Below are 111,589 nucleotides of genomic sequence, written 5' to 3'. Positions count from 1 at the left end.
TTTCATTTTAGGAAAGTGATTTCAGTGCAGGATAATGGGCCAGATTATTCTTTGCCAAATTAGTTTCTTAAAGACACAGTTTCACTTCAAGTGAGCAAATTGAATCATACGTTTGTGTAGCTGTTTGTGAATGCCTTTGTAGAGAACTATTCAAAATTGATAGGTTCTAACATCCACCCGAAAGGCCAAGACTTTAATCCACTTTTCATTGTTAGAGATTGAGTAGAGATTTTCTCTTGAATGACATAAAATTATCCAAAAATATCCTTTAGCCCTCAGCCACATAAGTCCATGTACTGCAACAGGCTACAACCGTATAGATCTAACTTATAAAAAGAAGCCCTGGAATATCTGTATTTCATGCTATGGGGATTATCCAGTTCATGGTGTTAATTATAAGCACATTCATGGTATATTACATTTTAAATTCTTTGGCACAAAGCAATTCCTGGAAAATGATGTAATCAGGAGACCTCAATCCTAGGTTTCCTGGGGAATGATCCTTTCCTAAATTTCAGTTTTCACATTAACACTGTCCGTTGCAAGAGCTGAATCACACTGACTGATTTTGACCAACTGCGTTGCCTTTTGCAAATTTCCCTAGACAAAGATCAGTCATTTGCTGAGTCCAATCACAGCCTGTCATCTTCTGACACATAAGCATTCTTGTCAATATCACCAATTCAATATAGCTGACGATGTGATATTATTCAAATCTGTGCTCTCATCATCTTCAATAGAAAATGCTGCAACTGATTTAACTTTTTTTTTTTTGGTACAACTTTTCTGTAACTGCTAAGACATAACTTCAATATTCAGGTCAACAGTACTTCCAGTAAGATTTCAATTTACAAATGCTTGTCTCTGCGCAGAACCCACAATTTCTGCTGTATTCTATGATGCTCTTTTATAAACTTGCCATCCATAAAAGCTTTTGTGGTCTGGGTAATTTTTTCACTTAATATATAACCTCATTTATAGGAGTATCAGATATTTTATTCATAATCAAAAACAATCACTGACATTTCAATCCTATTCTCAGGTTAAGTTTTTCATTTCTCATCTTCTCCATACACCAGTCATAAATCTTATTATGATTTGTTTCATAATGGTTTCAGATGGTTTATTTCATATGTCACAGCCTCTTAAGTTGTGGTTCTTTCAATACAGATATCTTTTATTTGCATGTTATATATGGAATAATATTCTTAAGTTAATCAAAGAGAGATGATATCTTCCACTGTGCCTGAATCAAAGATCTTCTCCCATATTTGGTGGAGGTAGGCATATAGAGAAGCAATTCTCTTCTAGAAGAAACAAGCACAAGTAGCAACTGAAATGGGCTTCAACATTAGAGAAGCAATAGAGGGTAATGGTGATTGTGGCTAACAGAAGATCCAATGCTCCATCTAAGGTAAGAGATGCTGCTGCTCCATATAAAAAAGGTGGCTAATTATTTTCATGCAGGAGGGCAGATCTAGTAATGCCAACATTTATTTTTTAAAGGAGAAGCTCACAATGATTGACTAAATTAAAAAAGGAAAGGAAAGGAAAGGAAAGGAAAGGAAAGAAAAGAAAAGAAAAGAAAAGAAAAGAAAAGAAAAGAAAAGAAAAGAAAAGAAAAGAAAACTACAGGCCAATAGGCCAGACAGAATAGATCAGCAAGTGGAATCAGTCCCATAGGCAATCAGTATACAAACTCTGCATTGAAGTGTTAGATATTTTCATAGAATTTTACTTTTTGGAGACTATATCAATCACTGTGATTAGGATATTATATATTCCCCAGCATCTCAAACATTTGCAAAATAATTTATAGATATCAGTTCATAGTGTGAATCTCTTATTTTCATCATCCCAACAGGTTCTCTCTACTGGTAGGGATGTCAAGCGCATGGACCTGCATTCTCTGCATCCACCGTCATTTAGAGAATGTCATGTGATACGGTCTAGCCATAGTTCTGAGATTTATGAATGGGCACATGACCCAAGCCAGGCCAGTCAGAATCCTCCTTGGGTTTTTGTTTAAACATTGATATACTCATTTTTCTTGGGGCTCACTACCAGAAAGTGCCATGGCATCTAGAATTACTTAAGGTCATTTTTGGCACAACACAAAAAAAGAGTATAATTCAAAATTATGCCAATATGGAGAAACCTATCAGAGCCTAAAATCTGAAGAAAAGAGATAAATAAGTTGATCATAATATCATTTGAACTGTTGAAGCACGCCATCTCTAAAACCAGAATTTTCCTTGGTCTTCCTAGTTACCTAAACTTCTTGTCATAGGTTGATTTAGTGTGGGTTCTGTAACGAGCAGACAGTCTTTACTCCGTCTGACTAGCGTGTTTAACTAATATTACCCATTATGTCTGAGTTGTTTGGCAAGCTATATGATCCATATAGTCCTAAATTTTCTCTATTACAATATACTATACTTAATTACAATCTCTATTTAACATCAATTTTATGTACTAGATTTGGAAAACTTTATCTGTAAAGAACCAGATTGTCAATATTTTAGTCATTTTGGGCCAGAGGTACTCTGCCACAACTAAGTCAACTCTGTCTGTTAGTGCAAAATCATCCATAAACAATCCATAAACAAATGAACCTGGTTAGGTTACAATAAAACTTTATTAATGGCACTGAAATGTGAATTTCATATAATTTCACATGTCATGAAACATTACTCTTCTGTTGATTCTTTTCAACCACTTAAAAAATCATTCTTCACTTGTGAGCCATATTTGGCCTGCAGGCTATGGACTGCTGACCTTGTCATAGATTATAACCTTCCTAAGGTGAGGAGAGAGTCCCATCATCATCGTGTCCCCAGCAGTAAGAGACAGTGCTTGCATAGAGCAGCCTATCACTAAATATTGAATGGGTAAATTAAAACTCAAGGAAGATCAAGACTGTGGAAAATTCAGTTTTCACACACAAAAAAATAGTTACACACTAGAAATCATTAAAGATTTAAGGAACCCAGGGGCGCCTGGGTGGCTCAGTCAGTTAAGCGGCCGACTTCGGCTCAGGTCATGGTCTCGCAGTCAGTGAGTTCGGGTCCCGCATTGGGCTCTATGCTGACAGCTCAGAGCCTGCAGCCTGCTTCAGATTCTGTGTCTCCCTCTCTCTGCTCCTCCTCTGCTCACGCTCTCTCTCTCTCTGTCTCTCAAAGATGAATAAATGTTAAAAATTAAAAAAAAAAAAAAGATTTAAGGAACCCAAAGGAAGGTCATCACTTCTACCCAGTTGTCAGGTCCCTCCTCTCCCCTTCTCAAATCTCTTTACAATCTCCCTCCTGAATTTCCCAGGAACCTCAACTTTTTCGTCTTCTGTTATGCAGATCCATTTTTTTCTCTTTATAACTTTTACCCCTCAGCTTGCATATTGAAACCAAAGTATTCGGCTGAACAGAGGGATCTACTCTATAATACATGACTAACCTTCCAGTTCTATTAGTGACGTCCTCAACAGGTCATTGGTCTCAGGCAACACGCTTAAAAACGTACTTTTTTTTCACACATAAAGTGGAGATGGTATCACCTATTGAACCAACTCCATATGTCTTCTTTTTTGGTTGTTTCTTTTTAAGCTTATTTATTTATTTATTTTTGAGAGAGAGAGAGACAGAGAGAGAGAGCATGAAAGGGGTAGGGGGACAGAGAAAGGGAGAGAGAATTTCAAGCAGGCTCCGTGCTGTCAACGCAGAGCCTGAGGTGGGGCTCGAACCCACGAACCATGAGATCATGACCTGAGCCGAGATCAAGAATCAGACCTTAACCTACTGGGCCACCCAGGCACCCCTGAACTCCATACATTCTCTTAAAAGTTTCACATGAACTAGTAAACATATAGGATTCATAGGTTTTTTTTTTAATTCTCAAAAAAAAATTAACACATCAGTAGATTTTAGTAGTTTTCACGATGATCAGTGTTTATAAGGAATGTGATCCTGCCTGCTTAACAAAATAGATCGAATCTGTTACAAAGGGGTGGTCATCGTAATGGAATTTCTTGTCCTAAAAGAAAAACAAACTGGACTTCACAGGCTTTCTAAGAAAAAAAATCAACTACAACCAGGATAATTTTCATACTATATTTTTTCTTAACTGAAAATCTTGTATTCAACAAATTTCGAACTATTAATGCATGAAAATAAAAAATGACATCTAAATTTTAATTGTGTAAAAAAAATTAAAAACTCAGCCAGTCTAATCTCAAAAATATGAAAATTTACACTTTTAGAATGTTATGCCCTAGAAAAATGTGCATATTTCTAAACATCTTTTAAAATGATATTTGATTCTAGTGGAATCTTTTTCTCTTTCATTAAGCTAGAGGATAAACTTAGGATTAAACTGCCTCGGATTCTGTGTCTCCCTCTCTCTCTCCCCCCCTCCCCTGCTCACGCTCTGTCTCTGTCTCTCAAAAATAAATTAAAAAATGTTAAAAAAAATTTTTTTTAAGTTTTAGTCTTTCATACAATAATGAACAAATCTCTTTTCAAAATCACCTTTAATGTTTTGCATAGCTACTGTTGCTAAGATTCTTCCTTGTTTCTTTTTCTTGAAAAAGAATATTATGTTATGTAGCCTATGGGGCCCTCTTATCTGATCTTAACTTCTGCTATCATAAGTACATAAAACTAAAAATCTACACAGACATATCTTTGTTTAAAATAAAGACTGACACATGGAAGTGGTTAGATTTTATTTATTTATTTTTTTTTAATTTTTTTTTTTTTCAACGTTTATTTATTTTTGGGACAGAGAGAGACAGAGCATGAACGGGCGAGGGGCAGAGAGAGAGGGAGACACAGAATCGGAAACAGGCTCCAGGCTCTGAGCCATCAGCCCAGAGCCCGACGCGGGGCTCGAACTCACGGAGCGCGAGATCGTGACCTGGCTGAAGTCGGACGCTTAACCGACTGCGCCACCCAGGCGCCCCTCGATTTTAAATTGCTTTAAGTATTTGCATTATTGTCCAAACCATAAATTCTCACAAATGTAGAGTTTGGGTTTCTAGTCCATACCCTCCAGTTAATCTGTCCATTTTTGCACTTGTCTGTTTACGAAGTATGAAGCTAAAATATAAAATAACTAATTCTAAACAAATGTGGTTCCATTATTTAAGAATAAGATGAAAATAACTGGTTGCTTTAATACTAAATAGAATTATAATAGCTCTCACTGGTTGTCTCTGTTTGGCTCCACAAAATCAAGTGTGGACCTAGGATGAATATTATTTCTCCTCCTCTATTACTGTAGTAAGTAATATCATTTTCCATAGCTGACATGGAGGAACTTTTCAAAAGAGATTTTACTCTCATCTTTTTTTTTCCCCTTGAGGGGGTGGCATGGGGAAAAGAGCAACAGAGGAAGGAAGGAAACAAAACCAAGTCCAGCTGATTTTCCAAAAAAAGATAATGTGTTCTCAGTACCTCTCAGTTGTAGCTCCTAACTGGTAGAAACCAAAGTTGTTCACAAGTCTAACTTCCCCGTTACACTGTGAGTTCTTCAAGGACAGGACCCTGTTTTACTCATCTTTTTTTTACCCCCCGTGCCTAGCACACATGATGCAAGAGAAGTAGGAAGAGTTTAGCAAGAGTGTTGAAAGAATTAATGAATGGGCAAAAGGCCAATGGTTAAGATTCTAATGGGTAGCCACGGCCCTATGTCCCTTTAAAAGGTAAATAAAGACAATGTCTCATTAGCTAGGACTGTAGGGTAAGCCCCCCCAAAAGAATAATAGTTATTGTTATTGATATAGAAAATAATTAGTGGAAGCCCCTCAAAACTTTGCATTCATCTACTGAGATCTGAAAGGTTGGGATGGTTTATGATTGATCACAGGTTAGTAGGGACGAAAGAAACGTCATTGGATTAGAAACTAACAAAAATTTTGCATGTCAAAGACCATTTTAATCAATTGTTAGAATTTTCATTCCTTTTGAATTCCTGTGTTGCTTATGACAATATTTTAGAATGAGGCAGGGTTAGAATCACTTTTTCACCAAGTAAAGAGCTGCTAGGAAAAACTGGTTTATCTTCTATATACTTTCTGGAGACAAAGGTGAGATTCTATTGAAAAGAAACAATACAGGAAAAGGCATAAATAACTAACTCATTCTCAGTATTCCTGGTCTCCATCCTGGTATTCAAGTAGATCTTTTGTTTTAAAATGAGCACTTTGGGACACACTGATGAGTTTGACATTGATCAGTATATGTCCTAAGATTTCCTTTGCACGAAAGAAATAGATGTCCCTGGGCAGTTTATGGAATCTGCTCATGTATTTGAATAACGCCTCCCATTGTTATTGCTTTACTTAGAATACTACCATTGATTATTACAGCCACAACATCATACATTGCTCAGAGATTATACCTTCAAAAATAGAACCAAGAACTATGTTGCTTATGGTAAAGGCTGGTATATCTATTTCACCATTTAACATTTTTGGATCTCTTTGACAACATAGGACAAAAATCGAATGTGGAGTTACCAATAAAATCCTCCCAAGTTAATTTCTGACTGAACTCAGCCCAATTAAGTTCGCCAGCCAATGAGACCCCATAACCAAACACCACAATAAGTAAAAAAAAAAAACCAAACAACCATATCCGGACACTAATGTTGTCCATATCACACAGGCAGAAATCTGTTGCCCACAGAGTCAACAGAATGTAGGAAATTCATGTGTCAGAATGCAAGGAGACAAGCCAAATCTGGCTTTGATTATGCAGGACCTAAAGCTTTATCTGACTAATTCAAGGATACAATGTGTCCATCTTCTCAGGACGTGCCACTTTGAGTAAACCTGCCCTTAGGATGAAGACTTACCAATATTATAACAAAGTCTATAACTGGATGTGAATATTCATGTGAACTATAAACGGTTCTTACTCAGAGGTCCCTCCACCAGGGCAAAGGTTTCAGGACCTATGGCATAGGTTAGCAGTAGCCCTTAGAAATGGCCATGACTTGTCTATGGCCATACCAACCTGAACGCGCCCGATCTCGTCTGATCTCGGAAGCTAAGCAGGGTCGGGCCTGGTTAGTACTTGGATGGGAGAAATGGCCATGACTTGGTGATGTCCACTGCAGTTCTTGGAGTCAATCAACAGTGAGTACTTCCTCACATGGTCTTTTGCACTGATGAACATCATATCTGACACGGCTAGAGACAGTGCAGAGAGCTGCAAAGGGAGACACAGCTTACAGGGGGACAGCTTACAAAAATGTCTTGGGAAAGACATGATTCATTAAAAATCCAGGTACAATAAAATGATAGTATGGCCTCAGTTGTTGAACAATTTCCCAAAATATAATCTGGGGAAATGGGCACTTACAAACTGTAATTCTATCTAAATTCAGATATTAAGCCACTTTACTTAAAAATGTGTATCTTTTTTTGGGGGGGGGACTGAAAACCAATTAAATTAATAAAAAAGGGGGTATCAGACTAGTGAAACAACCCCGCAGGCTCTACCCAAGGCCCTACAGAAAGGTTTCAAACCTAAAGCCACAGAACATTTTGAGAGGCCACCAATGATCCATCAAATAAGAATCTAAGCACCCATATTCAGTGCTTACAAGGTACTCAGTTTTTACCATATTTTCATTCAATAAACATGAATTACTGCAGAATTATTTTACAGCCCACAAGAAAAATGTTGTTCCATGATATTAAATTTACCAGCACAGAGATGCTGTTTGGAATATCAAGCAGGTACTGAGTTCTGAATTTGTGCCAGAACATTACAAACACAAACCACAATTTCTTCGGCTTCACATTAAGAAATCAGACGGGGCTGAGGGAGAAAATGTGTATTCTTAAGGGACAATGCCCTCCAAATAAAGGAAGCCCTTGATACTATCTCAGAGTCAAGAAGTTCCAGAATTATGTCTGCAATTATGTCTATATAATTTACATTGATTACAAGCTGTTTTCTGGGCTGCAAGGAGGAAGCCTGGTGGGAGTAGGAAACGGGTGGTTAGATAAATAGGACTTGAACTTTCTGACAGGAATCGCAAGGAGAATCTCAGCCTTATTCCCATGGAGTCAAGTGTCAGTGCCTCGGTAGGAGGAGAGATCCAGAAGAGAATCCTCAGGCTCAGGAATATGTCCTTTAGTGGCCAGGACAGTGTCCAGTGATTGTGTGTGTGTGTGTGTGTGTGTGTGTGTGTGTGTTTTCCCAAATAGATAGGAGACCAGCAGGCTGCATCAGAACCAAGTACTAGAGATTTACAAGGGGGGAAAAACCCACCTGACAGAGGTACATCAGTGTCACCCATACTTCCAATTTCCACAATAGCCTACAGAGGAGGGCAACCCAAAGGCGGAAAAAAGAATGATCTTTGGCTCTGAGCCACCGGCAACAAAACAGACCTTGATGCCTCAATTATAGTGACTTGCAACTGACAGATGACTAGATAGGACAGTTTCTGACTCAGAATCTGAGTGAATGAATCAGTTTGTCTGTGTTGGTATTAGACAGTCTGTGAACTAAGGGGTTATTTGAACTGCCTTCATGGTTGCCTCCAGCAAATGGTCAGGCAGAAAGGATGCTGTAGATAACAAAGATTATCACAATGAAGAAGACTGCTGTTAAGACTCACTGGGTTTTGCATCACTCCAGGCTCATGTGTCCCACATTAAAAATCAGAGTCTGTCCAGGGCCGCCTGGGTGGCTCAGTCGGTTAAGCATCCAACTTCAGCTCAGGTCATGATCTCAGGGTTTGTGAGTTCGAGCCATCCCACATCATGCACACTCCTGTCAGTAACAGTGCCTGCTTCGGATCCTCTGTCCCCCTCTCTCTCCGCTCCTCCCTCCCCCTCTCTCTGTCAAAAATAAACACTAAAAAATAAATAAAATAAAATAAAATAAAATAAAATAAAATAAAATAAAAATAAAAATCGGAGTCTATCCAGTGAAGACAAGGGGATGGTGCCTCACCTGGCTTTAGCGGTCTCTGAGTAAACTCTTGAGAATTCACAACACAATCCTAAAGGCTGTTCTACCTGTTGTACCTACTTTTCAGTCATTTTATAATAGTGGGTTTTGTAGAGAACTGTGGAGTTACCAGGGTTGTTTTCCACCATGGATATTGAGGAATCCAACTTGGAAACACACAGTACAGTATCCATATATCCCCACACTTCTTTAGGCATTCTATAATTTCTCAAAATAACATTGCATACTTTTCAATGTAGAAGTTGTGTACATCTTTTGTAATATATCTGTATTTTCCAAAGTATTTGATGTTTTTGATGCCTTTGTATTTAGTATTATTTAAAATTTAATTTTTTAAAGCTTATTTATTTTGAGAGAGAGAGACTATGAACAGGGGAGGGGCAAAGAGAGAGGGAGAGACAGAAAATCTGAAGCAGGCTCTGCATCATCAGCAGGGAGCTCGATATGAAGCTCGAACTCATGAACTGCAAAATCATGACCTGAGCAGAAACCAAGAGTTGGACGCTTAACTGACTGAGCCACCCAGCCTTCCCTAAAATTTAATTTTAAATTGCTCATTGCTCTTATACAGAATACAATTAATTTTTGAATACTGCTGTGTATCTTCATGCTAAATTCACTGGTTAGTTCTACTATACTTTTGGATGATTCCATAGAATTTTTAAAATACTCACTGATGTTGTCTTTGAATGAGGATTTTACAACTTTTTTCAAATTTAGATGTCTTTTGGGGTGCGTGGGTGACTCAGTTGGTTGAGCATCCAACTCTTGATTTTGGCTCAGGTCGTGATCTCACAGTTTGTGTGTTCAAGCCCCGCCTGGGGCTCTGTGCTGGCAGTGCGGACGGAGCCTGCTTGGGAATCTCTCTCCCCGTCTTTCTGCCCTCATCTGCTCACACACTTGTGCTCTCACTCTCTCTCTCTCTCAAAATAAATAAATATAGAAAAATTAGATGTCTTTTTTTCCTTTTTCTTGCCTTAATGCACTATCAAGAACCTCTAGTACACTGTTGAATGCAAACGGTGAAAGCAAACTTCCACACCCTGTTTCCAGTCTCAGGAGAAAGGAGTTAGCATTTCACCTTTAAGTATGATGTGACCTGTAGGCTCTTTTGTAATGCCTTTTACCGAACTGAGGAGGCTGTTGTCTATTCGTAGTGGGTCAAGAGGTTTCATCATGATGGAGTATTGAACTTTGCCAAGTGTTTCTCTGCATGCGTTACGAGTTTTTCCCTTTATTCTATTAAGGGGTGTACTTCATTCGCTTGGTGTTCAAGTGTTAAATCAACCTTGTATTTGTGGAATAAACCCCATTTCACCATGATAAATTATCCTTTGTGTATATTACCAGGTTGTTAACAATTTTGTGTTATGTTCGTGAGAGTTATTGATCTATACTTTGCTTTTCTTGTAATATTACTGTTAGGTATCTGGGTTATTCTAGCCTCATGAAAGAAAGTATGAAATATTCTCCCCTATTATACTTTATGAAAGTTTGTGTAGATTGGTTTTATTTCTTCCTCCAATGCTTGGTAGACCTCATAAATGAAGATATCTGGGGTGGCTGTTTTCTTGGTAGGAAGGTTTATGATTACAAATTCAATTTATTTAATAGATACAGGCTATTTAGATGTTCAAGACGTATATGTTTTGGTAATTTGGTTTTAAAGAAATGTGTCTATTTTATGTTGCAAAATTGATTGGCATAAAGAAGTCTGTAACATTCACATTATTCTCATACTGTATACAAAATCTGTAGTGGTGTCTCATCATTCCAAACATTGGTAACTTGTGTTTCCTCTTTTCCTTGATTATATTTGCTGCAGTGTATCAATTCTATTCATCTTTCAAAGTATCACTTTACAGGTTTGTAAAATATTATTGTATGGTATTTTCTAATTTGCTTTTTTTTTTTTTTTTTGCTTAAAAATGTATCATGGACATTTTCCAAACTGGTAATATAAATATTCTTCAATTTTTAATAGTTGTATAATATGCCCTTGATTCCAAATTTAAGTCATTTCCAAATTTTTCAAAACTATAAATGTTGCTGAATTCTCATTTACAAACGTTCACACAACCCATGCTTATAATTGGTAGTACCTGCTAGGTTATGAACCACAAATTAAAATGTTGAGATTCCCTGAAAATATCGTAAGAGGATGCTTTTTTCTTCCTAACTTCACCAATACTGCTATAATCATTTTTAAAAAATTTTTGCCAACTTCCTAAGTGAATTTATCTTGTTTTTATTTGCGTTTCTTTAATTATAAATGAGTTTAAGCATCTTTTTATATGAGTACCAGCCTTTGTATCTTTTTCTATTAATTATTGATATTCCTGGCCCATTTCTTTTTTTTATTAAATTTTCTAGGTTCTCTCTGCATTATTCATGTTAACCCCCACTTATTACCTGTTGCAAATTCATCGTCCTGGTTTTGTGTGTTCATGTGTCTGTGCGTTTGTGTGTGTGTTGGAAGTTTTTCGTTACAAGTATCAGAAATAGATGAATGCTTATAAAGCACCTGGCATGGTGAATAGCAGGCATCCAGTGATAGAACTACTGTTATTAATCCCGTCATGTGAATGGTTGATGCCAGGAGCTAACCCCGTTGCTTGTCCTACTCAAGTCTGTTAGGAAGCTAAATGCTTCATTTTCTACACACTTCTGACTTATATCCGACTCCTCCCCCCACACCAGTCACGGAGAACGACTGCTTTCTTACTTCCACATTCTGCTAACCAGCTAACTTTAAATCTTCTACAGGAAACGGAGTTTTAATTAATATAACCCAACTCACACTAAATCACTGATACCATTTTTCATGACAAGCATCAGAAAACAATTTAAATTCTTATGACTCATCCTTGAGAACAAAATGTCCTCAGACAGTGGAACACAGGTGTAACAGGTGTCGGTCAGCCCTGCAGTCTCTGTCTCATGCTCCCCAGATGAGAAATCATAACATACTCTGGATAAGGAATGAAGAAATGTTGACGTAATTTGCTGTATTCCCTGTGTACCTTCTGCCACAGGAAAATATTTTTGTGGACTATCTTGCTCAGCTTGATCTGACAGGTCTCAATGACATAAACTGTTTGTGCAGCTGTTATTAGGTAAGATGGGCATTTAAAAAAAAGAATCACAGGACGCATGTGAACCCAGGTGAAAAAAGTGGTGGTTTCCATGAGGAATCAAGAGAGTGCGAGAGCTGACAGTTAACTACACTTGGAAACAAGACTTTTCAAATGGGAAACTCTAATTACTCCTGTATGCTCTACCAGTAAATCCTTTACCTAAGACTGATACCTTCCTTTGGCCCAGATTGATTAAGCCCAAACCAATTTTCTGTCATTGAGATGGTTCAGCTACTAGGAAATGTTGAAAGCTGGGTGAATATTAGCTTCACAATGATGTGTGTCCTTACATATTTTATCCCATCTTCAAGCAACCTCATCTACATTTTTTTTTAAAGTTTTTTACATTTATTTGTTTTTGAGAAACACAGACAAAGCATGAGAGGGGGAAGGGGCAGAGAGGGAAGGAGACACAGAATCTGAAGCAGGCTCCAGGCTCTGAGCAAGCGGTCAGCACAGAGCCCAATGCGGGGCTCGAACCCAGGAACCGTGAGATCATGACCTGAGCCAAAGTCGGACGCTCAACCGACTGAGCCACCCAGGCGCCCGACCTCATCTAAATTTTTAACAAAAACAGTTCATTCAGTGACTCATTTATTCAACAAACGTCTTTTAACCACTCACTAAAATATTTTTTCCACTCTTGTATTTTTAGTACCTAGCACTGGCCTTGGCATAATCGTTGTTTAATAATCATTTATTTGACAAATAAAATAATAAATGAAATCAGGTGCTGTGCTAGGCAGGATGGATATGTTTTCATCCCTACCTTTGTTGACAGCATTTGAAACAGCTGCCCATCCCTTTCTTCCTTAAAGTTCTGTTTCTAGGCACACTCTATGTCACACTCACCTGTTTCTGCTCCTACCTCTTGGGGAAATCCTCACTGTTCTTCCTCACTGTTCTTCCCCAACTCCTCCTCTACTTGCCCATTAACTTTTGGGAGTTCCTTCAGAGTCTGTCATAAGCCTTCTACTAAGTCTACTCCCTCTCCTCCGGTCATTTTATTCACCTCCAAGTCTTCAATTACTGCTTCTATGTGGACAACAAATCTTTATTTCCAATCTGTCTCTCTCTTGAGTGACAGATCATAGATCGAATTGTCTCTGGGTTTCTCCCCTTTGATCTTACAGACACCTCATATTCATCTGCATCAAACTGGAGCTTATCCTTTCCTCTTCACCTTGCTTCAACATGCTTCTAACCCACAACAGCAGTCCCATGCAACCTAGTGTTCAAGCTAGAAAACTGGGAGTCATGTGTGAGTCCTCTGTCTTCTCTACTTCTTTCTACTTCGTTCTATGCAACCAATCATGAAGTCTTCTTAATTCTAGGGCTTAAATTTCCCCCAAATCTGTCTCCTCTTCCCCAATCTTCTTTACAATGATTTTGGTCCAAATTGCTCTCAATGTTGACCTCCTCCTACTACAATAGGGTTCAATCTCTCTGCCTTCAGTCTCGTGCCTCTTCAATTTCTTACCCATACTGTAGTAGGAAAGAATGATTCAATGTAAATATGGTCATATTCTTCTCCTTCTTGAAACTCCTTGCCCATTGACCCCTAAGTAAATGCAAACAGCTGAAACAGCTTAATAATGCATTCCAAGATCTGGCCTATGCTGTTTCCGTACTATATGAGGTTCAGTTCCTTGAACACTCATGGTATCATTTCTTACCTCAGAGCTCTCACCCAGGTCCTTCTGTCTTCCTGAAACAGTCACCTCCCATCTCCACAACACCCTTCATCGTGCTAACTCATTCATTCTCTCCGTGCCTATTACCACAGTGCTCTTACAACTTGTGTCACACAATTTAACACATAATCTGTAATTTTTTTCTTCCCCATTAAAATAAGCTTTGTTGGGGCGCCTGGGTGGCGCAGTCGGTTAGGCGTCCGACTTCAGCCAGGTCACAATCTCGCGGTCCGTGAGTTCGAGCCCCGCGTCGGGCTCTGGGCTGATGGCTCAGAGCCTGGAGCCTGTTTCCGATTCTGTGTCTCCCTCTCTCTCTGCCCCTCCCCCATTCATGCTCTGTCTCTCTCTGTCCCAAAAATTAATAAATGTTGATTTAAAAAAAAAAATAAGCTTTGTTAGCGCAGGAACAATGTGTTTATTGAAATCCACCATCTTGCTGGCATTAGCATCAGTCATGTCCAGTACATCATAGCCACTCAATAAATATGTTGACTAAATGAATGAAAAAAATGGCATCCAAACAAAAATAAAATACAGTCTCTGCCCTCAAAGAGGTTGGAGGAAACAGAGAGGCAAAGTGATTAATTATAACTGAGCCAAAATTATGTGTCATGACATAGATATGTGTAAAAGTTAAACGAGAGGTGAAGGGCTGATTATTTTTACCTGTATTGAGAAGGACCCAGAAAGGCTTTATTGAGAAAGTGACACCTGAAGCAAACCTTGAAGAGTAAGTAGACATTCAGAGTGCTTGGGATACAGAAGAGTACTTTTGCTGGTAATGCCCAACATTAATTCCACCTCCTCGTTGTAACAGCACTACCATTTTCTTTTGAAGAACTAGCTTTCTCTTTCCTCAGTGGACTAATCTCATTCCTTGGAACCCCCCCCCACTCCCGCCCCCCGCCAGCCACCCCAGAGTGGCCTGGCCAATCAGAATCGCAGAGAGTGGTTCAGGTGCAGGCACCTAGTCCGTGCGGGCCAATGAGAACCAGTTCAGAGACTTGCCAGGACTAGTAGAGAAGGAGCACTCTTTCCATGGGGATAGCTAGACTGCGGATAAAACCCTGAAGCTGCTAGTAGCCATCTTTGCCACCATATTGGCAGAGTTCACCGGCAGATGAAGCTGCAAGAGTGGAAAAAGTGGATCTCGCGATGGAGACAGAGTGTGGTCTAATTCCTTTGTTTAAGCCCTTGGACCTAGCTGTGCCGAAGGCTAGTACGTATTCCAGGACTTAACTACTTAAGCATGAGACAGCACATTCCTTCTTTGTTTTTTTAAGCTAGTTTGGGTTGGATATCTGATCTTTTACAAGTAAAAGTGTCCCAACTTACTCAACATTCAGTAATTAACTACTTGAACGTGTACAAAAGTAACAGGCAGAAAACACAAAACAAGGTTTCAGGTCAAAGGAATAAATGGCAGTAAGTGAAGGAGGAAATTAAGTTTTAAAATTTTTATTTTTTTCAACGTTTATTTATTTTTGGGACAGAGACAGAGCATGAACGGGGGAGGGGCAGAGAGAGAGGGAGACACAGAATCGGAAACAGGCTCCAGGCTCTGAGCCATCAGCCCAGAGCCCGACGCGGGGCTCGAACTCACGGACCGTGAGATCGTGACCTGGCTGAAGTCGGACGCTTAACCGACTGCGCCACCCAGGCGCCCCTAAGTTTTAAACAGCTTAATTTAACTTCTCTTAAAAATGGGAGAACGTATATACATTCCGGTTCTCAGCAGCCCATAGATGCAGGGCATTTCATGCTTCTTAAGGCACCTATCTGAAGGTTCCTTTTCCCCTGTCAAATTGTCATACATAATAATGATACATTATAAAGAAATTGTCCACTTTTGTTCAAAGAAGGCTATGTATTTTGTTCATGTTCTGAACAAAAAGATTGAAGGCAGTGTTACAGAGCTCATTTGTTATCTCTATTTTCAGCTATTACAATCAATCCTTAAACCAACCATTATGATGGCATTCCTCTTGACACGCACCAGGAAACAATTCCTATTCTTAATTTATAACCAAAAGATTTGCATAATCTGTACTATATTCAAACAGCATATATTATGACTAGAGCATTGCCAGCTTATGATGACGTAGTTTCACTACCTTTCCTATATGATCAAATTACACATCTACTGAAGTAGATCATTTCAACTTGTCTTGTGTAAGTTTAATATCGCAACTTTTCTATACACACAAAACCTCATTTCTCTTTCCTAACATAGTTCAAACATGGTTCTGTTTTAGACAGTCTTATGCCTGGCACACCTTTCTTTTTCTTAATTGGAAATCCAAAATTTATATACTAAAGAATTTATGTAACAAAAAATATTAAAAGGGCCCGGTTGGCTTTTGTATCTCTACAACTCAGGTTCTAAATTAACTTCAGCATTTGCTAAAATGCTCTAGTAGACAGAAGTTCATAGGCTTAATACTAGTGCTGAAAATTATACCTGGAGATCCCACTAACTTTAAACATCATGATCTCTACAATCTTAAGAAGGAAACTAAATGTAATATAAGGGAAAAATAGATATGCCTTACTTTAACTGTAGCCTTGCCTAAACTTCCTCTAGTCATAGTACCCTATGGCCTAAAATATCCCATACTGGGTATAGATGTTCTAACATCTATACATTATATAGTGAGATATATATACACACACACACATATATATGTATATATATGTATATTATATATATACATTATATATACATTATATATATATATATAAAATAGTGAATAATAAATGAAAACTAAGAAAGTTTTTGGCATTTATAAATTAGCTTGATAAATGAGACCTCATGGATTCCCAGTTAAAATATTTAATTTGTTCCAGCGTACATTAAAACAAAACTTTCAAAGATAGAAACTTATTATATAAAGCCTAATTAATAAAGGATTGATCATCTCACCGCTTCTCCATTTAATAGTCCAATTTTTGCCTGTTTTTACATTTTTACCTGGAAAAAAATAAAGCACATTCTGTGGTGGATTACTATAGACTGTAAGTTATCCATTAAAGCTCTATCCCCAATATCCAATATTCTTAAAATTACTGATTCCATCCAGTCAATAACTGTAAATGAAATTGTTCTATCCCTTGCTTTGTGTAGAGATTACATGGGTGCTTCCATCAGTAAACACTTATCAAACTCCACTCAAAATCTGTGCATTTTATTGTATATGAATTACATCTCAAACGGTGACTTAAATTTAAAGAAAAAACAACTGCAAAAAAATATATAGAGCCTTGTTTCACATAGCAACAGTGTGCTTTTCACGTAAGCTAGAGAGGACTTTTTTCCTTTAAAAACAAAAACAAAAACATGTACTTTTACTGAAGTCATTATAAGTTGATTTATACTGCCTTGCATGAGCCCATTGTTGTATTTTAGGAACTTTGTGAGCCAGCTGTGAAGCTATTGTTATCTTGAAATTGGCCATGGTGGTAGCCTTTACAACACATTACAAATCAGGGCTCCTCCCACCCCCATCGTCTCAGAGAGCTGGTTTACTAGCACGTCACCGTATTTGATTTATATTAAAATAAAGATCTACTTTGCATGTCATGTTTAGAGTTATGGTCCATAAACAAAGCAAACTTCCCAAAAAATAGTTTTATAAAGATTATTTGTATTAACATAGACTATCAATCTCTCCTTGCCTGCTCCCCTTTACTGCTGCCAGGCAGTAACTTCAACTTTTTTGGCTGTTAATTTTTTTTATGTTTGTTTATTTTTGAGAGACACAGAGAGAGAGAGAGAGCACGAGTAGAGGAGGAGCAGCGAGAGAGAGGGAGACACAGAATCTGAAACAGGCCCCAGGCTCTGAGCTGTCAACACAGAGCCCAACGTGGGGCTCGAACCCACGAACCTTGAGATCATGACCCGAGCCAAAGTGACCCAGGTGGCCCTGTGGCTATTAATTTTTGAATTTGCTTTCATGTCACTAAATAACATGCTGCTTTTTTTTTTTTCTTTCCAGTTTTGGCATTATCTGCTGATTTTCTACATGGAGGATATGAATTTAGTCTTTTTTCCCACAAAACATCTACCATCATCACAAACACATTTCTTCCCACCTCTAGCCTTCCAACATTGTGTTATACTTTAGTTAGATCAATAGTCAATGTTTACACTGATATGATTATGAAAATATGTATAGACAAGCTGTGTAGGATTATGATTGGTATTACTCATCCTTCCTTGCACACCTTTTTGTTTTCTCTGGAGTTAGTAATATTCTTGTGATTTATTTTATTTACTGAGTTTTCTATATACTTAGCACTGACCAAAACTCTACTCCAGTTGTTTAAAATTCCTCTCAATATTTCCAAAATGTAAGTATCGTAGAAATTCCACTTTGGAAACACCTCTCTAGAGGCTACTCTCATTCAGATCAGTTGCTCTCCAGGCTGATGCACAGCTTTGATCCTGAGAGTTATCGTCTCCTTATCTGTAAGATTCTCATTACCTCTCTTGTGAATTGGTAAACCAATGGTTGGATCAGTCATCCTAATATTGTTGAGAAGTTCAAAGCATTCTGACTCCTGATCCCTTAGAGGTGACCTAGTTTTCACTTTGTAAGTTCACAGGATCTTACTTTTGTCTTTCATATTCTAAAATCTTGTGATGATGCCATTTGGACAGCAGGTCTATGCATTGATTCCATTAGGCTCTTAATGGGTTCTTTCAATCTAAAAACTCAGGTCCTTTAATTCTTGAAAAATTTCTCTGCTTTTTCTGTTCTCTTTCCAAACTCCTATTATTTAGATATTGAACAAAATGAACTGATTCTCAAAATTTACCTTTCTCTCCTAGTTTTCCTCTTTTTTGTTTTTATGCTCTACTTTCTGGGACATCTCCTCAACTTTACCTTTTAGCTCTTTTATTTTAAAAATCTGCTAACATTTTAAATTTCATTTATTTGCATCTTATAATGGCAAATATCTTCTCATATCTCAGGATATCAAGGATTTTTTTTGAAGTTTTCACTTCCCTGCATACTGTCTTCCAAGTTGCTTTTCCCCCTATTTGTTTGGATACGTCCTCTTCTTGTTAAAGGTATGTCTTGTGGATATTGATTGATTCCATTTAAGAATGAGGCTGTAAAATGTTTTAAAATTTCTGGACACATGGGTGGTACTTGTCAGCTGTGAATTTCACTCTAGAGTGATCTGGCTGGACTGTTTCATTGAAAACTTTCTTGGGGCGCCTGGGTGGCGCAGTCGGTTAAGCGTCCGACTTCAGCCAGGTCACGATCTCACGGTCCGTGAGTTCGAGCCCCGCATTGGGCTCTGGGCTGATGGCTCAGAGCCTGGAGCCTGTTTCCGATTCTGTGTCTCCCTCTCTCTCTGCCCCTCCCCCGTTCATGCTCTGTCTCTCTCTGTCCCAAAAATAAATAAACGTTGAAAAAAAAAATTAAAAAAAAAAGAAAACTTTCTTTCCTTAAGTCTTTTCTGTTGAGCTTCCTCAGAGAAGGATATTCCAGTCTTTTGCTTGGAGTGGTGTGGTTCTCAAACCTGAATGTATATCAGAATCACATAGGTGGCTTGTTAAAACATAGAATGCTGGGCCCCACCTATAGCTTTTCTGAGAGCCCTAAAATTTGCATTTCTAACACGTTCCTAGATAATACTGATGCTGTTAGTCCTGGGACCATCCTTGGAGAATATTGGCTGGCCCTTTTAAAGGATATATATTTGATTGTCCAAAACAAGACCTAAGTTAAAGAGTTGGACTTACAACATTTAGAATGTAAGCTTTTCTTAATCTCTCTGTTTTCGGTAATTATACTCCATCCTCAACAGCGCCTGGTACTCTCTGTCCAGAGGCCTTCTGTTTTACAGTTTCCAGAAAATAAGCCTAAGATCTTTTGCCAGAGTTGGGGAGGGGCTGCTCCTAGCTGGAATGGCGAAGAGGATCTAAGGGTCTCAGTGTTTCTTAAATACACATTCAACCAACCAATCCCTTTTCTTTTCAATTCTACCTTTACCTCCCTCCCCTTATAAAGGTACATAAGATTGCCAATTTCCAAGTGTTTTGAGAATTCTTGAGGGGAAAATCAAGACGGTTTTCACCTTTCTCTCACCAGTTTTGGAAACTGGATCTACTTTCTCAAGTTTGCTAAGTCATTGGCTAAGTCATGTCCCACTCATCCATCCACTTCCAGCTTCCAAACTGTGTCACTACCAGCTCTTCTCCATCGTTTTCTCTTTGCCCTTTTATGCTTTTAAAAGAAAATCATTAGGTTAAAGTTTGTGTTTAATCTGCTGCCTTTAACTGGAAGTTAGATAACTCTTTAGTATCCAATAAATGATATTCCCAGACTAATTGTATTTCAGAATATAGACGTAACAAAAGCAGATTGAACCATCCCCTAAAGTTCTGCCAGGCTGGTCAGTTCAGTTGTTGCCGACTTGGCAAAAGCTATAAACTATGTCTGCATGGGAAAATCTGCTTCACAGCTTCAGACTGCACCTCTCCCACAGCCAAATGTGTCATGGGTCTGGGATACAAGCCACACACAGAAATCCTGGTGTCTCAAAGCAAGACATCAACGTGATTGGACTAGAAGGTTCATCTTTGCATACAAAGAACAACACTAAAAACATTAATACCATGCTAAGGTACTCTATCTGTTCCACATGGTCTTCTGCCCAAGAACAATGAAAATGACTCACTGAGCATAATTATGCTAGCTCCTAAGGTCAGAATTATGCTAGCTCCTTTATACGCTCTGTCTCATAGAATCTTTACAACAACCCCACACAATAGGTATTATTTTACTCTTTTACTACCAGTTAGGTAACTGAATTCCAAAAGGGTTACGTAACTAACCCAAGGCCACATAGGACAGGGCAGAGCCAGAAGAGGAATGCAGGCCTGTCTAATTCAAAAGCTACCACATGGGGGCGCCTGGGTGGCGCAGTCGGTTAAGCGTCCGACTTCAGCCAGGTCACGATCTCGCGGTCCGTGAGTTCGAGCCCCGCATCAGGCTCTGGGCTGATGGCTCGGAGCCTGGAGCCTGTTTCCGATGCTGTGTCTCCCTCTCTCTCTGCCCCTCCCCCGTTCATGCTCTGTTTCTTTCTGTCCCAAAAATAAATAAAAAACGTTGAAAAAAAAAAAAAAAAAAAAAAAAAAAAACAAAAGCTACCACATGACCATTTTGAAATTGAGTGAGTTAAAAGCAAATACAAATATTTACTTTGGACACAAAACCCAAATGAATTTCATAAGGCAACACAGTGTACTTGAATTTAAGTTTTTTACAGATTTGGAACACATCTTATTTTGTGTAGGTGTGACCTATACACCATCGGAGCAAAACTTCAAGAAATACTCATTAAATTGAATTGAAGACGGTTATAATATATTTAATAGCTCTATGCATAATACACAAGAACAGGTTCATTCAAGATTATTATATCTATGTCTGGCAAGTCACTAGACAGACTTCTGCCAAGGGAAATCAAAAGGACAGATAACCCCTCAGAGAAGTAATATACAGAAGTAATAAAAGTAATATTACTTTTATTATTTACCATTACTTACTTACCATTACTTTGCAATATCTTCTGTCTTTCTAAATAAAAAGATTCCAAACATTTGAACCAACAAGGTGGTTTTTCCAAAGGGTACTCTGAGGGTGGATAATTTTGCTTTAGTATATAAAGGTCACTCCAAAGTTTTATGTTCTTTGGGGAGTCCTCCAAATGAAGATTTTTACCAGAGAAGAGAGATTAAACTAGGGGTAATGATCACATTTTCCAATCTAAAAAGGGGACCAAACTCCTTTTATTATCCGTGAAAGTAATCCAGTAAAACAGATAAACAAGATAAGAGTGGGCAACAAGGGAAGTGAAAAATAAGAGAAAAAAATTTATTAAAACATATTTGGCAGAAATTCAGAAAGACAGAGATGTTAACAATTAGGACAAAAGGAGATGAAGAAAAAAATGCTAACTTAGAACTGCCCACGAAATGTCTTTGTTATAGAACTACAGGACCCACTTGCCTGGGAGGGGGGGAAATCACTCAACTACATTATGTTTTCACTTTATTGCAGGCCAGAAGATGGGCCACAGAATCATAAAAAGTAAAATGCCATTAACTAATACTGAATTTTTCATTCAATTTAAAAGGACTTGCTAAGAAACTGAACACAAAATGTGCCACACAGGTAAGAAGGCAGCTTAGCCTGTTTTAGAGAGCACAAACATTTCATCGATGTGCTAGGCAGAGTAACGCCCCCTTCCAAAGACGTGCACATCCTGATCTCCAAAATCTATGAATATGGTGAGTTACGTGGCAAAGAGAAACTGGCTGACCTTGAGGTAGAGAGACAAGACCGGACTGTCCAGGTGGGCCTCATAATCACAAGGGTCCTTGTAAGTTGAAGAGAAGGGCACAAGAGGGAAACCAGGGAGACTCAACGTGAGAAGGACGTGGCTTACTGGGCTGGCTGGAGTAAGGTGCAGGAAGGGGTCATGTGCTACAGAATGTAAGCGGCCCCCAGAAGCTAGAAAAGGCAAGCGTTCTTTACATCCTACCCTAGAGCCTCTGAAGGAACGCAGCTCTGACATCTCGCTTTCAGTCCAGTGAGGCCCACGTCACACTTCTGACCTCTAGAACTGTAAGATAACAAATGTGTATTGTTTTAAGCCACTAAATTTGTGGTAACTGTCACAGCAGCAGTGGGAAACTAATACATCTGACCAGCCAATGCATGTAAACTCATTGTTAGTCTTCCCTTATTCTTTAAAGCAAGCCAGTAGACCCTCATGTTTTGCACAGCAAAAATAAAACGATCACTTTTTTGTTACAACAAAAATTGACTCTATTTTTCAGTTTCAAATAAATGTATTCCCAGTTAAACTCAATTAATGAGGTGTTATGAAAACAGAAATCAGAACTGAATTAAACATGTATTTGTAGCCTGTTTAGTACATCATCATCATCGCATAGTATCGCTGTAGCGTAGCCAAATCTGCTTCTTTCTTCACTTGCAGAATGGAGTAACCAAACACCCTTCCCTAAGAAGAACTTCCTCCACTGGTTTATATGTAGTTCTTAATTCTTTAATTCTAGTCGTCTGTCATCAGCTATGTTTTTCTAGATGCTTCCTCCATTCCTTCTAAAGTGTTCCCATACTGGTGAGTATTCCCAACTTCCCTTTTAACAATATCAAGCTGTGAATGTGAATGGCCAATGGTAATTGGTTGTAGTGAGAGCAAATTTGAATTTGGGGGTGGGGGAAATCACCAGAACAAGAATTTGAGAAAGAAAGAATTGTAGGTACCTATTCAAAAGTTAATATTAAGTAGGTTGTTTTTTATTTTGTTTCAAGTTTGTATTTCAATTCCAGTTAGTCAACATATAGTGTAACAGTTTCAGGAGAAGTACAGTTGTTCAAATCTTCGCATTCACCTCCTTTCACCAAGAGTACTGAAGATGATTAGGTTTCAAGCCAATCTATAAAACTTAATCAACCCGTTAAGTATGTGAAGTGCAAATTAATCATATGCATGAAGTCTTCCACACCTACTGGGTACCTGCAATGTGCAAGGCACTTTGATATGAATTCGACATGCAAAGATAAGTGAAAATTCTTGCCCTCATATAGTTCACAATCCAGAGGAGACTAATAATTATACCACTGCTAGATAGTACTATAATGTGCATTTAGCAAAGGTTCAGTGGGGCAGAGAGGGCTTGATTTGCCTGATGGTATAAGGAGACACGTGGTAGAGAAAGAAACACTTGGGCAATATCGGAAAGGAATGAATATTCTTATTCCAATTACCTCCACTTGCTGGGAAGGAGGAAGCAGTGGCCACCATTGGAGAAGAGGCAGTTTGAACAGCCTTGGTACCTGGTTAACTTCTCTCTGCATCTATGAAAACAAAACAAAACAAAACAAAACAAAACAAAACAAAACAAAACATCTCTTTGTTGCATTTCTAAACCCAGGCTACGTTTTATGAATTGGGAAAGATAGCACTTATTAGAGAGCATTGAATTTAGGTAGTCCTGGGTTCAAATGTGCCTGGAAACTGTCAGTGCATTATCTTGGTAATTTTCTCAGGCTTTCAACCTCTGGTTTCTTGGCTATAAAGCAATCACCAACATCACCATCTTCCAAGATAGTGGTGAAGAGTAGAGATGGTTTATATAAATCACCTAGCATGAGAGATCAAAAATGGAATTCTGAATTCGGATTCTAACACCAATCCACACATAAGTCAAGTGTTCACGGATCAGGAAATTCACCGAACTCTTCAAGAATCTCTGCCAAGTTTAACCCAGGCCCCTCAGAAAATAAAGCAAAATGCAACACAACTAAATCCATCTCCTATTTAACTGAAGAATAAATCTAGCAGCTCTGAGTCTGAATTGTTTTGTCACTTGACAACAACAATTCTCAGGAAGAAGTGTAAGTTCTGTAAGCAAAAAGACCACATCTTCGTCACCTTCGGTCCCATACTACAATTATCATGATTTCTTGTGTAGTAGGTGCTAATTTTTCACCTTAAAATGTAGTGATAGCCTGCATGCATGTAAACGATAGAGATTATACTTTCTTGGACATTATAACTTTGAGCTAACAGCAGCGCCAAGAATATATCTCTACTAAATGATTTATAATGTGAGACGAGGAAAATCACTCAAACTAAATCCATTTATTTAAGAAATAAGCTATTTGAGTACATACTATGTGTCAGGCACTGTCCTGGGCACTGGGGAGACAGCAGTGAAAGACATAAAAATCTCTAACTTAATGAAGCATATATATTCTAGTCTGAAAGACTGAATATGACAGAATTTATAACTAATAAAAATAATAGGATAAGCACTAAGAGAAAAAGCAGAAAGGAAAGGCAGGTTATCAGGGAGACTACGGCAGGGTGGTAGCCATGTTGTGATGGCAAGAGCTCCCCAGATTCTACAAATATTTTGAAGACAGAAACAACAGGATCTGCTGGTGGACTGGTCATATGAAATGCTGTCAAATATTCGACAACTAGGATATTCTTGGAGTCAACAGAGATTCACCCCAATTTCCCTTCATCAACAGAATTGTGCTAGAAACTATTTCAATCACTTAACTCCTGAAACAACATGAGTTCTGTAGATGTTCAATGACAAGGAGACAGGAATTTTAAAGTAAAGCTTTAAAGAAAACACATATCTGGTGATAAAGCTGATGGGCAGGTCAATTGCCAAAGATCTTAAACAGAATGACTGCACTTCATTTGGTGGTCCACCAATTCATGAGTGAATCTTTGAAGATTAAAGATCAACACTAAATAACAAAGGTTAACAAACTCAGAAGTTATATATAAACAATCAATTTAATTTTACACTAACTTTTCATGCGGTGTCACAGCGCAAGTTTTATGTTTTTTAATTCAAAAATAAAGAAGATGTCTTGATTAAATAAGCTAGGTTCTTTTAATGTTAGCAAAAGTAGAAATAGTAGTATTACTAAAATTTCACTATTACAGCCCTTAAACTTCATATTTTCTGTAGGATACATGTCATACTAATTTGAAAATTAGTATCAAATACATATTTGAAAATTATATATGGAACAAATGAAAATTATAGATAGAGATTTAAAATCTTGGGGCGCCTGGGTGGCGCAGTCGGTTAAGCGTCCAACTTCAGCCAGGTCACGATCTCGCGGTCCGTGAGTTCGAGCCCTGCGTCGGGCTCTGGGCTGATGGCTCGGAGCCTGGAGCCTGTTTCTGATTCTGTGTCTCCCTCTCTCTCTGCCCCTCCCCCGTTCATGCTCTGTCTCTCTCTGTCCCAAAAAAATAAATAAACGTTAAAAAAAAAATTAAAAAAAAATAAATAAATAAAATCTATATCTACATAAATGGGGGAAGGAGGGAATAAAGGAAGGAAAGAAAGGAGAAAGGAAGAATCACTTGTTTATAAGGATTTGTCATTCCCAAATTTCCTCCATTTTTAGCTCATCTTGTTCAAGGTGTAGTACCAAAGAAATCCAGCAGATGGCATTCATACATTTTTCTAAATATGGTGCTGCATAAAACCAAGATTGCTTAAACATTGTATTTCAGACCAGAAAGAGCGAGTAAATCACAGTCAGAAGCAAGTGCATTTCAAAATTTTCTATTACCATGGAGAAATAATGCTTTTAAGCTATTCTAATGCACATTCATAGCTTGCAAGCAACTTACAATTTTCACTTCCTATTCTGGTAGCTGGTGGAAAGTAGGCATTCAAAGCCATTACTTGCCAATCAACAGCTTGATAATAGAAAGCTGTAAGTAAACACTTAGAGACCTACAAACTTTTTCCATGATGGGATATGGAATCATTATTTTCTTCTAGTTTCTTTTCAACGCTTTTATTGGTTGTTCTACAAAGATAGGTTCTGAAATTAGCAAACATTATTACTGCCAATTTTTAGCTAAGTAAACATAAGCTCAGAAAGAGTAAAAAATGAGAGGACAGAGTAAGAATCTATCAGCCAGGAAAGAATCAACAATAAATGAACCTAATTTCTTTAACTAGAGAATCAATAATTTATGTTCAAATTCTCAATTAATAAATATGGGTTACACGAACAAGTTAATTAAGGAGCCATATTTTCACATACACTTATTGAACACTTCCTAAATGCCAACACTGTTCCAGGCTTTGAGAAAAAAAAAAATGACGTATAAGTAATACCCCTGCTCTCATGGAACTTGTGTTTCATTGGTTAGAAACAGAAAAGAAAAGAAAAGACAAGAAAGATATCAGAAATGACAAGTAGTATGAAGAGCATTAAACTTGAATGTGAACATGTGACTACTTTAGATCAACTGTTTAAAGGAGGGCTTCTTTGAGGAGGTGACATTTCAGTTGACACCAGAATGATAGAGCAGAAAACCATAAAGAGATCAGGAGGAGGAGCATCCCAGGCAAGAGAAACAGTTCCTGAAATGATCCCAAGGCCAGAGTGAGCCTGGCCTATCTGGAGAGCAAAAAACCCAGTGTGTCTGGAGAGGAATGTTCAAGGAGGAGAGTGGCATGATACGAGTTCTGAGAGGTTGCCAGGAGTTGGGATGGATGGATGGGAGAATAGAAGGGGAACAGAAAGAAATGAACAAGAGTGCTAATTTCAGGTTAATCAGAGATTCTTCAATATCTTGCTCTTTTTGGAAGTTTTTCTGTTAGTTCACAATCCTGCCTTAGCAAGTACTGAAACATGAATATAACACTTATTATTTGATATTTTAAGAAGATGCCACCCCTTAGGTGATCACCTTAAATTATCAATGACCACAGGGTAGCATTGAAAAAAATACATCTGTAGAAAGTGTAATAAAGTGGGATGAATAGGTATTAATTTCAAGCGATATCCGGGAGGTAAATTTTCAGTAATACTTGAATTGAGTCTGTTTTGTACTGATTTGCCCTTTTCTATTTATGGAGTGTAAAAGATATTCTTAGTTAATGATTTAGATTCACAGATTCTGATCGATGTTTTCTGGTCCAAAAAGGTGTTTTAAGGGATTCTCAAATTTCTCTTATATTCTAATATTTACCTGTTGTGTAAGATTTTATTATAAGCAAATTTTCAAAAGCAATGTATTTTTAAGGCTGTTGGAACTGAAGCCCAAGCAATTAAAATGTAAATAAAGAGGCCCACTGCCCTCTGTGACCTCACACAAATCGGATTATCAATCAAAATCTCAGTTCCTCATGCAAAAACTGGGATATATGTTTAGTCTCCAACTAGAATCTCAATAAAGAGATTTGATTTTATTGGATAAAATTATTTTTATAAATACAACATTGACATTTTACAAATTTTAATTGGCAATAGATTCTAGAGCTGACATTGCACTGACCTCAGGATTACACCCATGTCACCCATTCCCAACCAGAAGCTTTCTTGTGTAAAGTCCACAAAAACTGTCAACAACCACACCATGTAATGGTGGTTTGAATTTGCAAATACTTTCTCTCAGCAATCACAAAGCCATATCCAGAAATATTCATTAGTAATTATATTTGCATCTATTAAATGTAGATTAAGAGGATTTTATTTTAACAAGATTTTATTTACCAACTAATTAGAATGACAATTTATTACAAGTATGAAAATAATTAACTTAGAATTAATAGAGTGGTATAGCTTTTCCGGTTGTAAGAGAGAAATAAAATCATTTCTCTCCTACTCTGTGGGCCTTGTTTTGCACAGCTACTTGTATCAGTCATTGCTATTAATTTCACATTTTTACTTACTCTTTATTTTCCTAGACATTTGGATTCTGGTGCTGTCAATTTCATAAAGGTCTTTTAAAGATAAATGTGCTATGTATCAAAAGCAGTTGTTTAAATAAGCTTTCAGTTCTGACAGCTTTGCTCTTGATACTTTTCACAGCAGCAGCAAGGAGAGCATTTTACCGTCAGTCATGGCTTTCTTTGTAATGCTTCCTTTTTCTTCCTCCAATCAAAGTAAATATGTCCTTACAACTAGCATTACCCTGCAAAATGTTTCCTCATGTTTAATGAACATGACCCTCAGTATAATGAACAACAGCAAATAAACAAATGAAATCCCGATACTCCCTTATAGAACAGGGAGAATTATTACATTATTTCCTTCATACATCAGTCAGTGTCATCTCCATATTATTTGGTCAAATGTCAGTAAATGAACTTAAAAAAAAAAGTTTCTTTGCCGGCATGATAATTAGATCATTAGTTGGCCAAGCAGAAATTTACTTAACTTGAAAATATAATGTTTAGAAAGCGCAAATGCAAGTAACTATACATTCCTACCTCTGACATTTTCAAATACAACTTCATCTTCCCTTTTCTTCCATCAAAAAAAAAATCTGTTGTCTTAAGATAAAAGGGCCACAAAACTCCAAGACTTAATCCCTGCTTCAGGCTAATGACAAAAAAAAATTTTTTCATTTTTTTAGTTCACATCCTGAAAAAAATTCCCTTGACAGAAAATGCTCTGAACTAGACTCCGAAAGGCAAATGCATTTGCTTCATTTCAGTTTTTCAGGATGACAAAGGAGAGAAGAGTCACGAAGAAACACAGAAGTTGACCTCAACAAAATCTGTTTCAAATATTAATATATTTTTTAGAACATTGGACAACTCCAAATTTCAAATGTTATGCTAGAAATAAATATTTGAATGACAGAACACCTTACCCTTGTACACCCAGGATTAAAAATCATATCATATTTATTTCTAATCATGTCACCACACTGCTACTGTTTTCTGGGCTGCAAATAAATGACTTATTCATAATAATGTGACACAGTTATGTATGATTGATTGGTATGAAATAGAAAGGGACTTTGTCCTCAGTGTAAGCTTAGAACAGGGCCTGTTCAGTGCCTGCTATCCGTCCATCTGCAACCAGCCAGCTGAATTACCCTTCTGGTAAGAGACTCAGTAGATTTTCTCACAGTATAATATCCACTCTACAATAAATTACCAATCCCAATTGCCTCTGTTTTAAGACATTTCTAGATTGCAGTTCATCATAATTCTAGGACTTGAACCTTATTTAGGACTTTTAACCATTTCATCATAGTTTTTCAAGGTTCAAGGAGAAAAAGACAAGCAAAGTACTCCTCAATTTTTGTTTCTCTTATAAGAGAAAACACTGCTATTGATAAAACAATGAGTACTACAGAAATCTTCTTGACTCTCCATACCTTAAAGCTTTTCCTTTTCTTTGATTTTTTTCCTTCCGTTTCAATAATTAGGCCAGGGAAGGAAAAAAGGAATTTCTAGTCTAGTGGTCACGCTCCACATACTATAATTTTGTGGCTGTTTTTCCCCTAGCCAAATAGTGCCATTAATCAGCAGGAAAAATATGCAGCAAAGTATCTATACATCCTCGTATTATCCCCAACAGAGAGCTGAGAATGAAAAAGTTGCTTCTGGAAGAACTTCTGTCACAGTAAAGAACTATGGTGGCGTGCCCAGAACCTTGGAGCAGGATCACTGTTACTCTGGGTTAATTTGAGCTTTGGTTATAGATCAGTACAAGGAAAATTTAGTGAATTCACTTAGTGAATGAGCATTCATTTAAAAACTGCCTTTCTGTATAGCCAAAGTCTTGCTTCCAGAATAATTAAAGTCAGTCTGAGACACATTTTTACCCAGAAATTTCAGTTATTTATCCTACTTACGAGGTTTATGAATACTAATTCTTAAAAAAACTAAAAACTGACCAAATCTACTACTGATATTTTACTTTGACAGTACAGTTCAGTTTAGTACACTGTGATTTCTATTGATTGTTGTATTTCCTTTGTTTGGTAAAACTCTTCCTTTGATTACATTGATTCTAGAAGTCCCAGTTATTTTGTCTGGAATCACATGGGTAGTGCTTTGAATTACTCTAACATGTAACACTAAAATATTCATTTGATCGTTTGAAAATTACCTTAAATCTTAAAGTATGCATTTTAAGCATTCTGAAATAATGAAAATACTGCATCTTCCATTTTTTCTCAAATTCAGTTCATATGAATCCTGATTCCATTAGTGAATATTTAATCTTGATATTCTGGATGATACACATATGAAAAGATAGTTGTATCAGTAAGAGTTTATTCTGCGTATATGTCATTGCATGTTAGTCATGCAAATAAGTGGCATATCTGTAGTTTACATTAATATTTAGCTACAAAACCAATAATGAACAAAAATTATTGGTAAGTGTAAGAGGCTTTATGTGTAAGCTCAATCTGCATATTAATAATAGAATACACATTTAATAAGTAGATATTCATGAGACTTAGAATTTAGATAGATAAATGGACTAAAATAAGACAAAACTGAAGTCACGACTAATCCCAATAACCACTTTCCGCTTTATATTTGCATATAAAATAGGGAGCAACTCCCTGGTACCATTAATTTTTTTCTTCTTAAGCAAAAATAATTTACTATCAAATATTTAAGGAATCAAAATAAGAAATCACTTCTGAAAATGCAAATTACTTAAACAGATGGCAACTGCTACACATCTCAAAGGAGAATTTTAACTTCACTAATTAAAAAAAATAAGAGTACAAAACAACATACACAGAAAACTATACCAAAATAGGACTTGCCCTGAAACTAGCCCACCTCACTGTCGGTAGATAGAAGACATCTGTAAACATCTCATATTTGATGTTAAACTAATTCAACTACAGCCGCAAAAGAAAACATGATTCTAACATTTGTACTCCGAACTTTGCAATATATCCCCAAATAGGTTTTGTTCCCCTCCCTGATTCACCACAGTTTAGGGCATCGTTGGACAATTTCCATCCACTTTTTTTTAGAAACTAGTGAAAAATACACCTTCCTAGGCGGGATTGCTAACTGTAGGAAGCTATGTGTTGCTGCAAATTTGGTGGAAATACCATGTTTGATCCAAACGTGAGTTTTAGTTGCGATGTTTCAGTCCATCAGCGAAATGAATCCTGATGGCCATAAGGAGATCATGCACCTCCCCAGGTGGATGACTTACTTCATTCTAACCAACACCGGCACTGGGAAGAGGACAGCAGGCACAAAACGCTGGGAAATGGCCGCGGGAGCCCCAGACTTAACTCTACAAAAATATCTAGAGAAAAGGGGAGAAAACTGGCTTTTGCAGATGAAAGGCCTCAGAAGACTTCTGTCAACAGACATTTTAAAGATTAGAGAAGGATTAAAATGAAAGTGAGCATCTTTGTTGAGGGAAATGGCACCGACAAAATGGGATCAATAATCTGATCGTTTCTCCCCACCGGTGTTTGACCAGACCCAAGGTAAACTGCAATAAAGAATGAACATCACAAAGTACAGATCAGCTTAAGGGTCAGGAGAGATAAGAAGCAGAGAGCACAATATCCACCTGTCCCTTTTTCTTCCTTTAGAAACAAAATCAAATCCCATAAGAAGCTTTAAAGTTCCAGCAAGTAACAAGACATTACATTTTAAAAATGGTAATATGCCAATTCTAGATATCAACAACTTTGAACATTCAGAACCTCACGTTTTCCACAAAAATCTGTTATAATGGGCACTGTTCGTGTATCCATCACAGGATTTGATTTTAAGGTGCTTTGATCAAACCTTGGATAGCTTTGGTCAATTGTCCACAAATTATTTGTTTTCCTGAAGATCTTTCTGTGCCAATGTCTGAAAAGAAAAATATAATAATTTTTCATGAGGAAAAATGAAATTCTTATTGAAGGAATTCCATAAAGTTCATGTAAATTTAGCACAACAATAAATGGGCTTTTCTCAATTTTATTTTTGAAAATTTTCATAAAAAATTTAAATTTTAACATAAGCTATTGGAACACTTTTAAAAGAAATGTTTACAGAAAATAAATATGAAACAAAATGTAATGTAATAAATTAAAATGACATTTTAACATATTCTAAAGCTAGCTATATATGTCTTCCATTAAAATAGAGCATGGCAAATACTGCATTCATTTTATAAACAACCAAAGAGGTTAAAAGCAATTTAAAGTGCTCCCACACAATCCAAAAATAAGTTTCCAATAATTGAATCCAAAGTTCTTGAGATCATAAAAATCTGTAATAAAAAAGTTTTAAGATCAAATATAATAAAAGTATAATTTGTGCCTATCAAAAACAAAAAGCTTTTAAGCATTATGATAGTTAAAATCCTTCAGTGCATTAATCCTCTAACAACTGTTTCAGTCAAGGGAATGTTGTGAGGTCAGGTTTGAATTTTTTTGAAACTTAGTTTGAAATTGTATGTATTCGCTTTGAAGAGAACTTGCTTTATGTAGCACCTAACTCTCCAGGAACTCAAAAGACTTCACTGACTTAGATCCTGAATTTAGCCTGGTTCGCTGGTGCAGTTTTAATTTTTGTATCTAGTGAAAATCCATGTGAAGGGCAAACCACTAGATTGACGATATGTCTCCCGGCACACCCATTCTCGCCAATGGGTACAATAATACTGGACAGAAGTTAAAGAATCACTTGGTGGCTTACCAACTCCAGAAATTCTATTTCTGTTTGGAGAGCTTCATAAGCAGTTTGCATGTTGTCTTCCTTACAAAGTTCTAATTCTTTCTTAAGTCTGTTTTAAAGGAAAAATTCATGCTATGAGTTCAGCAATAAACTTTTACAGTAAGTTCTGGTTATATGGATAATGGCAGATTTGAGTTTAACACTAAAGAGTTTGGAAAGAAATTTTAATTCTCTAAAGACTATATAAAATTTGCAGAAGAAAAAAAAGCTTCCATAAAGAAAAAGGCAGACTAAATGCATAATAGGCAATTTTATGTTAGTTAAAAGAGCATCGCAGCTTAGTGGGAAAAATACAGTACTGTCTGAAGAGCTCTGTATTAGTCCTGGCCACTAACAAGCTGAATAACTTGGCTAACTCATTTCGCCTCTCTGAACCTAACCTGAAAAATTTAATTACAGAAAAAATTGACCTCTGAGATTTCTTCTTGCACTAAAATTAAACATTAACTTTATAGTACACACATGTAATTAGAATATATTTTAATTTTAGAGTAAGAAAGCAATACTTCTTTCTTCCAGTTAAGTCTTTAATCCTTAGAATATTCTGAAATTTAAAAAATATTTTATGTCTGTATTTCATGTAAAAAATAGTGAAAAGTCTTCTATTTCTAGCATTACAGACTTCCAAAAAGAAAAACATAAGCAAAAGCCATGAATGGCAGTTGGAGAGGTAGAGAGCAAGGGCAGCCGGGGCAGGTGAGGCCAACCTAAGGGCGGATACCAAGAGCAATCCTGATGTCACAAACCTAAGCCAGTTGGGCCAGCCCCAAGATGCAGAGACTAGATCAACTCGAACCTCTGCTGAGCTCCAACCCTTAAGGAAAGTCTGAAGGGGTCCTAGGCCAGTGGCATTCCCTGGACACTAGGAGAAGCAAAAGAAAACCCTCTTGGAAGGAAAGTTGAACATATTTAGACCTACAGGCCTCCCACAGATTAAGAGGAAACCATGAGCTCAAAATCAGAGATCACCCAGCGTCCAAGAAGGCAAGTAAAAGTTAGAAGACACAATAAATAATACAGTATATCCGTAATATATGAAGAAGTACAAGTCAATAAGAAAAAGACAACACAATGGAAAATGGGCATACAAGTGCGCGCGCGCACACACACACACACACACACACACACACACACACACACCCATACACACACCTCTACCAGATTATCCACAAAATGTGCTCAACTTTGTTAGTTATCAAAGAAACAGAAAAGAAAAACACAATGAAATGCTTGACACACATCAGAATAGCTAAAATGTAAAACAAGCAACAAGTATTGACAAAGATTATGACCATATGCCATAGGGGCTGCTTCTTCATATTTGGTTGCAGAATGAAGATGAGGAGAAGTGTGGCTAACTCCCAATGAACATGTAGTGTGATTAAGAAATAAACACTCACTGCACATCACTGAGGTTTAAGGGTTGTTTGCTTCTGAAGCATAATTTAGTCTAGGCCATTGGGGGTGGGGTGGGGGGCGGAATTAGAAAGTCTGGAGAAACTGAACATTGATGGCCACTAACACTCAAAAAACAAGAGGCACAAGGCCTCCTGATGGGAAAACATTCCATCTATGCTATAGCTTTGCCAAAAAATCTCAACCTAAATTTGATCAAGCTTTTAGATCCAATTACCAATTTCCAAAAAATATATTAGGTCAAACAAATACATTTAACCATACAATGGGAACATAATCAACTACATCCAAATTGTGGGAAACTCTACAGGATAAAAAATGTAATTTCCTTAGGGTGCCTGGGTGGCTCAGTCGGATAAGCATCGGACTTCAGCTCAGGTCATGATCTCACAGCTCATGGGTTCAAGCCCCACATCAGGCTCTGACATCTCAGAGCCTGGAGCCTGCTGCAGATTCTGTGTCTGCCTCTCTCTCTGACCCTCCCCCACCCATGCTCTGTCTCTATCTCTCAAAAATAAATAAATGTTAAAAAATGTGCTTAAATCTTAATTTCCTCAACAAATAAATTACAAGTTTAAAAAATAAAAGGAAATAGGGGAGCTTCAAGATTAAAAGAGATTTAAAAGACATCAGGTCACTGTCATATGTAGACCTTATCTAGAACATAATACAGACAAACAAAAAACTGACACCTATAAATTGTAAGTGTGAATACTGACTAGATATTTGATATCAGTTAATTATTATTTGTTCAATTGCTATTATTTTATGTGTAATAATGGACTCCATGGTTTTTAAAAGTTATTTCTTAAGAGACATACTGAGATAAATATATAATAATGATATGATGTATATGATTTGCTTCAAGTAATACAGAAGAAAAACAAGTGGAGACATAGATGAAACATGACTGGCCATAAATTGATAACTGTTAAAGTTGAGTGATCAGTACATAAGATTCATTATATTTTTCTTTTTTACCTTTGTATGTGCTTTAAATCTTCTAAAATAATTCTCTTAAGAAACAGAGCTTAGCAAAGATAGCGGTCATAAAGTCAAAACACAAAAATCTGTTATATTTCCATGCACCAGCAATAAACAATTAGAACATGTCACTTAAATTAAAACCACCATTTTCAACAGCATCCAACACTGCAAGGTACCTAAAATTAAAACTTACCAATGATGTGCAAGATCGACAAACAGAAAATTCTAAAGTTTTATTAAAAGATATTAGAAAAACAAATTGAGGTATCCTAAGTTCATAGACAGGAAATCTCAGTTTAATAAAGACATACAGTCTCTCAAAAGTAACTATGATAGTAAGTACAACTGTAACCAAAATCACAACAGATTTTCATGGATATGATAAGTTTATTCAGAACTGTATATAAGGACACCTGGGCTGGGTGGTTCAGTGTGTTAAATGTCCTACTCTTTTTTTTACGTTTTTTATTTATTTTGAGAGAAAATGGGCAAGCAGGGGAGGGAGGGGGGGAGAGAGAGAGAGAGAGAGAGAGGAAATCCCACACAAGGCAAGGCTCAATCTCAGGAACTGCGATCATCATGACCCGAGCCAATGGGACACTTAATCGAATGAACCACCTAGAAGCCCCGTAGCATCCTACTCTTGATTTCAGCTCAGGTCATGATCTCAAGGTTCCTGGGGAGAAGCCCTATGTCAGGCCCCACACTCTCAGCACAGAGCCTGGTTGGAATTCTTTGTCTTTTTCTCTCTTTACCCCTCTTCCGCTCACACATGCACACTCTCTCAAAATAAATAATAAAATAAAAACATTAAAAAAAAGAAATGTACATAAAAAGTAAACAGCCAAGTATAGCCAACATGCTCCTGACGAAGACCAAAAAAGACAAAGGGGGTGTCATACCTTGTATCATGACTCCTTATCAAGTAATTAAATAGTTAAAATGGAATAGTATGCATTTAGTAGTAATTAACACAGTCTTATGCAGAAATCAACAAACTGACCAATGAAACAGAAGAGAAAGTATAATATGAAATATATCCATGTTATTTTATTATTTTTTTATTTTTAAAAAAAAAATTTTTTTCAACGTTTTTTATTTATTTTTGGGACAGAGAGAGACAGAGCATGAACGGGGGAGGGGCAGAGAGAGAGGGAGACACAGAATCGGAAACAGGCTCCAGGCTCCAAGCCATCAGCCCAGAGCCTGACGCGGGGCTTGAACTCACGGACCGCGAGATCGTGACCTGGCTGAAGTCGGACGCTTAACTGACTGCGCCACCCAGGCGCCCCATATTTTATTATTTTTAATAAAAGATGTGACACTGTAGATCACTAGAGGAAGAAGAAAGCATCCAATAAATGTTGCTGGGACAAGTGGTTATCCATGTGCAAAAAAATAAAAATGGATCTTGTTATACACATAGAATCAATTTCATATAAACTAAAGACTTAAATGTGAAAGGCAAACCTTACAAATTGTTAGAAAAAATATAGGACAATATCCTTCCGATCTTAGATGGGGAAAGAGTTCTAGAACAAGACACAAAAATGCTAACCACAACAAAAAATGACTGATAATTTAAACCACAGCAAAAGTAGGAACTCCAGTAAAGCACAACAATATAAAGAACTCCAAAACACAAAGCAAAAACAAAAAGCTTCATAAGTTGGGAGAAGATATCTTCAATGTGTAATAGACAGAATCCAAAATTATTAAAAAATATAAAATAAAAAACTTCTAGAAACCAGTAAAAGACAAATACTCAAAAACCCAGTAGCAAAATAAGTATGAAGCATTTTACAGAAAAGAAAACACATGGTCTATTAACATATGAAAAGAAGCTCAATGACATACATGGTAGGGCAATGCAGATCAAGACCACAAAATGCCATCTTATGTCCCTGAGATTGGCAAAAGTTAGTAAGTCTGAAAATAAAGTATTGAAGAAGTTGGAGATCAGTGAGAAATTTTATCATGTGCTAATGGAAATACAAACGAGTTTAATCACTTTGGAAAAATAGTTTGTTGTTATCATGTAAAGTTCAACATTCATGTGCCTTATATGCAGCAGTTCTGCCAGGAGTAAAACTTTAACTCTTATGCGTGTGCACCAGGATGATCACCTGAGCACTGCCAGTGAAAACAAAAACTCGAAGCAACCCAAATGTGCATTGAAGAGAGAAAAGAGTGGCGCCTGGGTGGCTCGGTCGGTTAAGCGTCTGACTTCGGCTGTCACGGTCTTGAGTTTGTGAGTTTGAGCCCCGCATCAGGCTCTGTGTTCACAGCTCGGAGCCTGGAGCCTGCTTCGGATTCTGTGTCTCCTTCTCTCTCTGCCCCTCCCCCACTTGTGCTGTGTCTCTACCAAAAATAAATAAAATATTAAAAAACAAAAAAAAGAGAAAAGAAAGTTGTGATATATTCACATATCTACACTCAACAACATAGGTGAGTTTTAGAAACGAAGTTGAATAAAAACAGTATCATACCATTTTTACATAACTCAAATATAAACAAAAATAAACAATATGCAGACATATATATAAATGTATGGCATAAATTTAAATAAATCATAAGGTAACAAAGAAAATTATATATAAGAAAATGGACTAAATGCCATATCACTAAATGCCATCACACACACACACACACACACACACACACACACACACACACAAGGAAATGAAACACAGTGTAGGACAGCAATTACATGTGGAGTAAGGAAGGGTATGGAATGAAGGAGGAGCCATGGCTAAATGCAAGGTCTAGTTTAGTTCACAGGCGCCTATTATATTATTATACTTCATAACTTACACATAGTTAGGGAAGAAAAACATAATTGTAGGGATGGAAAAGGAAACAATACCCTATATATGTGAACTTCATTCTGTTCTGAACTTCTATGAATTTATTTATTTATTTATTTATTTTTAAAAATTTTTTTTTCAACATTTATTTATTTTTGGGACAGAGAGAGAGCAGGAACGGGGGAGGGGCAGAGAGAGAGGGAGACACAGAATCGGAAACAGGCTCCAGGCTCTGAGCCATCAGCCCAGAGCCTGACGCGGGGCTCGAACTCACGGACTGCGAGATCGTGACCTGGCTGAAGTTGGATGCTTAACCGACTGCGCCACCCAGGCGCCCCTATGAATTTAATAGTAAATAGGAATCCTGAAGGAATGCTTACATAGGAAAGATAGAACAAGTTATTAATTTTTGAGCATTAGATGTTTACACAAGCATAAAAGCCTTATAATGAATATTTTTAAAAAGTGGAAAACTGAATGGAGAGTTACAATGTACTGTGGAGACTGCTCTAAAATGTACTTCAGACCTCATTTGAATATATTTATCTTTTCAAATAAAATAGTAGAGATCTTTCTTCCCATCATACCATCCATACTTGCTCCTCCCTCTTTTCAGTTCAAACGGACTGCAGGTTCTCTAAGATTGTTTATGCCCATCAGAACTGGGCAGTGACCACTTTCCCTTTCAGTTAGCTAACAATAAAAATGAGAGACTACTGAAATTAAGGAGGGCAGTTAGAGCAAATTATAGGAAGTATTTCACTATTCAGCATATAATCAAGCTGTAGAATTTAGATCTGCACTTAAAGAAAAAATTGCTGTTGCTAGCTTTAAAAGAGGCTAGATAATAATGGTATGAATATTAATACATTTGCAGCTAGCCAAAGCCATATAATGGTAAGCAGATCTCATGCTTCAGTGCATAGACTGATTGCCTATAGGAGTCAAGAAGGACTTCCTTCACCTGCTGCACAATAACTAAGGGCAGTTTGCATTGGTTATTGTCACCTTTCTCTGAATCATCAAATAATGACAAGGATGGGCCAATATTGCTAGTTGGCTTTGCAAAACTTATGTTCCATGTATTTTTATGATTTCCTGCGCCATTCCAATTTTTGTGTTACTTCCGAGTGCTAAAGAAAAGCCTTTACTGGAAGAACACTCTTTTAAGCTATAGAACTGTACACAAGTACTATTAAAGTGGAAAGAAGGAAAAACTTCACCCAAAGTCCTAGTACACAAACTCAAACGACACTAAAATTTAGGTATATTTCATCATGCTCTTTTGTTTCCCTATAATAGGGACTATGTACACTTACTTCCTAGTTTTTTCTTTGGCTCAATGTTCTTACTTACATTTCCCCCAGTTAATTACACATGCCAGTTCATACCATATAAGAAAAACATGTAGTGATCCAAGTGGCTACATCAGAGTTAACTTAATCATTCATTTATAAGTTGTTTTCTACGTTTTTCTACCATAAATGACATTTCTATGCACACCTTTGTACATAAAGTTTCTTCTGTACTTAGAATTGTTTTCCTTAAGACAGAGCTCAGAGGTGGACTCTTAGATTAAACGGCATAAATATTTTTAAGTGCTTACAATGATTTATTTTATGTACATAAAATTGCATTCCAAACATATGCAATGAATACTGCCACAGCAATGTATTATCTCCATACCATACTCTTGTCAATTTTGGTATGGTCATTTAAGAATGGCTTTCAAAATTTGATAGAAAAATTGTATTTACTGGCTTCAATTTGCATTTAATTGGTAAGCAGTATAACTGCATTACTATTTGACTTATTTGCCCTGTTATCCCTACTAACTTGTATAGTGTATGATACAAAGTATGCATTCTATGCATGTTTGGTGTATAAATACATGAATAAAACTATCGACTTTAGTGTTTTCTGACTGATTTTTCATCAGCTGATTATGTGGTAAGCTGTTATCTGTTGTTTGTCATAATTACTATAAATTTCTCCCAGTTTATCATCTCATGATGCTGACTTTTTTGACACATGAAATTTTAAATCTTACATGCTAAGTCTATTAATCTTACACATTTTGGTTTCCTTGATCACACCAGAGGTTTACCAAGTAGTTCTGTCTACTTTTTGCTAGTGTTTCCTTGGCTTGACTGTCTTAGTATTCCTTCTGTATATTAACTCATATGAAAATTATTTTAGCGCCACTTAAACACATACTATTTTTTAAGACATGTAGGTCATCCTCTCTCATGTACAATTTATTTCTGAAAATAGGCTTCAAAGTTGAATGTGTGAAATCAGGGTTTTGGTGTCCTAATTATCCTTTCTTCAGTCCAGGCCACAAGCAGACAGTTACGAACCTTCACAGGTGTGTCAGTCTGAACCAGAGAGATCTGTTGAGGAGGAGGTGAAAGACAGTGGGGTCCTGCCAGCGGCTATTATTGCAAATCCTGGGCGAGCTGAATTAGGCATCTTCTTTAACCACATACTTTCTATCACCTTCCTTACCCCCATGCCAAAAGGGGTTATTCGTAAAAGTAACATGTGAAAACGGAAAAAAAAATCTGTTTTCCTTCAAAGACACCAATGATTTTTGAAAATGATTATTGTAACATTATACACGGCTTGTACAATAAATAGGCAAAATTATTTCAAAGTTTAGGAACATTTACGAATAGTCACATTTATATCAGAATATAATGTTTAAAATAATCAATTGACTCTGTCATCAAAGTTTCCCTTGTATTTACTTAGAAGCTTTAATAACTATAGAATGTGCCAAGAGTTCACAAAACAGGAGATTTCTATTAGCTTGAAGGCTACATAATCAATGCTGTAGAGACACTTCTGTTAGTGAATAAATGATGAACTTTTACTAGAAAAGATGCAGAGTCAACAGAAATATTCAACATAGCTAAGAATAATCCTGGAATTAAATGGAGATTTTCATTTTTTTATAAATGCTAAAGAGAGAGAGAAAGAGAGAGAGAGAGAGAGAGAGAGAGAGAGAGAGATGGTATGGATTGGCTATAGATATATAATTATTTGACTAGTATTTTCCAGAAACTTTACTGTTGAGATCTTGTTATACTTACCCACATAGAGTTCATTTTTATTGATAACACAGACTACTGCAAAATACATGTGCATTATTTTCTCAGTGTCACCTGAATAACAATTCCTGTTACTCTACTAAATAACGCTTATTCTGTTTTTTTTTTTTAATGTTTATTTTTGAGAGAGAGAGAGAGAGAGAGAGAGAGAGAGAGAGAGAGAGAGGAACAGATCCCAAGCAGGCTCTGTGCTTGTCAGCATAGAGACAATGAGGGGCTTGAACTCATAAACTGTGAGATCATGACCTGAGCTGAAATCAAGAGCCAGTCGCTTTATCAACTAAGCCATCCAGGTGCCCCAATAATGCTTATCCTAAATAATGCTATAGATACACCCCCTTAGGTATTTAGGGATACATGTATAAAAATGTCTTCAACTATGAAACTTTAAAAACTCTTGTACACCCATCAGAGGGAGAAAGGCTACATAAATATGGCATCTCCATGCATTAGCAGTAAAAAAGAATGACACTGATCAGTACAAACATGGGAAACGTCCATAATATTTTGCTAAGTAATAAAGCAAATTGCAGCCCAGTAAGTGCTAAACACACACACACACACACACACACACACAATACACACGACATGTGTGTGTGCACACAGACACATACACAGAGATACATAAACCCTGAAAGGATGCATGTCAAACTTTCAACAATGGTTACGTTTGGGGGGGGGGAGGTTCTGGAGTAAGGTGATAAGAGAGAAGACTTTGATGTTTTACGTTTTTGTAGTGTTTGAATTTTGGATTCAGTCAACATAACCTACTCTCAAAATTTAAAAACACCTCTACACATTTGGTAAAATAAAAAATATAAATGTGTGTAAATATACACATTTATCTGTGTATCTTTTAGAGAGGTTGGGAGTGTCTGAATACCATCCTGTATTTATGCCTTCTTATAAATCGAAGGACCATCAATGTGACCTCTACATCCAACTTAACTGGATGGCTTTTTCACTGAAAAGGCAACAACACTGATTTACTACTTCATATAAATGCATTTAGAGTCTCTCAGTAGGAGGTGTATATTAACTTTTGTGCAGTTTCCATTGCAGATATCTCTTCACAAAGCCTCACTATCTTCAAATGTTCAGAAGGACAGCCCCATGCTGTTGACTCTGCAGCTTTGTTTCTGAAATAAACTTCCTGTTGTATTAAACAGGCACAAATATTGGTTATAAAAAAAATGTAAAACCTTCTAGAAATATGTTTTGTGGGTAAGAAAAATGCCTGAAATGCTTCAAGTTGTCTGGCATGTCACTATTTGGAGCAAATAAAAAGTCATGATCAAGAGCTGTATTTTGTTGACCCTGGTGTTGGGTAATAATAAAAAAAAATATTTTCTGTTGGGAGTTTGAAAGGGCCCAATATATAACATTCTTCTTTCCTCACTGAATTCTGCCCTATTGAGAAATAAGCAAAGCAGAAGATATCGTATTTACTACGAATATGGCAGATACTGGAGAATGTGGCTTATATCTGCAAGCAAAGGACTGACTAATATTGAGCCCCAGAATTAGACTAAGGTAATACACATACCATTAAAGGCACAACTGGATGCCATAAGCTTTCTCTTATGTAGTCCTATCACTGTGAAGCTTATGGGACAGAGGAGCAGAGTGGAACATACACTATGTGAGGTAGGCCACCTTCCAAAGAGACAGGCCAAAGAAAGGGGCTAGCTCCAGCTTACCTTGCCAAACTCACCAGTCAGACTGAGTTGCTCGTCCTCACCTTCGAAAAAGAAAGGAGGGTGTTGGGGAAAGGCTGGGGGGGTTAAACTCGTAAAAGTCAGGAGTGAAGAAAAGAATTCCATGGGGCTATCCCAGTGGTGGGAATATACCATGCCTTTGTAAATAACATTCAAAATAGGTGAAGGACTTTATCTTCTTTGTAGTGAAAATAAAATTATATGTAGACTCAATCGCTGGAACATTTATTGAACACCATGTGCCCTTGATTGTGCTAGATGTGAGACTGATCGAAAAATGAACAGGAAGTAGAGGGAATCCTCAGTCAAGTGGGATAGGTTGACACACATAACTATCATAGAATATGATTAATGATATAACAGAATTACAAACATATTCTCTATGAACACAGAGAAAGGAAAAGTAGAGGAGAGTTTTCATAATTTATTAGAATCATTTATTCATTTATTTATTTAATGCCTACTATATGCCAAGCTCTGTACCGATGTCTTGGATTCTGAGTATGCAATGGTAAACTGAGTAGACAAGATCCCTCCTCTTGTTGAGCACATGGCAGAGAGAGATACTAACAAGATAAATCACATAAGTGTGTAATTACAAAACAGAATTCGTGCTATAAAGGAAAAATACAGGTTGTTATTTTTAAAAAATAACAGAGGGAGGGCTTCTCTGAGCAAACATTTCAACCGAGATCTAAAGGGCAGGGTATGTTCCACCTAGGCAGGAGACAGGCAGGCAGAAGGGCTGGCAGACAATTTGGGGAGAAGGAAAGAGAGACAGAGGTCCTCAAATGGAAAAAAAAGCTTGGATTGCTTGAGGCAGCATAGTGAAGAGGGGACCATGGCTGAAAATAACATCAAGGAGATGGTCAGAGGCTATATTGTGACAAGGCCACACTAAGGACTTTAGGTTTTGTTATGTTCATTATGAAGTCATTGAACGATTTTAATAAGGGGATGACATGATTCAATTTACAATGGATCAGCCTGTGCAAGAGTGGATGAGTGGGAGAGAAGAAGTAGAGAAGAAGAGAGACTTACTGTGATCCAGGTGAGAGAGGGTAGTGGCTAGAACTAGGATGTTAGCAACGGGGAGAGAAAATTGGAAGGATTCAAGAAATATTTTGCAGACAAATCAATAAAACTTGGTAATGGATTAGGGTAGGGTGAGAATGATGAGGTTTGTAAATATGTCAAAAATGCCTGCTACATTTTAGGTTTGAACAAAACCCATAAAAAATGACACGTGAGCTGGGCCTTAAGGACTAAGTTAGATTTTAGCTCATGGAGAAGAAAGAAAGATACTGAAGTGTGAAGAAGTCCTGTGGCATATTTGGAATTCCATAAATGGTATTCTGATGCAATAGTAGTATAGGGCACAGATTACGAAGACCTTTGAACTCCACATCCAAGTACTAACCAGGCCCGACACTGCTTAGCTTCTGAGACCAGACTAGAACAGGCATGTTCGGAGTAGTATGGTCATAGACAAAACCTTTGAACTTCTGATAAAACTTTTGTGTTTGCTTTTTTGCTTATTTAATCAGGGCAGCATCACTTCAGATCTATGATTATATCAAACTGTTGGGTATTCAGGACTGGAGCTTAGGAAAGAGAGATTCAGGACAAATATTTGGAAATTATATGTGATCATTAAAACCATTACAACATATGAGCCAGCCCATAAAGAATACAAAGGAAGAAGACAATCAATGATTAACCTTTAGGGATCCCCTGCATTTAAAGGACAGGTGGAAGGAAAAATGAGAAAGAAGCTTGAAAGTCACGAAATCCACGTGGATAATATGAAGTCAAAATGTAATCGTAAGTAATTATATAATTATACCTAATTATAGAGCATTTCTATGTTCCAAACACTGTTCTTAATTTTTACTATACCCTTGTGAGGTAGGTGCTATTATGAACCTCATTTTATAGATCTAGAGACTGAGGTACAGACAAGTTAAATTGTTTGTCCAAGACTACTCAGTAAACAGCAGAGCTGAGATTCCAAGGGGTTTGTAATCTTAATCTCTATGGTTACTGTCTCTTAAGAACCTGAGATTTATCATTTCTATCCTCCCTGAACTATATGAAAAAACAAACAAAACAAAAGAAACAAAAATCACAACAACTAGATCAGTCATTATTGTACAACCTTCTGGGAGCTTCTTATGGATTAACCCAACCTTTGATTTAAGTGTTAATCACAGCAATATTCTACAAGTTAGCTGACTTAACATGATCCCACACTCTTCAAAATAGAACCTTTTAAATAAATAAGCATCTTGGTATTTACAAACAGGAAAAGATTACCTAAAGCAGAGACCATCAAACCACTGTGAATGTAAGTACCGAGTCTCTACAATAATGGATGACATCACGATAGTGTCCAACAAATAACCTGAACATGGCAGATTAACTTAAAAAATCATTATAAAAGAATTCCAATAATGTAGACAGAATAAAATATGTATAAAAATTTCCAATTACTAAAAGTAGAAACAATAAGCTCATACAAATAAACTAACAGTAATTTTTTTTTTATAATTGCTTTCTTACTGGTTCAAGTTTAATCAAAGTAGAAGTACAATTATAATAACCTTAAAATAAAACTGGTTCTCAACTGGGGACAATTTTACCCACCGCTCTCTGCCCAGGGGACATCTGGCAATATCTGGAGACATTTTTAATTGTCAAGGCTGGGGGTGGAAGGTGCTAGTGGCATCCAGTGGGCAGAGGCCAGGGATGCTATTAAACGTCTTAAATTGCATAGGACTGCCCTCTCACAACAAAGAATAACCTGGTCCAAAATGTCAACAGTGTGAAGTTTGAGAAACCCTGCCATAAATATAGCATCTATACCCATAGAAGTTAAACTTGAAAATTTAGGAAAAAGGCAACAGAATTCAGTATACATTTGAACAGGATGTTCAAATGGAACAGAATATTCCAAAGTTAGGGATAAAACCAACTTAATTTTGGCCTTCATGATATGGAATAAATGTCATATCATTTCTTGCCGTCATAAGACTCTTGTTATACTAATTATGAGACTTATGGCCCCATTTCCTAAAATCTTTACACTCAGTACTTTGACTTGGTTCTTTATACTTGAAATAACTTTTATAGAACATACCAGTTGGCAAAATAAGCTACACATATCAAACAATTTAAAGTGGGAACTGGTAAATAACTGCTAAAATGCAGAAAATGGACAGTGTATACAGACTGATGTTTCTTTCTATTCAAATTTCCTGTCACCATCTGTGAAGGAAAAAACACTCTAACAGACTTTGTGTGTTTAATTTTAACCCAGGGCAAATTTTTATGACTGAGTGATAAACCCACAAAACTGGAGTTCACATCCGAAGTCCTTACACTACTAACCATAATGATACCAGTGGGCATTATCATTTTTAAAAGTGTAAAAAAAATCAATGAGCAGATTGTCATTACAGAAACGCATTCTGCATCATACATATCACCCAAGAGATTGATATTTCATGCTTATAAAACTTAACATAAAATTAAATTGCAAATATTTTCTCACAATCTACTAAAAGTATGGCCTAAAGCAATACACTGCTAATATGAAGCATTTGTTCAGCTCTAGTGGACATATTTCTATATGATTTATGTAAAAGAAGACTTCATTTGCTTCTCATAGATTCAGTAATGAGGTTTCTTTCCTTATATTTTAGCCTAGAAAGTATATGAACTTATTTGAAATTAAGCCAGAAAATATAACATTGAATTATTAATAAATAATAGTAAAATTAATAAACCAAAGGCTTTCTCCTTGTGTGTATGACTGTGTTATTTCAAACGCCAGCCTTTCTTTCATTATCCAAATGCATAAAAAGCATCTAAACGTTCCATACAAAAAATACATTTCGTTCTTTCAGCACCAAACCGGTAGTAATAAATTTCAAGAAAAATAGGAATTTGTGATTTTCCCCCCTTAGATCTAAAAAGATAAAAAATAATTTCAATACTTTTTAAAAAAGTTATGAATAGGGGCACCTGGGAGGCTCAGTCGGTTAAACGGCTGACTTCAGCTCAGGTCATGATCTCGCGGTCCGGGAGTTCGAGCCCCGCGTCAGGCGTTGTGCTGACAGCTCAGAGCCTGGAGCCTGCTTCAAATTCTGTCTCCCTCTCTCTCTGCCCCTCCCCTGCTCACCTCTCTCTCTCTCTCTCTCTCTCTCTCAAAAATAAATGAACATAAAAAAATTAAAAGATAAATAAAAATAAAAAGTTACAAATAACAAAAAGGGGGGTTGTGGAACCAACACTTTGTCTTAATCTACTGGCATGTGAATAGCACTGAGTCCATGAGGCAGAAAGATAAAACTGATTTCAGTATTATCAACCTGATACCCTGTGAAACTTACATATAGTTCTTTTTAGCTAGAGAAGCGTTTTCTCATTAGCATGTTTCATAATACACATAGAAGGAATTAATGTCTTTATTTGGAACTTAAATTACACATTCAGTTTTATGCTCAAATCTCTTTGACAACTTGAAAAATTACTAGATTTTATACCAAAATGTAATAGGCAATTCTTACCTTAAGCATTCAGCATCATTTTGAGGCTTTTCATTGATTTTTACTTTTTCTGCCTCTAGGTATTTGGTAGTACAAATGGCTTCATTCTTTTTACCTTCAAAAACTAAACAGTTAAGAAAATGCTTACAATCTTTAAAAAATAAACAGAAGAGCTACCTTCATTCATTCATAAGAACAATACTCTAATTTTTGGTGCTTCATATAAAATGTATGTACTAATGATTTTTATTTTTCTACTTTAACATAGCAACTAAAGACACAAAAAAGATCTTAACAAAATTTATGACATTAAAAATACCAGATCTAACACTAATCATTTCAGTATTTTACCTATTCTTTTTTTACACCAATAATAATACTATATCCCAATAAATTAGTACAATCTGAAAGAATATTATGACCCTGTTATGTGTATATAACTATATTAATCAGCAAAATAAACTAGCTCATAAAGATAATACCTTTAAGTTTTCTCTGCAGAGTAAATAATTCTTGTATTAATTCATCCTTTTGTTTTTGAAGTTCACTTAACTGGCCACTATCATGTTCCATTGTCTTCATTTCTAGAAACAAATAGACAAATAAAAATCACATTTTAACTATTTAGGCTTTGCCTTAAATACGTCAGCAGGTATTAACATTGTGTGTGCGTGCACACGTGTGTGTGTGTGTGTGTGTGTGTGTGTGTGTGTGTGTAGTAATAATAATTTAAGCATCATATGGTCAATTCTAGGCCTCAAAAGGCTTCCTCTGGCCATCTAGAAACTGTTTCTAGTAAACTGACCAGGATTCATTAAGCAACAACCAGGTACAAAGGAATTAGTTGGTGGTTGGACCACCAAGAGATAATTCCAAAGAATGTAATATCACTAAGTAAAACAAGATTCCAAATAGGATAGTAAGAAAACTCTACCCTTCATAACTAAAGCATATTTAAAATAGCATTCCCCAGTACTCACTATATGGCTACAAACCTCCATAGTATTGGTAATACTATTTTTTCTACCTAGAATGCCTTTCCTCTCTTTATTCCCACGGTAAATTCCAATTCATTCTTTAAGATTCACCTAATTTTTCAAAAGGTAAACAATAAATCAGGACACAAAATTTCTAGCACATGACACTAAATTAGTAGCCAACTTCCTTAATGTACTCATATAAATCAGTAAGAACAAAAGTGCAGAAAAATGAACAAAGAATATGAGCAGAGTGTTCACAGGACAATAAAAATATAAGCAGTCAATAAATTCAGAGAAAGAAATTCAACATCATGCAAAAATCAAGGAAATGCTAATTAAACCAACACATAAAATAACATTTTTACCTGTCAGATTGGCAAAGATTAAGGTCAGCGATAATGCCCAGACTGGTAATGGTATAGGATAATAATATAGGAAAACAGGCACTCACTTATAGACTTGGTAGGAAAATTAATTAATTCAGTGCTTTAAGGAGTATAATTTGGCATTGACTCCCTTAATATTTTCTTCTGATCTAGCAGTTTCTTCAGTAGATTTTGCCATACAAATATAGTCACAGAAGTATAGGGAGATATATACTCAGATAGTGAGAGGCCCTTATTGATGGTCATGTTGGTTGTTTCTTGATTTTTATTTTTATTTTGTTTTGTTTTCTTCTGAAATCACCACCAGTCCTTCTACCTGTGCACTTTCCTATCTTCTCTGGGAACTGAGAAGTGCACACTGACGATGCGGAGACTGCTTGGGATTCTGTCTCTCTCCTCTCTCTGTCCCTCCTGCACTGTCTGTCTCAATCAATCAATAAACGAACAAATGAACAAACAAACCTGAAAAAAAAAAGAAGTTGAGTCTAATCCCCTCCACTTGAGTGTGGGCCGACCTCAGTGATCTGTTTTGAATAAACGGAATGAGGTAGAAGTGATGCTACCCAATTCCTGAGTCTAGATCATAGGATGATAGAGTTTCTCTCTTGAATTTTCAACTCTACTTCTCCATGGGTTTTGATCCATCAGCATTTAATATATTCAAATATCTCCCGTCTCAAAAAAACACTTCCCCAGTAAAAACCCTCCATTGACCTCATACCCCTCTGGGTTACTGGACTCTGTCTTCTCCAGAGAAACTTCGCTTCAAGGACTTGTGTGCACTCATGATCGCCATTTCCTCTGCTGCCACTGCTCAACCCGTCTACGACCTGGTTCTTTCTTTCTTTTTCTTTTTTTTTCTTTCTTTCTTTCCTTCTTTCTTTTTCTTTCTTTCTTTCTTTCTTTTCTTTCTTTCTTTTCTTTCTTTCTTTCTTTCTTTCTTTCTTTCTCTTTCTTTTCTTTCTTTCTTTTTATTTCTTTCCTTCTTTCTTTCTCTTTTTCTTTCTTTCTTTCTTTCTTTCTTTTTCTTTCTTTTTTCTTCCTTCCTTCCTTCCTTCCTTCCTTCCTTCCTTCCTTCCTTCCTTCCTCTTTCTTTCTTTTTATGAAATTTATTGTCAAATTGGTTTCCATACAACACCCAGTGCTCATCCTGACAGGGTTTCTGCACTTTCTTACTTCCTCCATCTGTTGCTTTCTCTAAAGCTCACCAGGGACCTCCTCTTGCTGCTTCTTAGTCCTTATGGGTGACAGTTTGGCAGCAAGTAATGTGGGTTGATCACTCCCTCAAACACTCCCTCCTGTAGGTGAATTCGTTGTCACACAGTAATGTTTCCTGCCTACCTCTCACATTGTTCTTTGCTGTTTCCTTTTCCTTGCTTTGAAAATCCTGGGTTCTATTATTTTCTTTCAATACATTTTTCCTGGGTGACACTCAAATTTAACAGTTCCAGCCAAACCTCTCTCAGCACTTTTGACTTATAGACACAACTTTTCAACATTTACACTCAGATCTGTCACTTGGCTAATCTCTACCGGCCTCAGACTTCAGTCTGGACGTCACTTGCTCAGAGAGATCTTCCTCAACTTCTAGTTCACATTAAGTTCCCTTATTATATGTTCTCACACCATTTTGTACTTCTCCTTTTGAAGCAGTCATTAATTCATAATTATCTCTTTCATAGTGTTGGAGACAGAGCATTAAATAAAACAAAGTCCTGCCATTACAGAGTTTAAAGTCTCATGTAAAAATGTTAAAAAATACTTAGAGACAGGCTTTGTGAAAGTACAAAGACCAACAGCATTGGTCTTTGGTCCAGGTACCATGGAGGCAAATCTATTAAAATAAATTCATATTTCTGGAAGAAAGGATACAAAATACAGGGCTCCTACAGTATTTATGGTATCAAGGACTTTTTTCTTCATCATTTTTATAGACGAGTAATTTACAGAAAGTACATCCATTTACAGCATACAATTCTATGAGTTTTGGCTGTCACAATACACTCATGAAACCACTGCCACAATCAAGAAATTGTATATACACTTCCTATCAATTCCTAAAGCTTCCTCTGCTGCTTTGCAATTTACTCATTCTCACCCAGGCAACCACTGGTTGACTTGTCACATGCCTGCTTGTTGTCACGCACAGTTTGCATTGTACGTAGTGTGTGTTCTTCCGTATCTAGCTTCTTTCACTAACAATATCATTTTGAGATGCATCCATGATGTCTATGAGAAGATTTGTTATTTTTTACATCACTGAGTATTCCTACGGCATGGATATACCAATTTTGTTTATCCATTTACCTCCTAATGGACATTTAAGTTATGTTAAGTTTTTGGCTATTGTGAATAAAGTTACTAAAAAGTTAGTGTGGACATATGTTTCAATTTGTTGGTGTATCTAGTTGTAGGATGACTGGGTCATACAGTAAATGTATGCTTAATGTTTTAAGAAACTGCAAAATAATTTTTCAAAGTGTGTCCATTTATTTCACATTCCCATCACTACTATACGAATTCCAGATGCTCCACATTCTTGCCAACACTTGATATGACCAGTCTTTTTAATTTTAATTAAATGAATGTACAGTGATATTGCATTGTGGTTTAAATTTGTATTTTCCTGAAGACTAAAGATATTGAATATCTTTCCATATGTCATTGGTTATCAGTGTATGCCCTTTTGTGAAGTTCAAATCTCTTTCCTCTTTCATAATCAGTTGTGTTACCTTATTAACTTGTACGGGTTCATTATATTCTAGATAACAGTACAATGGCAGATATACGTATTGCAAATATTTTATCCAAGCCTGTGGTTTGTCTTTTGATTTTCTTAATAGTGTTTTTTCAAATTTAAATCCAATGTAATTGTTTTTTCTTTTATGGTTCACGTTTCTGTGTCTCATCTCATTGCCTATCCCAAGATGGCAAAGATTTCCTATTATGTTTTCTTCTAGAAGTTTCATAATTTTAGCTTTCATCTTTAGGTGTATGCTCATTCTGAGTTAATTTAATATGGCGTGAAGATTTAAGAATAATTGTTTCACAACAGATGTCCAATAGTCTCAGCACCATTTACTGAAAAGACTGTCCTTTCTCCCTGGAATTGCCATGCTACCTTTGTTGAAAATCAATTGACCCTCTATGCAGAAGGCTATTTCTGGACTCCTTCATTCCAGTGGTACATATGTGCCTATTTTTAAGCCAATGACACATTATCTTGGTTATTATACCTTTTTAGCAAAATTTGAAATCAGGGAGTATAGATCCCTAAATTTTGTTCTTTTAAAAAATTGTTTTGGCTATCCGAAGTAATTTGCATTTCCATATAAATATTAGAATCAGCATCCAAGGCATAATAAAATTTGATGGGATTTTTATTGAGATTCTCTTGAACCTATGATCAATTTGAAGAGAACTGTTCTATTAACAAAATTGAGTTTTCTAATCCATGAACATGATAGATGTATTTATTTAGGTCTTCCTTAATTTCTATCAGCAGTGCTCTGTGGTTTACAGTGTAGAAATCCCTGATGTCTTTTGTTAAATTTGTTTCTATTTTGTTTTTTTGATTCTGTTTAAATGGTATTTTTATTCCACTTTTCAATTGTTTGCTGTTAGTATATAAAAATTCAAGTGATTTTAAAACATATACCTTGTAGTCTATAACTTTATTATATTAACTTACTAATTTTGGTAATTATTTTGTAAATTCCTTATAATTTTCTATATAATCATGTAACCTTAAATAGAGGCAATTTTATTTTTATACTTTCTGGTCTTTATACCTTTCCTTCTTCTTGCCTCATTGAAATGGTTAAAATTATTAGGACATCCAGGGCCATATTGAATAGAAGTGATAAGAATGGGCATCCTCACTTTATTCTCAATCTTTGTGGAAAAGTATTTAATATGTCACCATTATGGATAATATTGGTGTTCAATATTTCATCATTAAGTGTAATAGTAGCTGTAGGCTTTTCATACAGGTTCTTTATTAGGTTGAGAAAGTTCCCTTCTATTCCTGGTTTTCTTAGAGTTATATAGGACTGTAATGATCCATTTACCAGTCTCCCTTTCCAGTCCTTTGCTATAGCTGTCACATATGCAAGTGACACACATGTATACAAATCGTCTCTACTTACATTATAAATTCCACAAGATGATATATTATTTGCTTTAAGCAATCATATGCATTTTTTAAAATCAAGAGAAAAAATAGGTATTTATATTTCTTTATATTTGCAATTTCTGATTATTTTAATTCATTATGATCTGAGTTTCTCTCTAGTGTCATTTTTGCTTCTACTTAGAGGACTTCCTTTAGCATATCTTGTTGAATCATTATGGCATTGGATTCCCTTAATTTTTATTTATCTGAAAATGTCTTTATTGTAACTTCACTTTTGAAGGATATTTTCACTGGATAGAGAAAATTTTCTTTCAATATTTTCAAGATGTTATTCCACTGTCTGCTTGACTTCATCATTTCTACTGACAGGTACATAGTCATTAGACTTATTGTTCTCTGTTTTCAAGATTTTCTCTTTATCTTTGGCTTTTCAACTGTTTGACTATTATTATGTGACTAGGCCTGGATTTCTTTGAATTTATCCAGTTTGGGTTTGCTATTTTCTCGAATATGTAAATTACAGTCTGTTAGAAAATTTAAGAAATTTTCTGCCATGATTTCTTCAAATATATTTTCTGCTAATTCTCTCTCTTCTCCTTCAGAGACTCCAATTACATGAATGTTAGACCTTTTAAAACTGTCCCACAAGTCCCTAAGTTTCTATTTTTTTTTTTTTTGTTTCGTTTTAATTTTTCTTTGCTTTTCCAGATCGGACAATTTCTATCAATCTATCTTCATGTTCACTGGTTCTTCTATAAGCTCCATTCTGCTATTAAGCTCATTTAGAGACATTTTTTTAGGTAATATTATCCTCATTTTATCATTTTTATTTTCTATTTTTATTTTTTAAATTAATTTATTGAAATTCAAGTTACCTAACATGCCATGTAGTATTGGTTTCAGGGGTAGAACCTGTGATTCATCATTTACATTTAACACCCAGTGCTCATCCCAACAAGTGCCCTCCTTCATGCCCATCACCCATTTAGCTCATCCACCCACCCACCTCCCTCCAGCAACCCTCAGTTTGTTCTGTGTATTTAAGGCTCTGGTATGGTTTGCCTCCCTCTTTTTTTTTTTTTTTTTTTTTCCAAGTTTATTTATTTATCCTGAGTGGGGAGGGGCAGAGACAGAAAGGGAGAGAGAGAGAATCTTAGGCAGGCTTTGCACTGCCAGCACAGGGCTCAAACCATGAACCCTGAGATCATGAACTGAGCCAAAATCAAGAGTCAGATGCTTAACCAACTGAGTCTCCCAGGCGCCCCCTTCCTCACTACTTTTATCTTATTTTTCTTTTCTCTCTCCTATGTTCACCTGTTTTGTTTCTTAAATTCCACATATGAGTGCAATCATATGATGTTTGTCTTTCTCTGACTTAATTTCACTTAGCATAATTCGTTCTAGTTCCATCCATGCTGTTGAAAATGGCAAGATTTCATTTTTTTATATATGAGTAATATTCCATTGTACATACATACCATGTCTTCTTTACTGATTCATCAGTCAATGTATATTTGGGCTCTTCACATAATTTGGCTATTGTTGATACTGCTGCTATAAATATTGGGGTGCATGTGCCCTTTTGAATCAGCACTTTTGTATCCATTGTATACCTCGTAGTGCAATTGCTGTGTCATAGGGTATTTCTATTTTTAACTTTTTGAGGAACATTCATAATGTTTTCCAGAGTGGCTGCACCACTTTGCATTCCCACCAACGGTGCAAAAATGTTCCCCTATCTCTGCATCCTTGCCAACGTCTGTTGTTTCCTGAGTTCCTGATTTGAGCCATTCTGACAGGTGTGAGGTGGTATCTCATTGTGATTTTGATTTGTATTTCCCTGATGATGAGTAATGTTGAGCACCTTTTCATATGTCTGTTAGCTATCTGGATATCTTCTTTGGGAAAGTGTCTATTCATGTCGTCTGTCTATTTCTTTACTGGATTATTTGTTCTTTGGGTGTTGAGTTTGATACGTTCTTTATAGATTTTGGATACTAACCCTTTACCCAATATGTCATTTGCAAATATCTCCTCCCATTCTGTCAGTTGCATGTTAGTTTTGTTGATTGTTTTCTTCACTGTGCATAAGCTTTTAATCTTGAGGAGGTCCCAATAGCTCAGTTTTGCTTCTTGAGACAGGACTAGTAAGAAGTTACTGTGCCAAGGTCAGAGAGGTTGCTGCCTGTTTTCTCCTGCATGATTTTGATGATTTCCTGTCTTACAGTTAGGTCTTTTATCCATTTTTAATTTATTTTTGTGTATGGTGTAAAAAAGTTGTCTAGTTTCATTATTCTGCATGTCACTGTCCAGTTTTCCCAGCATAATTTGCTGAAGAGACCATCTTTTTTCCATTGGCTGTCTTTCCTGCTTTGTCAAAGATTAGTTGGCCATACATTTATGGGTCTATTTCTGGGTTCTCTCTTCTGTTCTATTGATTTATTTGTCTGTTCTTGTGCCAGTACCATACTATCTTGATGATTACAGCTTTGTAATACACCTTGATGTCTGGAATTGTGATGCGTCCAGCTTTGGTTTTCTTTTTCAACAATACTCTGACTATTCAGGTCTTTTCTGGTTCCATACAAATTTTAGAATTGTTTGTTCTAGTTCTGTGAAGAATTCTGGTGTTATTTTGATACGGATTTCACTGAATGTATAGATTACTTTGGGTAGTATAGACATTTTAACAATACTTGTTCTTCCAATCCATGAGTATGTAATGTTTTTCTACTTCTTTGTGTCTTCTTCAATTTCTTTCATAAGCTTTCTATAGTTTTCAGCATACAAATCTTTTACCTCTTTGATTAGGTTTATTCCTAGTTATCTTATGGTTTTAGTGCAATTGTAAATGGGATAGATTCCTTAATTTCTGTTTCTGCTGCTTCATTATTGGTGTATAGAAACGCAACCAATTTCTGTACATTGATTTTGTATCCTGAGACTTTGGTGAATTCATGTATCAGTTCTAGCAGTTTTTTGGTGGAGTCTTTTGGGTTTCCCATGTAGAGTATCATGTCATCTGCAAAAAGTGAAAGTTTGACTTCTTCTTTGCCAATTTGTATGTCTTGTATTTCTTTTTGTGGTCTGACTGCTGAGGCTAGGACTGCCAGTACTATGTTGAAAAAGACTGGTGAGAGTGGACATCCTTGTTGTGTTCCTGACCTTAGGGGGAAAGCTCTCAGTATTCTCCACTGAGGATGATAATAGCTGTGGGTCTTTCATATATGGCCTTTATGATGTGGATACATGTTTCTTCTATCCTTTCTTGAAGTTTTTTTATCAAGAAAGGATGCTGTATTTTGTCAAATGTTTTTTCTGCATCTATTGAGAGGTTCCTATGGTTCTTATCCTTTCTTATTAATGTAGTACATCATGTTGATTGATTTGTGAATATTGAATGAGCTCTGCAGCCCAGGAATGAATCCCACTTGATTATGGTGAATAATTCTTTTAATGCACTGTGGAATTTGATTTGCTGGTATCTTGTTGAGAATTTTTTCATACAAATTCATCAGGGATATTGGCCTGTAATTCTCTTTTTACTGGAGTCTTTATCTAGTTTTGGAATCGAGGAAAAGCTGGCTTTATAGAATCAGTTTGGAAACTTTCTTTCCATTTCTTTTTTCTTTTCTTTTCTCTTCTCTTCTCTTCTCTTCTCTTCTCTTCTCTTCTCTTCTCTTCTCTTCTCTTCTCTTCTTTTCTTTTCTTTTCTTTCTTTTGGAACAGTTTGAGAAGAATAGGTATTAACCCTTCTTTAAATGTCCGGTAAAATTCCCCTGGGAAGCCATCTGGCCCAGGACTCTTGTTTGTTGGGAGATCTTTGAATTTTGATTGAATTTCTTTGTTGGGTATGGGTCTCTTCAAATTTTCCATTTCTTCTTGTTTGTTTTAGTAGTTTGTATGTTTCTAGGAATGTGTCCATTTCTTCCAGATTGCCCAGTTTGTTTGCATATAATTTTTCACAGTATTCTCTTAAAATTGCATTTCTGTGGTGTTGGTTGTGATCTCTCCTCTTTCAGTCATGATTTTATCTATTTAGGTCCTTGCTTTTTGATAAGTCTGGCTAGGGGTTTATCAATTTTGTTTATTTTTCAAAGAACCAGCTCATAGTTTCATGACCTGTTCTGCTAGTTGTTTTTGTTTGTTTCTATCATTTATTTCTGCTCTAATCTTTATTATCCCCCCCCCCTTTTTTTTTTTTTTTTTTTTTTTTTTTTTTTTTTTTGCTGTATTTAGGCTTTATTTGCTCTTCCTTTCTGAGCTCCTGTAGGTGTAAGGTTAGATTTTGTATTTGGGACCTTTCTTGCTTCTTGAGATAGGCCTGAATTGCAATATACTTTCCTCTGAGGACTGTCTTTGCTGCATCCCAAAGTGTTTAAACTGTCATTTTTCATTTTCATTTGCTTCCAGGTATTTTTTTTTAATTTCTTTAATTTCCTGGTTAACACCTTCATTCTTTAGTAGGATGTTCTTTAACCTCTGTGTATTTGAGGGCTTTCTAAATTATTTCTTGCGGTTGATTTCAAGTTTCATAGTGTTGTGATTTCAATCTTTTTGTACCTGTTGAGGGCTGATTTGTGATCCAGTATGTGATCTATTTTGGAGAATGTTCCATGGGCACTCAAGAAGAATGTGTATTCTGCTGCTTTAGAATGAAATGGTTTGAATACCTGTTAAGTCAATCTGGTCTGGTGTGTCATTCAAAGTCATTGTTTTGCTTGGATGATCGGTCCATTGTTGTAAATGGGACATTAAAGTCTCCTACTATTATGGTATTATTATCAATGCCCTTATGTTTGTTGTTAACTGATTTATGTATTTGGGTTCTCTAAGTTGGAGGCATAAATACTTAAAATTGTGAGATCTTCTTGATGGATAGATGCCTTAATTATATAATGCCCTTCTTCATCTCTTGTTACAGTCTTTGTTTTAATATATAGTTGACGGGTAGATGTTTTTCCATCCCTTCACTTTCCATCTGCACATGTCTTTAGGTCTAAAATGAATCTCTTGTAGGCAGCATATAGATGGATCTTATTTATTGTTTGTTTGTTTTTGTTTTTTTACATTCTGATATCCTATGTCTTTTCACTGCAGCATTTAGTCTATTTATATTCAGAGTGATAATGAAAGATAAGAATTTAGTGCCATTGTGTTACCTGTAGAGTTGGTGTTTCTGGTGATGTTCTCTGGTCCTTTGAAGTATCTGTTGCTTTGGTCTTTTTTTTCTCCACTCAAAGAGCCCCCCCAAAATTTCTTGTAGGGCTGGTTTAGTGGTCATGAACTCCTTTAGTTTTTGTTTGTTTGGGAAACTCTTTATCTCTCCTTCTATTCTGAATGACACCCTTGCTGAATTAATTTAGCACATTTAATGTTTCCTGCCACTCCCTTCTGGCCTGACAAGTTTCAGTGGTCGGCTAACCTTATGGGTCTACCCTTGTAGGTTAAGGACCTTTTGTCCTTAGCTGCTTTCAGACTTCTCTCTTTATCTTTGTATTTTGCAAGTTTCACTATGATATATCATGGTGTTGACTTGTTTTTGTTGGTTTTGGGGGTAGTTCTCTGTGCCTCTTGGACCTGAATACCTGTTTCCTCCCCCAGATTAGGAAAGTTCTCAGCTATAATTTGTTCAAATAACCCTTATGCCTCCTTTTACCACCATTCCTCTTTTGGGATTCCTATGATATGGATATTGTTTAATTTTATGGAATCACTAAGTTCTCTAAATCACCCCTCATGGTAAGTTTCCTTTCCCTTTTCTTTTTAGCTCCATTATTTTCCACAATTTTGTCTTCTGTATCACTTATTCTCTGCTGTTTCTTCAACCCTCATTGTGACTGTATCCAGTTGGTTTTGCATCTCAGTTATAGCATTTCTGATTTCAGCTAATTTTTAGGTCTGTGATCTCTGCAGCAAGGGTTTCTCTGGTATCTTCTATGTTTTCTTTTCAAGCCCAGCTAGTAGTTATGACTATTGTTCTAAATTCTTGTTCAGATATATTGCTTATGTCTGTTCTGAGCAAGTCTCTGGCTGTAATTTCTTCTTGACCTTTCTTTTGGGGAGACTTCTTCTGTCTTGTCATTTGGCTAAGTTTCTGTCTTCTACATGTTTTAAATGCTTGTTATATTTCCTGAACCTGAGAGTAATGCTATATTCAAAAGGGCTCATACACTTCAGAACCTGGCACTTCAGGAAGTGTTTCTGATGTAAGCTGTGTGCACTGTGCTGTTGTGCTTTGCCTGCTTTTTCCCACTGGCCAGTACTCCACAGAGTTCTTCCTTACTTGCTGTGTGGGGTGTTTGGACCTTTAGGTGAGCTTTCATTTGGTCATTAAAATGTGCTTTAATTTGTTTGGAAAAAAAAACGGAAAGAAAACCCTGATCCCCAAAAAAGATAAAAGGAAAGGGAACAACAACAACAACAACAAAATGTAAAAACAACAACAACAACAACAACAAACTATAAGGCTGATTCCAAAAAAAAAAGAAGGGGGGAGGTAAGAAAAGAAGAAAAGAAAAAAGAAAGAAAAAAAAGAAGCTTGATCCTAAAAAAAGAAAAGGAAATTTAAAAAACAAACAAGACACATGAACCTGATTCCAAATGAAAAAAAAGAAGAAGAAAGAATAAAAGGAAGTCTGATCCTGTTTCCACCAGAACTGCAGATGCTGTTTTGAAGCATTCGATTTTCAGTATACTTGGTTCACGCAGGGTGCTGGCTGCTCTGGTCTTCTGGAAGAGAAGCCTGCTGCATTGGCTCAGCATCAGTCTTACCTCAGTGAATAAGTGGTTGCCAGGCATAGGGGGATAGGGTTTGGTGTAAGTGGGTCCCACCTCCACTGGGGGCCACTGTGTTGCACTCTGAAGTCCCGTCTTGTTGATAATGGGGGGGGGGGAATGGTACCACCTCAATCTCTCATCCCTTGGCTGGGGATGTCACACCCCCTACTGTTCAGGCAGCCCTCACAGAATTGTGAGGGCAGTCGACTCACCCTGCACCACAACTCTCCTGCATTTTTTCTTTGGTGTGAGGCTGGGATTCAAAACTCAAGTCTTAAAGTCCCTGGCTCTTCAGACCCAGCCCCCTTCTCTAGAAAGAGTTTCTCCACACTGTGAAGTTCTTTGCCCCTGAAAATCAGGCCTACACCTGTGCAATCTGTGGAATCTATGGTATAGCACTGCTAAAAGCAGCAAAGGTTGTATTCCCTCTGGGTGCACCTCTGTCCCCTACTGTTGAAAGGGCTTTTGCCGGCACCTTCAGGGTCTTTTGTCCTTGGGGAGGCAATATACCCTCTTCCAAAAGTACTCCAGGCAGGGAAAGTTCTCTCTTAATGCACCCCAGAGATCTCTACACCATGCTTTGCAGTCTGGGGCCAGCTCCCTCCCCGCAGGAGCTTGCACCACAGCTCCACTCTGGAGAAAGGCACTTCCAAAGCCTCAGATTTTGAGCTCTGAAGACTGTTTGCAAAAAGAACCCTGCAACGCTCAGTACTTCTCACTCCCCAGTCTGTTGTCCACAGAGGTTTTCCTCTTGTGCAAACTGATGCCGGACTCTCTTAACCCCTCTTAGTCTCCCTTTTGTCTCTCCATGAAAAGGGTTCAGGAGTGCTGTTTTCCTCTCCCCCCAATTCACTTCTATGTACCTCGCAACTACCACACTGTCTCCCTCCAACCTTGGAGATCCTTCTGCCAGTCTGCAGATCGACTTCCTGGGTGTTCTAAGTGATCTGACCTCAACACAGCTGAATTTGAGGGACTAGGAAAGTCCAGGGTCCCCCTACTTCTCCACCATCTTAACTCCTCATTTATCAGTGACATTTTTATTTCAGATAATGTATTGTGACATTCTAAAATGTTCTTTTTTTTTTTTACATTTTCTATTTCTCCACTGAGATTACCTGTCTTTTCATCTATTGCAAGTGCATTTTCCTTTATTCGTTGAGCATAGCTCAATAATAGCTGCTATAAAATATTTGATAATTCCAATATCTAGATCACTGTGAGTTTGGCATCTCATGGTTTTCTTCTGATACTAGGTCACATTTCACGGATTCTTCAGAGGTCGAGTGATTTTGGATTGCATCCTGAACATTGTGAATATCATATTGTGGAGACTTCTGATTTGTTTTGATAATAGCCATCCTAATAGGCGTGAAGTGGTATCTCATTATGGTTTTGATTTCCATTTCTCTAATGACTAGTCATGTTGAGCATCTTTTCATGTGCGTACTGGCCATATCTTTGGAGAAATGTTTATTCAAGTCCTTTGCCCATTTTTTAATTGAGATATTTTCCTAGTGTTGAGCTGTAGTTCTTCATATATTCTGGACACTAAGGGCACTTGGCAGACTCAGTTGATACAGCATGTGACTCTTGATCTCGGGGTCAGGAGTTTGAGCCTCACATTGGGTGCAGAGACTACTTAAAAATATTCTGGATATTAATCCCTTATCAAAGATAGGATTTGCAAATATTTTCTTCCATAAGAAAACACAACCCATTATTTCTGAGAGTTTTGTTTTTATTCTCTTGATAGTGTCTTCTGATATACAAAAGATCTTTATTTTAATGAAATACAACCTATGTATTTTTTTCTTTTGTTGCCTGTATTTTTGGTATCCAAGAAATCATCTCCAATTCCAATATGACGAAGTGTTTCCTATATGATTTCTTCTAAAAGGTTTATTGTTTTACTTCATAAGCTTAAGACTTTGGTCCATTTTAGCTAATTTTTGTATATTGTGTAAGGGAAGGGCCTAACTTCATCTTTTGCATGTGGTATCTAGTTTTCCCTGTACCATTTCTTGAAAAGACTGTACTTTTCCATTGAATAGTCTTGGCACTCTTATTAAAACTAATTTCACCACATACATGAGGGTTTATATTTGAGTTCTCTATTCTATCCCGTTTTTCTATATGTCTGTCCTTATTCTAGTACCACCATTTTGATTACTGCAGCACTTTAGTAAGTTTTGAAATCAGAAAGTGTGAATCCTCCAACTTTATTGTTCATTTTTATTTTTCAAGACAGTTTTGGCTTTTTGGGATTCTTTAGGAATCTATATGAATTTTACAATGGGTTTTTCTATTCACGAAAATAATGCTGTTGGAATTTTGCTAGGGATTACATTGAATCTATAGATCAGTTTGGGTAATAATGTCATTTAACAATGTTAAGTTTTCCAATCCATGATATGGGATGTCTTTCCATTTACTTAGGACTTCTTTAATTCCTTTGAGCAAAGTTTTATATGGTTTTCAGCACACAAGTCTTTCACCTCTTTGGTTAAATTTCACCTCCTAAGTATTTATTCTTTTGGATTTATTATAAATGTAATTTAAAAAAAAATTTCCTTTTTGGATCATTTATTGCTCATACATAGAAATGCAACTTACTTTTCTGTGTTGATTTTGCATACTTCAACTTTGCTGTATTTATTTATTAGCTCTAGCAGGTTTTTGTGTGTGTGTGTGTGTGGTATCCCTAGTTGTTCTATATATACGAGCATATCATCTGGGCACAGACAACATTTTACTTCTTGCTTTCCAATTTGGATGCCTTTCATTTCCTTTTCTTGCCTAGTTGATTCGGCTAAAATTTCTAATATTATGTTGAATAGAACTGGTGATATCCATTACTTCTCACAGAAAGTTAGAGTATGTATCTATTTAACTTTATATTCTACACTTGTAGTTATTGAATAGTACACATCAATATCACCTAAGGGACTTATAAAAAAGTTATGTTCCCTATCCTCTCCCACAAAGATTCTGATTCAATAGGTCTGGGATGAGATTCAAACATTTAATATTTTTTAAAGCTTCCCAGATGTGTGCCTCTGTCCTATATTCTCTACCCAAAGTAATTCATCTCTGAGAACCTTATTTCCTTCATCTATAAAATGAGATTAAAAAGTATAATCACCACATTTTCTGAGGGCTTAACTATGTGCCAGGCAGCATTCTATGTGCTTCAGTATTATTTCATTGAATTCTCACAACAATCTTTGTTAAGGTCATTACTACTAACCCCCATCTTTACAGATGGGGAGGCTGAGCCAAAGAAATGTTAAATATGTTGCCCCAAATCACACAATTATTAAATGGTGAAATTAAGATTTAAATTAAATCAACATGACATTAGCATTTATAATCTTTAGGATGATGATGATTGTTATACAGTATAAGCCCAATAAATAGTAATTAAAATAATAGTTGTCACATGCAAAGAAAATAATAAATTATTCATATTGATAGCTCCAAGTCAATAAAAAAGTTAAATGTGTTTATTATTCTCCACCTACTAAAGCCATCAAAGTAAGAATACATTTTAGAAAGGCTTCCATTAAAAACTAATTTCCCATTGAATATCATTTATATTTTCATTCTCTATTTCCTCAATTCCCATTGACTCCAATCTATTACTACCAGTCTTCCTGTACGATACTGCTCTTGACATCTGATCGTCAGATTAACATCCTATTTTGATTTCCACTAATTTGAGGAAAACATTTTTTGCTTTTGGTTTCCAAAATATTACTCTCTGCTGGTTCTCCTCTTGCCGTCTTTGACTACTCTGTCTCATTCTTCTTTCTTTTCCTAAATGTTATGCTTTCCCAGTTTCTGGCTTTGGTCTTCACTCCTCATCTATGTTCTCTCTACATATTTTCTCTGAATGAGGTCACAAACTCCTCTGGATTCAGTCCCAAGCCTAATACTCCAGCTCTGATCTTTTACTAGCTTCACAACCAAATTTTCCCTTGCCACTTGGGCATCTCCCTCTGTATATTTCATAGGTATCTCCAACTAAAAATGCCTGAAACAAAACTCAATCTTTTTGTCCAGAAAAGGCTATAGTTCCAACAGGCTTCTTTCTCTACCTCTGCTCTTCCTCCTGGTACCATATTCTACCCAATCTCTGAAGTTTGAAAACTACGATTCATCCCTGACTTCCCCTATTTCTATTCACATTTATCAGTGATAAAGTCCTGTCATTATTCCTACACATCTCTTTAATTCACACTCTCTTCTCCTTGGCAATGACTTTAGCTCAGAATCTTATCACAGATTGCAATAACCATATAATGTTCCTGAAATGAAATTCTCCCCACTCCACTGTGTAACCTTGTTTCCTAGTTTAAATTGTACTGATGGTAAATGAGGATCACTGCACCAGTCCTATCCCTATTATAGCGTCTATCACATTGTACTATAAATATCTGCTTCCATATTTGATTGTTCCACTTTTTAGTTTTATATCCTGATGACCTAGAACAGTGCCTATCACGCAACAGAGTAAATAGATATTTGCTTCTTGAATGAATGACTAAATGCTCTTGTCACACTTACTTCTAAAGAATGTGGGACTGCGCAATAAAAGATACACTTTCATTAGGATAATTAAGAAAAAGGTAGAGGAATAGCTATGAAATAACCCAAATTGCTTGTGAAAAAGTTAAATTTCTAGAAAACCCATTGATTCAAAATAAGTTAGTTTTGTTAGTGGCAGATAGATAAATGAGGTGGTACTTTGTACTCATACCTCTTTTCAAAATGTTTGCCTGGTTTTCTAAGTCAGATATTTCAATCTGGACATTTTCTTTTATCAACAGCTCTCTTTTCTTTGTTACTTCATACTCATTATTGAAGTCTGTAATTTCCTTAATAAATTTTTCCTCCTCTTCTATGACTTTTTTCTTTGTAGCCTCCTAAAAAACAGAAACAAAAGACCAAATATAGATGTTAATTTGTAACAATATTTTCTTTAGTGATTTACAGTGCAGTCATTTGGAATTATTAACAACAAAAATATATAATTGTATATCCTGGTATTATTACAAAGTGCTTTACTCCTCTAGCAATATTAATAAAAGAGCTGAAGCTATTACATAATGACAACCAACTATTCCCATGTGGAAGTTTTATCCTTAATGTTTTGGGAGTATTACTGATGTAGAAATTCTACTATTTATCTTTGTATCTGTGTTTGTGTATTAAGCCTAGAGCCGTATGTGTCATTCTGTCACTGCAATGTGAAATTGGGTAAAATAACTAAATGTCCAAACGTGAAAATAAAAATCTATACTCAAAGGAATAACCGCTAAAGAAAAAAGACAAATAAACAAACAAGGAAATCCAAAGAACCCTTTTTAAATATAGGTAAAGAAGGTAAAATTCTATATTTATTTCCAATTCAGTTCTATGAAATAGCTTACATTCTATGAAACATCAACATGAAGAAGAAGTAAGAATTTCCAAGAACTCTGGGCAATGCTCGAACCTAAATATTATTGTATTTTTCTATTTTTTCAAAGAAATGTCCACTGATTGTGAACTGCATTGAGAAACTGGCCATATCATATGTAACCACCAAGTCTGTTGATTCTGAAATCAGATAAATATTTTTAGTATTTCTAAATACATTTTCTTTTGAAATGTCAATTAACTATAAGTCACATTCCTAAACTGGCCCTGTCATTTAAAACTACTGAGTCTATTGGTTCTGACTTAAGATAAAAAGATAAAAACTATCTTTTCACCAACATCCGTAATATGACTAAAGTGTGAACCTCTCTGTCTTTCAAAAGCATTAAAACCAAGGTCTCAAAGCCTGAGCAATTCAAATCAGTTTCACCGTTTTTTAAATGCTTATTATAATTGCAAATAATATCTCTATTGCATCCCTGCCAATAGAACTCTTTCAAACTGTATTACTCTACCAACTGGTTTTAAATAGCACTTAATACTTTCCATATCTGAACAGGACTATCTGCCAATATGCGTACAGATAATTTTCTAAAAGTACACCTAAGTATATTTAAATACTTTTCAATACAGTTAGTGAAATAGACATTTCTTAGCGGCTGAAGGCTTACAAAGGTTTGGAGAAGCATATTCCTCTGGTTTATAATTTCACTACACTGTCTTTCTAAGGCATTTTCATGAATCTTCCAAAGCTGTAAGAGGAAAGTTTTTTCAGAGAATTGCTGAACCTTTAAAATGAAAAAACAGAAATCAGAATGAAACAATTAGTCAGACATTTTAGGTGCCTTAGTTAATAGAACAGATCTGTATAGTGTAAGATATTTTGTATTACACTTAAATACAAAATAAAATTCACATTAAACAACGTATTTTATAGGTACTGTCACATATTTTTTATAAGTGTTCTATAATTACAAGTTTTATAATCTTTCCCCCCAATTAGACTATAGGCCCCTCAAGGGCAGAGAACGTGTTTTCTTTTTTCTTTCCAATACCTAGCACATTTCTTAGCTTAGGTACCAAAGTTTTTTGACTAGACACACTGAAATCTGTTGCAAGACAGCTTGTGTTAAAGAACAAGTTTCTATTCTCATCATTTATAAGGAAGATATGGATGAATTAAACATGTATACAGTATGGCTAATAAAATGAGATAAAATCTACAAACCACAGGAAAAACCTAGTCCCATGACTACAGTTATACTAAAAAAACACAAATCTGCTAAAGCCTTCAAATGCTTTTGTGAAATCATTTTTTTATTTTAGTACCTCATTTGGTTCTAGTTAGCAAAAGACATAATAACATTAATATCAGATATGTAACTGTTATTTCATTTGAGCCATAAAGAATAGCATCTCCTGAGACCATGAATATTGAAGTGAAAGTCAGGAAGTTTTAATATATAAAAGCTAAAAATGATGCCAGACTGGAAATAATCTTTCCTCTATATTCAGTACTGGCCTTCATAAGAAAGCATCACTTTTAGTTTGGGGCTGTTCCCATCTCCACAGTGGAAAGAAAAAGGAAATAAATTCAATTTAAATTGCAGAAAGCAAGATTTACGGTAGCCATAAGAATTTCCTGAAGGTGAGAGACAGGGTGTGAAATCTCTGTCCCAGAAGATATTGAATAGTAAAGAGCTTAGGAATAGTCTAGTCCAGAGGCAAAGGGTTGGCCTGAAAGATATTTTGAAATGATATGGCTAAAATGTCCTGGAAATATTGGCACTAAAAAAGTAGCAGAAAAAAAGTAACAGGAATAAAACAGAAAATATGATGTCGCATATATGTAATATCGTGGCATGTCTGCTCACACCTTCAGTACTTGGTACCGCTCTCATCAGCTCTATCTTAAGAAAGACATCAACCAAAAATGATGAAAGAGATGTAATTTTCATGACCAAAGAAACTCAGAAAAAATTGTTTTAAAACTGGGGGCAGGAAGAATGGGGCAGTTAGTTATTTTACTGTCGAGAAAGACAGAAATTAGAAAACATAAGGCCTGGGGCGCCTGGGTGGCGCAGTCGGTTAAGCGTCCGACTTCAGCCAGGTCACGATCTCACGGTCCGTGAGTTCGAGCCCCGCGTCAGGCTCTGGGCTGATGGCTCGGAGCCTGGAGCCTGCTTCTGATTCTGTGTCTCCCTCTCTCTCTGCCCCTCCCCTGTTCATGCTCTGTCTCTCTCTGTCCCAAAAATAAAATAAAAAACGTTGAAGAAAAAAAAAAATTAAAAAAAAAAAAGAAAACATAAGGCCAGATCTATAAAATCATCTAGAAATTGGTCATAATAGCAAGCAAGAATACGATCATGAATTCTATTACATTTATTTAGAATAAGAAAATACTTCAGAGCCACTTACTATTTATTAGTAAATGAGAATGAAATGAGTTCCAGAAAAGTGAAATTCTTTAATAAAGGTAATATATGAATTATGGGCAAACTCAGGATTGAAAATCCAGATCTTTTGACTTCCTTTCTTCTAAATTATGACTAGAACTATTTCAAAGTAATAGAGATACTTCTGGAACTAAAAGGGACTTCAGTCTCTGACAATAGCAGAAGTTCAAAGTATGGAAGTTTGAGAAAGAGAAAAATGATCAGACCCTAATGAAAGAAGATTGCTTGCAGTCTACACCTACCTCCCAGAGCTGCTATTTTGGACAGTAACCATGAATGCCTGAAAAACTGCCAGGACCAAATACTGGGCTGGATAAATTTTGGCTTAAGCCAATAAGGTGTGTCAGGTATTATGCCCTTCAGAATCAAAATTCCTGAGTTCGGGTTGTTTCTGCCACTGATCTGTTGTGAAAGACTTTTGGTAAAACCCAAAGATGAAGAAAATATTACTTACAAGGTTAAAAAGTTTTTTAAATATGACATAACCAGATTTATTATTCAAGTTCAGAAAAGCCTTATGTTGAGAACTAAGAAATTAATATATTAAAGTGAGCTATTAGATAAGTTGGCCTTTAATTGGAATATTTTACCACAATCTGAAAAATGAAACCTATGTACCCCAAATGAAAAGTAAACAGCTATTCAAACAAAAGCTTTGTAAGAAAGATGTATCTATACATTTCCTCTTCCCCTAAACTCCTATGGGAATTATCATTTTGAGGTCTTTTCAGCTTCTTTGATATATTTTTTTAAATTATTGGCCTGCTTCTCCTCATCATTCCCCTCTTCTGTCTTACACTCTGTCTTTATCTTTTACTTCCACATTTTCCTCCTTAAATTAACCTTAAAAAGTCCTAGAATCAATAACTACAGAAAAATTACAGTAACACTAATTTTTAAATTTACCAGGGTCTGTGATTAAAACATTTAATACAAAAAGGAATTGGCAGGTAGAGGAAAGAGCCTAATAGAAAAAGAGGCAAAGAGTCTGAGAAAGCTCAAATCAGTAAGGTTAAAGAGGAGATGCCCACAATATGCTGATTCAAATGGTGAAGACAGCAATAAGTTAAGGTTGCAGAAGCTACACAGGTTTATTAATAATAGAGTTCTTCATATTTTAACGAAACCAAAAGGACAAAGACTTTTGGATCTCCCCAGTTCCTCTTGGCCAAGTATGTTGTTACTCTTAAAAGCTGAAATAGCTTTTCAAGGCCACCTATTTGCAGAATGCGTTTCTCATTATTCCTTTTGTTCTTTCTGTTATCACAACCAATCTCTTAAACTATTTTTCACATTCTTGTGTTTGAAAGCCAGACTTACTGAGGTGTAAAATTTAGGTAAATAAATCCAAATATAACCCCACACATATTGCTATGATCACAAGGTCATTTCACAGAATAAACCATCATCAGAAACATCTCTTTCATTATAAAAGTGATGGGTGGAGATCAAAACTTGAAAGATGCTGGAAGAAATGTGAAACTGTGACTTAAAAATAATTTTAACTAAGGTATAATTGACATATTATATTAGTTTTGAATGTACAACAAAATGATTTGATATTTATATACATTGCCAAATGATCATCAGAGAAAGCCTAGTTACCATTTGTCACCAAAGTTATAAAATCTTATTTTTTGGGGCGCCTGGGTGGCGCAGTCGGTTAAGCGTCTGACTTCAGCCAGGTCACGATCTCGCGGTCCGTGAGTTCGAGCCCCGTGTCGGGCTCTGGGCTGATGGCTCAGAGCCTGGAGCCTGTTTCTGATTCTGTGTCTCCCTCTCTCTCTGCCCCTCCCCCATTCATGCTCTGTCTCTCTCTGTCCCAAAAATAAATAAACGTTGAAAAAAAAAATTTAAATCTTATTTTTTTTTCTTATGAGAACTTTTTAAGATTTATTCTCTTAGCAAGTGTCAAATATGCAATACAATATCACTGAGTATAGTCACCATGCTGTACATTATGACCCGATGACTATTTATTTTATAACTGGAAGTTTGTACCTCTTGACCCTCTTCACCCGTTTTGCCCACCCCGCAAACTCCTCCCAGCTGGTAACTACCAATCTATTCTCCATATCTCTTAGTTTGGTTTTGCTTTGTTTGTTAGTTTGTTTTGTGTTTAGCATATAAGTGAAAGCATATGGTATTTGTCTTTCTTTGTCTAATTTATTTCACTTAGCATAATACTCTTCAAGGACCATCCATGTTGTTGCAAATGGAAACATTTCATTCTTTCTAATGGCTGAATACTATTCCATTATAGATACACACACAGTAAAACCTTGGACTGAGAGTAACTTGTTCTGCAAGTGTTCTGCAAGATGAGCAAACATTTCTAATAAATTTTAACTTGATAAATGAGCCATGTCTTGCAGTATGAGTAATACGTGATGCCAAACGTCACATGATCACAACGGAACCAATGGTTCTTCTCTCTCTCACTGCAGAGGAGGAGGAGAAAAAAAGGCAGAGGAGTATCCTCACTTCAGATGAGATTAGGGATATGTGTAAAATGCAGGAAAGTGAAAAATCTTGTAGAAAAGCACCACCTGAATAAGGCTGTAGCAGTGTGAGCAATGAATCTGTTTCAGGACAATGCAATGTCACATTTCTATGAAATCCTCAAAAGGAGTCAAAAGCAAGTGTCATTGGATAGGCTCCTTGTTAAAGTTGCACAAAAAGAAAAAGATTCCATTGAGCCAACAGATAGCAGTGATTTCATTAGTGATAGTGAAAGTCATCCTACACAACAACCCTCCTCTCTCTTGTCTCCCTCACACCAGCCACGAAGGTTTTCAAAGGTAAGTGCAGATTTATGTTTATTTTTCTTTATGTCTTTTATTTTCTTTATTATTTTGTATTATATTACAGTAATGTAATCATTCTTATATGAATACTGTTGGGCTGTGGAACAAATCATCTGAATTTCCATTAATTCTTATGAGGACATTCACTTTGATATACAAATGCTTTGGATTACAAGTTATGTTTCTGGAATGAAATACGTAGGTATATATATATATACACACACACACACATATATGCATATATATATATATATATATATATATATACACACACACACATATATATGCATATATATATACACACATATATATGCATATACATATACACACACATATATATGCATATATATATACACACACACATATATATGCATATATATATACACACACATATACATACATATATATGTATATATATATACACACACACATATATGCATATATATACACATATATATACACATACATACATACATACATGTATATATATGCATATATATACATATATATACACACACACACATATATATACATACACACACACACACACACACACACACACACACACACCACATCTTCTTTATCCATTCATCCATTGATGGACACTAAGGTTGTTTCCCTATCTTGGCTATTGTAAATAGTGCTGCAATGAACACAGGGGTGCCCTTATCTTTTTGAATTAGTGTTCCCATTTTCTTTGGATAAATGCCCAGAAGTAGAATTGCTGGATCATATGGTAGTTCTATTTTTAATTTTTTGAGGAACCACCATACTGTTTTCCATACAGTTGCACCAGTTTACATGCCTACCAACAGTGCATGAGGGTTCCCTTTTCACCACATCCTTGTCAACACTTGTTATTTCTTGTCTTTTTTATTATAACCATTCTAACAGGTATGAGTTGATATCTCATTGTGGTATTTGATATGCATTTCGCTGATAATTAGTAATGTTGAGCATATTTTCATATGCCTGTTGGCCATCTGTATGTCTTCTTTGGAAAAGTATTTATTCAGATCCTCTGTCCATTAAAAAATTTTTTTTAACATTTATTTTTGAGAGACAGAGACAGAGCAGAGTGGGGGAGGGGCAGAGAGAGGGGGGTACACAGAATCTAAAGCAAGCTCCAGGCTCTGAGCTGTCAGCACAGAGCCCTACGCAGTGCTCAAACTCACGGACCACAAGATCATGACCTGAGCCGAAGTCAGACGCTTAACCGACTGAGCCACCCAGGAGCCCCTCCTCTATTTTTTAATCAGATTGTTGTGTGTGTGTGTGTGTGTGTGTGTGTGTGTGTGCATGTCTATCAGCTTTAGCAAAGCAGCAGGAGACTGCAGAGGTGGGCATGCCCACTGGCATTAGAAGGCCAGTTGTAGACTGCTGTGACTATGTGCACCCACCAGTGCTAGCAAGGTAAAGGGAGAGCGCAAAAGTGGCGCCCACCTCCGCCTCCATCTCTGGAGAGAGTCCCAACAGGCCCCTGTCCCTCTGGCAGATGCTTTATAATTAGCAAATAAATTTCTCCTTCGCATATCTATAGTCTAGGTTCTTTTCAAACTGCTGTTTTGTACTGGGTTCCGGGGCTAATGATTGTGTAGATGAGCCCTTTAAGAACAGAATCCCAGTTCCCTACAGCCCTTTGGATCTCTTGGATGTAAGCACCATTGGTTTTCAAAGCCAGACATTTTGCAGATTCATCTCTCCTGTGCAGGTCCCGAGGGTTGGTGTGTCTGATGCTGACGTGCTCCTCAGGGGGAAGCTCGTATTTGTGAGCTTCCTCCTGATCAGGGGTTGCTGTGCCAGGGTGGGGTTTCTGGTGAGACTATGTCTCTGCCTCTCCCACCCTCCCGGTGTGGCCCTGTCTAGTATCCTTTGCTGTGGAGGCATTTTTCAGCTAGTTTTCAGGTCTTTTTCAGAGAGAATTTTTCCGTATGCGGCTGTGGATTTGGTGTGCATGTGGGAAGTGAGTTCAGATATTCCTATATGGCCATCTTGAACCACCTCCCAAAATAGTTTTGAACATGTCTTATGGGGGCAAGTTTGAATTGAAGCACCACCTCATATCCATGGTAGCTTGAACATCTTATGATAAACACTTACGATGCTACTGACTCTATCTCCTGAGTTACCCAAGAATATCAAGAGGCCACAACAATAAAAAGGGTAGAAGGTTCCTAGCAGCAGTAATACAAATTTCTCTTTCTCATCTCTCTTCTTCCTCTGACTACAAACGAAGAGAAAAGATTTGCATGCCGCCTTAAAGTTACATTCTAGAATCAAATAGCCAAGCTTTGTGAGAAAATATTGCTGTTTTGGAAATTTTTAATTTACAGCACTGCCAACACTCTGGTTAATTCTGCTTCCCTCAGCAATAAAGGTCTTTCTTTCTTTCCCTGTTTTATTCCTCTTGGGATATTTGATTTTTCAACAGAGCTTATAGTTTTCCCAGTGAGCTGACTTATCTGGTCAACTAGGTCAGTTTTCAGCATAGCCATGATTTGTGACTCTTCACTACTCTTGCTGCCTGGGTGCCTTAAGGTATTTTTCTACCAGAAGAACTTGAAAACTGAAAATGACTGAGAATTCTAAATTAATGTTTAGGTCCACATAAGCAAAGTACAAAGCTACTCTGTTGTGATTGCTATTGCTTAAAATATTCTCAGACTTTAGGAACTGACGTTTTGCTGATTAAATGGTCTGCCCAATAGTGTAATAGGCAACTCTACATAAGAAAACATAGTTAATGTACATTTCACATTTGTAACATCATAGCAACTGGGGGAAAGAATGTGTTATGACTATTACGGCAAAGACAGTTTAAATGTTAGAGTACATCAATGAATATTGTATCAACAGCAGATATTAAGGTTTTATAAAAAAAATCTATTTTTTATAAATGCATTTCTTAACCACGATGCAGTACTTAAAGAGAAACTCTCCATGACACAGTAATCCTAGTTTCAATGTTAGGAAATATTAGTTCTTACAATGGCTTATAAGGCTTTTCATGATCTGCACTCCCTTATTCCCTTTCCAACCTTATCTTCTACCATTCTCCACTTCAGTCGCTCTCTCCAGCCACACTGGCCTCCTTGATATTCCTCTGACATACCAGGCACACTCATTCCTTACGGCCTTTGTATAGGCTCTTCTCTATGCCTGAAAATCTCTTTCCCCAGATTCCTCCTGGTTCGTTCCTTTACCTCAATCAAGCCTTTGCTCATCTCTCATCTTTTCACTGAAGGTTATTAGGATGCCAGAGAAAACCACTGCAATTTAAGTTTCTTCTGGAAGTTCTTATGAATGCAATGTGGCAAGAAGAAGGAATAAGAGATATAACTATCCAAAAAGCCGGCACAAAATTCTCTTTCATTTGTTTAGGCAAATGCCATTATTATATACCTAATAAGTCCAAGAAAATCTACTGAGAAACTGTTGGAAATAACAAAAATTCAGGAAGGAGATTAGTAACAAATAAATACCAAAACTAAGTATCTTTTCTAATTACCAACAATAAACAGAAAAAAAAAGCATGGAAACAATCTCATTTATAACAGCAAAAACCAAATAAAGAAAACACAAATAAGCTTTAAAAATATCTGAAAGCTATATGAAAAAAATTTCTACTGAGGAATATAAAAGATCTATAGCATTTAAAAAGCTACATATCAGTAAGAAAAAGACAAGGAAAGGATATGAATAGGTAAACACATAGTAAATATGAGCAATCTATGAACAAAGTAATAAATATAATTAAACAGGAAATTCAAATTAAAACTATAAAAAGACATGTGTCTTATATTTGCCAAAAGAATAGATAATTTCAATTATATGAGTAGTGAAAATATCAGGAAAATAAACTGGAACAACTTTTCTGGAGGACAATTTGGAAATTATCAAAAGCCTTAAAAGTATATACCCAATTGGTGTAGTCGGTTAAGCGTCTGACTCTTGATCTCAGCTCAAGTCATAATCTCACGGTTCATGAGTTTGAGCCCCACATCGGGCTCTATGCTGATGGCACAGAGCCTGCTTGGGATTCTGTCTCTCCTCTCTGCCCTTCCCCAGCTTGTGTGCATGCTCTCTCTCTCTCTCAAAATAAATAAACTTAAAAAAAATTTAAAAAGTATATACCCACTGATAGAGCAATTTGATTTCTAGAATTTTATCCTAAAAAAATAAGTGCACAAAGATGTATGTCCAAAATTATCACCACAGTGATATTAATAATGGTAATTTATTAACAGTAATAATAAATGTTTGTCAGTAGGAAAGTAGTTAACTAAAATACGGTATAGCCATTGAATGGAATACTATGCAGTTACTAAAAACTGCTTATCTAGATATATATTTACTGACATATGCAGGATACATCAAATTGAAAAAAAAACCAAATCATTTAAGAAAAAAATATATGCACTTAAATAATTCTGAAAGAAAACCTATGAAAATATTAACTATATATTGGAACTATGTGGTAGTTTTCAGTCTGCTTTTGGCTTATCTCTATTCGTGGAATACATTGCAATTAACACATGTTACTTTTATGAAGAACTCAAACAATTAAAGCCAGTTTGATTCAGGAAAAACAAAATGTCTACTGCATGTTCACCAAATATCATGGCACGAGGTAGCCTACCTCCTGAGACTATAACCCACTCTTCCAGTGGCAACATAAGCAAGGGCTCCTAATAAAGATGGAGAGGAACAGGATCTCGTAATAAAGAGAAAAAGACCATTGTAGAGTAATAATCAAATCCATTTTCCTACCGTGGCAGTCACGTATCTCCCATTCCTTCCTCTTTTCTGTCTTCTCTTAGGAGGAATTAATAGAATTTTAACCAGGACAAACTGGGCTGTAGTTAAAGCCATGGAACTAGACTGAAACAAAGAAGCTGAGGTAGGCAACCTTTCAACTTATCCTGAGATATTAATTCAGGCAATAACCACTCCTAAGGCCACATGGGTACCAATGGCTACATGAGAAATTCTCCCCAGAAATATCAAGATCACAGGCACAGCTGCAATAGCCAGTTTGCTCTTGACCTCTTCCATTCACCTTTTTTTGAACCCATCTGGTATTACAAAGTCCAACCTAAATCTAATCTTCTCAAAATAACCCCCATACTCCAAAATTATTCTTCCCCTTTTCCTCAAATAAAACTCCCATTTCCAAAGAACTGCTGATTCAGCTAGATATTAATCTGATTAGGGAAAGAGCAGTAATGCACAAATACTGATATGCCAAGAACACCTTGTAACGATACTTCTTAATCTGAAAGGCTCATGGGGGAGATACTCTGAAATAAGGTGATTTCTATGCTATTTGACAATTCAGGAGGCAGTACCTTATCTTACCTATCGCTACATCTTCCTATTCTGTCAGGATATAAAACAATGGAATGTTGAAGGCAGTGATTTTTCATGTACTGCTTTTAATGGAAGAACTATAAAATGTCACAGGTTCTTTAAAACATACATTTTCCTCCTCATAATAAGAAAATTTGGCACATGAGCAAGAAAAGATCATACCTCTGTCAAGTATACTACAAGAAAGCGGGTTGGGGATATTCACATCAACTTGTCAACCATCAGCTTTGGCTTTAAGAAGACAGTTCATTCTTTAAGAATTCGAGAAAACAAGAATGGGATTAAGAACAATGCATACACTGTATCTGTTGGCAAACTGTAAATCTGAACAGTTCTCACATAATGACAGCATGAATCCCACCCAAAAAAAAAAAAAATACTGTAATGGAAGATAAGAGAATTACCCAAAAGCTTACAGAGCAAGAGTACTGTAAATCTCTGTAATATAGTAGTACAGGGTACAAAAAGATACATTCTGTTAATCAAGTCTGTGATGTCCTCAAAAGGATACAAAGGTATGTTCCCTTAAAAAAAAACAAGAGCAAGTAAGTACATAAGAGAGTAATATACAAATACACGCTGAGATTAAAAGGAAGACAGATAGTTAACGAAATAAAAAAGTAAGAACATAACAGGATTTAAATTTGCAGAGTATTCAATAACAGAAACAACACTGCAAAAGATGGAATCAGTAATATAAAGTATAAAGAGTTCTCCAAGGCTGCTGAGAAGTAGCAAATAACAGAAGATCGTGGGTTCAGAGAACAGAGAACAAAGATCTAAGCTCATCGGGAATAGGGGTACTTGAAAAAGAAATCACAAGTAATAGTTGAGGTTCAAATGGGAGGCTCACCCATGGTTTAGACAAAACAAACAGATGCATCTGTGAACAAATTTGGAGTTGTTAAGATAAAAAAAATCTGTACAACCAACCAGGGTAGAAAAATGAAAATGGTTACTTAAAAGGAATTGTGAAAGACCAGACTGATTTCAGCATTTCTCTTCTGCATTAAAAATTTCAAAAATCAGTAGTGCTACTTGTTTTGATGATTATCAGGTGTTGTATGTAAGTACTGAATCACTAAAATGTACACGTGAAACTAATATTACACTGTGTGTTAACTAACTGGAATATAGATAAAAACTTTAAAAAATCAGTGGTGCTAGATCTATGTAATTTTCTAAAAATAGGTGTGAGCCAAGAATTTTGTATGCAAACTAATACTCATTCAAGTGTGAAAACAACAGAAAGAAATTTAGGACCTTAAGGGCTTAGAAAATCCATGGGACACACATTTTTCCTGAAAAATTACCTGAACAGTTATACAGATTGACCAAAAGGTAAGTAAGAAATAAGAATTCAAGAATGAGGAAGTTGAGGCATTAAGATATTGTAAACTGAAAAATTCTGGTTAATATGGCAGTCTAAGCAAATGTGAGCAGGACCCACTTTCTACTCAAATATAAAGAAATACTATATAAAATAGAACTACATTTAAAATAGACATTGTTTACATAGTCAACCCGAAATCAAGAATGGGAAATCGTCATGCCAGAAACAAAGAGGTGACTCAGTGTAAAATGGTGTGGTAGAATTTAAGCCCAATAGATATCTTTGAGACTGGGTTACAGGTATTAGGGACTAATGTTTCCAATGCCCACATAAGACCAAAAGTCAGGACCACAGGGAGCTGGAACTGGGATCACTGGATAAAGTCAGGAATTGAGAAGTGTCTTTGCCAGCTATGCAGGTGGAGTAACAAAGCCCCCTTCATTGTAGAGACACAGCAGATAAATGAGCTGCCGCCATTGAGCCATGAGTGGAAGGAGTCATCCCTGAGAAGCCCAACCCCAAGCTTGAACTCTTCATAAATATGAGATTCGTATATCTCCTATACATGTAGTGCAGAAACCCTAAGTTCAGAAATTAACATCAAAACTGGTCCTGAACAGGTGAAATATGTAAGGCTATGAAACTGCTTCATAGGGAGACCTTCCTTATGAAGGGAATATTTGGTACTCCCAGGAATGATAGGCTCTGCTAAAGGTAAGTTCACAATAGAAAACTTTGAAGCTCATAAGAAAATATATCATTACATAAGAAAGTCATGAGATGAAACAAACAGAATTCACAGGAGAGAACAGAATTCTATGAGAAAAGGTTTATTTTTTATTTTTATTTTTTTTTTAGAGAGAGAGTGCAAGAGCAGGGGAGAAGGGCAGAGAGAGAGAGAGAGAGAGAGAGAGAGAGAGAGAGAGAGGATCTTAAGCAGCCTCCACACTCAATGTGGGGCTCCATCCCATGACCCTGGGATCATAAACTGAGGTGAAATCAAGGGTTGGATGCTCAACCAATTGAGCCACCTAGGCACCCCTATGAGAAAAAACTTTAAATTAACTTACTCAATAATATTTATTTAACACTCACTACAATTCAGGCACTGTTCTATACTGGGAATAACGGTAACAGACAAACTAGATGAATTTGTATTCTTTGTGGAGCTTACATCCCATTGTGGGAAAACAAATAATACACGGATCTATATAAAATATGTCAAGAGGCAGTAAGTGTTACAAAATAAAGGATAATGAATAGAGTAGGGGGGAATGGGGGGATGCTATTTTATATACTGGAGGTCAGGGTGGGTCCTCTACAGCAATCATTACCAAACTTTTTAGTCGCATGACTTTTCTTGTCTTTAAGAACTTTACAGTCTTAAAAAAATATTGTAAACATTTTGGTTTGTTTTTTTTTGCAAGCTAGACCTATCAATATTTTCTGCATCAAATATTAAAACTGAGGAATGTTAAGAAACATTTATTAATAACAATAGTAAACCCACTGTGTGTTTAAAAATATGTATTTATGAAAAGACAGTATTTCCGAAAAAATAGTAAGAAGAGTTGCGTTCACATTTTTTGCAAATCTCTTTAATGTTTGGCCTAAAGAAGACAACTGGATTCTCACATCTACCTGTTTATTCAATCTTTTGCAATATGTTTTTTTTTTTTTTGTCGTTGTTGAAATAAATGAAGAAAATATTTCTTCATACTGGCCTCACACAGTATATTTTAATACCCTTTTCAAATGATTGTGGGTATGCTTTATACTGCACCCAAACTAAACTGCTGGTAGTCCGTAAAGGTTAGTTGCAATGTGGAATCTGAAACTATTCTAAAGACTTTTTCCTCTTGTGTTACAATAAAATTTACTGGTCTATCTTGTGCTTTGAGAGGATCTTTTATCCATGCATGGTTTCCTAACATTATGTGCTGGTCATTTGGAAAATACCGTTTCACTCAACTATTCAAATCCTCCAGATGTTGATACATTTCAAAATATGATACTAAGAAATAACATTCATTAATATCATCACCAAACTCATCAGAAAAATCTTTAAGTATTGGGAAACTGTCAAACTTATAGGGGCAGGTAAGAGTCTTCCAAAATTCTAATTTTTGTTTGGAAGGTTGAATATTATCAATTGCAAAATATTACTAATACTACTACTACAACTACTTAACTATTCGTTGTTTGCCTTGAAATGTCAGGGTTACTTCATTTTTGAAAAAAATTTGCTAAGTACTCAAGTTCAAATAACTACAGCCTGTCAGTTATTCAAGTAAAAATGGTGTTCCAGAAAAAAAAGAGAGCTATTTCATACTGCAACTCATCACACACAGTATTGAAAACTCATATACACAGTGGTCAACTTCAAAACAGTCATGGCATATAGTGAAACTGGTGGGTTTTATTTTTTACTGCGAGTTTACGACAGTGAAAAATACAATGACTGCTAGCACAGTTTGGTGTCACTGCCTTGATTTGTGCTAAGGCACCAACACTTTTACTCACTGCCTTTACCCACCATCAATGCGCATGCAAGCATGGTGAAAATGGCAAATAATGTCTTTGCGTTATTAAGAAAATAGTTTGACATCACGAGACCTCCTGAAAGAGTCTTGGGGATGCCTTTGGCTACAGATCACATTTTGAAAATCAGAGCTCTAAAGTGGCAACTGCACCCTAAGATTTTCATGGGACTGTCCTTTTCAAAAGTCTCACATTCCAGTGGAATGGTTGGCCACCCTCCAGAAAGAGACCTAAAAGAAGTGAGTGTACACAAAATACCACTAGCTGACGGAAGATGCATTTCGGGAAGAGGAGACACCAAGTGCAAAAGCCCTGAAGTCAAAGAACGGCAGAAAATTAGATTATCCTCAGGCAGGTAGGCTACTAGAAAATGCCCAGTACTCAAATACTCAAAGGACATCCAGTGACCTCATGCATTTTCATGTTTTAGATAATTACTCATGACAAATATGAAAAGGTTTTCTTTATAGAACTCCACAGAAAAAAATTAAAAGTAATTACACACTTTTTTTTTTTAGAAAAGAAAACATCAAGAATTTTAAGTTTTAGGACACCTGGGTGGCTCAGTTGGTTAAGCGTCCGACTTCAGCTCAGGTCATGATCTCACAGTTTGTGGGTTCAAGCCCCGTGTGAGGCTCTGTGCTGACAGCTCAAGCCTGGAGCCTACTTCGGATTCTGTGTTTCCTTCTCTCTCTGACCCTCTCCCACTCATGCCCTGTCTCTCTCTCTCTCTCTCTCTGTGTCTCAAAAATGAATAAAAGTAATTTTTTTTAATTTTAAGTTTACAGTTAAGTTTATATACTTGAGGCTGTTTGATGTCAACTCTCAAATTAAGGTAGAGAGTCATTGTGTAATTGATTTCCAATTATTCATAGTGTGATTTAGAAGTTGCTTAATGAATGTTTGTTGAATGAATAATTCTCCAATGAGTGATCGGAGATATTTATAAATGAGGAACACAGTTAACTGATTTTCTAAGAAATCACAAATCAAAAGATAAACTATTGAAAAAGGATTCTTTTCTGCTGTATAAGGAGGTCAGCAAACTAAATTTAATCTCACGCTTTTTGCATACTGAGCCACAAACTTACTATTCTTTAATTAGAGAACCATTCTCTCAGTTCCTGGAAAGGAAACTTTTTTTTCTTCCTGTTGAGAACATTTCTCACATTTCAAGCTAAACAATTCACTTAGAGTAGCTCTTGAAAGAAAGAAAAGAAAAGAAAGAAAGAAAGAAAAGAAGAGAAAGAAATAGAGGCACATGTGGTAAATTTTACAATTAGAAACAGTGCAGTAGATTTTCCACTTTGTGAATCCGAGCCAGGAAGTGTGCAACTTTTGTGATTTATAAGCACTTGTAAATAGAAAGGCTATCTGGCATACTGTTATAGAGTTTGCTCTACACTGCTATTATCATGAAATATTCTTTGGATTTTAAGATCGTGAAAACAAAGTTGAGAAAAAGGAGTTCAATAAATGCTATACGTAATATTTTTCATTTCATTTATAAATGTAATCATTCCAGTTCTATCAATATGAAGAGAGATCACTGCTTCTCAGAGACCAGCTCTCCACACCTTACAAGAATTGGAACCGTGCAAATGACCATTAATCAAGCAGCTCATCTTACGAATAGATGTGCCAAATGGCCAATAAGCACCCGAAAAGATGTTCAGCATTAATGCCATTAAGAAACTTGAAATACAAACCAAAACCAAAGTATAACCCAGATACCATCCCACACCCGCTGAGATGGCTATAAAACAAAAACAAAACAAATTAAAAGCCCAGGAAACATCAAGTGTTGGTGAGGATATAGAGAAATTGGAACCCTGCTATATTGCTGGTGGTAAAGTAAAATGGTGCTATTGCTATGGAAATAGTGTGGCATTTCCTCAAAAAGTTAAACCTATACTTATCATATGACCCAGAAATTCCATTCCTGGATGGACTACTCAGGAGAACTGAAAATGTGTGTTCATACAAAAACTTGTGGACAAACATTCATAGCGGTATTATTCTTAACAGCTAAAGTGGAAACAACCCAACCTTTAACCCAGGTCTGATGAATGGATAAACAAATGTGGTAGATCTATCCATACAATGGACTATTATTCAGCCACAAAAAGGAACAAAGTGGTGATACATGCTACCATATGGATGAACCTTGAACACATGCTAAGTGAAAGAAGCCAGGCAGCAAAGGCCACCTATCATATAAATCCACTTACATGCAACATCTGGAGACAGAAAGTAGATTAGTGGTGACCTAGGGTTGGTGGGGTATGAGGGGGATGGAGGGGGATGCTAAAGGTATAGGGTTTCTTTGGGGGAGGAGGTGATGAAAATGGTTTACGATTAGTCACAGTTGCACAACTTTTTGAATAGGCTTAAAAACACTGTTTTGTAACTTTTAAAATGTATCTTTATTTTTAAAAGTAACATAACAGCTATGTCCCCACCCCCAGCTTAAGAAAGTAAACATTATGTGTACAGCTAAAATGCCCTGTATACCCTTCCCTGATTACATTTATCTTCTACCCCCATCAGAGATAATCACTATCTTGATGTTGCTACTTATCATTCCACGCATGTCATTATACTTTCACTATATATTTATAATCCCTCATAAGATCTATTATTGTTTTGTGTGGTTTTAAATGGTATCATACTTATGTACTTCTATAGGTTGCTCTTTTTTTTTTTTTTTATCACAGTATTATGTTTTAGAGCTTTGTTGATTTGGTGGGAGGGGGCGTCATTATTAAGTGGCTTTTTCACAATGACATTTAGTACTTAGAATTCTGAGGTCATACTCCCTGGAATAATAACTAAATCTGTTAAATGTCTTTGCCTAATTTTTTTTAAAATCAATTCAATCAGGTGATTTCTTCAAGCATCTCAAACCATCATTGAGTTCTTGTCCAAAATAAAGGAATTTTAAGGCCATGTTAATAACATAAAGGCTTTATAAGGACCCCAACATAAAACAAGTCTTACTGGACAGAGGGATAACTTACAGAAGAAAACCTGGCATTATATACTTTCATATATGATAAATAATACCAAGATTAAATGACAATCAATTAGCCTTACATATTTCAACCAACTACAGGGACTCTCTACATGGGCCTTCTGGCTTCAACCACTGAAATATTTGTTGTAGAAACTGCAGGTGCCTCAAATACACATTCTTCCTTTCCTCAGTTAAGCATTACTTCTCAGAAACTTGTACCATTCCTAAGCTGTCCACTGAATTTGGGAGAATTTTCTACTCTTGACTACAATTATTGAGTTAGGGATAGTCACAGGTCACAATTTGTAGAAATGACAGGAAAGGAGGTATCTGATGAGGCTAATTTACTTGCTTTTCAGAGAAAGCTTCTGCAAACTTCCTTGTCTCTCCCCGTTTCAGAACAAGAAACCATGCGACTCTAGGAATTGTTAGTTACTTTTCGGGGAACACAAGGACAACCAGCATTCTACCATTCTTCTTTATTAACAAAATTACAATTTTATTCAGAGGAGGAATGCATCCCCTTAAAAGTATCTACATTCCCAGGCTCCATTTTCCAGGCTTGACCATGTGACCATCTAATCCTTGAGATGCAGGTCTAAGTCCTTAGAGAGGCCTTCCCTTCCACCAAAGCAATGATAAAGCCACATGAGGAGAAGTCTTTTATTTTCATGTTCTCCTCTTCTTCCAGCTGGAATTCAGATATAATGCCTGGGTATGGAGCAGTACTTTGACTGTAAGGATGAAAGCCACATGCTAAGGATAGTGCAACAGAAAGAATGTTTTAATCCTTAAATCTTCCAGGATTTCCTTGAGCACCTTAATAAATGGCTTTGGATTTCCTACTTCCACACTTCCCATTACATGGAAAAAAAATAAACCTTTATTTGGTAAAGCCACCATGGTTAGATCTTTGCTATAGGGAAGCTGATGCGATTCCAACCGACATAACTTCTGAATCCAATGTTTGGTTTTCAAATACGTAAGAAAGTAGTTTCTCAAAATTGTTTAAGCTCTTTTGAGTTGGATTCTGTTTTTTGCCACCAAGAACACCCTAAACTGATGGAGCCCTCTAAGAAAAGAGTAGTACCTCTGACTTGACTCTAAACTCTCAAGGGCAAAGGCTGTATATTACTCATCTTACCCTGCTGCCTGACTGAAATGGATCTCTGCTAATGAGTAGCCCATATGATTACAGGGAAACCTTTGTAAACTCACAGTATTACCTTGCTTGCATAAGGCCACCCAACTGGAAAAGCAGAGGAACAAAGAAATGAAACATTCTTATTAATAATTTCATTAGACACACAGGACACATATTCATCAAAATTGCTGAAATATCAAAGCAAGGAGGCTTTTAATGAACCATGCCTTTGGTTTGCTTTATGTCTCCAAACTTTTCTACATCCTCATCCTGTCCTTATTCCTTTCTTTATACTATACTACAGTGGTTAAGAGCAAGACCTCTCTAGTTAACCCCACACAGATTCAAATCTTTTATCTATTACCTCTTACGTGACCTCGTGTTAGTTACTTCATTTCTGAGCTTCAACTGTCTCAAATGAATAAGGGTGGAATAATTCTACCAACCTCGCCGAGTTCTTATGAGAAGTAATTGAGATAGTGTTTGTAAAATGCTTACCATAAGGCGTGATATACAGCAACAGTTTGCTCAATATTACCTCTTATTTTTAGTTTGTACAACAGAGGAGGTATCCCTCCTTTTGTCTAAGGCTACTTCTTACCTTATGCTCTGGGTCCCATCCTCCTTTGACTTCCTCAGAGACTTTTAATTATTGATTATCTTTACTCTCTAGTCTTTTTTTTTTTTTTTAAGTTTATTTATTTTTGAGAAAGAGAAAGAGAGAGAGAGGAAAAAAAAAAAAAAACTTGAGTGGGAGAAGGGCAGAGAGACAGGGAGAGAATCCCAAGCAGGCTACACCAGCTCAAACCCACGAACCATGAGATCGTGATCTGAGCCAAAATCAAGAGTAGGGTGTTTAACTGACTGAGCCACCCAGGGGCCCCTCTCTAGTCTTTATCTTTAATCTCTCTCTGTAGAGCCCTTCCCAAGAATATGCATAACAATGATGATGGTAAGGATAATGATGAAACAGGAGATAGGATCTGAAGATAGAAGAATTGTCCTTTGTCAGAAGGAAGGGCACTCCTTCATAACAGGAAGAAAAGGGTGAGAAAATGGGTCTTCACATAGGCAGGTTTGGAGAACTATAGGTGGGAAAATAAAAAAATCTCCTGTTGGATGGTTTCTATTTTCTCTGAAACAAAAAGTTATCTATCGCCTAAGTGTTAAACAGTTCAGAAGAGACAATAAAATGTATAAAAATAGTGAAGGTTTAAGTAGCCACTACAGAGGGTGAGAAAGACATGTAGTAGTATTTCCAGGCAGTGTGGAGGTCTCAGTTGAAGCTGAGGCTAACATTCATGAATACTGGATCCAATCTCCCCTGGAATTGTCCAAGTGCTGACACAGCAGCAGCTAATTGGTTCACTTAGAGTCGGGAGTCTTGCAAGGGGGTGGGGTGTGAAAGAAGAGGAGAGAGAGGAGTCAGGAGGAAGAGTGGAGTGACCAACCATGAAATCTAAGAATAAAGAGGGAAATGAATGAACAGACAAGTACTAGTGGAGAAAGAAATGGATTCAAGGTTCAGATGAAATTGAAAAATATAATGGAAAAAAATGAAATATTTTATTGATTTTGAAAGTGAAGTGGTTTTAAAGTGATGGCAAAGTCCAGAGTATGATTATGGAAATAGGTGGCTGAGGTGGAGTGAGGAAAAAGGTCACTGAAAATGTGGCAACCAAAGAACTAACAGGCCAGGGTGGTAGCTGAAAAGTCCATATGGACAATGACATTCATAATGATGGGGAGAGTGGAGACAGAGTGGAAGCCTGTGACCAGGTACCAAATTCTAAATAACAAGTGAGTGAGTAGGGTAACAGAAAAGAAAGATGGGAAGGTATGGTAGAACACAGTATGGGCCACCATAAGAGGGTGGAGAAATATTCTGGCAGTAGCATGGGGGAGTGAAGAAAACATCTGCCAAACCTCTATGAGGTATCTTCAGTGTGAAAGAAAAATACTCTGTAGGATAGATTCCAGACTCAAAAATATATTGACTGGCTATGGAATTATACACACGACCAAGGTGAATGCAAAAGACATAATGTACCTAAAGTTTTATACTACAATTTTAGAAAATCAGCTGTGCATGTTCAGGACAGGAGGGATTTTGCTTAAAGGACTTTCATATAAAGAAGTCAGAGAGACTGTAAGCAACTAAGTGTAACTACCCCCAAAAGTGTCTTGGTCACAATTAATGAAACTATAGGAATATATTAAATTGTGATAAGCAGAATTTCCATGTTACTTGCTAAAATTGAGATTAAACAATTCTCATGTACTGCTTTTTAAACACTGTTGATTAGAGGGAAGAAATAATGCCCTTCTTTTACTTATGTTTTTAAGTAAATTTTAATCAACAATAAAATTAAGAAGGATATGAATTTTTCATTGTTCAACTTTTACAAAATGAAAAAATCTTAGTAACAAAACTCCCTTTCAATATCATAAAGAACAATTTGTGATTTTGTTCGTTCCATAATTAGGTAATAGAGTACTAACAGACATGACTTTTACCTACTGTTTTGGGTGGGTCCCTGGAGGGAAGGGTTTTTATCAACTTAAAAAAAAAGAATATGTACATTTTGAAGAAAAGTAAAAGAAGCCCCCTTAAGTGACTTGTTTATTTAAATATAATTTTCTTTTAAAAATTCATTAAATATTATCTTATTATTGTTATAATGTTTATACAGTAAGTTAAAATTGGGAGAAGAAAAATTAAGCAAAATAGCCTCAGACCTTCCTCCAGTGATTTTCTCTTGAGGCAGTATGGCATTATGTTAGGTTTTATGTAGTATGTGTATAAAGATTAAATGCCCAAATTTTAACTATATACCATTTTTAAAACAAACAAACAAACAAACAAACAAAGATACCTTTCAAATGCTTAGAAGAAACTACAAATGTTCTGTGGGTCCTTTATTTTGATTTGCTCAGTCTTTGATTTGCTCTGTCCTCAATACTATAAAACCTTTCCTTGACTATCAGAAGCTTTAGGTATATTGGCAAGCATTAATGCAAATCCAGGGCATGTTCTTGTCTTTCTGTTTTCATATTACCAAACCTAACCAGCCATACTGTAGCCCTCCAATTCACAAAGTACTCATACTATATAATCTTGAGACTTTTGCAACCATATATTTTAAAGGACTCATTGAGCCCTGAAAGGCAAATGCTATCATTCAAGTTCTAATTACATGCTACCTGGGTTTTACAGAACAGAAAAAAAAAAATGAGTACTGTACTTCCTAAATACATTTTTTGACTACAAGCCACTTCCAAAATAAATGCCCCAAATATTTTCTGAATGTATCACTGTACAAATAGCTCAAGCACTGGCCTATTCAAATTATGTTCTAGTTTCTCCCTATGCTGCTTCCACTTGATAAATTGGTCAATAAATGCCAAGTCAAATATTCAAGTAAATATATTTTCATTGTTATTGGCAGACATATAATTAACTCTGAGAATAAAAGATACAAGAAATCAATTTATGATTACTTCTTCAGTTGTTCCCATTAGTCATTTACATTATAATTGTGGTTCCACTTTTAAAATCTTTATCCATACACATACACACACACACACACACACACACACACACCACTTTGACTATATTATAAATCAAATTATTTCAATTACAAATTAGTATTGTATGAACTGTGAACCTCTATGTTAATTTTATTAGTAAGATACAATTGTACTATTACCCACGTATATGAGCGGATTAAAAAACAATGCACATTTAAGAGCCTATATTAATTAGTAATTTCAGCAGATGTTTCTAAACAATGTTAAGGATTTGCTCTGTCTTTTCTCAAGTATAACTATTTGAGCCAACATTTTTTAAGAATGTGTATTTAGCCACAAATTACATTTCCATTTCAACAAAATAGGCTGCTAAAAAAGAAAATAGTACAAAGAGCAAACCTATTTTTTTTTTCAAAGAAGATATACAAAGAGCAATTTTTTTTTTTAACATTTGTTATCTGTCAGGTCAATATCTTCACCAATCCAGGAAAAATACATTTTGTATAAAAACTTACATAAGTGACCTTTTAAAAATTTGTCCTAAACTAAATGCAAAAGCTTCAGATACATTATTATATGTGGATTTCATGAAGAATAAAACTTAAGATGAGCTCAAGAAATCTGTTTCTTTCTTTTTTATATTTCAAAAAATTTTTTAATGTTTATTTATTTTTGACAGAGAGACAGAGAGAGAGTGCACGCACAAGTGGGAGACACAGAATCTAAAGCAGGCTCCAGGCTCTGAGCTGTCAGTAGACAGCCTGACGCGGGGCTCAAACTCACCAACCATGAGATCATGACCTGAGCCAAAGTCGCACACTTAACCGACTGAGCCACCCAGGCGCCCCAAGAAATCTGTTTTAACAAAATATGCTATCATTACTCAATTGTTACTTTCATTGTGGTAGCTTAATTGCTTTTAATTCTACATCATGAACAAGTCATTTAACCTCTGTGTTTCCTCAACCATAGAGGGGGATTCGTTACGGTGCCTCATCACAGGATTCCTGGGAGGGGTAAAGGAGTTAATGTAGGTAAAGCATTTAGAACACTGCCCAGCACACAGTAAGTGCTCAGTAAGTGTTAGCTAAGCATTACCTAATTGCATGTTTTGCCTATTACTTTCATTAGCTTCCAGTTACCAATCTTGAAAGTATCTTAATTCTTTTTAAAGAAAAAGAAAGCTACATCACGGCATTCTTAATGCTCTCTACCCGCTGCATCAGTTTACAATATTGTTGTTAGTAGCTACTTCGTCCGCTACTCACAAGCAAAGCAGGACCTAGGGTCTCACTGAGTAACAGTTCGAAATTCTACTTTGAAAGACAGCACTCTATTATCCTACTATTAGTTCTCATCAATTCATTCAAACGCCAAAACAAACTATGTGCTGGGCACCGGATACAAGTTGTGGGAACAAAAGATGGGTAAGAAAAAAATGCCAGACGTGTCATTCCGCAAACAGTGAGGGATACAAACACAAATACAAGTATGTACTGTTGTTTAATTGTAACGTGGTACAATGAATGCTATAATAAAGAAATTTTCTAAGCTGTCCAAGGGCAGGCTTCGCAGGTCACCAGGTAAATAAGGGATCTAGGATTACTTTGTTGAGAAAGATAACTGGAAATCCCTCGCACTGGTTAAAATAGACATATTTTAAGCAAACAGACTTCCTTAAACAGATTTGCCATTGCACACAGCTTGTTTAGTTTATCTCTAGGTGTTGAACAAATATTTTTGAATGAATGTCTCCCCCACGTCCCCCATAGCAAGGCCTTCATTAGGGCATACTTGGATGATGTTCGTAGCTCCCTTCCTCCCAGAGCTCAGAGAAATCTTCCTAAAACCACTTTTATCACACCACTCCCTGCTCAAAAGCCTGGAATGGTTTCCTCCTATTCCCAGATATCAGCTCTCTGCTTTGACTAGATTTCTCTCCCAATATGCCTTGGGCATGATTCCCTTTTGTTCATATCCTCTCTCTGCCCCAAATGCTTTTCTCTTATTACTTATTTCTGCCTTTCCAAAATCCTACCCACCCTTCAAAATCCTCCTTCAAGAAGCTGTCAGATTTCCTTGCTTCTATTTAAAATAACATAACTTTTCAAATGACGCAGAAAACAGAGAGATGCTAGTGAAAAAATTACACTTTTGGATGAAAGAAATGTCCAACATGTCATAGGGAACTGAACAACAAATGGCAGAGGTTGGTTCGAAAGCGACATTCAATTGTTATATCAACACAGCCCATTTCCTAAATTATTTACTATTCAAAATTCATACACTGCACCAACTACCTATTGAAAAACTTTTTTTTTTTTTTCCCAGTGACATTGGGCTCTTTTAGAAGTTAACCATCCTACAACAAGGACAATCAATTCTTCATTACTTTTAAACTGGTTTCTTTAGGGCAACTTCATATTAGAATGAGCCTCACGGGACTCAGTGCTTGAAATATTACCCGGCAACATGCAACTCCACTAACCAGCCTAGTAATGTGCCTCCTACTGGAAGGACAACTAGTTACAGGGTAAAATATCCTCAAGAACCCAAGTTAAAACAGATTTTTTGTATCCCAAGTGACAATGAGCATGCTCCACCGGTCAATCTACCTTGGATTCCAACTTGATTTTCTCTTCATTCAGCATCTCAGTTGCTTTCTTAATGTCTTCACGACATCTGTTAATTTCCGACCTTACTGTAACACAAATTAAATCCTTAAACACCTCCACCTTTCTCAAGCCCCCGTGTCTGTTGATGTAGACAGCAGATTCCCCCCCCCCCCGCCAAACCCGCTCTGACTTCGCCTGCGGGGCTGCCTTATGCTCCAAGCCCCCACCTCTAGGAGCCAGAGACCCCCGCAGGAGACAGAAACACCCACCTTCTCGGATCAAGCGGCGACTCTCCTCCGCCCGATGCTCCGAGAAGATGATGTGCTGAAACAAGGACTCTAAACTCATCTCAGGCCCGGGCTGCCACGGATCCTTCCTGGGCCCTTCAGTATTTGGTAGCCGCGGGTCCTGGAAAGCACAACAGGGACAAGGATTGTTCAGGGCTGTTCTTCCTGCATCGGCCTCAGCCCGGGTCTCCCGAAGCGGGACGCGAGCCCGGCTCCAGGCCTTTGTTTCCCCTGTTCACTAAGGACTGACAACCGTTTTTCCCCCACGCTCTGCCCGGGACAGCAACTCTGCTCTCTCCTTCCCTGGCTGAACGCAGCTCCCTTTCCTTCAAGGCCCTTCTCGGAGTTTCTTTTCTGTGCTGGTGGCAAATAAAAATGGAGGCTCCGAGAGCCGAGGCTTTGGAGCCTGCCGGGGCAGCAGCCCTTTGTGGCCGGCCTTTTCCTCTCCGTCCCCTCCTCTCTTTTAAGGAGAAGGGCCACATAATGCTCCCTCCCTCAGCAAAACGTGTACTTGCTCACAATACCATGGCCTGGAGACCTTCCTGCAGGCGGCCGCCAGCGCCTAGCCTTGGCCTCGCCTGCTGTGGACGTAAACTACGGCGTCTCGTTGGGTCCATATGCCTTCAAATGTTTTGCTTTGCCCATGTGGCCCCAAAGGTCTTAAGACCTCGCTTGGGCTTTGGGGGATCTATCTCCAAGGCACAAACACCCCGTGTCATAAAGAACTAAGTACTCATGATTCTAAATATAAACCGCAACAGCTTATCCTTTGACTGTGGCAAAGACTGCTATAAATGTGCAATGTCTGACATTCCGCCTTAATCATTCCTTTGTAATCAGGGCATATCTTTTTAGTCTGCTTTAAAATTAATCATTGCCTTTTGTAATCAAGCTTCAGTAATGTTAACACTTCGATATCTGCACAATATGTGTCAGAGACCAAAGTGGTTGCTAATTAAAGCTTAAACATGAAAGGCACCTTTGGGACTTTTGCATGGGATTTTTAAATTAAAAAATAAAGTATTTTTTTAGTTTTAGTAGGTCAAAATTGTAATACTATAATAAACATTTATCTTGATTTCTGAATGTAGCATTGACATTGGCTAAACTTAAAAAAGTAATTTTTAGTTAGATTGTATTAGAATTGAAAGACGGCAACATCATCTGTCACATCATCTGTATAAGAGACTTAATTAATACTTCATTAACGCTGTAGCGTATTTGGTTATAAGTTTTAACCTATTCCAAATTTCCACCTCAATTTCCATCACGCCATGTATGATTATAAGTTAATTTTTAAACTTTATTATAAAAGAATATGTACAGAAAAGTGAATGATATAGAAAAGAATTGCCCATAAACATACCGTTCAGAAGCAAATATTAAGAACATTTTGGCTACTGCCTTCCGAGTAATCCTCCTCACCTTGAATTGTTCTTTCCCAAGCTTGAAAATATTATTAATAAGTAATAATTACAACTAATGCTATTTATTGAATGTTTGCTGGGTACTACTCTGAACACAACAATTTTTACTATTACCTTCACAGTATTGGTATAGAAAACTGAGACACGGAAGAGTTAAGTATCTTGCCAAGGTGGCAAAGCTAGTATATGGCAGACCTAGAGCTGAAACCAAGAAATCTGAGATCAAAGACCATGAATTTAATTTTGGCTTTGACTCTGTTTTCCTTTGATTACATCATAAGCAGTTTACCATTTCGTTGAAAATTCTTCATAAGTACATTTTTCTATCTTCATAATCCCCATCATGTGATGCATGTGTAAAATGTAGATGTACTGAAATAAATTTGACTATTTTATCTGTTCAAGGATGGAAAACAAAACTGAAATTGTGGTTTGAACCATTTTCTTTGAGCGCTCGTTTGGAGGCTTATGAACTGTGCCACAGCACTGTCAAAGGAAAGGGCTTCCAGAAGATAAATTATATCACTAATTAATATCACTCCCTTCAGAATTATTTCCCGTGGACTTGCACAGGGAGCAGCCTCACAAGGAGGCTGCTTTTCAAAAGCATGTTGCTCTTTAACATCCCAATTTTATTAGTTACACTCAAACTCACATTTATTATTTAACATGTTCTTTCTGTACTGAAACTTGGCAGAGTGGAATTTGGGCAGCCTTTGGGGAGCCTGGTCGCCTCACTCACGCAGGCGTATCCAAGAGAGAACTGTTGGAAATTCTGGAATGGGGTAAGGGAGAAGAAATGTCTTCTTTGTCTTCTGCAGTATGTAACAGAGTATTTTGGTGCTCTTAAATCCCAAGTTCAATTCTTAGAGGTACCAAACTATAGGTACCTCTAGGCATGGTTCCTTTCTTTTAGTTGTTCAAACAAACATGACTATCCAAGCCCACAATCAAATTCTAAGTGTTTTTTTAATAATGAGTAAAAGTAACATGTTACGATATTAAAATATTGTTATCATGTACTAGCTTTATTCATTTGTCATATACTAGCTTTATTCATATATTGTATTCAGTAATATATTCTTATAGATATACATGCTAATTACATTCTATAATATTCAGAGCAAGGGTAGCATTACTTAAATTGATGCCAAATAAAAATGGTATATGGCATGCTAAAACTAGGGCATACCGTTTTCTGAAAATGTTATCTTATATGTATAAAAAAAAGTGATTCATTCGACAACTGTTTAATGAGTCTGCTATTCAATCAACATTCACTCAACAAATATTATTGAGCATCTCCTATGTGCCATATTAGAGAAACAACAACAGGATTTAATAAAAACAGAACTACATAAAAACTATTTTTCTTCCCCCGGATATTTCTAACCTCATTGGAGAATTATTATATTTTTCAGCATTTTGGCATCAGTATAAACAACTGCTCTCAGATGTTCCAACAGATGTTCTTTAGAAAGAAAGCCAATTATTTGCATTATGATACCCACATATGATTCTCAGATCTAAACTTTCCATCTGTACATGTTTCATTGAATTGCATACCTATGAAATATAAAAGTTAAGATCACTCATTGTCTCTCAACCTCAGACTTGTGTTCATAAAAACTCTAGCACCTGGGTTATTGAGCCATTGATAATTGCTTTGCTAGAAGGCCTTACATAAGGCTAGATTGCTCTTGTGATTTAAAATGCATTTCCTCTCCTTTCTTAGATTGATGACTTCCCTAGGTTCTAAACCAGGCTTGCAAATACCCACTAGCCCAGGGCATATATATTGCAATGAAAAGAAGAAAAGTAATTCATTTATTTTATGTTTTTCTTAGGGCATCTGCCAAAAAGAAAAACAAAACGTAGGTTCAACCAAGTTTAACAACCATTTATTGAGTATCTACTAAGTATAAGAAAGTCTCTGCTAGGTACCATGGGGATACAAAATTGAAAGGTACAAGCCCTGCCCTCCTAGAGGTCATCAGCTATCAAATGAGATATAGCATGCACAAATAACTCCTAAGCAGGCTGTGTATGAGACCTTCACTCCCGTGTTACGGGAATCTGGCAGAGGGAGAAAGAATAAGTCTGATGTGGGTGACCTGGGAGACTTATCACTTGGGGGTAGACTCTGAGCTACATTTCAGTGAGGGTGCAACTTCAACAGATAGCGAGTAAGGGAGAAAAAAAAGCAGAAAGTTAGATGAAGTCAACATTGAGATGGTGTTTAACATTTTCATAAACTATATAATGGGAAATCATGTAATGTTTTCTAGCAGGTGAGTGGGCCTGTCCGAGGTGCTCTAGGTAATCAATCTGTGGCAGTGAGTTGGAAGTACTAGAAAGGAAGAGAACAACAGCTAAAAATGTATTAATAACTTAGTACGTGCCAACCACCATCTGAGACCTTGACATGCCTTAATTCTCCTTATCAACCCAATAACCTTATAAGATCAATGCGTTTATTTGTTCCACATTCCAGTTGGAGAACTGAGGCAGAGAGAACTAACCTGTTCAAATCACATACAGTAGCAGAATCAGGATTTAAACCCTGATAGTATCTTAAGGCAGATCCTTAACCACTTCATTTGCCGCCTCCAAAAACTAGAGGCTGGAGAAAATGAGACTATTTCAGCAGCTGTGTTTCATTTCAAAGCAGATACGTTTAAAGAAAAAAAAAAAAAGCTCATCACCAACAAATTAATATCTTTTCAAAGGCTTTTGGATTTATGGAATTTAGATTAGTAATGCAATCCGTGTATAACAAATTAAAATCAAAAGTGATTTAAAGAAAAATAATTGAGAATGGATCATGCTTTGTAAATGTTTATTTAACCAGCAATATATCTAACATGGAAAACTAAAAATGAAAATTGTATACAAAGTATTGTATTCACTTCCTAATATTTATATTAGTTTTCTAGAACTGCTAAAACAAAAGTATCACATCTCCGTGCTTCAGAACAACAGAAATATATTCTCTCACACAATGGAAGCCAGAAGTCTGAAATCAAGATGTCGGCAGGGTTGGCTCCTTCTGGGCCCCCTAAGGGAGAATCTGGTCTTTGCCTCTTCCTACGTGCTGATCCTTACTAAGAATTTTTGGCATTCCTTGATTCATAGATGCAACGCTCCAATCTCTACCTCCATCGTCCCTTGGAGTTCTCTTAATCTGTCTCTGCCTCTTTGTCTCTTTCCTCTTCTTGTAAGGATACTGTTCATTTTGGATAAAAGGCTTACCATACACCAGTATGACCTAATCTTAAATAATCACATCTGTAATAACCTTATTTCCAAATAAGGTCACATTCTGAGCTACTGAGGGTTTAGGACTTCAAAGTATCTTTTTGGGGATACAATTCAATGCATAAAACAGACATTAAAACTCAAGCTGCAAAAAAATAGTTACAAAAAAATCTAAGTGACTGATTTATTTCTATTACAATCAAAGCATTTTTAGTGTTTAAAGCATTTTAGTGTTTAGTGTTTATTTTAGGCTTTAGAAAACATCTTGCACAATCCTTTTATTTTATAGGTGTTAGCACTGAGCCCATGGAGGTTGATGGATTTCCCCCACATTGCACAGGCAATTAATGTCAGAACTAGTCTAGAACTCCTTCCTAATTCCTTCTGCTCCAATGAAAGATCTTTTTTGTTCACCAGTGGCTCTCAACTACTTTAGTTAAAACAATTCCCCTTTTATCTTTTTTCTGTATTGAACTTTCTAGTAAGAGTTTGAAGAAAGGGTATACAGCTAGGGTTCAGAGCTGGCCTGGGGCAATTCACCTACTGTAGGAGCCCTTCTTCATTAAGGAGATTAGATAGATAAAGAGAGAAAGACAGGTAGATAAATATAGGTGCATATTGAGAAAACACACAGGCATACACACATACACATACATATATAAATGCACCCATATATATGGTAAAGTCATATATATAAATATAAATATAAATACTTAAAGGTGCCAATTTTATTTTTGGTCTTGCAATTCCACAATAAGAGTGAAAGTAAACTGTCAATTCTTAATTATTGATTGAGAAAAGCAGACTTGTTTTGGTTGTGAAATACATTGCATGAAGAAATTCCAATAGCCCATTAAGAGTCATGGGATTAAAAAAAAAAAAAAAAAGAGTCAGGGGATAGCAAACTTTGGAATTAGGAAGCCATAGTGAAGGTGCTGAACTTGGATCTTCACGCTGTCAGAGTCAGGAGCCCAGCACAGGAGCCAGGAAGGCTGCCCCAGGTGCACCTACCCGAGATTAACCCATCAGCCCCCCACCCAGAACAAAAACAAAACAGACCTTGGAAGCCATTCTCTTCCACCTTGCATAATTAATTTGTTTAGTTGATAAATATTTATTGCGTGGACACTATATAAGGCAGGTAAGAATTTTCTATTACAAAGGTGAATAAAATGAACGAGGGCCTTGAAATCTGGTTGTGTCAAATTGTAGTTCCCATGACAATAAATTTAAGTGGTTTGGGATTGCACAGAAAAAAATTAAAAGAGAAATTTAAGCCTTTTTTTGTTTCTCACCGGTTATTTGTTTTCATCATTAACATAGTCTCTGACTACCTCATAAGACGTGGTTGCTTAGTAAATAAATGACCTTAGCTATTGAATACTTTCGAATTTAAACCAACAATTGACATGTCCTACTCTTATTACAATCTCCATGCAGATTTCTATTAATGTCAGGAAATTGGTCATAGTGACTATTTGGAAATTTGGGATAAATTTTAATACTTCTATTACTTTCTATGAATTATTCACAGTGGCTCTTTGGAAAGTTTGAAAAAAATGTGACGTCCATATATACATATAGGCAGAGTGAACCATAAATCCTCTTTCTTCTTAAAACAATTTGCTAAATTGCTCATTTATCAGGATAAAATTACTTTATGCTTCCAATGCTTAAAATGACTTACTGGCCTTAGTACAATAGTATTGCATTATAAAAGCCAGACACTGCCATTATTTTCCCTTCACGATGCCATAGACAGTTCAAAATGTTTCATCATAGTTTACATGGCTCATAAACCTTATCTTTTATTTGACATTGCAGGTGTGTTGATAATAGAATATGGAAACTCTGTAAGATGGTTAAAGGAAACAATTAATTAGCATTTAAATAAAAGAGCTCAGTAAGAAACATTTTAAACAGAGAATAAACTGATTATTTTATAGGTAAGAGTATGCAGTTCTGGAATAGAATTGAAAGGAATGCATACAGAGTGAAAGGAATTTAAATATCTGAAAACTAATAAGGAAATATTACAAATATTAGAATTACTGAAGTTGTATATACATCATCATTTGGAATTTGACGGCCTTGTAATTCCTTGCTTGCTATATCCCATTATTCCACTTATAAAACACGTACATGAATAGTTTTCTTAAACTGTTTGATGATCTACCTTTACCATTTCATTTTTCAAGATGTTAACGCAGAGCAAAGCAGGAAAGAGCTGAGCAAAGAGGAAAGAGTCTTGCACTCCACTGTGCCTTAGCCTCAAGTGAATAAATGCAAAGATTGTGCACACGGGATCCAAACACTCGTAAAAAAGATTCATGGTGATATTCTTAGAAGAAATTAATAAAACCTAAGAGAACTTGTCAGAAGAATGTCCTCAAGATGATTTTATTTCAGTAATTGTTGTATTTTAAATGCTTTCATTTTCTTTTGTGATGTCTTTTATCTTACTTACAGATGCTATTACTCATAAAATATGATATTTCAGTCCAGAAGGCTGTAACTATAAACGAGACATAATATTCTCATCTGGAAGTAGATAAGGGGATTCAAATCTCCTGCTTCACAGTGTAAGCTGATTACTGCAGAGGTCAGAAAGCTAGTTTCCACTTCCTTTAAGTACCAGCTATGATATTTTCCACAAATGACCAGGCACCTTGTCTTTCCTTTATTCAGCCCCCGCATCTGGTTGGCAGCCTGTGTCGGTGGCTGACGAGATGGCCTAGGAATTCTGTGCCTTGAGAGGGCTAAGATGACTTCAGGGTGAGGCCTTGAGGAGTGACCATGAACATCATTCACAAAGTGTTCATTAAAGCACTATTGCGTACACACAACAGCGAACAAGATGAATAAGCTCTCTGAATGCATGGAGCCTCTGGGGGAACAAGAAACAGAGTACAGGCATTCATTAATTCAACACGCACAGAGTAAGTGAAAGTGTAAAATCTATCAGCGTGAGGCAAGGACCTGCTGTGGCCAGGGCAGACAACACATCTATGCTCCCACAAAGCCCCGAGGGCAGGACAGAACTGGTGTCTGAGAAGGGAGGGACCAGTGGGATCATGGTACAAATGGGGTTGATGAAGTGGTCAGGGCCGGACCATGCAGGTCCCTGAGAGCAGTGGAACCAGTTCAGATTTTATTCAGAGTGCAGCAGAAGGCCATAGATGGATCTGTAGGAGACTGAACCCAATTTAAGAATGAGAAGATGACCGCTAAGCATCATTCCCTTGGTGGAGGTGTGATTTCACATCCCTGAACGGGGTGTTGACCCAGGTCCTGCCCTCAGTGTGGCTGGCAACTAGGTTGGGGACTTTGAGCAAGTCTCTTTCCCCCTTATTTCACTTGTTTGCAAATGAGAAGAGGAGAGGCAGGGTTAAAGAAAGGAAGAAATAGGAAAGATGAAAAGGAGAAAACATCCTCAATACTTAGAGGTGGAATGTTCAGATGGTAAGTTGGAAAAACAAACGAACAAGAATTTCATTTTTAGAGAGAGGGAAACAAAGCATGAGAGACTCTTAAAGATAGAGAACAAACTGAGGGTTGATGGAGGGAGGGAGGTGGGAGATGGGCTAGATGGGTGATGGGTATTAAGGAGGGCACTTGTGGTGAGCACTGGGTGTTGTCTGCAAGTTATGAATCACTGAATTCTCCTCCTGAAACCAATATTGCACTGTATGTTGATTAACCAGAATTTAAATAAAAATTTGAAAAAGAAAAAAAAAGCGTTTAATTTTTTTTTTAATCTTTATCTATTTTTGAGAAAGAGAGACATTGTGTGAGCAGGGGAGGAACCGAGAGAGAAGGAGACACAGAACCCGAAGCAGGCTCCAGGCTCTGAGCTGTCTACACAGAGCGCGATGTGGGGCTCACACTCATGAACTACGAGTTCATGACCTGAGCTGAAGTCCATGACCTGAGCTGAAGTTGGACGCCTAACCAATTGAACCACCAAGATGCCCCAAGAATTTCATTTTTTACAAGTTCCTGAGCAAAAAGGAGTCATTCCGGTCCACACCCTGTAAAATCCCAGTATAGGACACATAGAAATGAATATAGAATTCTTTTATTTTTAATTTTTTTAATGTTTATTTATTTTTGAGACAGAGAGAGACAGAGCATGAATGGGAGAGGGGCAGAGAGAGAGGGAGACACAGAATGGGAAGCAGGCTCCAGGCTCTGAGCCATCAGCCCAGAGCCCGATGCGGGGTTTGAACTCACGGACTGCGAGATCGTGACCTGAGCTGAAGTCGGACGCTTAACCGACTGAGCCACCCAGGCGCCCCTAAATGAATATAGAATTCTATTAGAATCATTGCCTTGACCACTTTGATTTTTTTTTTCTTAAAAAAAATTTTTTTTAAGGTTTATTTATTTTTGAGACAGCGAGAGATAGAGCATGAATGGGGGAGGGTCAGAGAGAGAGGGAGACACAGAATCTGAAACAGGCTCCAGGCTCTGTGCTGACAGCTCAGAGCCCGACGTGGGGCTCGAACCCATGAACTGCGAGATTGTGACCTGAGCTGAAGTTGGACACTTAGCCGACTGAGCCACCCAGGCGCCCCTTGACCACTCTGATTAAGAGTTCATATCAGGGCCTTAGGGAAGAAAAACTCAAGACTCATGCCAGAATCCACTCTACATCCATCAGATTTAGTTGTGCATGAGTGTGTGCCTAGCAGAAATCCACCAGTACACCCATTCTGACTATAAAGATATTGAAATACTGCCACAGTCATTGGTAAATAGCCACTACCAGGCTGTCCCAACTCCATGACCATGCAGATCTCCCATAACCTGGCAACTAAAAGGTAACATCCAGCTTAGCAAAGAGCCTCAAGGAGCCTGCTCAGGTTCAGTTCTGATTTCTCAGTGCCTGGGTCTGTGTACTCTTATTGACGGATGCTACAACAGATCACAACTTTAGTGGTTTAAAACAACGCGAATTTGTTGTCTTACAGTTCTGGAGGCTACAAATCTAAAATGGGTCTTACTGGGCTAAAATCAAAGGATACGCAGTCCTTCTGGAAGCTCTCGAGGCTAACTCGTTTCCTTACCTTTTCTAGCTTGTAGAAGTTGTCTGCATCCCTTGGCTCCTGCTCCTTCGTCTTCGAGCCAGCAACATAGCACCCTAAAATCTCTTTCCTTCTCTGCCATTCTCTTTCAAGGATGCTTGTATTTCTGTTGGGCCTACCTAGATAAGTCAAGATGCTCTCACCATTTCAAGATCCTTAATTGGATCACATCTTGAAAGTCCTTTTTGCCACGTAAGGTGACATACTCCCAGGTTTCAGGGATTAGGATGAAAATATCCTCGGGGGACATCATTTTGTCTACCATGGTGTCTACATTTCAAGTAACATACCTGAGCGTATATAATACGCTACCTAGAATTCTCATAAAATAAAACTGAGTGTGTCACAGTCAAAATATGAGATACAAGAGTAAAGAATCTGAGTCTATAGAAAAAAAAATTTTAAGTAAGTAGGTCTGTATCTCAAGAACTTTCTGGAACACTGCAGACCTTTAATTTTCCTCTCTTGCTTAGTCGTTATCAGCATCAAATAGATGAAATACTTAAAAGGAGAAAAGAGTTGGGGAGTACAGAGAGAAGAATTGAAGAAGACGGAGAAAGAATGCAAATGTCACTTGTCTGTCTGAATCTCCTGTGAGGGCTCGGCAGAGGAAAAGGACTCTCAAGCGGATGGATCCCAGCAAGGACAAGGGAGGACTTTAGAAATTGATGGTAAGGTGGGACTAGTCAATGTCCCACTCTTCTAGGGTCAGTTGTCTCTTAATCTGGGGTACCGAGGGACAAAGAGAGTGAAAAAAGGCAATTTCAATTTCTTCTGTAACTGAAGAACGACTTGGGGTTTGGGAAAATTTTAACATGAGTAAGGGAAAACAAATCTAGTATAGTTTATCTGCTTTTGGGGGCAGGCCCATATCTGCTTTGGGTCCTTGTGTATAACAGTTCCCTGTATGCAATAAAAGTAACAGTCCTGAGATGAAATCCAGGAGCCACAATAGAATGTTGGCCTCATGAGGAAGCACCCATTTGTTTTGTGCACCATCAATTCCAAGCTTCCAGAATAGTGCCAGGCCAGTAGCAGGTGCCCAGGAACTCTGCATTGAATACATAAGGGAAAAATGAATGTATGCAAAGCTTCGGTGTCAGTAAGGTTTTTGGCATGAACAACGAACGTTAAATGTTTGTTTTAATAACCAGAAAATCCTGGAAACCAATACACCAATGAACTAACACTTTGATCTGCTGGATCAAAGCTGAAGTGACCAGGTGAACTGAAAAGGCCTATATTCCTGCCTATATATAGTTGCCAGATTCAGCAAATAAAAATACTGGGTGCCCAGTATCTGAATGTCAGGTAAACAATGAGTAATTTTTTAGTGTAAGTACATCCCAAATATTGCAGGACAACCTAGCTCTAGAGTCATATTGTATCATCTTTCAGCTAAATTCTGACTTGGTAAAAATGCTGTGTGTTTAATGATGGCACTGTTCAGGAAGAAATAGGAGATGCTGCCCTAGATTATGTTGAATATGAGGGTAGAGGAGAGTGAAAACTGGCTGTGTCATGTTACCCTATAAAAGCATGCTTGTCTGTGAGCGAGGGCCCATGGAGGAGGACTAAAACTCAGCTTCTCATAAATTCTTCAGAGCTACCAGGGAACAGTAATCAACAAGGATAAAATCTGAAGGGAAGGTCAGCGAGGCAGGTAAGAGCTGCTGCCTCCGTATTACCTAAAGCACACGCAGCTCCACAAAGCGGGACAGGGTAGAGAGCATGAGAGGGAGGAGAGAATCATCCCACGCGAGCCTCCTTCGACCGCCTTTAGGAAAAAGCCCCCGTCTGCCCCAATAGCACTTTTATTTTATACGAATGTTGTGCTTGCTTAGTTCACGATATAAAGGTGAACATGTTCCACGTGCTAAGTGGTTTGTCTTTCATGTGTCCTGTCGCTGATGAAGCAATTCAGTTTTTCTCAGAAAGGATGTGGTATTGCTATGTTCATTTGTGTCTGATCTGGAGAATTTCTATCAATACTTTTTTTTCCCCCCACTAAGCATTTAGATGCTACCTGGCTGTTAGGCCTGAAAATACCAGATGGAGCCGGGGAGCAGAGCAGACACTGTTGTCATAGAAACAAGATGCTATCCCGGCTCTATGCAGCTGCCATCTTTTTTTTTTTTTCCCTTTCACTGTGAGCAGTTCTGATAGGAGCCCATACTGATAAAATATAGAGATTCCCCCCCCCCCCCGACCTTGGAAAATAGAGCTACATTTCAAGTACTGCCTGGACAATTCGTGAATGTGTCCCTCAGTTTATGGAGAGCCTAAACCTATGGAAAAATGACTTGATTTCCCGGTCTTCTAATCAGAGTATATATAACTGGGAAGCCCATGTTTTGATATCATCTTCTTCCCCTAAACTGAAATGATGCATTTGTCTTATCCCCAAATGAGATGATATCCCTTGTAGCCAGGGAGCCTCAATGTTGACGTTCCTGGAAAATGCAACCTAAGTGTTCATAATCACTCTGAAATGTGTGTATTCAGCACGAGAATAGGGAGTGACTTCTCCTGGTTCTCTGAATTCCCCACAGTAGCTACAGAATGCTGAGTACACAGGCGGGGAATGATGAATTCCTGTGGCTTGATGTCCAAATTTGAGGGATGCAGTTATTGGCCACAGTCCCACATTGCTGCCTTTTCTCTTTCGGGCAGCTATGGCATCCTCAAGGGCACATGACTGTGAAGAAAGTGCCCACCACAGATGGGAAGGGGAGTGGCAGTGTTTTCTGGAGGCAGGGCTGCATTTGTGCTGGGAAATGGGTTAAATCCTAGAGCCTTGAAGGTCTGGCTTAAAAGGCTGTGTTTAGCAACAGAGGACTACTAGAACTAAGGTGGCTGAGGGCAGTGGTTCATGTGCAGTTTCCTAATGCTGCTGGAAAAATGACTGCAAATAATGGCTTAAAAAACAACACATATTTATTATTTTACAGTTCTGAAGGTCAAATGTCCAAAATCTGTTTCACCGGGCTAACAAGACTTCAGCAGGGCTGGCTCCTTCTGGAGGCTCTAGGAGAGGCTTCTTCTTTTCTCACTTCCAAAGCCTACCTACCTTCCTTGACTCCTGGCCCTTCCCTCCATCTTCAAAACCAGCAGGCCACCATCTTGTTTCCATCCTCACTTTGCCTTCATCCATAACCATATCTCCCTCTATCTCCCTCTTAAAAGGAAACTTCTGATTACATTTACAGCCCATCAGATAACCTAGGATAGTCCCCCCCCCCCATCTCAAGAATCTTAGTTTAATTACACCTGTAATCTCCTTTTTGCTACATAAGGTAACACCCACAGGTTTCAGGGATGAGGATGTGGATATTTGTGTGTGTGGGGGGGGGGGGGGGCAATATTCTTTCTGCTTCCAAGTGATCATCAGAATTACCTGGGAAACTTTTCAAAAATAAAGATTTCTAGGCCCTGCACTAAAGTGATTCTACTAGAATTTCTGGGCAAAGGCCTGAAAATCTCTTTGTGAGACTCTCTCAGGTGATTCTCTGGAAGACTTCTGTTAAGGGCTTCTTCAGGCTCTTTCTCAGACACATGCAGTAAGAATTATAACACTGTGATTAGGTTTTCTGGATCTTGTTCAGGGTCAATGAGTGTATGGGAAAGTTTTTAAAAATGTATTTGTTTGAAAGCTTGGAAGGTCATACTATCCTCTGAAGTTCAGAATACTCCCACAGAATGGCTCCAGCAAAAGATTGTGTCACGTGAACTGGGCCTAAAATCTCTTCAGTTTAATGGTAAATATACCAAATTGTTTGCTAATGCCTCCCCAGACCTTTAACCATATGAAATATGCATCTTGATATCTGGGATTAGCTGCTGTTTCTTCTCCTTGTGGAGACTTTTGCACTTAGTGCCTCAGAACATTCTCTTCCTTCATAGATGCTTCCATGTTGTTCTCAGAGCTCTTACAGTTGCCTATTTTGCCTGCTTCGAGAAAAATGGCTGTGGTAGAGGAAAAAACCCATACAGTGTCTTTAGAAAAACTGTAAATATTTCATCATTTCTTACTAAACATACATTATTTACTCTGTAATGTAAATATTTTATGGCCTGCAACTGGCAATTTTGGAATATATTGGTATGTTTGGAGAATTGCAGTTCAGTTACAAATCCAACACTGCACACCCAGCTCATATTTAACTTACACAACTCTTTATAAAGCATTTAACTCTCAGAATGAAGGGAGTAACAGAATCTATTTTCCAAAGGGGCCTTGAGGACCAGACTTAGAACCTGAGACAACACATCTTTGTTAAGGACGAAAGTTGGAGGTTGTAATAGCCCAGGACTTGCCTTCCCTACAGGATGACAGCATAATATAGTTCCCCGCGCCTGAGGGGGTCTGATTTCATCCAGTGGAGAGAAGGGCCCACAAGCAGCCCCTTTAGAATGTTCACGATCTGGTTGAGAGTGGAATCTGAGAAGAAGAGTTTTACCACACACAAAAAGGCAGAAAATCTTCCCCAGCTTTGGGATAAGTATTTGGAGCTATGCATTGGACAGGAAAATCTTTTCATTAAATAAAATGGCTGGATGTCAGAACATTTAAGCCAGATTTTCAAATATAAACCTAAACTGTTTAGAGAATTTTTTTTTTTAATTTTAGTGACTCCCCAATATAGAGGTCATAGAAGCTGCCATCATTCTAAATTACAGCCCATTTCAGAGGTTGGCTGTAATCCAGGAGGTTGCATTATTCCAAATTGCCTGTCAAAAACTGTCAAAACACTGCCATTATCAAAAAGTAGTCCTTTTAAATAATTTTCTCACTCTCTTCCCTGAAACTTTACTGGCATTGAACCTTAATATCATAGCTTATAGGCATAGTAAGTGAAAGCCTTTGAAATGAGAAATGGGGGGAAAACATTCGAGGCATACAACAGCAACAAACAAAATTCTAGGCAGAAAATTGAGTCAAGTTTGGAAATGCTGTAACCCCCAAAGCAAAACCATTACTAATCTACACGTGAAATGGAAACCAAAGAATACGTAATCATGAAGCCTAATAGTATGACTTCCCACCGCCCCCCCATGTTTAACATGTGGAAAGAATCCTATAGTTAGTTGCTACACTCCATATTTTTCCTTGTTTTCCTCTCCTTCCATACCAACTTTCTAAGGAAACATGTTCCATCTTCTGGATTACTGATGCCCTTTCCTTTCATTTCATAAATATGGAAATTGACACCTGGACTATGGCCTGATTTACCCAAGGCTTCATTTCAGGTCTACACCTAAACCCTGTACTCTTTTTAATACACATTCCGGCTCTCCTTTTGAATTGGAAACCCTTTTCGTCTTCTTTTCTTTACTTTAGACTTGACCCTACAGAATTCCGCTGCTTGGATTAGAAAAACCTGCCCCCCAAAAGAGCAATCCCTGCCACCTACATTCTCTTGGATATAGACCTTGATGCTAAAACTTCCATTCTGGCAAAGAATTTCAGCAACTATTTTGTTTAAGACCATTTATCTTTCAAACGGTGTAAGATGACAAAATATTTTAGAGAGACTGCTTTTATTTTGAGTCATTACAATTCAAGCAACGAATTAGGAAATCAACAGGGTAATTCAGTCCTACAATCACTGTGACAGTCGTATTTGTCAACAACTAGTTTTCAGAAGAAATGGAACTCAGAGAAAATACATAGCTTCCAAATTCAAAGAGATACACAGAAATATTTCTTTAAGCTATCAGTAGTATACTATAGAGAAAATTTAACATGCAGGTGAATTCTTTTAACAGAAAGACAATGCTTTGAACAAATGTAGCATAAAGATATTTCAAAATAGATCCTCAGCTTCTGAGGATGCCGGTAATATATGTAATGGTGCTTGATCTCATTAACAAGCAGCTCATACCCTTCAGCTACCATAAAATACAAATCATCATCAGCACATTCTTGAGAGCAGTATATCTGTCTGACCCGACTTCTGCTCTACAGTTAACAATTTTGTTTTAATCCATAAAAAAGAAATTCTCATCATCTCTCAATTGTACAAATGGGTTCCCAAAAGATCACACTTAAGTCTGGTGTTCATGGTGCATGTGGTTCTACGTTCCACAGCAAGCTCTCAGGTTTGGGAGATGTTCTTTTTAAATCACTGACAAGCCATTATTAACTCATTATCAACAATGACAACCCCAAGACCTTCCAGTGGAAGATTCCACAAAGCACTACCCCCCCCCCCCAAACAATGGAGTATTTTGTTGAGTACTCTTTACTGGACGAAAATATCTGAATTTGAGAAAAATTATTTAAAGAAGTATTTTCCAAGCTGTGTTTTAAGGAATTTTTAATACTCCTCATGATTTTATAGGCTTTCCTTTAAAAAAAAAATAAGGGACAAAAACAATGATTCTGTATGAAAATAAGTAGTCCCCTGGAGACTCAGAATGCACATTAGTTTATTAAGGTTTATGAGACATCCCACAATGAAGAGACCTGATTTGTAGGTTGAACACAGCTTCCCAAACATATTTGGCCATAACCCTTTTTTCATGAAGCGTATGTCACCATGTTAGGGCCAATAATGTTCTACAAAATACAGTTGGTAGTTCAAAGCCTGGTATGGATTTCTGTTTAGGTAGCTCCCAGGACTTGTCCACAGGCCACTCAGCTTTCTTTCTCCAAGGAATTCCAAAAGTTACTATCCTGCTCTATGCTAGTAGTATTCTGCTAAAGTATTGGTCACCAGGGAGATAGGACATGAATGTGTGTTTTGAACAAAGTAAATCGCCACTGACAATTTTGCCTAAAACACAGGTCCTCCTGATGATAAAAATAATGAACATGTATTAGGCCCTTGCAACATGTAGAGACACCATTCTCAGTACTTTGGGTGTGAACTCACTTAATCTGTAGGAACATACCTATATATTTTTTTTCTTTTCCAGATAAGGAAACTGAGAAACAGCCAGACGGAGATGAAGCTCCTTGTGAAAGTTACAAGCAAGTAAGTAGGATTCAGATTTAAGCCACCTGGTTCCAGAATCCCAGAATTAACTGTTAGGCACACACACATACACACATGCTCATTTTTACAAATGCATAGTTGGGCTCATCTATGCACATTAATTCCCATAGATATCGAAGTGTGACCAGTATTTCCTTATGACCCCTCAGCCTGAGGATGCAAATAAGATTAGGAAACAAATAGCACAGGATGCCTGAGTGGCTCCATCAGTTAAGCATCCCACTTCAGTCAGGTCATGATCCAATGGTTTGTGAGTTCGAGCCCCGTGTCGGGCTCTGTGCTGACAGCTCAGAGCCTGGAGCCTGCTTCAGATTCTGTGTCTTCCTCTCTCTCTGCCCCTCCCCCACTCATGCTCGCTCTTGCTCTCTCTCTCTCACTCAAAATAAATAAACATTAAAATTTTTTTTAAAAATAAAAAATAATAAAACAAATAGCACAGTATTATCTCACTTTCAAGACAAGAGTTACCTTTGGAAATAAGGTCTTATGTCACCTTGTTCCCACACAGGGCTACATGGGTGTGACCTTAATTCTTCTTAAATTAATTAATTATAAGATAATAATAATGGTAGCTTAGATCTGCTTTCTCTTTTTTTAATGTTTATTTCTTTTTGAGAGGGAGAGAGAGAGAGAGCACATGAGCAGGAGAGGGGCAGGGAGAGATGGGAACGGAGGATCTGAAGGGGCTTTGTAAGCAGTAAGCCCAACATTGGGCTCGAACTCACATATGGTGAGATCATGACCTGAGCCAAGGTCGGACGTTCAACTGACTGAGCCACGCAGACGCCCCACATCTACTTTCTTGTTTGATCTTCACAATTTGTGGCGGAAGCAGAGCCGTTAGTATCATTGCCTGCGTTTTATAATTTGAGCAACTGAGGTTCCGGTTTGCTCAAGTGTTCATGTGCTAGAACTGGTTCTACGCTCCAAAGCCCCCACTTGGGGTTGACGTTTTCTGAACTGAGAAGCCCTAATGGATACAGCTTCTTTGTCCATTTAAAAAATTCTCTCAACCTTACTCTTGTTAAAGAAAAGTGAGAAGCCATTGCACACAGAGCCGAAGTCCATTACAATGTCACTTGAAAAATTGACCTAAGAAACTAGTATTTAATTATGAGTACAAATCATAGTTTCTATCCGTTCTGCAAAGTTATGTTTATTTGATCTTGCAAAATCTAACATGTCTATTTGGTTCCCCATTAAATATTTTTTTTTTTTTTATTGTGAACACAACCACGGTGTGGCCCATTCCTGCTATCCCAACTTCACTTTGCTCTTTTTCTAAATTGTATCTCCCTTTGTACTTAATCATCATTTGGAATGATAGATGACCACAAGGAGCTGTATCTTGCAACCGTTCAGCTGTTTTAATAAATCACAAACAGTCGACACATCCCTTTGGTGTGTGTATCCAGCTAAAGATGAATTTAAATGGCAGGTATGTGAACAAAGTCATAGGACAGCCTGCCCACAAAGTATATAGCCCTAAGCACTATCTTCCACCTGTCTATTTTCAGTTTGGTATCTGTAATCAGTCATATTTTATTCCTTGTATGTTAAATGAGATGAATTATAATGTTTGAAGCGGTTAAGTATAAAACTAAGGCACAAAAAGTTCTAATTTACAACACAGGGAAGTGAGAATCTTGCCATGACTTGTGTTTGCCCACACACTCTTATTTTAGCTCCTTTGTAAGAGATCAATCCCCGTCAAGAGTCCAACAGGCAAATCTATCTACCTATCTATCTATCTATCTATCTATCTATCTATCTATCTATCCGATTAAAAATAAGCAGCACTGAATTATGCTCCTACTTCTTATGTGTAACATAAAGAGAATGTTCACACTCACTTTTGAACTATAGACAACTCCACTGTTACCCACACTACACTTCAGTTAGAAGCTTTTGTATGATACCTTTTGTCTTACAAAAAGAATATGCAACTCAAGCTTAAAGGTCAAACATTAGCAAATTCGAAGCCTTAATGGAAGGAGATGCTTTTGAGATGTATTTTCAGAGAACAGGAGGATGTTTTGCCCTGGGACAGGGAAAGGCTTGGTGTCATGGCCTTTGGAGCTCAGTGTTAACATCACATTCAGATCTCCCCCTTCTCTGCAACCAAACTCACATGGTGCCAAATGGCCAATCCCCTCTTTTCAGGAAAGAGAGTTCAGTGCTTTTCTCAGGCAGAAAGGTTTTCAGGGAGAGTAAAAAGCACTGAAGGTCATCCCTTGGCCCTCTGGTGATATCCAACACAGATTAATGTCATAGTGACAGTCTGCAAATCATGTTAATGCAACACTTCAATGAAGGGACAAACAAATTAGACTCTTGTTATAATATCTGCTTCTGTGGATAGTATCAATTGTGGGGGCAATTTCATAGAATTCATTGCTCCGTTGATTTCAAGGTAACACTGTGCCGGGCACCATGTGGAGTATTTTTACATGGATTATCCTTTTTAATGCTCAAAATACCTCTATGTAGTAGATACTGCCATTATTCCCATTTTAAAACTGAGGTCTAGAGAGATTAAGAAATGTGTCCAAAGTTACACAGCTAATATATTAATGGTGGTGCTGAACTTCAAATCAGGGTCTATTTGATCAGTTTCTGTTCATGTGTGGTGCATTTTGTGGACTTTAAGCCAACATCTCTTCCCTGTTTAGATTTCTGCATACATTTCTCCCAAAGAGTTGTTTTCACATAAATTCATAATCTCTTTCCTTGCAAGGCAAAAATTTAATGCTATTTAATCTTCAAAGGATGTGTTGAATGCTAACAAGCTACTCAGGCATTTGGGGAGATGGGATAAGAGAGGGGAGGGCGTGGGAGTCAATTCCTGGAGTTGCACTTTATTTTAAGTTTGATGTTAGGAAATTCTTGAAAAATTATTTAAATAATTACCATCATCCTACTACAACTATTTATTTTATTTTTTAATGTTTTTATTTTTTTTATTTTTGAGACAGACCATGAGCAGGGGAGGGGCAGAGAGAGAGAGGGAGACACAGCATCTGAAGCAGGCTCCAGGATCTGAGCTGTCAGCACAGAGCCTGACGCGGGGCTCGAACTCATGGCCTGAGCTGAAGTTGGACACTTAACCAACTGAGCCATCCAAGCGCCCCTACTACAAGTATTTATTAAGTTCTCCCAAGTCACCAAATGCTGTGGACACATGGTTTTTGCTCCATAGATTTGCTCTTTGAAGTGAAACCTTCCTCCACCCATCTCCCTCCACCACAGAAAAGGAAGAGGGAAGACGAGAGGGACAGAGAGACAGAGAAGAAAGGGTTTTGTTTTCCTTCCCTATGAAGTCTGGTTTTCCCAGACGAGTTGAATTCAGGTGCTCTGGTTTTTCTCTATACTATCGAAAAAGCAATTCTGCCATCGCTTACCATTGTGTGGTCTCTGGAATCAAGGCTCTTTTTCTTATGAAAATGAAGCAATGGCCAAATTTCCACAGCCTGGAGAAAAGGAAAGATGGAGACAGTTTTCTCAATAATTGCTTCAATTCTCCCTCTTGTGCTAGCTGTGGGAACTTGGCCAGCAACTATTAAAGAGATGTCAGATTGATTTCCCCCCCTCCCTCTTTTTACTGTTTCCTCTGCCTAAAATGCTGTTCTCCCCCTTCTAAGTTATCACACCCCCTCTCATTCTTCAGGTCAGATGTCACCTCCCCTGGGAAACCTCAACCAACATCCCTGTCTCTCCACTTCCCTGATTACTGCTCATGCCCTCTATCCCCAGAAAAATTAATCACCTCCCCCCCTTTGCTCCTGCAACACTTCATTATACTATTCCCATAGCATTAATCACGTTGTATTATAGTTAGCTGTTTGCTTTTCTATGTTCCCCTAAAAGCTGCGAATTTCCTAGAGGCAGGGAATTTTTTAAAAATTCACCACTATGTCCTCATAATGCCTGGTACACAAGAGACGCACAGTACTTCTTTATTTGATCAGGCTTGCACCGGGAATGGCCTCTACACCACCTTAGCCAAATTTCAAGGGAAGAGAATTTTCCTGTGTTAATTCCTCCCCTCATTTCCTTGCAGTAAACACCAGACTCACTGCTCCATGGGGTGGCATCATGTCTACACTTTGAAGCCTAGGTGCACTTGAATGAGTTTGAGCAACACGTTTTTGGCGAGGATGGGACCTATTTCAACTGGCTTTACTGGTGTCAACTGAATCAGAAAACAGAGATCAGAGAAAATCACATAAAGCAACAAATCCTTATTCTTACAGTGGTTTCAATAGTTGACATAGAGTCTGTTTTTTATGCGTTACAGAATACTTTCTTCTGGGGACTGCTTCCCTTACCCCAACTGCACATGTAATCAGTGGGGCTGTCCATCATGACATGTTCTTCTTCTCATGGAGTTGGGCATGCCCAGAACACTCTATTCCACTGGGTACCGTGATTGGCCAGGATTGGGGGTGGTTCTCTCAGCGGAACCAATTGGTGCCCTGTTTCAAACTTTGATACCGATTGGGAGGGTTGTTGGGAGTTGGGGAGGGAAGGAAGAGAGAATGTGAAACA

At 37.1% G+C, this 111,589-nt stretch overlaps 1 protein-coding gene across 1 annotated transcript; it reads right to left on the bottom strand.

Annotated features, from left to right (window-relative positions):
* Positions 1-30,676: 30,676 nt before the first annotated feature.
* On the bottom strand, positions 30,677-90,846 carry CCDC172 (coiled-coil domain containing 172). The gene is made up of 9 exons (XM_025918406.2): positions 90,793-90,846; positions 90,251-90,389; positions 89,982-90,067; positions 65,840-65,956; positions 64,507-64,672; positions 47,946-48,047; positions 47,485-47,587; positions 32,834-32,921; positions 30,677-31,999 (listed from the first exon to the last, which is right to left on the bottom strand). Exons 1-9 carry the CDS (start codon positions 90,793-90,795, stop codon positions 31,964-31,966), a joined length of 840 nt encoding a protein of 279 aa, XP_025774191.2. The 5' UTR covers positions 90,796-90,846; the 3' UTR covers positions 30,677-31,963.
* Positions 90,847-111,589: the final 20,743 nt, after the last annotated feature.

The sequence above is a fragment of the Puma concolor genome, chromosome D2 (assembly GCF_028749965.1).
Source record: "Puma concolor isolate L17-30 chromosome D2, mPumCon1.1.hap2, whole genome shotgun sequence".
Lineage (NCBI taxonomy): Eukaryota > Metazoa > Chordata > Mammalia > Carnivora > Felidae > Puma > Puma concolor.
Note: the sequence above shows the minus strand (reverse complement) of the source record. Positions and strands in the feature narration are given on the sequence as shown.

Excerpts from the sequence above, each read along its gene's own strand:
- CCDC172 (XM_025918406.2), bottom strand. Across the intron at positions 90,068-90,250 it reads TCGCCGCTTGATCCGAGAAG|TAAGGTCGGAAATTAACAGA; the intron begins GTGGGTGTTTCT and ends TTTGTGTTACAG. Across the intron at positions 48,048-64,506 it reads GGCAAACATTTTGAAAAGAG|AAATGAAGACAATGGAACAT; the intron begins GTATGAGTACAA and ends ATTTGTTTCTAG.